This window comes from Dermochelys coriacea, chromosome 6 (genome assembly GCF_009764565.3).
Source record: "Dermochelys coriacea isolate rDerCor1 chromosome 6, rDerCor1.pri.v4, whole genome shotgun sequence".
Taxonomy (NCBI): domain Eukaryota; kingdom Metazoa; phylum Chordata; order Testudines; family Dermochelyidae; genus Dermochelys; species Dermochelys coriacea.
In genome coordinates, this window is record NC_050073.1 from 32,690,324 (window position 1) to 32,802,928 (window position 112,605).

The 112,605-nt window shown below is 39.9% G+C and overlaps 1 protein-coding gene across 6 annotated transcripts; it reads left to right on the plus strand.

Moving 5' to 3' along the window:
* The first annotated feature begins 841 nt into the window (after positions 1-841).
* Positions 842-93,966, plus strand: PARVA (parvin alpha). 6 transcript variants are annotated; one of them, XM_043516723.1, is made up of 14 exons: positions 1,294-1,631; positions 32,375-32,444; positions 60,276-60,365; positions 60,467-60,537; positions 61,699-61,801; positions 67,129-67,269; positions 69,245-69,360; positions 73,429-73,487; positions 74,565-74,584; positions 76,181-76,242; positions 77,153-77,221; positions 79,769-79,870; positions 80,720-80,792; positions 87,994-93,966. In XM_043516723.1, exons 1-14 carry the CDS (start codon positions 1,572-1,574, stop codon positions 88,068-88,070), a joined length of 1,113 nt encoding a protein of 370 aa, XP_043372658.1. In that variant the 5' UTR covers positions 1,294-1,571; the 3' UTR covers positions 88,071-93,966. The 6 variants fall into 6 exon arrangements, with proteins under 6 accessions (XP_038260164.1, XP_043372658.1, XP_043372662.1 ...); XM_043516725.1 differs by lacking the exon at positions 1,294-1,631 and adding an exon at positions 31,777-31,806; XM_038404236.2 differs by lacking the exon at positions 32,375-32,444 and having other exon boundaries at positions 842-1,631.
* The last annotated feature ends 18,639 nt before the right edge of the window (positions 93,967-112,605 follow it).

A 112,605-nucleotide genomic window follows, 5' to 3' on the forward strand; every position in this document is an offset into this window, starting at 1 on the left:
CATGGTAATTTCATTTCACTTATTATGCCTAATGGATAGCCAGATATTTGCATGAAGTGTGTGTGGCTTTTTGCCTAAATTGTTAATCAAGTGATTAAGTGGTAAGTGAAAGTAGCATATCCAGATGACACTAATACTGTCCCACTCCTGGGTCTCTCCTGAACTGAATGCCAGTCATGGTAAACTCTGTGGTTTTTATTATACTTTTCTTCCAGGCTACTTGTTTACAAATCAATTAAGAAAACAGGGACACAGGACTTCTCGTTAATGGGAAATATACTAGAAAATGGTATTTCTTTTTCATATACATATATTTGTCATAGTACTGACCGTTCTTTCTTTTGTTTTTTTTCTTACTGTATATGTAATATATGTTGCAGTTTTAGGTTTCTTTCTTATCAGTGCATTATATTGTACCCATATACTATGATGATGGATGCAACAGAGGCGAGTGGGGGGAGAAATATAATGGGAGATTAAAGCCCATTTTGAAAATTGAGTATTAACTTGCAGAAAGCTTGCTAGTGTTTTCTTCTTAGCTTGTTGTCTTGCCTAGTGAGAATTGGTCAGACAACATGGAACCATTCACCTTAGCCTATGCTCCTTTCCACCCACTTTCAGAATTTAGGAATACTGGTAGCACCATTAAGTAATTTGGGCCAGGGCCCTGCAACTTCTTCGAGCAGCTGAGTAGTTCTTTAGGTTTAAATGGGACTAATCTCTTGTCATGTGTAAAGTTAAGCATGTGTATATGGTTGAAGGATAAGGGCCTGGGTGTAGCCCAACTCCCCATGGGATGAGCCCAGGGTATAAATCTAAATCGGCTGGAAGAGAAGCCTGCGCTGTAGCTGAGGAGCACTTGGTGCGCCTTGGAGGGGGAGAGAAGGGCATGTCAAGGTGGCGTCGAGCTACCTCTTTGCACCTACCAGCCTTGGGCCCATGTGGCCAAGGCCCTAGTGTTAAATTAGAGCAACTTGGCTTGATCTCGCTTGGAAAGATCAGAACCTGACACCCGTGGGAGGGTCATAAATGTATTCTTTCCAATGTCCAGATCTTTAGAGAAGCAAAGGTCCGGCCCCTGCCCGGCTGAGGGCACAGTCCATGCCCTTAACAGCAGCCGGGTCCCTCCTCTCGGGTAGGCTGCACCTGCCTGGAAGAGAGCGGGGGGGGGGGGGTAGATCGTCCCCTTTTCTGAACGCTAAGCTCCTAGGGCAGAGCCAGGAACCGCCACCCCAGTACGGCCGCCAGCCGGCCCGCTGCCCCCGGGAGCGGGGCTGGAACGTGGCGCACACGGCGGCGCCGCGGGGGCTGAGGGAGCGGGGAGCGGGGAGCGCCCAGAGCGGCCTTCCGCGGCGCAGGGCGGGAGGGAGGGAGGGAAGGAGCGAGCAGGAGCTGCTTGAAATGCTTGAAATGATTCCGCTTCCGTTTGGAGCAGGGAGCAGCCTCCCGCCCCAGCTGGGTCTCCAAGCTGCCTCCCCTCGGCCCTGCACGCGGGCGCGGCATGGCAACCTCTCCCCCGAAATCCCCCTCGGCCCCCACCACCCCCAAGTCGCCCCCGTCGCGGAAGAAAGATGACTCCTTCTTGGGCAAACTTGGAGGGACCCTGGCCCGGAGGAAAAAAGCCAAAGAAGGTAAAAGGGCCAGGATGGCCCGGCTCCTGGCAGCGCCCTGGGCTGGGCGGCTCTGGGGAGAGGGGCTGACGCCGGCGGGCTCGCTGCGGCGGCGTGTGGAGGAGCCGCGGGCGGGAGCGGGAGCGGGAGCGGACGGGACCGCGGGGCGGGGCGGGGCGGGGCGGGAGGCTGCGGCCGGGCCAGGGGGCTGAAGGGCGGGGCGCGCCCGGGCTGCGGCTCGCTCTGTTTTTTCCGGTGGAACGCGTCACCCTCCGGGAAAATACTGACGCCCCAAGCGGGGGCTCGGCTCGTCCTTCCTCCCCCCCCCCCAGCCTGAGCGCGCTCCCCGTGCGCCCCCCCCCCCCGCTCCTGCTTTCTGCACCCCCGAGCGCGTCACCGGCTCCTTAGCTATGCGGCTTCGCGCGCCCTAAGGGCTGGGGCCGGGGCTGCCCGGTTGAGCGGAGGCCGGCGAGCCGCTTACCCTCGTGCTCTGCCTGTAATGCACACTCTGCAGCGACAGGGCCTCTGTGCGCGCTCCTCGGTGGTGCTGTGCCGGGAGGAATTTCTTCCCAGAACGGGTATAAAGCGGCGAGCGTGTGTGCGCATCTCCGTGGCTGTTCCCTGGGGAAAGGGGGCAGCTGGAGGGCGGCGTGTGGGTTTCCACGCTGGAGCGGCTTGCGGCGTCCGGGGCGTGGAAGCTGTAGCGTTTTTCAAATGTACCTTTTAAGCTTCATTTTTACCTTCATTTCCGAGCTGATTGGAGAATCTAGCGATTGCAATTACGAAAGAATAAGAAGCCAGAGGGGATTGTGTGGGGGTAATAATGGACTTGGGCCGAATAACCAGTTCCCTACAGAAGTAAAAATCATGAAAAGGAATTCGCACTGAGCGTTGTCACTAATAATCTAATGAAATGATTCATAAATGGCCGGTTGGGAGATGCACAAATTAAAGACTGCGGGGGCGCCGTTTTCCAGGAATGTAAGACCAGATTTAGGTGGAGCAAGGGAAGATGTTGGATGAACACTTAGGAATTTATGCCATTTCACTAAAAGAGATGAAGCGCCAAAATAAAAATAACATAAACATAATGGGTCTGAATCAGCTGTATGGCCACATTCTGCTATGCCACCAGGGTGAAATGGCCCTAAAGCTGGCTTAACTAGTGCATGGAGGATAACTTCCTATGCAGATCTGTCCTGTTTATGCAACTATCCAGTTTATACAACACTTCTCACTGTAGTTCTTGTATCTACTCTGGTATAAGGTTTCAGAGTAGCAGCCATGTTAGTCTGTATTCCCAAAAAGAAAAGGAGGACTTGTGGCACCTTAGAGACTAACAAATTTATTTGAGCATAAGCTTTCGTGAGCTACAGCTCGCTTCATCGGATGCATTCAGTGGAAAATACAGTGGGGAGATTTATGGTTTAAGGGTGATCCTCCCGTGGCTTAGAATTAGTTTTGCTGGAGGAAAAGGTGCATTGGCAGCTTGCCCCTGGGCCACACAAAACCTCTACTTGTGTTTTGTTCTCTTGTAGCAATCTGGCATAAGCTGGTGCAGACCTTAGGCATCTCTAACTTTTTGCAGGGCCTCAGCAGGAATAGTGCAAAGGTCAGTTTTGAGCACCTGTGCCCAGAACTGTTCTCTGTGCAAATCAGCCACAAACCAGAATCTGGACCAGTATATTTAAAATGTAGGTTGTAACACTAACTGAACAAAGCAAGTTCAACACTAAGGATGATCATACCTTCCTTGACTTGTCCTGTCATGGCAAGCGGTGGCAGCACAGATTACTTTATGTACAGTTGCATGTTGATCTGAGAGGTTGGTGGAATATCAAAGCATAACAGGAGGAATGAACAGTGTTATGCTTAACTTAGAATTTCTTTGTTTCTGTTGCTTTATGTCAACAAAATTATACAGTTAATTTCCTTTATTTTTCTCATTTATTAAAGAAAAATTCTTTAAAGAAATGCATGAGATTAAAGGACATACGTATATTTGTGGTATATATTGTACTCGCGAATGATTCTTACAACAGTGGGGACTTTTTAGTCTGAATCATATTTTTCACTATTTACAGCTTTACAAATGATTTCATTTGACATAGCGCACATTTTACTAAACATATTTGATGATATTGATCTCAAAACAAAGTAAACTATTTTTCTCTCTTGAAAGTTTTCTTGTAGTGTGTGACCCTCTCTCAAAGTAACTCATGATTAGACTGTTTTTAAAAAAAGTCTAGAATATTGAAAGAAGAAACCACCTTTTCTGCTGTCAGATTTTGTATGAGCCTGGTATAGTGATTAAAGCAGGGGACTGGGAGTTTTGGGTTCTTTTTCTGACTTTACTGATGAGTCACTTTAGTCTGATCCACAAAAGGACTCAGGTACCTACCTCCCCACTTGGGAGCCTAAGCCCAAAATTTAGGTTCCACTGAGGTCCTCAAAATCCCCTGCTCGGCTGTGAACCTGGGATGTGGGAAACGAGTTCAATTTTGCCCTTTGCCTGATGGGGAGAAAGGATTTAAACGGGGGCCTCCCACCTCTCATGAGAGTGCCAGAACCACTGGCCTTTGGGATATTCTGATGCAGGTCTCTCTGTTTCTCCTATTGAAGCTGTTCCACTTTTGCTAAATAATTAAATAGTAATTGGAGTAGGGGAATTGGACTCGGGGCCTTCCACCTAAGTGCCCTAACCACCAGGCTGTAGAGTCATTCTCATGTTTTCTTTCTGTTAGTTAATGTTGGAATAGGAAATATTTCACCCTCAATATATGACATGAATACGATATACAGCTTTGTTCCAAATACATATTCGAAATTTGTACTGCATTTTCTCTCACCATTGTGGACAATTTTACCATCTGCATCTGTACAGTTAAGACTCCCCTTTTTCCTGATTTTTTATTTTTTATAATTCCTTATTTTTAGTAATCCTAATGGCCATAGATGTTTAGCTGTTACATTTAGCTTCCCTTATCAATTGCCCACATTTCTTACTTTCTGACTCGTTACTTGCCATTAACCCCAACTTTTTCCCCCATTCGTTATATATCGATTTGTAAGTGTTCTTAAACAACTGCTAATTTTCAATCCTACTTTTCTGTTGAGATTTTTTTAATCTCAATCAATTCTGCTCATAATTATATTTAGCTTTAGTAATGAACCCCTTTAAACCTCCAAGTATTTATATTACTGGCTGGGACTGTATTCTGTTTGCACAAAACAAATGTAATCAGGTTACAATCACTTGCACCTAAGCTATCACTTTTATTTACTTGATCAAGTCATCTTTGTCAGTCAAAATGAGGTGTAATATTGAAATACCCTTTGTTGGGTGCAATACTTCTTGTGTTAGAAAATTATCTATAATTTATAGAAAATCCAATGATATTTTTTTTTTACTACTGGCAGCATGAGACCTCCAGGATATGTCCCCTAAATTGAAGTTCCCTTTGATTACATGAAGAAAAGGAGTACTTGTGGCACCTTAGAGACTAACAAATTTATTAGAGCATAAGCTTTCGTGAGCTACAGCTCACTTCATCGGATGCATTTGGTGGAAAAAAATCTCCCCTCTGTTTTTTTCCACCAAATGCATCCGATGAAGTGAGCTGTAGCTCACGAAAGCTTATGCTCTAATAAATTTGTTAGTCTCTAAGGTGCCACAAGTACTCCTTTTCTTTTTGCGAATACAGACTAACACGGCTGCTACTCTGAAACCTTTGATTACATGCTTTTTCTTTCTAAACATTTGAAGTAGATTCTTAAGAAGCCATTTGTTCTGTTCTCCATTCTGATTTGGTGGTCTGTCAGACACCCACCAATATCTCATTTTGTACCTTATCTTTTAAAACATTGATCCATAAATGTTCAAAATCCTGTGATTCCAAGATGTCAATCATCTTAAACAAGTAATGGTATCTTTGCTGAAGAGTACCACCCATCTCCCCTTTTACCCACTCTAGAAAGTGATTTTAACATTCCAGTCATGCAAATTCTCTCACCAGATTTCGGTAATATCAACCATGTCAGTTTATTCTCATGATTTAACAGTTCTTCCACTTTATTATCCAGGTTTCTAGCATTGGGATATAGGCAGTTAAATAGTTTATTCTTTTTAAGTGTATATGGGACTTCTCTTCACATACGTGCTTTTGAAAATCCCATCCTTTAACTTTCTTGTTACATAGTATGTTTATATCTTTGTATACATCATACTGTTACATCTAGGGCAAGACCTTTTAAATTATTCCCCAGGCTCTTCACAATAAAGACTAAAAAATAGCAGTGGTTCTGAATAATTTAAGAACAGATATTTTATCTATTGTAGGTATTATGATAGGCTGTTACATATTACTAGTTTTTGTATTAAGTGTTTAGATAACAATTGTAAATAATACATCATACATATCAAAATGTGATTTCACAATTGTGTCATCAAAAAGTGCTTTGACACAGTCAGGACAATATGAACCCTTTTATAAATTATAACAATAAAGGTAGTGCCCAAATACTCTGCCAAATCAAAGTCCAGATGGCGTTTAAAATGTCTGTATGGTGAAGAGTTATGAAAAAATAAACTAAGGAATCTGTTTGTGAAAGCAATAATAAAACCAACATCGTTCCAAATGCAGCAAAATAATTTGTTTAGAATATCAATGTAAAATTCCTTTATATGAATATTTTGTATTTAGTGAACCCTTTCCTTGGAGGACCCAAAAGCTCTTTGCAAAGGTTGGTATTATCTCTCTTTTACAGATGAGGAAACTGAATGATCTAAACAAATTAAGAGACTTCTTTAAAGCTACACTGCAAGTTCAGTGGTAGAGCAAGGAATAATACACATTATTCAAAATAAAGAAATACTTGACAGACTATAAAGTGTCATGCCAGGATCAAAATGAAGAGAATAACCTGAGATGCTCCTACCTAATAAAGCTGATTTCAGCTGTGGACTGAACAAATGTTAGTGCCACAATTAGGAAATGTTTATTTGTAAAATATATTGTCACTGAAATAATTTTAAAAACAATTTTATGACACCTAAATTTTGGAGATGAGAAATGTAGCTTGCTTTATACAGTGTGTTAACATAATTTCCTATCATATGGGCTCTTGTACTGTATTTTACTGGCAATTTGTCATTGGCCATTGGTGTAGTTTAAGGATGGATAACTAAACTCTTAATGTTGAGGCTAAAAAGACTGCTTCTCTGATAAGATAAAAACTTTTGTAATAAAAAAGTTATACTTTCTGTTAACTGTCGTATCCAGTGACAAAAATCAGATGCCTAAATCTGTGTAAAATGTATTATAAATTGTCCTTGTAGCATAAGGATAATATTTTAATACATGCTTACAGGTGAAATAACTAATTTTCACTTAATACAAGAAATAGTGTCGTCCTGTCCAGTTTATGTTAATTGGAGCAGGATCAATCCCTTAAATAAATATTTAAAAGTTTCATTCATCCCATATATGAAACTGGAGTAGGTTCAATCATATAACAGAGGGATAAATACTTTAGCTGGCCTACCCAGCCCATTTTACTAGCAGTAATGCTTTTTACCAATTAGAAACACTTTTGTAAGCTCTTCATAGTGTTCAAGACCACTTTCTAGCAAATCTTTAAGGTAGTGGAAGAAGAGAACAAAATGATCTTTCTTTTTTATTTTCTGGTGTATTCCATTATTTCCTTATGAGTATTCATGGTGGGTTCAGCAAGGTCACATGTGATTGTTCTTCCTGAATGTTCCTGACCTGGGCTGATGGACATAAAAATTTCACACCCCATAATAGCCTAGCTTAGTGGAGAATCTTAAAAATTGGACCATGATACTCTAATAAATCTGTGATACATTCAGCAAGGCAGAGCAAAGTTCAAAATTGCTTAAATTGGCATAGGAGCAGATGCAAAACAGACAGTTTGGACCCATGAATTGGATGGAGAGCAATTACGATTCAATGTATGGGCTCAGTCAGACTTCCAGTTGATATGGCATCAATTTAAAGTAATTTTGGCCTCTCTTCGATCTAGTTATTTGGTGCTGATGGTGCAAGAGTTGGAATGAATTTTCCTGCAGCTTCCACTTTTATGACATTATCTCCCACATTTTTCCGTATTTTTTATTTTGTTTTCACTTTGGTGCTAGGGGTCAGAGGAGCTTGTATTTCTACTGAGTTCTAAGGGAAGTTAAATTGTTAGAGTATTTGTTTTAGATTTTCCTATTTCTTGCTAACATCCCCAAAATTCCCAGTCTTTAAGTTGATATCAGGTTGGATTCCTGAGTGTAATATAGTTAGAAATAAAATTGACTACAAGCATGCGGTGATGTGAACTTTTCAGATATTTTAAATTAAATGTATTTATTAAAAAGTCAGTAACTAAAATGCTGTGTCAGATGGCTGATTGATGGACAAAGGAATGCTCTGCTCTTGATATATATGTCCTATCGTGAAATAAATTTATTCTTTAGAGTACAAAGAATTTTCTGTTTCTTTTTGAGACCTGAGTACTACTTTTTGCAATCCCTCTTCAAGTTAAATACACATTTAGTACTCATGCAAGCTGTCTTAGTATAGTTAGTGGCCCTATTTTCATAACTAGGTACCATTTAGCAAGAGCAAGGGTTGCAGAATCTGAGCCCAGTGTTGTAAATTCTACAGAAATATGTGCTTGAGGTTTGTTCATCGCTTCATTTGGGGGAGTAAGTAGGGATTCTAAACAAGTTTAAATGGGTTTTTACTTCTGCTCTTGGCTGATGTTAGATTTGAAATGGGATACACACTGCGAAGAGGAATAGGTACGTATCAAGACCTTCTTATTCTGTATGGGAAAGTAGGTAAAGTTTATGAATGAAACAGCAGTATTTTGTCTCTAGGCCTTATTATCTCATTAGAATTGCAGTATGCTTGTGTTTCAGAGGTCTGACATGGTATATTTCCTCAGGATATTGAAGTTAATGCATAGCATTTGAAGTGTAGTATGTGATTATAACCTTCCCCTCCCTGGTGTTTATGCATGTTCTCTTCTTCCTTATGTACAGCCAGATGTGGTCCTGGGTGTCAGGTGAAATCCAATTAGTATCACCTCTGAAAAATGAAATGGGTTGGAGCAGGCACTGAGAAATGGAAAATACAGTGAGTTGATTAAGTAGCAGGAACAACTGAAAATAAGGAGGAAAGAAATTATGAGAAGAATAGTGAAAGAGGAGAATCCTGATTGCTTCACCCCTAAGAGTTAAATCACTTTTATTTGTTGTCTCTTCACTCCAATAGACCTTTCTGAGCATATCTACAGTATTTGTAAGGAAAAGAAATTCTACCCAGATAAAGACTACAGGCTGTGAGTTTGTCTCAGAAAATATGCATCAACTGTTTATAAGTGACAGCCAACACTATACCTTTAATGACAGGGAGTACCAGGTATGTGTTGCTTGCATTGAAGCGATTGTTCAGCACAAGACAGCAAAACTGCAGAGGTAATTATTCTATGTCAGTGTGGACAGGAAATACAAGCATAGCACCTGCAATGGTGCCACTTGCCCTTCCAGTGCAGTTTCACAGTGCTCCTGCCCACCTTCGGTGACAACTCTGACAGTTTGGAATACTGGCTCTGTCTCCCGCCAAGCTCTTTCCCACTACTTGCAGATAGTTCCAAGAGCAGCTAAAGTGGTATTTGGATGTTTTCTGCTCTGCCTTCACTTCCTGCCCTGTTTGCACTAGTACTGCTCTCAGCAATAAACAGGACACTGTTAAATAGAACTTCTATTTTTAATTATTTAAAAAAATGTTTAAAAAACACATTATCATTTGTATTTGTGCTAAACACTGTAAACTCACGTACACAGTGAATACAGTCCCTGCCCCAAGGAATTTACAATTTAAGGTTCTTCAACATTATCTTCTAAGTATTTAAATATTTTTCTATCTTTTACTCCCCTCTCTGAGGCTTTGTAAAATTTAAATTAGAATATTTCTGACATTTCAGCACCTTTTAATCTCAGTATTGCCAACTCTTCAAATGTTTACTGTGAATCTAGCAATGTTTGGTGTTCTCTTGCAACCTCAGCTCCTGGAGTCATGTGGTTATAAGAAATCTGAGCTTTCATTTTTTTAAAAAATATTTCTAGCTCCGATGATTGCAGACAAAAGCTTGAAAGCGTGACCTGAAAGTGCACCCTAGATGTTCAGAAGGCCAATAAAAAGAACCCTTCATTATTTTATTTAAAAATCATGACTTTAAAAATAATCTCGTAGTTTTTTGCACCTGGCTTATGATTTTTGATCAGTTGATGTTGACAGTAGTGAAGTCTTTTAAAAATATTTGCTTACTATTTTAAAAAAAAAACCACCAAAAACTCAGTAACATTATTTAACTTTAGAATCCTGATTCTTTCCCTCAAGTTGTTGTCTAATCCTGTAAAAAAGAGACAGCATGTGAAGAAACAAAAGTAAAAAAAGGTTAGGAATTGGGACAGTCCCCTAGAGCTCATACGTGAGAGGTGCTGCCCTATGAAATAAGCAGACATCTTTGCCTTGCTATGTCCTTACTAAGGCAGACAGTGAAGCAGCATCTGCTGGATGCCAGAGACTTGAAACTGATGAGGAAAGGTTAGTACAAAACCAGCAAATTATACATGGAATCACGAAGAGGGTGTTTCTCCACTAATGTCCTTTGAGATCTTACCATCTAGTTGTCCTACACCCACAATTTGCATGCTATAGTCCATAGTCCCCCTAAGTTGAAGGGGACAACTGCCACCAATGTGATGGGTGTGGGTAAGGGTCTAATTCTGGGTGCAGGGGGTCCCTCTGAGGGTTATGTTTGGACCACTCCCTGGTCAGATGTCTCTGGATCCTAAGGAGCAAATACTACCAGTGCAATTTGAAAACAACACACTTGGAAAGCCACAGACCAGAACAATTCGCTTACTTCCTTGACCATTTGCACTCATCATCAAAATATCCCCACATGTCCTTCTGAGAGATAATCGCCCAACCCAGGTGCAGTACATTCTTCTTGTAAGGGCAGCATCAGGAATTTGACACATGCATGGAGCTTCCTATTGTGTTATATGTGCTTGTGGGATATGTGAGCTGCCTTTTCACACAGGTTGTGATTTCCCCATTCCACGTTTGTATTTATTTATTTTTTTGTCTGATTTATCTTTTGATTCAGGGTCTTTTTCATGCATTGAACTGTTTTTGCATAAGGCCCGGTTTAATCCCTCTTGAAGTCTCAATAAGTCACTTTTGTGGAAAAGAGTTCCTTGAATCTTTGTGATTGTGTTTTCTATGAAAATTGGCATGCAGGTCAGAGCCACTAAATTCTTTTTGGAACTGAGTCAGTCCCAGGTTAACTGGGCAAGTTGCTTGCTGCAAAAAATTTCCTTTTCCCTCTTTTTTTTTTTTTTTTTTTTTTTTTTAATGCTGGAATAATTTCTTCATCTTCTGTTCTTATTGAGGCTAAAACAGAATAAAACAGATATTTCCATAGAGTAGATTAAAGGAAGTGTAAATACATAGTTTTTTAAAAAAAGAAAAGGAGTACTTGTGGCACCTTAGAGACTAACAAATTTAAAAGCATTCTATATTGTGAAAGCCTGAGTTAAGAAGGATTCAGCATTCTTGGGAGCATCTTGTGCCAGATACTACCATCAAGGGCTGGGACTGTCTTTTTGTTCTGAGTTTTCTAGCATCTAGCATAATGGGGGCCTGGTCCATGACTAGGGGTTCTAGGTGCTACAGTAATACAAATAATAAATTATTATTATTTAAACAGCAACTGTCCACAAACTATAGATCTGATCTTGCAAATGCTGCCGGTTGTAGTGCCATGGGAATAGCAACGTGTTGTATGCATTGGCAGGCCTGAGCCCTATGTCTGAAGATACAAACATCTCAGAAGAGGGAAGGCACTGTGATCAACAATGAAAATAGGTCAGGCCATAGGCTGTGGCCAGATATGACAAAGGGCACACTTCCTGATCACTTCAACTTATTAGCCTGCCATTTCACCTCAGTCCCATAGCAATTATTCAGATGAAAGGTAGAAAGGATTAGCCTAATTGTTGTTTAAATCATCATTAATCAAATGGGGGAACAGCCTCCAACAGTTTACAGTTACCATTGACACTTCAAAATTAAAAGTCAAAGCAATAATCAGAAGGAAAGGAAAAGCCAAAAAACAGCTCAGACTCTTGTGTTTTTATTTCGGTGTGAGTTTTCATTCATTCCTTTGGATTTAGCAGTATTTGCTATCCCAGAACTATTTGACAAAAGATACACATCTGGACCTCAAAGATTAATGTAAATCTAGCTGAATAAAACCACCCCAACATAATAAATAGAAAATTATCTTTGTTTCATTACAGTCTTTCCTCAATACAATGAGCTCCTGTAGTCAGGATAACGTTTAATTTTAGATTCAGAGCGAAAGAAAATACCACTACAGTTTTCTTATAGTTTCAGGAATCTGTCTTGAACATGAGGAATCCTTGAGATTTTCTCATCTTCATCCTTATCAATGGAAAATATCTCCAGGGCTGTAGAATGAATGAATAATACATTGGGAGGCCCTAAATCCTCAAGAAACTCCCCAGCCTCCCAAGACTACTAGTCTAAAGTTTTGAGTCCCACTAGGCCAGTATCCCTGAGAGGCAGCTTATTTTTTGTGTGGTCCTTTACTTTGTTTGATGAATTTGAAGACAATGTAATACCATGCAAGTTAACCCCCTTTTCTCACCCCGCCCCGAGCAAAACAGTTTAATTAGTGTCAGGCCTCCTAAATTTCTCACCAATGGATGGCAGAGTTGCCTGAAGTTTAAATAGACAAACATTTTATTCATTATTTCATTTGTTCTGGCATGTTGGAGCCTGGGTTCTGGGACCCTCCTGGAGCCCCACAAGCCTGAGTCAGCTGACCTGGGCCAGCTGGGTTGTTAAATTGCAGAATAGACATACCCATTGAGTCAAGACTGCACTATTAAGCTTAGTTTCTTCCCCTAGTGGAGCCAGGAACTAAAACGCCCACGGTAACTGGAACTATCTAGGGGTAAATCATAGATTTAGCTGCAGCTCTGCACTGGAAGCAGTATGGTACCATCCTGTAGCAGGATGAAAATGAGGAGGCAAATACTTCCCAGAGCTTCCCACCTTACAGATGCTCCTCGCCTGAATTTAGAGGAAGAGGGGAAGCTTTTTGGCCTCCTTTCTGCCTACTCTCTGTCCCGTTTCCCAACTCAGAGCCATCCCTGTGCTGCCTTGAATGCAAGGGCTGTATTTATGTGTCTGTATACGATAGCAGAGGTTCCTCACTCCTTTGCCACTGTGTGTAAAGGGGGAAACTGACTAGCCCTTAATGAATGAAGTATAACCTTTTCTATTTAATGTCTCAACTAATACTTCTTAGTGGATTGTGTTACTTGATTTAGTGTCCTTATCTCGGTTGAGGAGGGAGGGAGTAGGTAAGAGAGAATTAACTCACCTTGACTGACTGAAATGTGAGTTGGACTGTAAGCCAAATATGATCAGTGTCCTTAAGCAAGTCCCTAGTCCACTACACAACTTGGCACAGTTGCACAGGTTGGCAACCTGTGCTCAGGCCAGGGGAATCATAGGAGCAGAAAAACAAGGATGCTGTAGGTCAAGAGTGGGTTGTATTTGGCAAAGCTGTGTTGGGAAGATTACACAGCATCTGCTTGCATTATTCCTGCACCTGATTCTAGGCTGTGGTTCAGCTCAGACAACTGCTAAATTAACTCAAAATATTAAATAAAAATTAGACAAAGAGCTGTAAGGCCAAAATTGGGTTAAATAAGACACTTCAATGTCCTAAATGTTCTGCTCTCCTGTTACTTATGTAGTTCTATTTACTATATTTAGGAAATCACATTGTGAAATAATTGTGTATGTGCTCATGAAACATTGATGTTAAATGTGAAATTCAAGAAAACATGTTTTTCATGAGCAGTGATATTGTTTAGCTCTGATATTTGATTTCTCCTTTTTGGACTTCTTATTAATGTTCACAGTTGGTGTTTTATAGTGTTTCAATGGCAATCAAACATCCCCTCTTTTCAGTGTTCTTAGATAATTGTTTTTAGGAAGAAAAATGGAACACCTGTGATTCTAATACCATGACATTTATGTGAATCGTTTTTGGCATTTTTAAGCCGAATTAAGCCCTAGTGATTTATCTGATGTCTGCTTACGTAGGGCCAACTGTGCCATTTTCTGCTTGCATTGAATGGTAAAAAGAAAAGGAGTACTTGTGGCACCTTAGAGACTAACAAATTTATTAGAGCATAAGCTTTCGTGAGCTACAGCTCACTTCATCGGATGCATTTAGTGTACTCTGCATTTAGTGTAGTTCCACTGGGTTGGATTAACTCTCCCGGATCTATCTATCAAGGCAACTCTATTCCCTCTCGCAGGGAAATAAGTGTTTGGTAAGGGTGCGGGAGTCATGTTAGCCACTTCAAAGGCGCCATTTCCCTCCCTGAGACATTAGGTACAGGGTGGGCTGGGGGAGTAACTATACACATTTCAATCCTGTGGGGATTTATTAGAGAAGAATACAATCTGATGCTGTAATATCTCTTTTTATAGAACTCCTGGGGGGTAACATGGTTCTGTTGGAACTGTTCTGGCAGGGAGGTGGGCAAGGTGCATTCAGAGATGCTGTGGAGGCACAGTCTGTGTTTAGAAGACTGTGGCTGCCTTCTGATCCCCACTCTTCCCAGAACCAGGCAGTTTGTGACATGCCCCATGACCTGTTCCAGGGTGCGGGGGGATCTCTGTCCCTCACAAAGGAACAATTAGGGAGGAACACATAGAGACTTCCTACTACAACTCCTTTCTGCAGGGTATACGTACAGAGTTAGCTATTGTCAGTACCAGCAAGCGGAGCAGGAGCAGGTAATTAAAAAACAGTGATCCAGTTTCAATATTCTGCTTTATGATGATCAGGTGAGGTGGCTGCAGGATTGTCAGAAATTATTAGAGCCTCTTCAATGTGGAAGAGCCAATCTGGTATTGTTTAAATGGATTTGATCTAATAGTGCAGCTTTGGGCAGAAATTTTATGTACGGCACTTTATCGTGGGTATAAAGAATATCTTCTGGATTCTATATTATAGTGGTTGTTGTAGAGAGCACTGTGGTTAAAACTGCATACAGGTTCCATTCTGACCACCTGAAAAAGAGCTCTGTGTAAGCACAAAAGCTTGTCTCTCTCAAAAACAGAAGTTGGTCCAATAAAAGTGTAACTCTTCTGCCAGTGGAGCCGGCAGTAACAAGGGCCGGGTTCAAAATTTTGGGGTTCCCTTTCAACAGTACAACACAAAAGAATTGGCCTGAGCCCCCACCCAGTAACCTGGGAAAATTACACACCGCTCTTGGGTGCCTCTGAGAGGCAATACTTTCCCACTCGCAAGCACAGAGTCTGAGTGTAAAAAAGAAACTTTTAATGAAAGGAGGGAAGTCACCTGACGTTAATTAGGGAAAATGCCAGAAGCAGGATTCATAATCGTAAAGCTGTGAGCAGTAAGCCCACCCCAAAATGCGTGGGGCAGTGCCTTCTGCCTTGTGTTCTACAAGCAAAAGTTCCTTTTCCATGCCCCTCTCTGTTCCCTCACCACACACCACTCACAGTGGTTGTCCTTGGTCAGGGTTCAAAGGTGCATCTGTGTGAGTTCACCTCCCACTCGGGGAAGAAGGCACCTTGTTTGTTCTGCCATCTGAGCACTTGCACTCGGTCTGGCTGGCTGCTCCCACTGGCCAACTGCTCCTCTCCACTGGCCGCTCCCGCTGGCCGACTGCTCCTCTCTGCTGGCCGGGCAGAAACGCTGTCCCACCACAAGTGATTTCAGCTCTTATTTAAGCATTTTAATAACAAAGGCTCCTAATGGAGCCTATTTAGCTCTACCTTTGAACAGTGGGGAGGAACAGGTTAAACCAGACTGGGGACCTTTACGGAGAGTCCACATCTCCTGTCTGGGACACGTCTCCATTTTTCTTACATTCACAGGGGTCTCAGAGTAGCAGCCGTGTTAGTCTGTATTCGCAAAAAGAAAAGGAGTACTTGTGGCACCTTAGAGACTCTAATAAATAAATAAAATGCTCTAATAAATTTGTTAGTCTCTAAGGTGCCACAAGTACTCCTTTTCTTTTCACAGGGGTCAGGCATTCGAACCCTTGGCTTAATGAGGTCCTTTAAGCTGAGGGTGACTCCCTCATTTGGGGCAGGTTAAGCTCAGTTCTGCACCCTTTTATTCATGCAATAAAAACAACATTGATAACATTTCACCACTCCATTCAAAACTAAAGTGTTTTGTAACCCAACACCGGCCAAAGTTGATCACTTTGAGCAACCCAGCTCTATCTGCTGGATATCTTGGTAGAGTAGGTGTGTTCATGTAAATACAGTTTGTTCCTGAAGTCTCTCCCACTCCCAGCTAGCTGTCAGGGGAGAACTCGTTAAACCCTGCTTACAAAAGATATTACCACAGCCACCTTCTCTCTCTAATATCCTGATAACAACATAGCTAAAACAACACTGCATACATGTGTGTTCAGTGACTTAAAACTTTCTGAAATGGTTGTCTTTCTGAACTTTTTTCAGTCCTTGGTCCCTCCTATTTTCTTCCCTCCGTCCTCCTATTTTCTCTGCCTGTGGCACATCACAGTCTAGTCTTCTGTGGGCTGTAATACTTTGGTCTCATGTCAGTTTTTGGGTTTACTGTGTGGGTGCTGGCTAGTGTTGGTGGCTTATGATATAGAGAAGGTAAGCCAAGATGATCTAGTGGTCCCAAAAAGTAAATTTATCTGGAAAGGCCTATGATCAACTCAAACATTTTTAAGAATAAAGAGACTGTTGATAAGTTCTCTCTCTTCATCATGTATAAATAACTTTAATGCTAAAAGTGTTAGTATAAATAACATTGAAATTTGTTATGAAAATAGCTCTCATTGAGGTGAAGTGCCTTGACAAAACAGGGCATGTGAAAGCCATCCATATAAAAAGCACATAGTAAACTGTTTTTACATAATGTGCTACAGATTAAGCATAACAACACAAAATAATAGTGAACATTTGCCATTATAAACATTATTTTTAGCCAAGTCAATTTCATTGTGAATGTCCTTAATCCCTGACTTCCACTAGGGAAGGCTGTAGTGTTGGCTGAAAATGAAATTAATAATACATGTGTCTAACTACATTATTAAAATCTGATAAATATCTGTCAATAAATAGATACTGGATAGTTATGACAACGAACAATGCAAGTAATTTATGCAAGAATGGCAAAAAATTACATAGTATTGTCCAGGCACATATAAGGTTTTACAAAGAAAATGTTATACTGTGCTAGAAACAGCATGTGATCACGTAATTAAAGCTTGTGTCGTCAAGCATACAAACAAGGGGGCCGAGTTAAGGTTACACATACAACCGTAACATTATAATTTCCTGCCTTTTTAAGTATTTAAACGTGCAACTAAAAAGTTCTCTTAACAGATTTTTTTTTAAAAATGGAAAATGCATGTAAAAGTATGTAATGCATACATACAAAATGCATGTAAAAGAAAAGTACATTGCTACATCTCTGGCATTCATATACAAACAATATAAGCCTCCCTCTGCTGCCTCTACAGTGAGAGAGACCTTTTGAGTACTATTCTGAAATCCATCTTGATGACATTGATAATTATATCAATGCACAAAGACGTATACAAAACAGATTTATGTGCATGTTGACTGCATTAGAAACATGGAATGGGAGAATCAGTGTCATCTAAATTGCAAAGACTATTTTTCTGTATTGCTCTTGGAAGTCTGAGACCCTGCATTTCAGCACTATTTTCTTGACTGCTTATGAGCAAGTAGTATTTTCCCATACGTCATCTGTAGAAAAAATAGCAGTGCACACCAGAGACATTGAATGGACTCAACATAGAATAGAATAGAATACAGATATTGACCTGTGGGCTCTTGGATGTAGGACTTCACACTCGTGAAGCCCATACATCTTAGGGGAAACATGCAGGTTCCTTCCCATTGCCTGGCAAGTCGCTGATGTTTGCAAGTCTCTGTATCAGTATAATTATGTCAATGGAAAAACTGAAGCAGTCGTATCTTCTGTGCTTCTTTTACCCTTGGCTATCTCTACAGAGTTATGTAGATTGTCTGGATAACCCAGTGCTAGCTCATCACTCATGTCCAAAAGCCCCACTGTCCTGGTTAGCCAAATGAACAGGCCTCATGCCATGAAAATAGATGGACATGAGTGTAGGCAGCCAAGAGACTATGTATGTGCATCAAGTGTGAATATTAAAGTCAGAATTTCTCACACAGAAATGTCTAAATTTCTCTGCCATTGCTAATCCAGCTCTAAGCTGGATTAATGAAAGAGAATGTTTGGTGCTTCATTGAATTGGGCATAGAAGCACTTTGGGTACATGTAGTGCGGAGGGGGATAGACATTTCTCTTTTGTATCTCTGCAGGTGGCCTCTTTGGAGTTACCCAGGTGTGGAAGCTTATTTTGGCTAATGGGCTAACTAGGTTGGCAGGGTGAGAGTCTATTTTTCCATGGGTTTATGTGTCTGTTATTTTGTCAGAGTACTTGTGCTTTTTCTTAGGTTTCTTGTCCAGCTCTAGAGTTATGCTTAAGCCTAATAATGTTTTTTCTGGACCTAAGTCAGCAAATATTAATAGTGGAATATAGATGTAAAAGAGCACTAATGTACAGGAGATGCTAGACATTGGAGCAAATGTGTCAATGCTGTCAATGCTTCAGAGTGTTATTAATTAAAATAATGACATTACAGGAGCTACAGTTGCTATCAGGCAAAAAAAATGATAATGTCTGAGTGCCAGGATAAATGCAGTATAATATATTTCAGCATTGGATTCAAATAATGATTTGTCCAGTCTGTTATCAGACTGCATGAATATGACAAATTAGGTGGCCAGGGAATGTTTTGTTGCAAGTAGTTCTATTTTTATGGTCTCTACTTTTTTAGGCTTCTCTGACAACACATGCTTTAGAATAGGGATGGGCAAACTACGGCCCAGGGGCCACATCCGGCCCTTCAGACGTTTTAATCTGGCCTTCGAGCTCCCACTGGGGAGCAGGGTCCGGGGCTTGTTCCACTCCAGCCAGGGAGCAGGGTCGTGGGCTTGCCCCACTCTGTGCATGCCATGGCTCTGTGTGGCTCCCGGAAGCAGCGGCATGTCCCACCTCTGGCCCCTACACGTAGGGGCAGCCAAGGGGCTCCGCATACTACCTCTCCCCCAAGCAGTGCCCCTGCAGCTCCCATTGGCTGGGGACCACAGCCAATGGGAGCTGCAGGGGCAACACCTATGGACAGGGCAGTGCACAGAGCCACCTGGCCGTGCCTCTACGAAGGAGCCGGAGAGGGGACATGCTGCTGCTGCTGCTGCTTCCGTGAGCTACTTGAGGTAAGCATTGCCTGGAGCCCTGATCCCCCTCCTGCTCTCCGAACCCTTTGGTCCCAGCCCAGAGCACCCTCCTGGACCCCCAACCCCTCATCCTTCCCCAGCCAGTGCCTTACCCCCTCCCGCATCCCAACCCCCAGTTTTGTGAGCATTCATGGCCCGCCATACAATTTCCATACCCAGATGTGGCCCTTGGGCCAAAAAGTTTGCCCACCCCTGCTTTAGAAAGTGTGTCAGGTACCATGCGTTTGAATAATCCCATATGAATTTTACCAGCGGGACTGACTTTCTCCTTTTTGATGCCAATAGGAATAGAAAGTATGATCCTTGCAATGAGAAGGGAGGAAAATTTAAAGTGGTTCAGAAAAAAGTACAATTGCTACTTCAAAAGATCCAGTTAAAATAAAATAAAGGAAACATAAGTATGGTAGAGGTGGCTCAGAACCAAAACTTCAGATCCCAACATCCCTGGAGATTAGGTCAGATCCTTTTCATGCATATGACCCATATTTTATAATGAGCCAAACTAAAATCGCAACACTTTTTGATATCTGAAATCTAGATCTGAATTTTGGACTAATCAGTAGTACATAAAATGTAACCATTTTAAACCTTCGTGCTGTCCATCAGAGTCAGGTTAGACACTGTGGATTCAGGAAGGAACTTTTCGTGTGTTGGATGAGGAATGTTTAGCACAGTGCTACATGTTCGTTATGCAGTAATGTAGCTTATAGTTTCAAAGTCCTACCTCTGTTTTGTTGTAGTTTTGAATACTAAGATCCCCAGTGAGTGTGAACTGGAAATCAGTGAAGCTATGGCAACTTACAGCAGTTAAGGTTCTGGCCCAAACTCTCTCAAGTTATCTTTTTCTTGGACGCTTTCCTACAATTCATCACATTTATAGATTGGCTTGGGAAAAAAATAAAATCAAAATGACTCCTTATTTATTTTTTTTTGTATCTTCTCTTTCTTTTCTTAAGCAGCTTTAAAAATGTTAAACATAAATGAAATAACTTAGCATATAGAATCTGAATAAATGTCTTCATAGAGATTGTTTTTGATGCATATCGAACTGGAATGTATACTGGGCTTTATGAACAAATTCCCTAAAAGGATTGCAGGATGCAGGTGCTCAGTAGGGCACAAGGTGGCTCCAGTAGCCAGATCACAAAGAAGGCTGGGATGAATTGGAATAAGTTGGAAGAATGAGTTCACAGATATTGACCAAGAATGTGTCTGAACAGAGGACTTCATTTCTTTCTAATGCTGATATGGTATTTTTTTAATTTGGATTTGATTTTAACAGGTTTTTTTGGAAGTGCAGTACATTCAGTCCTAGAGAGAAAGTGGGGCTGGTACATTTGCACTGAGTTTCACCCAAGGTAGCCTCATATTTCATTGCTAAGGGAATGATTCCTGTGTTCCATAAAATATTATGAGCTGATCTAGTTCTTCTGAATAAAAGGTGATTGCTAAATGTAAATAATAGAATTCCAGTGGATACTGTAGAAACTAAGGAACAGAACTCTACAGAATTAGAGCAGGAGTGTAGATTGAATTTGATAAGTGGGTAAAGCTCCGATACAAACAATTGTGAAGAGGATTAGTGCACACTAGAGTTCTATTTAGATGAATGTTATTCTGTGAGGGTCCAATCTTGTTTTTCTTCCAAAAGTTCAGATTTTGTAAAAATAGAATAAAACGGATTGAGTGAGAAAATAGAATGGTTTAGTATGAGCATATTTAGCCAAAAGTATCATCTCAGTATTATTGGTCTAGCATGCCAAAATATCTACAGTATTTTGTTTTCTATGTCTTTGAGAGAGGAACTAATTTCTTGTCATCTCTATTTTAGAAAATTTTATTCTAGGCATCTCAAAACACTTTAAAATGGATAGTGGGGTGGTAAATGTTATTTCCATTTTACAAATGAAGAAACTGGGCAGAAAGAGGTACAGTGACCTGGCTTCCTGTCTGACCTCAGGCAGTGGGAAGTCTCCTGACTCCCACCTGGCTTCTTGTTAATACTGCCTGTCACTTTCACTGTTTTCATTTTTTCAATTACCTGTTTTATTTCTTCCACTTGCTGGAGTTTGTATCCATACAGGAAACTGAATTTAACTATGTTTATTCCTGAGTTGTTTATTTTTTGAATAAGAACTAGCTGCTATTTTTTTTTCTGGCATTCCGTTTCCTTGTGTGACTCAGTCAGAACGAAAAAAATGTAGGTTAGGTTACTGCTTTGTGACAGGCATTGTGCTAAATAAGAAAAAATAATAACTAACAAGTGTTTCTTTAAGATGCTGTTTGCCTTGCACAGCATCACAAAGGAGAATCAAAATACAAATTTTGAGATGACTTATTTAGTGAAGATCCTGAAATTTAAAAGGAGATTCTTTTGTTGATGATGGTTGATGATGATGATGGATTTAAAAAAAATTGATGAAACTAGTTTAATCATTTATTTGTCTTTGTTTATTTTAGAAACATGAAACAGTTCATATTTGTTCACCTTGAAAATCTATTATAAAGACATATGCATAAGAAAGAAAAAGAAATATCAGAAATTGAGGCTAAAAACCAAAAGCATGTGTACCACTTAGACTTTCAATATTCTTTGTAGATACATTTTGTTGTTCATTTTATCAAAAGTAAACTTTTGAGGTTAAAACAATAACGCATGAATCTGAAATAAGGGGCCTAATCTTGTCTTGCTCAGACAGAACTCCCATTGACTTCAGAAGGAGCTTTGTGTGAATAAAGACTGTAAGAAGTAGTCCACTAACGTTAAAATATTACAGGGTTAGATCATCAGGTGGTGTAGGTAGGCACAGCTCCATTGAGTTAAATGGAACTATATACCTTGTGGATGGTAGGTAAAATCTTCAGAATACTGTAATAGTACTTTATTAATATTAATTTGTCAAATTTGAAAAATCTGGCCTTTTTTTGGTTGCTTAAATTCTTATTCGCATGTCTTAGTGTTTTGTGCTCAGGAACTGAAAATATGCAAATATGTATTCAAAAACATTTCACTGTTTTCATGAGAGAGTGAAGAAAATAGAAGTAATCAAAAATTGGAATTAAATACTTTGATAGTTTGGCCAATTAATAGATCTGCGGTTGCAGAATAGGAGGTCTGTGGGTTGAAACTGGCTCTTAACTTAATGTTAACTTGCATTTAATTAGCTAGACCAGATGGAAGGTGGCTAAGCTTTGAATGAAGGCTTGTGGGAAAAAGACATAATCTTCCATTTTGTCAAAGGAACTAATACCACAGATTAAAGGTCGGTGTTCTTTTCAGAATTTAAAGCGTGGATGCATAGTGTCTGACAGCGAGAAACAGCAAGGGCGCTAGCAAATTAACTTAACCCCTAGATGCCTAGTATACAGGCTCAGCTTCATTTGATCCTACAATTCAAGTCCTAGCACTCCTGTTTGAGTAATAAATCCCAAGTAGATAAAGATTTCTGAATTTCAGTCTTGTGTAAGCAAGAGGGGTCACTTCTGGAAAGTTTGTGCTTAGGGGGAAGGAAAACAGAGAGAATTCCCCACATAGCTGAGAAATGACTCAATCCTGTAAATGCTAAACACCCTGGCTCAATTCAGCAAAGCACTTAATTCCGTGCTTAATAATAAGCATGTGAGTAGGCAAATCAATGGAGCTATTCATGTGCTTAAGTACTTCTCTGGCCTGATCCAGCATTCTCAGCACTTTCAGGATTGAGCCATAAATATGCACCATGTTAGAGCATGAGAATGTAGTATGTAGTAAGAGGAGTAGAGTATGTAGTAAGAGGAGTAGAGTAGTAGGCATTGCAGCAAGACATTACACATGTTTAAAAAGAGAGGAAATTAAAGTATAAATAAAAATAATTGTAATGAGAATTAAGGAAAGAAGTAGGTCATGGCTCTGATTTCTCCCTGAGTGTTCTGTTACTCTTGGGGTTGCTTCCTATACTCACTCAAATCAGTGGCAAAACTCCCATTGATTTCAGTGGTGCATGAATGAGTCCTTTCTGAACTGCTGAAGAACAATTTGCTGAACAAGAAATTAGCCAAAACACAGCACTGCCATGAAATTTATATTCCGCATTGTTTTAGCAGCAAAGAATGTTGTGCTCTAATGAAGCTATGAATTCTTTTTAAGGGCCTGATTCTGCCATCCTTACATGCATTGATTTCTGTGGAATTACTTACACCAGGCCTACTCCAAATCCTGATGCTCTGAAGTCAGTGAAAAGGATCCTGTTGACTTCTGTGGGTTTTGGATCAGGCTTATGATAAGGTACTACTTTACATGTATAACGGTGGGAGAAATGGGTCCCAGGAAGATTTTTGATGTGATTAATATTCAATAGAGTTGAGAAAATGTTTTGAAATTTATTCTCTCAAACTTTAAAATAACTTGCTTTAGCTATGCTCTTGCTCTCTGTAAACAGGTTTTACCAGCATAAACTCCTGAAAATAGAAAATTTCTAAGTCACATGCATGGATATAGACGGCATGGATTTTAAACTTCACCTGAAGTACTTGCATACCCATTTGATCAAGAAACAGAAAAGGGCATACTATATGACTTATGAGGCCAATCATAACTAAACAACATAGCCTGATTGTAAAATACTTGCAGAGAACTGATTACAAACAATCCATAGATGTAAAAAAAAAATCTAGTAATTTTAAATAACATAAAAACTCAATTCTACCTTTTTGCTCAGAACACTTTTTAAATATCCCATGAAGCCAATAGGATTACTTCTTTAGTAACTCTGATTTTGATTTACTGAACATGAGTGAGGATGGCAGAATTCCTGACAAAATTACATTCTTTGATAAAATAAAGTAATCTAATGAATTATTATTTGAAAATTATTTTTTCACTTATTGTTTTAAGGTTAACTCACCATAGAAATCGGTATTAGTTAAGATGAGGTCTGTTTTCTTTCAGAGATATTATATCTGGTAGTGACTGAGAATCCAAATCAATATTTGAATTCACATTTATTACAGAAAATAATTACTAGTAATGTGGATTTTGCCATAATTTCATTCGAAATACGAAGCCAGCCGAAATTAATGTTTACTACTAATGTTCACGCTGTTTAACATCAAAGTTTAGTAACTCAAGATATTATAAGTGATGATATCAAATATATTTCTTCCACTCCACCTAGAAAATGGTATCATTTTATTTATTACAATGCATTTTTAACCAAAATAAAATAAGACTCTTTAAAGCAGCTTTGGGCTTTATTTGCGGTAAAAAAAAACATTTTCACTAAGTGCTATGTAATGGCGCATTGTGCCTATAGGTTGCCAGTTCTAACCTGGCCATAGTAACTAAAACCATCTGAGGTCGGTATTTTTTGTTTGTATTAAATTAGTATGGTGGTATTGGGTTAGCCCCTATCAGATACATCATACAACTTTAATAATCTTCAGTAATTGGCCCCCTGGTACTGAATGAGCATGGAAACCTCATCCTTTCTGACCTACTTGAAGGTCAAGGTTGCAGCATATTAAGATAAGGGAACTTGTTCTGTTGCTCTCCATGCTATTCCTAGATTGTGGATAAACGGAAGACTTCAGTCTCCATAGCTGCTATTCTGGCACATTGCAAGGCACACACATTCAATAAAATAATTTAAAGGAAAAACTCTTTTGATTGTGCCAGCTGGCATCAGGGCATAAATGTTTACGAAGTCACCCCAGGACTTTAGAAAGTTCTTTTATTGTAAAAGCTTTGTGTATACTGAATACATATAACTGCTGATGCTTACACTAAAACATTGTTTTCTTATTGTTAAATAACTTTGTCTTGTGGATGGTAGAAGCGGAATTGTAGCGGTCACCATTAAAAAGTCAGCATTTACGCACAATTACCATACAGTGGTATTGGAGATGCCACAGTTATTTTCTATTTTGAATATAGGGAAATACTGGCACATGTCAGATACCACTCTGTGGTAACTCTGGGCAAGCATTCACAGGAAACTGGAAGTTAACAAATAGCAACTGCTGCAAGCGACAAATGGTAACCTTTACTTATCACATGACTATTTTCAGCCAATCTGAAACCAGGAAAGTCTAAATCTATATAATATGGTTTATTGAGAAGTGTAAATATTCACATTTTTACAGTTGAATAAAACTTATGCTGCATATTAGGGATCAAATTCTGCCTTCTGCTATGCTCTTGCCAGGGCAGTAGGATTGTTTAGGGGTGACCTGCAGTAGGATTTAGCCCTACAAATTCATTTGAGGAGAATATTTAAGACAGAATGAGACAGATTCTGCCCTGGGTAATGATACATAGGACAAATTCAGTGAGAGTTCCATGGAGGAATCTAAGAGCATAAGTTGGATCAGTATCTATAAATTCTATCCTGATCAAAATTGTGCCACAAAAAGCATTGTTAAAAACATAAGAGTTTGAGAACTGCCTTTTTGATGCAACGTGAACCTTGCCAAAAACTAATGTATCGTTTACAGGAAATTAGAAGTTAGAGAGGATGAGTCAGTCTACTTCAAGGCTGAACAGTTTCCATTGAACTTAAATAATGAATGCCAAGACCTAGAGACAAAACAATCAGCTGCAATAGTTTTCCCTTCTTTGATTGTGTCTTGCATTCAGTCCATGCCATTCTCTCTTTAGGGGAGTCCTCTTTCCCTTTTACTTCACCAAGCATTAGGAGTGTAAACATAAATCATTGTAACCTTTGGAGAAAAAAACAACATTCTATATATTGCTTTAGTGCCAATTATCACAGAGTGCAGGTCAGCATGTGCAATTTTTGCCTCCAGGGTGTTCTTTTACAGGAACTTGCCACCAATTTTTGTAATATCTGTCTCCATAAAAGGACAGGAATAAATAAATAATCTGCTTTAGCTTCACACTTAATTCTGAAAGGGCACAGGTCATTTATTTCCAGGCATGTACAAAGATCATGACATAATTGCTGAATTACAAAGCAACCAATGAGAATGGTGCATTTATACCAAGAAAATAACTCTGAATAGTTCCTATTTGTAACAGTTTCTACATTTGTTTGGTATTCAGGTTTATGAAACAAACACTTTTAGTGGTGTATTATGTTAATCTAACTCTTGATAGAAACTAGAGAGAAAATGGGCTTTTATATAAACAAATTTTTTTGGATCCTTTTAATGCTGATTATTCTCTTGGTATAGAGTGGTTCCATGGCCTTGTGAATAATGCTTTGGATTGTCATAGACAAGACAGAGATTTGGAAAGAGGCTTTTGAGCATTGTGTGAAGGTGATAATCTCAGCCTCCAGGGAAGGAGAGGAAGAAAAGGTGGCTGCTTGTATTATTCTCTTATATTCCTCCCTGGCCAGTCCTTGAACAGAGCTGCATTTCCTGAAATGAAAAGGGACTTAATTATTTAGGGCTCCTAGTCAAGCTACTTCTTATATTTGTATTGGGGCCTCCTGTGGCATTTTTCAAACTGATATAACTGTACATGTTCAAAAGATTAGGCCCTTGATGCTTCCAATATCATACATACCATACTCTGGGAACATTCTGTGGCAAAAAATTAAAAATTCTGCACACAATATTTTAAAATTCTGCATGTTTTATTTGTCAATAAATAAATGCAGAGGCTCCAGCATGGCAGTGGGGAGCATAGGCCACTGGCTGGACAAAGGTAGGAGATCACTCTGTAGCCTCCCCACTCCCCGGGACACGGACTCAGTGGTGAGGCTGCACCTGACCCTGACACAACACAAGACCTGGGCGTGCCCCAGAAACACCTTGAGGCCATGCCCTCTGTGCCAAGTGCACCAGGTGTGGGGCAGGCAGGCTCAACCAGTCAGGATCCAAGTGTGGAGGGGCTCAGTGTGGGGGGGACCCAGGTGTGGGGTGAGAGGATTCTGTATGGGACAATCTGGGTCCAAGCAGCTCAGCTCAGGGTCTAGGTGTGTGGGGGATCTGGATGCACAGAGGCTCGTTGTGGGGAGGAGGGTTTCCAGGTGCAGGGACAATGGGACTCTGCAGGGGCTTCCAGCTGAAAGTGGTTGGGACTCAGCAGAGAGATCTGGGTGCTGTAGAGTGGGGCTTGGTGGGGTGGGAGTCTGGGTGCAGCTAATTGGGGGTGAGTGGCATGGAGGTCTGCATGCAGGGGCTCAGGGTTGTGCAGGGGGGTGGGGCTCATCAGGGTGGGGGTTTGAGTGAAGGGAGCTCAGTGGGGATTGGTCTGGGTGCAAGGGGTCTGGGTGCAGGAGGGCTGCAGATGCAGGGGTTGAGGTTCAGTGGGCTGGGGTTCGGGTATGGAGGGCTAGGGGGATTCTGGATATACGGGATGAGGCTTGGTGGGGGGTGTCTAGGTATGGGAGGTCCAGATGCACGGATGTTGGACAGATGGGGGAACAGAGGCCTGTACAGAGGCCACTCCTCCTGCAACTGAGGAGCAATGAGGGCAGGGGAGGATGCTAAACTTCCTGCAGCTGGGGGAGGTTTCTAGGGGTGAGTCTGACACAGCCCCAGCCACTCCTTGCAGGGGAAGAGGAAGTCCCGTCTTCTCCTGCCTCCAGCCCAGCCGGGACTAGCAGCTGATGCCGGGTCAGGGTAGGAGCCACTGACTGGTGGTGTCCCCAGCCCTGCAGTGATTTACCTCTCCACTGGCTGCTCCGGGTGCCTGAAACGATGTACCTGCACAGCTAGGGAGTGGTGCATTTCTGCTCTTGCAGCTTCCCTTTGCTTCCAAGTCAGAAAGTCATTTTTCTGCCAGGAAGCAAAGAAATCTGGAGGGGACATTAATTCTGCGCACGTGTAGTGGCGCAGAATTCCCCCAGGAGTAATACAAGGAGTAGGGCTTGATGTGGGTGGTGTGTATGAGAGCAAGAAAGAGAGAGAGAGAGGAGACCCACAACTTTGAAGCTACTTCTGGCTATGCTGTGAGTGAGTTCATGAAGCTCTAAGCAAATCTTCTGTACACCGCAGGGTTGTGTTCTTGTGAAGTTGGCCATAGCTTTATGTGAGATTTGTGTTGAATAATCTTAATTTAATTTAAAAGAGCAGTTCAAAGCTTGCTTAAATAGAGATCAGCCAGCCCTGGATTTGAGATCCTCAGGGGGAATAAGCTTTATTTATTTATTTTATTGTATGAAAACACTATGATTCACATTTTCAAAGCCAGCTAGGGGGTTTAGCCACATTAATTTTAATGGGACTTGGATTTGAAAATCCCAACCTATATTTCTAAAAATATGAGCCCATTTTGTACACCCTGCTAACTAACTACATACTGGGCCAGATTCACTCCCATGGATACAAATTGCAACCTCCTGTGCCGACAGGGGAAGCATCTCCCCCTGCAAATTCCACTTGAGAAGGCAGCCTTCAATTCTAGCCAAGGCTCCATAGGAGTCTCATTGGCAGAAGTGCCCTTGAAAGAGTAATTGAATAAATACATCTCTCAGTTGCTCTGGCCCTGCCCACTTTGTGGGGTGTGTCAGCAAGTTCCAGACAGAGTCAGGGTAGGAGTTTGCTGGAGGCTTGTGACACTTCCCCCTCCAGCCATACTTTCAGCCATCAGACATAGAATTGGGACCTTGAATTGTGCCAACTGGCTGCTTTTGTCAGAAGATTCTTTTCATAATAAGCAACAGCACTCATTGGAGAGCAATAATTATTAATGGGAATTATTGTCCTGTTTGGAATATTTTCACAGGAAAGAATACTCATTTCTGTCTCTAAAGTAAAAAGGCTGGTCACATGCTCACAATTCAGTTTAAGTCAATCGTTATTCTAACAGCCGCCAGTTTTCATTGAAGTGTTTCACCAGCAGCACAATTTGGGTATCAAATCTATTTTGTTTGTCACTTGAATTTTTACAGTACATAACAATTGAGGGTTAAACTCATTGACATACACTTTAAACTTTTTATATATAAAAGTTAATATATAACATTCCTTTTGTGCCATACAGTATCTAATTAGTCAAATTACACTATGATTTACATTTCTTGGTATTAAATTAATCTTTCACTTTAAAACAGTGATTTCAGATAGTTTGAGGTCATGGGGTAGTGAGGAGGACATAGGTTCAGCATAGAGAACACCAGACCTGGAATGAGGTTCTGCATTCTATTGTTGGCTCTGCCACTAAATTGACGTATAATTGTGGGCACTTAACCAGTCTGTGCCTCAGTTTCCAGATATATAATATGGGAATGAGAATGCTTATTCACCTTTGTGAAGCACTTTTGGCTCTACAGATGAAAAATGCTAAATATTATTGTAAGAGTATTGTTCTAGGATTAAAGAGTGGACGTAGCTCAAGAAATGCTTTGTAAATCCAGGAATTTTGTTTTGGGCCAAATTGAAAATGGTAACCTTAACACCCAGTGTTAGTGTCTGCCAGGATTTAAGTCTAAAGAGTTTGAGTATATAAGTTAAGGCTTTGTAGAATGATGTTAGAGTGTATGAACTTGTCATTCAGCATGTGTTTGCATTATTCCAGTAGAATGGTCTCAGCTAAAATTCAGCATCATTTGTCTGATGTGTATGTAATGATTTCTATCAGTGAATTTTACCTTCCAGAGAATGAAGGCAGATTACTAGAAAATAAGTTTTAAACAATTCTTTCTCTCAAAGATACAGAATTATTAGTAGGTTTTTGAACTTCTGCTATGTACATGATGCTATTCCACCAGAAGATGTTGTAAGAGACTCCGTGCTGATTTAGAGAGAATGAGGTCTACCTTCATTCCCCAAAATCAAAGTTAGCTATGAGCTGTGAGGAGGAGTTAAAATTAGGTACAACAAGCAATTAGAATGCCTTCATTGTGTTATCAAGAAAGGCATAATAAGTATATTGTTATACTGTAACATTTTGTACTTCAAAACTAGAATAACTCTGAAAAAGTTCATCCCGGTAAATCTTATGGATTCCTCCATAGGAGGAATTTTATCCTTTTGGTGAGTGACCTACAATGATTGTTTTGTAATGCAATATTGTTTATACTGTAAATCTCTTAAATTTTGCTGGGTCTGTAAATAGTTTTATAATTGATGCTTACCAGTTAGGCTTAATTGTTTCAATGTGATCAATATAAGTTTTAAATGTGAATCTAACTTTTTAACCCTATTAATCATAAAACTGTCTGAGACAGCTTGTGTACAATAACTCCTGTTTTTTGCCCCTTTGGTGAGTCAGGAGCATATGCTAAGTGCTTTCTAAAGGGAAAAATAAATAAATAAAACCCAATAGTTCCTCCTTCTAACAGTTTTTTGGAAACTAAAAATCTATCATGTTCCAATGGTCTTTTATATAATGGCATCAATGAAAATGAGACTCTCGGATTGTAGTAGCGTTTAAAAGGAGTTTATCAACACATGCTGAATTGTGGGGGGTGGAAGAATTTGTTGGAGCAGTGGGTTTGGAAATGTGTGTGCTCTACCTAGAAATTAAATATAGCAGTGCTTCTGTTTAAAGTGCTCATGGAATTAAAACCAGAAACCAAATGAATATGAAAATCCCCTTTTGTGTTGTTTACTCTCAAAGAAAAACTCCAACTCTGCTTAATCTTTTTTTGCTTAATCTTTTTTCCTTCCAAAAAATATTTTTAGAATGAAATAAAAAAGGCTGAAAAAGAAGTATTTAAATTTTCTAGTTCAATAAATTATTTTTTTCACCCTGTCATTAAAATTTAAGGGGAGGGGGAGGAACCTATGGAGCCAAATCCTGTTCTCGGTTACAGTCAGGCAACATGGGATTGCACAGCTGTAACAGAGACCAATATTTAACCCACTCCATGCACAGTTGCTGTAAAGTATGCCTTGTGAAAAGAAGCTACTGCGTACTGGTGAGTGTCTGTTTACAAAAGTGTCTTTTGGCTTTGATGTAACGCACACAGAATCTGTTGTGTTGTTTGCAGAAGGCAAATGGACACATTTAACACATGTAAACTGGCCATATATAATTACTGTTTAACTCTCACATGACTCTGGGTTGTGCCTGTTCCTCTCTGAAGCTCATGTTCAGTAGACTTCCACTGAAGTCAGTGTTGGCTAGCACAGCCTTGGGTCTTACATCTTTCAAAGTATAGACTTTTAATTATTTCTGACAGTACCTTTGTGATGTGTATAAGTATTATTTCCATTTTCATGTGGGGAATCTGAAACACAATGACCTGTTTATTGTGACACCGCTTAAGTCTATGAAAGAGCCAACCCTAGAACTCGGGTGTTTCTACCACAGAGTATGTCTCTAGGCGGTAGGTGTGATTGCAGATGTTGAAATTCCTGAGCCAGCTTTGATCAAGCTGGTTTGCTAAAAATACCAGCAAAGCTGCAGCAGCAAAGGCAGTGGCATTGGCTAGCTGCTCAAGTACATACCCTGGGTCCCAGGCAGGCATGTACTCAGACTGCTCGCCAGTACTGCTGCCCATGGCTTCATAGCTATTTTTAGAGAGCTAGCTTGATCAAAGCTAGCTAAGGGCATTCCTACATGTAGTGTAATCACAGTTGCAATGTAGGCATACCCTCGATCCTGTGTTCAGTATGCTAAATTACACTGCCTCTTGAACATTTAAAGTGCTATCTCTCTCTCCCCTTTTGTTACCTTCTTCCTCCATTCTGTTCTCCCAAGTAATTTTAATTCTTGCTTTGCTCATTTTCCTATGGGGTGCTTTTCTTGTTGACGTGCACATCCATCTAATGCCAAAAAAATAAAGAGCTGATGGATTTTGAAAAGGTAAGGAATTGTAGAAACCACAACAAAAGACTGGGCTGGGATTTGTTACTTTTTTTTTTACTTTCTTGTGACCCTACTTTGACTTCTTACATTAATTTTTTTTTTAAATCATTTAGTTTTTCAAGGCCTGTTTCTTTATCAACTGAAGCATGTAATTTTACTCACATGAGTAAAAGCTGTGTATTTAAACCTTTACAGGATCAGGTCCTTAGTTTTTAAGTGGATTATGAGACCCCCCCCCCCCAAAAAAAAACCATCCCAAAAACCAAATGTAGAACTGATTGATAGAAACTTACAGAAGAGCCTAGAGACTTTTTGTAGAAAATGTTACATATAAACGTTGCTCGCTAGCCCAGAGCTACGGAGTATAAAAAAAGAGAGACTGATTTTCCCTGCATGCTGAATCTGTTGTGTCGCAGGAGCTCTAACATTTATCAGTTTAAAAATGAATCGTGTATAGACAAATGCATGCTACATGATTCCCCATTTTACTCAAGGAGTTAACAGTCTGGAGCTGTGTTTGATGAACCAGATGGTCTTTAACAGTAACATTGTTCATATTGTTTAGATTATCCTGTTGCAAGTACAGTGCCTCGTTTACCTTTTATGGAAGAAAGTGTGGAAAATTGACCACAGATGTAAGTAACCAAGAATGATGTCTGAGGCAATTCTTACCAGGCCTCCCTCTCTAACACGCCTGATCCTGCAGATAAAAATAAATAGAGAAATGTGAGGCAGCATGAGAAACATCTAGTGTTACCTATTTAAGTATTTAATTTGAGCTCTGTGAGCTACTAAAATCTTTATTTTTTTTAAACTGAGACTTCTTCATATTGGATTAGTTTCAGTCATACAATGTAGGCAGCCTGAATGTATATTTTATCCAGGTACTAAATAGCACATAATTATATATTTTTTTCCATCCTGTTTAAAAAGGGAGGAGGAGAAGCCAAATACACTGATCTCAAACACAGTTTCTGACCCAAAAATCTTCCTGAAGAGATTGGCGCCCATTTTGTGCTGTAATGAGAGAGAGTGCAATCCCCCTTAATATTGATTTGATTGGTATCATAAGAAAAGGCTGTGCCAAGTTAATTAGAGCTCGTCCATTGTTACTCCTAATAATGTATGACTGAGTTTGTGTCGTGTCTTGAAAGGCAATCCCAGATAGAAATAAACTTTTTTTAGACTAGTATCTCTTTTGTGCTGTATCTGGAATTGGAAGGCACAGCTCTTAAACAGAACAAAGGAAAATCGCCACAAATGAAAGCAATAAACCCTGTTTTATAAAGTCCTTTTATTTCCTATCACTTTTCTCTCTCTCCCTCATTTCCTTCCTCTTATTAGGAGCTGCTGTCAAACGGCATTTGCTTCTGGCAAGTGGTTCCCTTCGGAGCTCTAAAGCTGACACCACTGCATTTGCATGCAGGTGCTACTGCAATAAAGTGCAGCCCCTCTTGCTGCATGCCCCCTGGGAGCAGAGAGGGCCATAACCCCATTCATCACTCGTAGACCCAGAAACTGAAAAACTCCAATTTGTTTTTATAAATTAAATGTCTTGGCTTGTATCCCTTTAGCCTATGGTTGAAAACAAGATGGCAACTTTCTTTGACCTTGTTGACAGCAACACTCTCCTTTATTACACCCGGACTTAAATAAAAGATATTAGAAGAGTTTCCTATCTCAGTCAGTGCTTTTGATCTTCATTCTGAGAACACATTGAGCCTTTATTACATAAGTGAAACTTCAATGACTTTCAGATGCGTGGAGTAGCCGATCGTGGATCTTGGCCCCATAGCTCTAACACTGTGAAATTGCCACATATATAATTAATACAAATTGTAATTAAAAATTGTTCTTCGGAAGAAATATCCATTACACTGAAGGAATCTCAGGAAGTTTGAGATTAAACTCCAAAGTCTGCAATATAAGTTACTAACATAAAAACAAGAGAGTTAACAATTTTCCCTGTGGAGAAGAAAATAGGGTTGTATCTTTCAGATAGAAAATACAGCAATAAATACCTATTTAAAATGCTGCTAAATTGCACACTATAGAGAGTTAGTATGCCCGTCTCTAATACTTATAGATCACAAGTAAAGTTCTTGTAAGTTCTTGTAGATCAGAAGTAAAAATAAGTTTTAGACTTGAATGGCAGCATGGTTTAATGGACTAAAGCATGGGTCTGGGAACCAGAAACTCCTAAATTCTAATCCTTCTCTCATGTGGGGTACTGGGAAAATCCTCTCTTTGTCTGTTGTCCTCATCTGTAAAATGGGTGTTGTGACAAATCCCTACATCAAAGTGATATGTGAGGCTTAGATTGTAGTTCTACTATGAAAAGTGACCTTGTAAAAGTGACCAAGAGTCCTGTGGCACCTTATAGACTAACAGATGTATTGGAGCTTAAGCTTTCGTGGGTGAATACCCACTTCTTCAGATGCATATAGTGGAAATTTCCAGAGGCAGATATAAATAGGCAAGCAAGAATCAGGCTAGGGATAACGAGGTTAGTTCAATCAGGGAGGATGAGGCCCTCTTTTAGCAGTTGAGGTGTGAACACCAAGGGAGGAGAAACTGCTTTTGTAGTTGGCTAGCCAGTCGCAGTCGTCGTTTAATCCTGAGCTGATGGTGTCAGATTTGGAAATGAACTGAAGCTCAGCAGTTTCTCTTTGACGTCTGGTCCTGAAGTTTTTTTGGGGCAGAATGGCTACCTTTAAATCTGCTATTGTGTGTCCAGGGAGATTGAAGTGTTCTCCTACAGGTTTTTGTATATTGCCATTCCTAATATCTGATTTGTGTCCATTTATCCTTTTACGTAGGGACTGTCCAGTTTGGCCGATGTACATAGCAGAGGAGCATTGCTGGCATGTGATGGTGTATATTACATTGGTGGACATGCAGGCGAATGAACCGGTGATGGTGTGGCCGATCTGGTTAGGTCCTGTGATGGTGTCGCTGATGTAGATATGTGGGCAGAGTTGGCATCGAGGTTTGTTGCATGAATTGGTTCCTGAGCTAGAGTTACTATGGTGCGGTGTGTCGTTGCTGGTGAGAATATGCTTCAGGTTGGTGGGTTGTCTGTGGGTGAGGACTGGCCTGCTTCCCAAGGCCTGTGAAAGTGAGGGATCATTGTCCAGGATGGGTTGTAGATCACCGATGATGCGCTGGAGAGGTTTTAGCTGAGGACTGTATGTGATGGCCAGTGGAGTTCTGTTGGTTTCTTTCTTGGGCTTGTCTCGCAGCAGGAGGCTTCTGGGTACATGTCTGGCTCTGTTGACCTGTTCCTTATTTCCTCGTGCGGGTATCTTTGCCACTTTTACAGATCCAGACTAACACGGCTACCCCTCTGATACTTATAAAAGTGGTGTTTTCATACACAACGGATCTGCTGCTCCCCGAGCATACCCAGAGTCATATCTGCTTACTTCAGTGACAAAAATGATGATTTACTTTTCTACTCCTGCTATCACTGCAGAACCACCACAGCTATGGGAGAGGGAGTTTGATGCAATTCTGGCTAATATTATCATCAACAGACTTCTTTACTAACTTAATACTGCAGGGCAAAATTCTACCCTCTGTTATCTGTGAAACCCCTTTGAAGCCAATAGGATTGCTGAAGTGAAATTGAGGGCAGGATATGGCTGGCCTCCTAAAGATGGACAACCCAGAATGAAAACAGCTAACTTTAGTGATCCCTGGTTGAGTTTGGAGAGCTGGCCATTAAAAAAATTAAAATCAGCTAGTTAATATTTGTGCAACCTTTTGCAATAGTACATTGTAAAATCTGATAAGCAGAGATGGTTTCAAAACAAAACCCCTGATCTGTCGTATTGTAATTACCAGAGAAAAGTACAGACAACTGGATTTTGTGCTTGGACTGGGTATTTTTCATGACAGTTGTGCAAGGCTGATATCTGTCTCCTGCTTTTTAACTCATTCAAACGAGTGTTGTCAGAAAAGATTGGAATCAGTCCAGGATTTTGGGTGTTCTTATTTTAATTTCTTAGACCTGGAAGTGTAGTGAATTTTAATGCAGGGTTTTCCAAGAGTTGGCACAAAGTTCCTGTAATTTAATCTGGATTCCTGGTAGGTAATTGATTTTTTTAAATCGTGTAGTTCCAGAAGGATGGCAGCAGGAGAGAAATTTTCTGTTACACCCAGCCCATAGGAGTCTTCTGCTGGTCCATTGGGTATAGGAAAGTTTTAGTGGATTACAGACCTAAGAAAATAAATCACCTTTGTTATCTAGAGCTGACAGGTGAGAGGATGAATAGAGAATAACTAGTTAGCGCTGCCATATGGAGCCATTGCTACGTACGCCAAACTTTCTCAGATATTTGGTAGCATGCCAGGTATACCACAAGCTCAGGGGCAAGTGCTGAAGGCATATTAGCTTCTAGACCGGGGCAGGCGAACGTTTTGGCCTGAGGTCCATATCGGGTTTCCAAAATTGTATGGAGGGCTGATTAGGGGAGGCTGTGTCTCCCCAAATAGCCAGGCCTGGCCTGGCCCCTGCCTCCTATCTGACCCACTTCTCGCCCCATGATGGCTCCCCCGGGAATCCTGCCCCATCCAACTCCCCTGTTCCATCCTCTGATGGCCCACCTGGGACCCAGGCCCCATCCACCATCCTTGTTCCCTGACCACCCCTGGACTCCCCACCCCTGACTGACCCTGCTGCCCCATCCAACCTCCCCTCATTTCCGACTGCACCCCCCCTGGGACCCTGGCCCCATCCAACCCTCCTGTTCCCCGCCCTCTGACTGCCCCGACCACTATCCACACCCGCGCCCCCTGACCACCACCCCCAAACTCCCCTTCCCCCTTACTGTGGTGCCTGGAGCACTGATGGCTGCCTGCACCACCCAGAGCACCGGGTCAGGCAGGGGCTCTGCAACTGCGCTGCCCGGCCGCCCAGAGCATTGCATCGGCGGCGTGGTGCGCTCAGGCTGTGGGGGAGAGGGAATAGCAGGGGAGAGGGGCAAGGGGCTAGCTTCCTGGGCCAGGAGCTCAGGGGTCAGGCAGGAGGGTCCTGCGGGGCAGATGTGGCCCGCAGGCCGGAGTTTGCCCACCTCTGTTCTAGGTCATGTAGACACTAGCATCTGGTGGGTTCACAATAAGTATTCTCACACAGCTCAATTGAAAGGATTTTAATTTACTAGGACTGGCAGAAAAGAAAGGGGAAAGATATTCTCTCAGTATGATGGCTTCGTCAGTTACAACTGAAGATCAGCACAGTACTTACTTACTCTGTCTCTAGAGAATTGTTCAATTGGAGGGTTAGAAAGATAATAACCTGCACAGCAGAGTCATAGTAAAGGAAATTGCTTAATTTTTTTCCTCGTTCTGTGGCATCCTGCTTCCCTCATGCCTAGTCCACAAAGGAAAGGGAACGATGTTAAAACTAGAGATGGGCCCAAACTGGTAACGTTTCTCCACACTCTTATACTAGAGTGGTTTTTGATGGTTTAAATAAAATAGAACTCAGGAGCTGAATCATACCAGGTCTTGCAAAACCTATGAATGAGACTTTCCAAAACAAAGAGTACCTGCTTTGCTTACTATGGGTGATAGGTCAATGCTTCATACTTTTTTTGAATTCCTAACCTCCTCCTCCCTGAACATGGTGGTTCAGACCAAATGGAAATAGATCTGAATCTGCCCCTGGTTTTACAAAATCAAATCTCATCTTATAAGGTTTAGAAAAAAAAAAAGAACTTTCTTAGCTCAGCTCTCTACAAAATATGTTCTTTTTGGCCTTTATAGGGCCTTTGAGGTTCCAGAACTGAATCATTCACTTTTTCAATAAACTAAATATACCTATTGATCTTTAAAAAGATCTGTGCTCTGAACCCTGGCATAAAACTTTTTGGGGTTAGAGTTCAATCTTCAGATACCTACCACAAGTATCCGTTTTATACTGACAGGTTTCAGAGTAGCAGCCGTGTTAGCAAAAAGAAAAGGCGTACTTGTGGCACCTTAGAGACTAGCTCACAAAAGCTTATGATCAAATAAATTTGTTAGTCTCTAAGGTGCCACAAGTACTCCTTTTCTTTTTGCAAATACAGACTAACACGGCTACTACTCTGAAACCTAACAAATTTGTTAGTCTCTAAGGTGCCACAAGTACTCCTTTTCTTTTTACGTTTTATATTGTGTGTCATAGGGTCATCCTTCTATCTTCCTAATCCCAAATGTACATGACATCGGTTAAAAAGCATGATAAACTTATGAAAACAGCCTAACTGGCTCCATAAAGCATATGTACAACTCTCCAAAAGTCAAGGTAATCCTTGATTCAGAGTTGCCTTAGTGAGAATTAAGCGCTACATCTGGTAGAAAGGAAAGCAGCATTATATATATTTACCACATAATCTAAAAAGCCACTTGTGCTTATTTTTACTCAAACTGGTAACAAAATATTCTCTCTGCACATGACTCAAGAGAGAAACTTTGTTTTACTATTTTCTATCTTGTATTCTGATGGTTTTTCTTCAAAAGTTCTGCGACTCTAAATTTAAACCTGGGAATGCAAACCTTCCTGGAGAGGCACTGTGGCCTCATGGCTAACGCACTGGACTGGAACTCAAAAGGAGATCTTGGTTCTATTTCTATCTCTGCCACTCGCCTGCTGAGTAATGTTGGGCAAGGTACTTCACTGCTTAGTCAGTTTTCCTATCTGTAAAAGGGGGATAATAATAATTACCTTCCTTTGTAAAGTATCTTGAGATCTGATGATGATAAGAGTATGTGGTGGTATTATTTTATTTTTTAAATATTGTAGAATATAGAAAAGAGATCTTTTGTATTTTGGTATCCTATAAAAATGAAAAGTTTTTTTTTTCCTTTCAGAATTACCTTTTCACAAACTATGCCACTATTGGTAGAAGCCTGTTTTCATGGCTAAGACTATAATAAAAGCATCTACCAGCTAGGGTTCCAGGAATAACCTACACATCTGCTGCAATCAGCCAAAAACATAGAGACTGTTATTGAGATGAGTGGTTTTGGTTAATATGCATCATGAAGCAGAAAAAATTATGCCTATATATTTCAGGGCAGAGGTAATTATCAAGAAATTGTGTGTAGAGAGAAATAATGTATGGTTAGGGAATAAAAATGTAAGCCTTGAACTTCCTATCCTGAATATATAAATCACTGCAAGTTTTAAAGCTCTTGCATGACTCATATAGAGAGGTCATTGACCAAATTTGCTGATGCAGGCAGGATGAAACAAATTTGGCTACATTTTTATGATTTTTTTCCTGCTGCTGTTAGCTTTTTTTATTTACCCAAAGTAATACAATTTTCCAGAAAACTGTAGCAACTCTGACATATGGAACTGCTAACCAGTTCACTGTCTAGGTGCATAACTGTATGGGAACAGTGGTTGTCAGTAAATTGCTTACTGTGTGACAGGAAAGTAGTCTCTCACAGGAAACTTATTGCCAGCTCGGTAATGTTCTAGAGAGAGTGAGAGAGAACAAAAAAGAAGTGGAGTATATAATGCAGTTTAGCAGATAGGATCCTGAGATGACGGAAATTGGAGTCCAAGTTAAGTAACAAAGAGACAAAGGGAAGGCAGAGAGAAAGTAACAAGAAAGGGACAAGAAACGAAAGATGATCTTGTTCAAATACAAGTCAGAGGGTCAAGAGGCTTAGGCTCTATTCCTGGCAGTGTCATACAGACCTTGGGCCTGATTATGACCTCACTTACACCGGTGTAAATCAGGAGTAATTACACTGTAATTTTTCACCTGTGAAAGTGAGATCATAATCTGTAACACTGATCAAATTACCTAGTGCCAGATTCTGCTAGATATACTCTCTCTAAATAGTACCTTACTTTGCAAGTGGCCCCATTGAAATCAATAGGAACTATAACACTGGAGGAAGATACTGCCACCCTTACTCATATAAGTAGTATCTGGCAGTTAATCTCTTTAGGACTGATTCTGATTTACATACTAGTTTTACACCATTGGAACTCTGTTGACTTAAGTGTAGTTTCTCTCCCTTTCTACTGGCATTAGTAAGTCAGAGTCAAGCCCTTTGTGCCTCAGTTTCCTTACCTATGAAACTGATAATTCTACACTATTTCATTACTCAATATAAGTATATCTGGTTAGTCAAGCTTTAGACCAGCGCATAGCCTGATTTAATAGCGGGCAATGGGAGTTACTGGTTTGGAGGGGGGAGTTACATTGTTGAGCATTTCAAGTTGAAAAGCTTATGAACGGATTTTTTTGGTAAGGACTAGGAGTATCTCTATGGATGTAAGTCACCTAGAAACGTGAAATATAAATATAATAACAAATGTGATTCTTTCATCCTGTGTGTTGAGACTCCCCAAGCTGCTTGCAAGATGAAAGTTGGTGGTCTTGTCATCTATTTATTCACACTTGGACCTTTTGCTAGAGGCACAACAAATAACAATTGCATAGCTGTGAATCTGTCAACCTACTGAGAGTCTGTCTCTTAATCTGAAGTCATTTTTGATATGAGTGAATCATGTTGTGTTAGTGGTAATTTATTTCAGTAGACAATATAATGATAAATTAAACAGTAAAAAGTCACCAGAACCAGATGGTATTCACCCAAGTGTTCTGAAGGAACTGAAATATGAGAACTACTAACTTTGGTATGTAACCTGTTGCTAAATCAGCCTCTGTACCGGATGAGTGGTGGATAGCTAATGTAATGCCAGTTTTTTAAAAAGGCTCCAGAGATGATCCTGGCAGCTACCGGCTGTTAAGTCTAACTTCAGTACCAAGCAAATTGGTTGAAACTACAGTAAAGAACAGAATTATCAGACACATAGATGAACATGCTATGTCGGGGAAGAGTCAACACAGCTTTTGTAAAGGGAAATCATGCATCACCAAACTATTAGAATTCTTTGAGAGGGTCAAGAAACATGAGGGTCAAGAAACATCTAACATGGAGGGTCAAGAAACATGATTCAGTGGATGTAGTGTACTTGGACTTTTTCGGAAAGCCTTTGACAAGGTCTCTCACCAAAGACTCTTAAGCACAGTAAGCAATCATGGGATAAGACAGAAGGTCCTGTCATGGATCAGTAATTGGTTACAAGATAGGAAACAAAGGGTAGGAATAATTGGCCAGTTTTCATATGGGAGAGAGGTAAATAGCAGGATCCCCCAAGGATTTGTGCTAGAACCAGTGCTGTTCAACATATTCATAAATGATCTTAAAAAGAGGTAAACAGTAAGGTGGCTGAGTTTGCAGATGATACAAAATTAGTCAAGATAGTTAAGTCCAAAGCTGACTGCAGAGTGTTACAAAGGGAGCTCACTGTGTGACTGGATAACAAAATGGCAGATGAAATTCAATGTTGATAAATATAAAGTGGAAAACATAATTCCAACTATACATACAAAATCAACTTTTACCACTCAAGAAAGAGATCAAGGAGTCACTGTGGATAGTTCTCTGAAAACATCTGCTCCGTGAGCACCGGCAGTCAAAAAAGCTAGGAACCATTAAGGAAGGGATAGATAATAAAACACAAAATATCGTAATGCCACTATATAAATCCATGGTATGGCCACACCTTGAATAGTGCATGCAGTTCTGATTGCCCCATCCCTAAAAAGATATATTAGAATTGGAAAAACATACAGAGAAGGGAAACAAAAATGATTAGGGGTATGGAACAGCTTCCCTATGAGGAGAGATTAAAAAGACTGGGACTGTTCATCTTAGAAAAAAGAAAAGGAGTACTTGTGGCACCTTAGAGACTAACAAATTTATTTGAGCATAAGCTTTCGTGAGCTACAGCTCACTTCATCGGATGCATTTGGTGGAAAATTTGTTTTCCACCAAATGCATCCGATGAAGTGAGCTGTAGCTCACGAAAGCTTATGCTCAAATAAGTTTTAGTCTCTAAGGTGCCACAAGTACTCCTTTTCTTTTTGCGAATACAGACTAACGCGGCTGCTACTCTGAAACCTGTCATCTTAGAAAAGAGATGAATAAGGGGAGAAATGATACATGTTTATAAAACCATGACTGATGTGGAGAAAGTGAATAAGGAAGTGTTATTTACTCCTTCCCATAACACAAGAATGAAGGGGGTCACCCAATGAAATGAACAGGCAGCAGATGTAAAAATCAAAAACAAAACAGCACAACACACAAGAAATTATTCCTGCAAGAGTGCACCATCAACCTGTGGAACTTGTTGGCAGGGGATGTTGAGAGGGCCAAAAGTATAAGTGGGTTCAAAAAATTGTTAGGTAGGTTCATATAGGATAGGTCCATCAATGGCTAATAGCCAAGATGGTCAGAAACCAGGACTGGATGATAGGGGATGGATCACTCTAAATTGCCCTGTTTTGTTCATTCCCTCTGAAGTATCTGGCATCAGCCACTGTTGGAAGACAGGGTACTGGGCTAGATGGACGCTGGTCTGATCCGGTATGGCCATTCTGTTGTTCTTAATGTTTTGCTGTCCTGAGCTTCAGTCTTCTAGAATTGCTGAGCTTGAATGATACTTACCAATGTAACACTTGTCACTTGCCCTACATTTTCTTTGAAGATTTATTATATTTGAACTTCTAAAATACAACCCTGACAATTGTCCACTCCTTTTTGCAAAATGCTAATCTGTTTCAGTATGATTCATGTGTGGATTTTACCCTTTCTTAAGATTCCCGGTGAAAATGAGTTTTTCCAAAGTCCTCAGTGTTGGCCTGACTTTTCTCCCATTGAAATCTGAGTTTTGTTGAGAGCTTTTGAAAATGCCACCCTATACTTTCACTCTTAGCTATTGCTAAGAGAATTTTGAATATCTAGCGCATTGTGTTTTCTAGGCCAGATTCTTGACCATGATTAAGGGCCCTTTGCACTGGCTGCTAGAGTGGTGCAAAATGACTTTAAACCAACCCTACTGGAACTCATAAAGCCACCATGGCAGGTTTTACACCATCTGTTCTGCCACTCTCCCTGGGAAAGAGGATGTGTTAGCTGCAAGAAGAGATATTCCAGGGTGTGGAACTAGAGGGCACAGCACTCTACGGTCAGCAGAGCAGGGTCTAGGAGACCACTGAGGCAGCTTTCTTTATGAAAGGGTCATTTTAGCCTCTGTTAACTTCAGGATTGGGGGAGGCAGGGCAGTGGTGTAGAGCCCTCACCATAGTTACACTAAAAGAAAAGGAGTACTTGTGGCACCTTAGAGACTAACAAATTTATTAGAGCATAAGCTTTCGTGAGCTACAGCTCACTTCATCGGATGCTGTAGCTCACGAAAGCTTATGCTCTAATAAATTTGTTAGTCTCTAAGGTGCCACAAGTACTCCTTTTCTTTTTGCGAATACAGACTAACACGGCTGCTACTCTGAAACCATAGTTACACTGAGCATGAGTTTTGGCCCATTATCTCTCTCTCTCTTTGGGTTCATATATGACAACAATTTTGCTTCTCCTTATTCATACAGTGTGTATTCTTTTTTTCCCTTACAAGATTCCTTCTTTTTCCATTCATGTAGATTAGATTCAGATATTTTTAAGTGAATCTGCATCCTTTTGTGATCTTCACATCCTTAAAATGCCTCAAGGGGAGTTTGACAGACACAATACATGTGTGGGACTTAGAGACTATAAGAAATAGTCTGACTGGCTTTTACTTTAAAAACAACAATAGCTTCTCTTACATTATTCTGTTGCATTTTAATTACTACCCTCTGTAACACTATATTATTAAGAAAAGTATCATCCTCCAGGGTGCAGCAGTAGGAGTAGCAGCCTGGGAGTGTTAGAGTATGGGGGACTTTCCACCAGTTTTTCACCCTTCAGTCCTGGTGGCAAGTTGCAGGGCTCCTAATAAAAATTAGAGAAACCTCAAGGCTTAACATTCACTTGCAGTAACTTCTACGAAATAGTGAGACAGATAGTGTGGCTTAGTGGAGAGGGCAATGGACTGGGGTTCAGTTCATTGCTGTACCAGTGGTGGTTTGTGTGGCCTTGGGCAAGTCCTTTCACCACTCTGTCTCAGTCTCCCCATCTGTAAAATGGAAATATTGGTACTTTGACCTTCTTTGAGATCTATGGATGAAAACGTGCTTTATAACAACTAGGTATAGATAGATGGTGATGCCTCTTATGCTTAGTGTGCAGGGAGAGACGGTGATGCAGAGCTGACTACTCTGACTTTGCCACCTGGGGATTTCCCTGCACACAACTAGCTCACTGTCCCTTTTGTACAGGGTAGAGCAAAGAAGAAAGAGCAGCATCCAGGATCAGGCCCTGTAATTTTTTGATAGATTTTATTAATATAAACAGAAGGTCAAATTATTTACTGGTGCAAACTGATGTAACAGAATTTGACTTAGTATTTTTAAAAATATCCTGGCATAACATCAAGTTTTTTAAACACACATTTCTCAAGCCAAATGCTGTGTTTGTTGGCTTATCTGTTTAAACTGGAGGCACATCACTTCTCATATAATCAACGGTTTAAAGATGGTCCATAAATCATTAATTTTTATGACATATGAGGTTAGGCAAAGTGCATTTTTTCTACTACTATCTGGATTTTCTCAGGACCTAGATAATTTTATCTCATTTACATCAAACATGCAGGTAACTTTAGAATTCTGTGTCTGCATTATTTCTAGGGAGGCATAATACAATTACAAATGACAGTAATTGACATTACATGCTTTAATTAAATTTCCTCCTCTCTGAACCAAAACCTTTTAACCAAGCATTGCAGTGCTATTTCTGTATTTCTTTGTTACATGGGTTAATGTGCTATGTGGCAGATATGGTATTTATCCATTTTCACAAATTAAGCTATCAGTATCATGTTGACTTTAAATTGTTTCCTATATTGATGGCCAAAACCACTTGAAAAAGATTTCCCTCCTCCCTTTGCTAAACTTCCTATTTTAATGAAGCTGAAAATTGTGGGGCTGAAAATCAACCCTTTATGACAGTTTGGGAAGCCTAGGCCCAAAGCATCTCACCAATATGCTGTTCTTTTCTGCAATGATTTCTGCTTAGGGCAAGGGGAAGCACATTTTCTGAATCTGAGACTAATAAAATGATTAATTTCTTCTAGATTACAGGAAGTAGAAGTGAAATCCTATTTGAAGTTGTTTGTGGGAAGCAAAAATGGATTGACAGGAGTGTGTACTTACAAAACTTTGCTCCCTACCCCCAAGCATGTGCTTCAGACCTGAATTCTAAACTTCCTAACTAAAGAGACTCCTGCAAATGTTATCCCTCAGAAAACAACCCCACTTTGGTTATTACAAAGCTCTCATTCTTGCCCACTGAATACTACTGTAACTACACCCAGGTACCTTAGTTTAATTAGACAGGGTCCTCCTGGAACTATGGAGGTACAAGCAGTGTTTTAAAGAAGAAATCAGAGGAAAGACCGAGAAAACTTTCGGTATTTCATCTCATTTTTTCCACAGTTAACTGGTGTTATTCAAATGGCAGCACTCTCACCTTCCTGCTCTGTGAGGAAGTGGGTGCTGATGCAGTATGCCAGGTGGATAGCCCTCATTATTGTAGAGGGCTACACAGCAGCAGAACTTCCAGGAGAGAGGCTGGAGCTCAGTGAACAGCTCATCAACCACAGTGTTCATTAAGGAACATATGTGAGTTAAGTGCCCCACCTAAAGCTCCCTCATGGCTACACCGTGATTGGTGCAATGCAAGAGCCTTTTGTAGAGTACATTGTATCTTTTCTATGATGGGTCACTTCAGAACCAGGACCAAGAGTGAGTGGTGGTTTGTAGCACAGATGAATAACTCTGAGCACCCCACAGTATGACTTTCACAGTGGTAATTCCGATGAAGTTTAAATGGAAACTAGAAAGGTAACCACTTTCTGCTGCTCAGGATGGAGCCAGTCATGTGTCATTTCCTCCTTGTGCGCCAAGTGGAAACAGGCGTTCAGGAACTTTTACAGCTCCTTTTTTAATATCTTCATAGCAATTCAGTTCTGACACCAAATCAAAACTGATTATTATTTCATCTGGTCCTCTACTAAGCCACAATCACTCTAGAGGGGAAGAGGATTATATATTTTCCTTTCCCAGGTGTTTTACTGTCCTGTGATGTCTCATGCATTTTAACTCCTGGCCCTCCAACTTTCTGTATGTGATTGTTTCCGTTTTAGGGCCTGATCCTCCTCCTGTTGGAGTTTTGCCATCTATTTCAGTGGGAGTAGGACCTATAGATGGAGAAGAGGCACAGTGGGTAGGAGTGGAATTTGAACTTCCCTTGTACCATATTACACTTGCATCTCAATTCTGAAAATATATTTTAATTATTTGGCTGCTTATGTTGATTTTCACTCTTCAACCACTTTTAGTTTTTTTTATCATTCTGCACCTCTGATTTTTTCAAAACCAATGCAGGCAAAAATCCAGGTGTTCCACTTCCTGTTGCCATGTCTCCATTCTGCCCTGTCCCATCCTTTTAGGATAACTATGGTTCTATCCCAAATTGTAAGGGGGAAAATACCAGTTATTCAGCATTAGAACTGGACTCTGAGATTGCATGAAATTACATGCCTTACAGATGCCATTCGAGTTTTTCATTCGATCATATGACAGGTAAAGATATAGTCAAAGCTGCATCTTAGCTCTCCAGACAACAACTTGCCAAGCTGTGAAAGGCAGATTTAGTTTGTTTTGCAGATGGTCTATGAGTCTCATGTGGCATCATATTAAATTATATAGGCAGTCAGTCATTTGTTGTGAAGTGATGCACTGAGCTGAGAGATGTATCAGGAGCGTTCTGTTGGAAAACAAGCTCTACAGCTACGAATACAGCTTCACAGAACAGCAACAAAAAGGAGGCCTACAAGGAAAGGGACTTGAAATACCTTACAGACAACTCCTTGTGCAGATAAAATGAGGGTGACTTGGATAGTGCACAATGGGCTGTGGAGCCCTTTGCCCTAAAGGTAAGAGATCCTACGCTACTCATCATTGTTTTTCATGTTTCAATTTCTATGGTGTCTGAGTATTACTTTCTGCACTTATATTTTTGTAAGGGGTGTTAATTTTTGTTTTCTAATATTTTAAAATTGAGGGCAGATGGTTATTGTCCTGTTGCTTTGGTCAGACTTTGCATTGTGAAGCTCCCACCAGTTAACAGTGGAAGACAACATTGTAGTTTGTTCATTTCAAATGTTATTCTGGGTCTAAAATATTTCTACAATATGAGATATTAACTAGGGCGTGATTCTAGACCCACTGAAGGTCAATGCAAGTGTTACTATTAACTTCAGTGAGTGCAGGATCAGGCTCTTAGTAATATCTGAACCAATGTGAAAATTATATGAAATAAACTTCAGAGTCTGATTTTCTACATAGGGATAAATTGCTTAGGTTAGTCAAAAGCGTGTTTCAAATGAGGATTTTCAGATGGGTTTGTGTGGGAGAGGGTACTTTCGTTTTTCATATTATTTTCACTTCACTAAATATTTCTTAATACGAATAGCTGTAAGTAATTGTTGTTTTCAATCCACAAGCTCTTTTGGTACATAAAGCTGTTTAAATAAGATGCTATTGAAATTAAATCAATATTTATGGCTTTAACATCTGAAAATTATGTTTAGAGACCTCTGAATTTGTGTTAATGCTATGGAAAACCCATTTAAGATTATTTACTCAGATTCTAACGTGTGTCCAATACAAAATAGCAAAACTTTGAATCTGCACTAGAGTTACTATTAGTCTCAATATTCTGGATGTTGAAAAAAGAAGCTGGATATTGAGGAGTGTGAGTGAAGTACACTTAAAGGCAGTATGTTGTAGGTAGCTATTTCTAGTGCTATAGCCCTGCTTGATGGGTGCTAGCAAATGATTATATGAGCTACTTCTTGTTCAAAGTATCTTGGAAAGAACAACAGCAAAATATGTACAGTTCACAATACAGTTTATTTCTATAATGCTGTTGCTGATATTGTGTACCACTTGTTTTCTAATTTAACAATGTAGTAATACTGTACTCCAACAAATAACACCAGTACACCACTTCCCTGGGAAGAGGCAACCAGAGGCTAGAGCAGGTGATTGGGTTTAGAAAGAAATGACTGCAGATTGGGAATGCACAAGAGGATTTATGAAGGGTTCATAAAGAGCGATTCATAGGGCATGATGAAAATTCCCAGAGCTGAGATGTAGGAGGTAGGATGGTCTCGTGATTATGACATAGAACGGGGAATCAAGAGGTTCAGGTGCTATTCCTGTATGACTGCAAGCAAGTCACTAGGGATATATTTTTAAACGCCCAGCTTCCCTTCTACAGGTACAGATTATCTACACAGACAGGGAGGCTGAATCTTGACCCAACTCAAAATGTATCCCTTAATCAATTTGTGCATCACTTTCTCCCATCTGTAAAAGTGGCATAGTAATAATTTCCTACTTCCCTGGAATGTTGAAGCTGGAGGGTAGGGATAGGATACAGAGGGACCTAGACAAATTAGAGGATTGGGCCAAAAGAAATCTGATGAGATTCAACAAGGACAAGTGCAGAGTCCTGCACTTAGTACGGAAGAATCCCATGCACTGCTACAGTCTAGGGACCGAATGGCTAGGCTGCAGTTCCGCAGAAAAGGACCTAGGGGTTACAGTGGACAAGAAGCTGGATATGAGTCAACAGTGTGCCCTTGTTGCCAAAAAGGCTAACAGCATTTTGGGCTGTATAAGTAGGGGCATTGCCAGCAGATCGAGGGACGTGATCATTCCCCTCTATTCGACATTGGTGAGGCCTCATCTGGAGTACTGTGTCCAGTTTTGGGCCCCACACTACAAGAAGGATGTGGAAAAATTGGAAAGCGTCCAGCAGAGAGCAACAAAAATGATTAGGGGACTGGAACACATGACTTATGAGGAGAGGCTGAGGGAACTGGAATTATTTAGTCTGCAAAAGAGAAGAATGAGGAGGGATTTGATAGCTGCTTTCAACTACCTGAAAGGGGGTTTCAAAGAGGATGGATCTAGAGTGTTCACAGTGGTACCAGATGACCGAACAAGGAGTAGTGGTCTCAAGTTGCAATGAGGGAGGTTTAGGTTGGATGCTAGGAAAAACTTTTTCACTAGGAGGGTGGTGAAGCACTGAAATGGATTACTTAGGGAGGTGGTGGAATCTCCTTCCTTAAAGGTTTTCAAGGTCAGGCTTGACAAAGCCCTGGCTGGGATGATTTATTTGGGGATTGGTCCTGCTTTGAGCAGGGGGTTGGACTAGATGACCTCCTGAGGTCCCTTCAACCCTGATATTCTATGATTCTATGATTCTAAATTAATTAACGTTGGTAAAGTGTGTTGAGAGGTTAAATTGGAAAGTGCTGGCTCATTCCCTGTATTAATTGAAGAGTAACTCAGTTTCCCCAGGCTAGGGTCCTGGACTCTTGTGTTGGTTTCCCAGCCGTGCCCCTGAGACCTTACTCTGCCCCCAAGTTTTCTGAGAACATCTTCTTTTTAAATTTTCAGTTTAATTTTAAAAGCAAAGCATAAAAACCTTATTACTGATTGAAAAGAGTAACAATGGCCCAGAGCAGTGGTTCTCAACTTATTACACAATGTGTTACCTGGGCTGCAGGGGCTCGGTGGCAGGGCAGCAGTAACCTGGACCCTGACCCTAGACCCGTGCCATGCGAGGGCGGCTGGCTGCCCACCCTGGACCCCTCCCACGCAGCTGCCCCAGACCCTGCGGGGCTGGCTGGGAGCCCCAGACCCCGTGGAGAGGGCTAGCTGCCATGACTTCAGGTCTCTGCCCCTGCAGGGTGGACCGGCTACCCTGACCCTTGGTCCTTGACCCTGCCAGGCAGGCTGGCTGGCCTGGACTCCGGACCCCTGACTGTGCTGTGCCAGGCAGCCGGGAACCTGGCAAACCCTAGCACGTGGGCTGGCCTTTAGCACACAGCTGAGCTGGGTCGCAGCTGTGTGCTAATTGTGCTGCATGTGGCCCGGGGGTTGACAACCGCTGGCCCAGAGTCTCAGCTGTGGCTAGTACACATTAGATATAACTGTGAAGGAGGGGGACACAAAAGATTTAGCTGCAGCTCCCTGATTTCTGGATCTGATACTATAGGTGGGGCATAGATTAGAGAGCATCTGGGCTATTCTAATCTGTCATATGACTAGGGCCCTCAAGGGGCTTTCCACTAGCCAGAAATTGCCAGAGCTCTAATGTGCTCCAGCCATGCCCTTCGAATCCTTCAGAAATCCCTCAAATGCTCCTTAGCTTGTGGACAATAAGGGTAGGAGCTATGCTGGATGAGGGCTCATCTGTGCCAGGGAAATTCCCAGCTAATGAGATTCTAGTTCGGTTCTGACATGCTGCTTTCTCTTATGAGTTTTTACAAACTTTGGATTTCTTCACAAAAGTGCACCAAAAAGGCAGCTGAAAATGAGGCATTCTTGGCCTTGTCAGGTGTATAAAACAATTGAATCCTTAGAAGAGGTATTTCTGTATCATCATCTTTTAACACATGCCCCAACTTTTTTTTTTACATTTTAAGTTACATATTTTCCATATACTACTCTTAACAACAGCTTGCACTAATGCAGCACCATTCATTAGAGGAACTGAATGCTCTGACTATACACACATTAACTGAGCCCCATGACACCACTGTGCCGAAGGTAAGTAGTATTATGCCTCTTCTGCGGAAGAGTAAAGTTGTCCAATGCTGCAAAGAAGAATAGAGCCCAGGACACCTGACTCCCTGTACACTGCTCTAACCACTAGGCAGCATGGCCTCCCAACAATGAAACTACGGTTATAATTGCTTATAATCGGTCTTTGGTTCATCAACATACAGGTTTCCAATGGCTTTCCTATCTAAAAGGTCGCTGTCAAGATTTCTGGGCCTTAAAATGAACATACTTTGATAGACACTACATGTTATCTCTCTCGCATTAAAACATGTAGACATGTACTTTTCTTGAAGCAGTAAATTACAAAACAGAATCCTAAAGTCTAGTTGATTCAGAAACTGTTAATGGGTTATAGAACCTGCTGGCTGTAAGAAAATAAAAAATCAAATTGGGAATTCCTTAAGCACTTAGGCTATGTAAATAACAATAAGTGGCAGTGAGGTGGAAGAAAAGTCACCAGTTGCCTGAACTAAGAATCTTGAAACAGGAACTAACTTGTTAGGCAGGATCTCATATTGAATTACCCTGAGAAGGATGAGGAGGAAGAGACCAATACATATATTCTTCCCATCAGCACACAGCTGTTAATTCAGTATCTTAAAACATAGTGGCTTGTCTGAGATCATGATTCCCAAACTGTAGGTCCTGACTCTCCAGAGAATTGTAGAGAGCAGGCAGGTCAGAGGGAGATTACACAAAAATATTACATTTTACAAATATTAAATGCATGTAAAGTGGTTTTTAAAACTGGATGAACAACGCAAGTCCATTAATGGTGTGCCCATTTAAGGTGATCATATTGCTGAAACATGAGACCCCAGTTAGATGTTCAACTAGATGAAGGACGAGTGAAGGATATGAGCATGTGCAGCAGGCTACTAATAATAAATCACACCTGTCTGCTGTATTCTTCTCTGTTCTAATCTCTCCAGGTCACATTGATCCTGTCTTCCTTTGTGTTTGAGACTCTTCCGGTTTGGTATCGTCCACATGTTTTATCATGGTTAACTTTACACCAAAGAAATCTTATTCATAGGGCATGATGAATCACAAAGGAGAAGAACTTGAAGACCCTCATGGCAGAAAAGTTTGTTTTGTTCCCCTTGGTTGTAAAAATATCTGGAAGTTCGACATAACACCTGGTCTTCTGTCAAGAAGACGTTTCTTGAAGACGAACAGATGTTTGTCCATTATGATAGAAGCAGCTCCAGGAGCTGCAATTTCAGAACTACAGTCCTGTTTCGTGCATACACTACATATTTATCCTGGAAAAGGAACTTTAGTTCCCTTGTGAATGTAACATATGTGCAATCATTTCCCTAAATCCACTTGAAAAAAATGTGACGCAGATCATGGGAATGCAGTAGGGCTAGCATTACTTTTTCTCTGTCAGAAAACAAGGCTTGTGTCCACAAGGAGAAATGAGCAAGAGATTCAGCAAACCATTGTCACGCTACCAGTAGAACAAATGTGTGCCCTTACATTCCTGAGAACTATTTTTGCGATTTCTCTGAGGAATAGACAGAACTTTTTGAACTGGAAAAGACTTCTTGGAACAAATCTTTGGTTTTGTCTTTTCTGCATGAACGCGTCTTGTTGATGTTGGATAAGTTGCTTGGTAATTCACAGAACATTAGGGGAAAATCAATCCCAAAAAATAACCCCCCCCCCATTTAACTCAATTTTTAGAAACCAAATAGTGTAATGAACTGGCTACCTTCTGTTGGCTGGGAATCAGGACTACTCCTGTCTTTGTTTATTACTCTATACTGCAGGCGGCTACCTGAGATTTTCTTTCAGCTCAAGTGGTAGAAGCCTATGCTTTTGGGGCAAGGATCTGAGTTCTATCGTTGCTGTCACCATGAAGTTCTGAGTGGATGTGGCATACAGCATAGTGAGAACTATAAGTCCGACTTGGCAATAAATTTGTCACGATGATGACATTAATTTTTCGTGCAGTGGTATCACTAGCAGACCAAATAATAACTTACAGCTGTCCCCTGCCACTGCTGAATTGTGTAAGAGCCAACAAGGCATTAAAAATTGAGGCTATTTCTAGAAGCTTCCATCTATACCAGACACTTTATTAGTCATGGTATGTTCTGTAGAAGTCATAAAATTTCTGATTGGTTCTATTTGTCCTTCTGGGGTGGGGGGAATTAAAAAGGAATTTTGGATTCTTATCTACCTGTCTTCCCTACCCCACCTTATGGTTTTTTCAAGCATATTGAAAACCCGTACATGAGATGACATGTTTTAATAGATGTGTTGAGAGAATCCAAAGGTATGAATGGAATCATTGGCACCTACGTTAGATTGACACTGCATCATTTCTTACCTGTTATAAATCACAAGGGAATGCTGAGAAGGGTCCTTTATCCCAAACAGGAATTTGGAAGCATGCAAAGTTTAGTGCGGCTGAGTGTCATGTGGTTAAGGAGCAGTACAAGTGGTTTTATAAGGAGTCCTTTGATCCTTCATAAGTTCTCTTATTCATGATGTGTAATCTGTGTTTTTTCTATTTATTGCATGGGGGAAGTCAGATACCAGCAAACAAAGTATTTAAGTACCACTGAATAGCTTTAGACATCTAAGAAAAGTTCAATTAATTTGTACTATATACAAGAGAATTAAATTGTAGGATTCCCTCCCCCACCACCCACACATCTTTTCTGCTAGGTTTTGTTTAATGGAGAAATTAAACATCCAAAGAAAATGGACCCTTTTAGAGAGAGTGATTATTAATGCAGGAACATTAAAGTGAGACACATTGTTGTAGCCCAGTTTGCATATTTACTTTTACAAATGGTTGGCTTGGAGTCAGCAGTTAATGGAATGAGAATGATATTCCTGTGCAGATCATTTCCTGAAAAACATTTTCAACTGCAAATATATCTCTGCTTTTCTTCCCTCATTTGTTATGTCTTTGAGAATGAATGGGGAGTAACATTTACAACTTAAGGTTTATGTTCTGAAAACACTTTTGACAATGATCCGCATATAAAAAGGCTCCTATGTGTATGTTTCTGCTGTTTTGTGCTGTGAATATCGAATTTCTGGTGGATGCCATGTCATACTCTGCTTACTTGTAAACAACTACATATTCACTTTCATTGTACACATACTATCTTTTGTGTGGGTTTCTTTTGTCTCCAAATTAAGGTTGAGCTGCCAAAATATATATCAAGTGAATTATCCATGCAAGAAATTTAGGTGCTAACATTTTAGATTGTTCTTTTCTTTTCCCTGTGTGGGTTGATAACGGGTCCCTGTACTGATAGGATGTAATGTTTTGAATGATCCACAAACAAGTTATACAAGTTTGCTTGAACAAATGGTATCATTTGTAAATATTAATTTTGGCACTTTGAAAATATGCCATCTCTCTTTCTCCTACCCCACTTGTGAGACTCGATCTTCTCTCACACCAGTGTAAGTCAGGGGTAACTCTTCAGTAGAATTACATCAGTGTAAAACTAGAGTATGTGAGATGAAAATTAGGCCTCTGTTGGGCTAGGCCCTCACCTGATGTAAATCGGTATACTCTCATAGACTTCAGTGAAGCTTTGTTGATTTACACCAGATGAGGATCAGACCCAGACTGTTTATCACTTGTTAGTTTTCAACAAAAAACATTAAAACTGCATTCTTAGTGCCTGATCCAGCAAAGACTTTGAAGTCAATGGAATGGCTCAGATGAGCAAAGCTGTTCCCATGCACAGGTGTTTACAGGATTGAACCCCTAGGGCTATAGATGCTCTCCAGAAAACCTGCACATCAGCAGGGAGAATATCATAGAATCATAGAATATCAGGGTTGGAAGGGACCCCAGAAGGTCATCTAGTCCAACCCCCTGCTCAAAGCAGGACCAAGTCCCAGTTAAATCATCCTAGCCAGGGCTTTGTCAAGCCTGACCTTAAAAACCTCTAAGGAAGGAGATTCTACCACCTCCCTAGGTAACGCATTCCAGTGTTTCACCACCCTCTTAGTGAAAAAGTTTTTCCTAATATCCAATCTAAACCTCCCCCATTGCAACTTGAGACCATTACTCCTCGTTCTGTCATCTGCTACCATTGAGAACAGTCTAGAGCCATCCTCTTTGAAACCCCCTTTCAGGTAGTTGAAAGCAGCTATCAAATCCCCCCTCATTCTTCTCTTCTGCAGACTAAAGAATCCCAGCTCCCTCAGCCTCTCCTCATAAGTCATGTGCTCTAGACCCCTAATCATTTTTGTTGCCCTTCGCTGTACTCTTTCCAATTTATCCACATCCTTCTTGTAGTGTGGGGCCCAAAACTGGACACAGTACTCCAGATGAGGCCTCACCAGTGTCGAATAGAGGGGAACGATCACGTCCCTCGATCTGCTCGCTATGCCCCTACTTATACATCCCAAAATGCCATTGGCCTTCTTGGCAACAAGGGCACACTGCTGACTCATATCCAGCTTCTCGTCCACTGTCACCCCTAGGTCCTTTTCCGCAGAACTGCTGCCGAGCCATTCGGTCCCTAGTCTGTAGCGGTGCATTGGATTCTTCCATCCTAAGTGCAGGACCCTGCACTTATCCTTATTGAACCTCATTAGATTTCTTTTGGCCCAATCTTCCAATTTGTCTAGGTCCTTCTGTATCCTATCCCTCCCCTCCAGCGTATCTACCACTCCTCCCAGTTTAGTATCATCTGCAAATTTGCTGAGAGTGCAATCCACACCATCCTCCAGATCATTTATGAAGATATTGAACAAAACGGGCCCCAGGACCGACCCCTGGGGCACTCCACTTGACACCGGCTGCCAACTAGACATGGAGCCATTGATCACTATGTGGGAATATGAGGGTAAAGTGAGCCATCTCATTTTGGCTCCCCTGCAAACTTTGGGGATTTTCCGGGGGTGGTTTTCTCACCCTTCTCTCCCTTTGTTAATTTAAGAGTGGAGAAGGTTTTTAAAAGAGAAACTATGAGAAAGTGGAGGAAAACCAAGTTTTTTACTTTTACTGTTTTCCAACTGGAATAAAAAATCAGAAAACAATGAGAAAATAGGTTTCCCTCCCATTTTCTCCTTCTTTCTTACTTTTTTTTCCAACAAAAAGAAAGAGAGGAAAAGAGGATAAGGAGGAAATTCTAAAAATGGAAAACAAAATGGTTTTGATTTCCAAAAACCAAAGCAAAATGACATTTTAAGTTGAAATGAAACTAACATTTTCATTTTGATTTATTTAGATCTTTCCCTTGGAAAGATGAAATTAATTGACTGCTTTTCTGACCATCTCTAGTTTAAGGATGGAGCTTAGGGCACAGGGTGTATATTTGGTACATACGTGTTTGGTATGTGGGTGTGTATGCAACCCTGAGTCTGGCAGTGGCAACTGTGCAGCTAACTGTTTTTTTGAATTAGTCCTACAACAAGCAAGAATAATTTGAGATAGGCATGTTGCATATGAAGCCCATGACCATCCTGAGTATGAATGAACTCTGACAGTGTTGCCAACTCCCATGATTACTACTGGGATATTTTTTTTGTAAAGCCCCAGATCCTGGAATCATGTGAAGGCAGCCGAATTTCAGCTTTCGTCAAGGAAATAAAAGTATATTTCTAGCCCTCATAATTACACAAGGAAGCTTGAAAATGTGAACACTAAAAGCTCAAATCCTAGAAAGCAAATAAAACCCCAAATTTATTTATCTAAAAAAACAAAAACAAAAAAACCCACCCTCATGACTGTTTGGGACCTGATCTATGATTTTGAACACTTGAGATTGGCAATGTTGTACTAACTCTTCCAACATTAGCTCTTCAAACATTAGAGTCCAAACCTATTCCCAGCAAAGTCAGTGGCACGCTCCCAGAACCCAGCCTTTGTTCTTGTGACACTTGATTTAATTTTGTAAGTGCAGAATCAGTAAAACTGTGGAAAGAAAGAGCTGCAGCATACAGAGGGGAACACTTTTAATGCTACCTTATGACATATTTTTTGTGTGATTCTTTTGTAGCATGTATTGTATATCAAACCGCAGAGAGCATATCAAATGACATCGCATTTCTGAGCTCAGTTATATTACATTGTAAGAGAAGTTTTACTTCAAGTCTGAATACCATAAAACCCTTCATACTAAACAGAACAGTGTAATGCTTTCGACAGAGAAAATAAATACATAAAACTCCAAATGAAACTGTCTAATAAATGCTGTGTGAAGCAACAGGGTGCATGTATTAGAGGAATTAAGCCAATTTAAACTGTGCAGGGAGTACTCCACTTTCGTATGTGCTCATCAGCTTCCACTGATTTCAATGGCAATTGGATACATGCATCAAAAGGTAAAATTTGGCTCATAGCACTCACGTGGATTTGTTAACATAGGTTTATGACCTTCTAATGCTAGATTTTCTAAACTGTTAAGAACTCTATCCAGCTGTAAATAGCTGCTATGGCTGCTGTTGATATAAGCCCTTGAGCTCCACAGCTCTGGGGCCAAAATCATGGTGGGCATAATTGGAGGCAACTGATTGACCACTGATATCTGTAGAGCAGTGCCTACTTACTCTGGCATATGGGGGATAATCATAAGTCTGAGGAGGAAACTATCCCTTCCTCAGCAGGAGTTTTAACTGGGAATTGCAAACTGTCAGTATGAGAAGAGATTTCTCTGGACCAAGTGTAACTCCCCTGACTTCAGTGATCTCACAGCAGGGGTAAATTCAACCCTGACCTCCACCCAGTACAATAACCATATAAGCAACTTTGTGAATAGAGGGACTGAATCTCCTCCTAGTTACACAAACATAAACTGGCATAAATCCATTGCAGTCTGTAGAGTTACTCCTGATTTTACATTAATGTAACTGAGAGGAGAATTAGCCCATGATTGCCTAGATCCTTGGCTGCAGTTGGGCAGCAATCACCACAGAGGAGACAGCGTTGTAGATGTACATTTTGCACTCATGCCCTGATGCTGATCTAATGACTCAGCCAGTCTCCAATGTAAAATAGCAAATTCTGGTGGATGTTCTACTTTAGCACAACTGTCAAAGATCCCTATGGGCAATTCTGGCAGCTGGGGATTGCTGCAGCGCAGGGAGCCTTAGCTATGTCCTCTTTTCTTCAGCCAGGCCTCCTTTGCCATGGGACTGGGTGGAGTGGGTACAGAAATCTTCCAATAGTCAGATCCAGTGGCTTTAGAGCAGTGTTGCACCACTAGGGGGGCGTAACTCCGCTGTTTTGTGTCAGAGAATCAGGTCTGTATATTTAAGAATGTAATAAAAATCTTTATACTTTTAAAAAACCCAAAAACCTCACTGTTCATAAGCAGCATCTCATTTCTAAACCCCAGTCTCTCCTCTGGTTTAATTTCTTCCTCACAATACTACAGGACATTGGGCTATTTTATGTCTCAGTCATTTGTGAAATATCACTATTAAATAACAGAAGTTCCCTCAAACCTGTGTACCTCTGTTTTTATTAAAGTACTAGAGCTACTTTAGTGATTCTTTATGTAAATTAATTAAAACACATAAATTAATAAAATACAATTTTAAAATGGACTACTCTGCTGAAATGTTATGTAGTATGCAAAGCCATAACCTAAATCATAATGACAGGTTTTGGAGTAGCAGCCGTGTTAGTCTGTATTCGCAAAAAGAAAAGGAGTACTTGTGGCACCTTAGAGACTAACAAATTTATTTGAGCATAAGCTTTCATGAGCTGTAGCTGTAGCTACAGCTCCTTTTCTTATAACCTAAATTGAATTCTTGTGTTGAGCTATAAACTTCTAAACATATAGTAGTGGTCTGTAATGGAAATTCTTAGAAATCCCATTGCTATATTATGCAATATATTTTGCTCTCAGCACACACAACCTGACAAACTTTTTTGAATGGTCATTTCAATATTATATATTTTTGTGTGTGCGTGCACACAAAATAAGGAGTAACTTAATTGTTCCGACGAAGTGGGTATTCGCCCACGAAAGCTTATGCTCCAGTATGTCTGTTAGTCTATAAGGTGCCACAGGATTCTTTGCCACTTTTACAAATCCAGACTAACATGGCTACCCCTCTGATACTTCATTGTCATTGGAATTTCACTTGTGTATAACCAATACATGTGAGAGAAGAGTCACATTTCATGAGCGGGTATACACTATAGCCTCAAGATTGCAGACTTACAACATATCTGAGTAATTTTAGCATGTGAATAGTGTCATTGAGTTCAGTGGGATTACTCACTTTCATATGCAGGATAAGTGCCTATCAGTGAAATCCTGTCTTCATTGAAGTTAATTACCAAACCATTTATTCATAATTAAATTGGTTAGACAAAATTGATTAGACATATGGTCTAAAATTAGCTGGGTTTTTTTGTTTGTTTGAGTTGGGGTTGTTCTTACCTTCCTGAGACTTCGATACCATATTGTAGTGCAACACTTGACATATAGATGTTAAAAAGTCTGTCTCATATGGCACTAGTGTACCCAATCTCCAGGATGAAGAATCAGCCAGTTTTGCCAATGGCTCTTGATGGGGAGAGGACTGCTTGACTGTTTCCCCGTCTGTGTCCTGCTAGGAAGAAAAACTAGCTGCTTCCTCTCATATGTCCTGCCCAAGTAGGGCTGGTCTGACCCTGCTAGTCAACCAGCTCCTCTGGAGGGTAAAGCCAGGAATTAGAGGAGCCAGCTGGCTTTAGCAGATTTTATTCACTATACGCCCTTATCAAAATGTATGTGAATAAAGTTTTCTACCTAGAAACCTGTGTGCTGAAATCCTTCATGGGCATAAAGATTTCAGTACATAGAAGTCTCTGTGTGGAAGTCTTTTGTTCACTGAAGTTTTTATGCCCATAAAGACCTTAGAACATAAAAATCAAATGGAATAATAAAACCAATAGCAATTGTCTCTAGGGGGACATGAGCAGTTAAAAAAAACAATTCCCTTTATGTATAAACAATTACTGAGATTTGTGCATGCTGTGTCAAAATCAGCCTTGGTGTAATTCCTCTAAATTCACTGGAGTCACATGACGAATTAGATTGGTCCATTGCTCTCAGCCTTCAGTTTCAGACAATATCCAATAATCCAAGGAACTATTATTGTCAGCATTATCTTACTGTTAAAATAGCTACTCAGAGCCACTCTATATTTGTGTAAAATATAACACACACACACACACACACACACACACACACACACACACACAAGTAAGGTAAGAGTATGGAGTAAAGTTACTATTTTAATATTAAAGATGTTTGTTTCTTCTAAGTTGCTTTTGTGCACTTTAGAGTAACAAGCATTGCAACAGTCATCATTGCTATGGCGTTAATAATATCATCCTGTGCATATAGAACCATTCCTCCAAAGGGCCCCAAAACATTTCCCAAATGATAGAGCAATAATAATACTTGCACTTTATAAATGTTTTCAAATCAATGCTCACAATCTCCCTGTGAAGTCAATAGGTATGTATTATTAGCCCCATTGTACCCAGGAAGTTGAGGCAGAGAGGTGAAATTATTTGTCCAAGGCCACAGACCCAGTGCAGGGCTGGGAGTAGAATTCAGGACCTCTAGACTGTGAGTGAACCTGATCCTGCAAACTCTTCTTGGTAGTCCCACTGACCTCAGTGAAATTACTCATGTCAGAACTACTCATATGAGTAAGGTTTTGTTGGATTGTGCCTCTTACTTTTGTTGCCCCGAGGCTTAGGCAATGGGTTCATGTTCTTACAAATAAATGAATATAATTAAAGTAGCTGTTAACAGGAGAGAAATAGTAAGTAAAAGTGGACTGAAATTTGACCAAGCTTTCTTTTTCATTTTCTAGTGTCTGAACTACAGGAAGAAGGAATAAATGCCATTAATTTACCTCTCAGTCCAATTCCATTTGAACTAGACCCTGAGGACACAATGCTGGGTAATTCACAAAAATTTTACATCTTAACATAAGCACCTGATGAAAACTATAATGTTATAAATGTATAATTTTTGTAATATCTTTTTTTTTTAAACTCATAGAGGAAAATGAAGTCCGAACAATGATTGATCCAAATTCAAGAAGTGACCCCAAATTACAAGAGCTAATAAAGGTAATGGAAAGCATGCACACGCTTTCAGATTTCACTGTAAAAAGAAAGCTAAACTACTTTTTCCTTTTATCTGACTTCTTTCATCTGAACACTTCAAAATACTGTATGAGCAATTAACAGCGCACATGTGATATTCTGGGGTTCAATCCAGACCAGTGAGGGCTTGTATCACCACCTGCCCTGTATCTCTGGGTGCTTAAATGCTTCGCTGCTGTGGCTTACAGCCCTGACACCCATAGCCAGTAGACAAATGCAGGAGACCAAGCAGGCAGTTTCGGGAAAATTTGGGACTGGGAGTGTGTTGCGGCCACCCTGCAAGTAGTAACCGAGGTTGTTAGAAGCCAGGGTGGGACTGCTTTGTGGTAGGCAGGTTGCTGGGGTCAAAGCACTAAACCAGGACTTCACAGTACACAGACACTCAGGGCAGTGGAGCCCACTTGTCTGCTGGCTGTTGGTGTCTGTGCTGTGAGCCGCAGCAGTACAGCATGTAAGGCACCCAGAGTTACAGGGCATGTGGTGACAAAGTTCTTGCTGGTTTGGGTTGAACCTCAAAATGCGACAGCACATGTTCTAACTAAGCAGGTAAAGTATCAATTTTTAGATGAGGTACAAAGTGTTTAAGTGATTTGCCCAACAGTACAAAGCTAGTGACAGAGCCTAGGATAGAACCCAGGAGTCCTGAATCCCAATCGCCCTCTAATCATAACACTACTCTGATTTCCTCTGTAGTTCCTTTCTCTATCTTATATCAGGAGCATCAGTAGATAGCTTCTTTAGAGGCTGACTTCTGTAACTTTCTCCTCTCACTAAGGGCCTGGTAGAAAACCCATTGAAATCAATGAAAAGGCATTGGCCTAAAAGGGCTTGCATCAGTCCCACACTCAGAGCTCTCTGCTACCCTGATCCTTCCTTCCAAGAGGGGTTAGATCGATATCTCCTCTGGTCATGCACTCAGTTACCACTGGTGTAACCAGCAAAAATTTCTTATCCCCTTCTATGCCTGAGTCTCTCATTTGCTCCTCTTGGAACGCCACACCAGTTGCCATTGTAGCATTGGTGCTCTCTTTGCTGAGTGTTTGCTATTGTTGTATAAAATGGCATATGTTTTACATTGTAAGTACACAATGCATAATCCTGACAATTTTTTTGTTCCTCCTATAGGTATTAATTGACTGGATTAATGATGTATTGGTAGGAGAACGGATCATCGTGAAAGACCTTGCTGAAGACATGTATGATGGACAAGTATTACAGAAATTATTTGGTAAGAAACTATATATGTATATATATGCATTCTGTTGGAGCACTTTCAGTAAGTGGGCCACTCATTCCTAGTTAGAAGAGGCTTGGTATCATTTTACATTTGTTGCACTAAAATGATATAAAAATAGCGCAGTGTTCTAAGACCCTTGAACAATAGTCTGTATCCTGTAGTATAAAGGAAGCAGTTTTATCAGCTACATTGTACTGTGTGTTACGCTGTCGTTGATAAAAAGATTATAATGCATACTAGGGGTGCTGGAGGCAGGGTTCTAGTCTTGGCAGGAAATCTCTCTCCAATGAAATGTATTATCTGCATGTGTGCTGTAGAAAGTCAACTATGTGACAAGTGGAAACCAAGTCTGAAAGCGAGGGTATTTCCATTACAATGGTGGAAGTTTTTAATCTGTGCTGGTTCCATAGTTTAGTTTATTCAAATTTCAAAGTCCCTCTGGAAAGTTGAAGTTTCTGTCTGATTTGAGGTCTGATTTAATATTAGTGAGATAATGATACCCAGTGGGCTGCAAACAGCTTCAACTGAGAAAGAGAGAAAGAAAAGACTATGAAAGCAGAGCTGGCATGTACCTTAACTGTTGGTTTAGAAGCCACTTTCTTGGTGATTACAGTAAAATCCAGTATCTGAAACTAATCTTGAAACATTCTATGAGCAGTTCTAGTAATGGACATGCAAACCAGGTCCATAAAGAGACTGTGCCTTTATGAATGATTAAGAAATTGAACACATTGTAATTCAATTAATATAGCTCTGTTCCTGTATTGGATCCATGTGGGCAGAGCCCCACTAACTTCTGTGCAACCCCAAAACATACATCAGACACAATCTAATTAATTTACTATAGATATTAATATTTCACTTACTTGGGCCTGATCCAGAGCCTGCTGAAGTCGATAGCAATCCTTCCACCAACTTCAACAGACTTTGGACCAGATCTGAAGATTTAAGGCCCAGATCTCCTGGTGCTCATGCAAGAGGCCCTTTGACTTCATTTGGATCCTTGCAGGAGTGGGCTGTTAGGCTCCATTTCTTCTCCCGTTGCAAGATTTGCCATTGACGCAAGATAAACTCACAAGCTGACTATTTCTTTTGTGAAATTAAACTGATGGGTGATTAACTGTTTTATTTGTGGTGGTGGTATCAGGGAGGTTTTATTGCTAAATTATCTTTACGTGTTAATCAGTGGTTGGGAGGAGCCTGGCAGTTTAACAAAAACATTATCAAGCATTGTCTTTGCTAATAATGATAATGGAGCCTGATTCCGGTCTCATTGACACCTGTCCAATTCCACTGACATCAGTACAGTTCTGCCTGAATTAAGACAGTTGCGCCATTGGATTTTTTCCCTTTGCTTACTATCAATATTGAAAGGACCTTCAATAAGTTTGTTTTGAAATTACGTCCACATTGATAATACAATAGATTCATAGATACTAAGGTCAGAAGGGACCATTCTGATCATCTAGTCCGACCTCCTGCACAGTGCAGGCCACAGAATCTCACCCACCCACTCCTACGAAAAACCTCACCTATGTCTGAGCTATTGAAGTCCTTAAATCATGGTTTAAAGACTTCAAGGAGCAGAGAAGCCTCCCTCAAGTCAACCATGCCCCATGCTACAGAGGAAGGCGAAAAACCTCCAGGGCCTCTCCAATCTGCCCTGGAGGAAAATTCCTTCCCGACCCCAAATATGGCAATCGGCTAAACCCTGAGCATATGGGCAAGATTCACCAGCCAGATACTACAGAAAATTCTTTCCTGGGTAACTCAGATCCCATCCATCTAATATCCCTCTCAGGGGATTAGTCCTATTTACCCTGAATATTTAAAGATCAATTACTTACCAAAATCACATTATCCCATCATACCATCTTCTCCATAAACTTATCAAGTAGAATCTTAAAACCAGATAGATCTTTTGCCCCCACTGCTTCCCTTGGAAGGCTATTCCAAAACTTCACTCCTCTGATGGTTAGAAACCTTCGTCTAATTTCAAGTCGAAACTTCCTGGTGGCCAGTTTATACCCATTTGTTCTTGTGTCCACATTGGTGCTGAGCTTAAATAATTTCTCTCCCTCTCCTGTATTTATCCCTCTGATATATTTAGAGAGAGCAATCGTATCTCCCCTCAACCTTCTTTTAGTTAGGCTAAACAAGCCAAGCTCCTTAAGTCTCCTTTCATAAGACAAGTTTTCCATTCCTCGGATCATCCTAGTAGCCCTTCTCTGTACCTGCTCCAGTTTGAATTCATCCTTTTTAAACATGGGAGACCAGAACTGCACACAGTATTCTAGGTGAGGTCTCACCAGTGCCTTGTATAACGATACTAAAACCTCCTTATCCCTACTGGAAATGCCTCTCCTGATGCATCCCAAAACCGCATTAGCTTTTTTCACAGCCATATCACATTGGCAGCTCATAGTCATCCTATGATCAACCAATATTCCAAGGTCCTTCTCCTCTTCTGTTACTTCTAATTGATGTGTCCCCAACTTATAACTAAAATTCTTATTATTAATCCCTAAATGCATAACCTTACACTTCTCACTATTAAATTTCATCCTATTACTATTACTCCAGTTTACAAGGTCATCCAGATCCTCCTGTATAATATCCCGATCCTTCTCTGAATTGGCAATACCTCCCAGCTTTGTATCATCTGCAAACTTTATTAGCACACTCCCACTTTTTGTGCCAAGGTCAGTAATAAAAAGATTAAATAAGATTGGTCCCAAAACCGATCCCTGAGGAACTCCACTGGTAACCTCCGTCCAACCTGACAGTTCGCCTTTCAGTAGGACCTGTTGCAGTCTCCCCTTTAACCAATTCTTTATCCACCTTTTGATGTTCATATTGATCCCCATCTTCTCCAATTTAACTAATAATTCCCCATGTGGCACGGTATCAAATGCCTTACTGAAATCTAGGTAAATTAGATCCACTGCATTTCCTTATCTAAAAAATCTGTTACTTTTTCAAAAAGGAGATTAGGTTGGTTTGGCACGAACTACCTTTTGTAAAACCATGTTGTATTTTGTCCCATTTACCATTGACTTCAATGTCCTTAACTAATTTCTCCTTCAGAATTTTTTCCAGCACCTTGCATACTACAGATGTCAAACTAACTGGCTTGTAGTTGCCCGGATCACTTTTTTTTCCTTTCTTAAAAATAGGAACTATATTAGCAATTCTCCAATCATTCGGTACTATTCCTGAGTTTACAGATTCATTACAAATTCTTGCTAATGGGCTTGCCATTTCAGGTGCCAATTCCTTTAATATTCTTGGATGAAGATTATCTGGGCCCCCCGATTTAGTCCCATTAAGCTGTTTGAGGTTCGCTTCTACCTCAGATATGGTAATATCTACCTCCATATCCTCATTCCCATTTGTCATGCTACCATTATCCCTAAGATCCTCTTTAGCCTTATTAAAGACTGAGGCAAAGTATTTGTTTAGATATTGGGCCATGCCTAGATTATCTTTAACCTCACTCTATCCTCAGTGTTTAGCGGCCCCACTTCTTCTTTCTTAGTTTTCTTCTTATTTATATGGCTGTAGGACCTTTTACTATAGGTTTTAATTCCCTTCGCAAGGTCCAACTCTACTCGACTTTTAGCCTGTCTCACTTTATCCCTACATGTTCTGACCTCAATTAGGTAGCTTTCCTTGCTGATCCCTCCCATCTTCCACTCCCTGTATGCTTTCTGTTTCTTCTTAATCACCTCTCTAAGATGCTTGCTCATCCAGCTTGGTCTACAATTCCTTCCTATGAATTTTTTCCCCTTTCTTGGGATACAGGCTTCTGATAGCTTCTGCAGCTTTGATTTAAAGTAATCCCAGGCCTCCTCTACCTTTAGATCCATGTGAGCATTTAGGATGAAACATTTAGGGCAATGACTGGGAGTCAGAAGCTCCTCGGTTATAATTTTGCTCTCGGAAAGCCACTTATCTTCTCTGTACTTAATTCCACTGTATTAGTTTCTAAAACTGTAAAATGTGGATACTTATACTTGCCTACTTCACAGGACTGTTGTGAGAATTAATCAATTAATGTTGATAAAACAATTTGCAAATTAAAAGAACTACTGCATAGGAGTGATAAATATTATTAATAGCAATATTTATCTTTTTTTAAATACCAAATGCTTCTGACAAATTTCTGCTCAGTAAAAATTTTGCATTCAGATATTCCAGGATTGGAAATTATATTTATGGATGGAAATCATAGTCATCTAAGACCTTATGCACATCCAAATTATTAGACAATTTCACGAAATTATGGATGAAAGAACATTATTTAAATTAACCAATACATTTTGTTAAAATTGGGTTGATAAAATATCTTTAATCATCACTACACTTGCTTTTTTCACTTTTTTGCTCCACCTTGAAAATATGTTTGTGCCATTTTCTCATTGCACAGATCTACTGTGAATTAAATTAATTAAAGTCCTTGTCTATATACACAACTTGCAATAGTTTCCAAAATTAGTTTTAAAAATTGATTTACGTAAACCACTGCAAATCCCTGTATGGACTCACTTCCATTGGTTCACACCTGGCCTTTATTGATGTTGCTTAAGGCAGTAATTCACTGAGAGAGAAGCTGTTGGTCTGGAGTGGACGAATCAAACCTTTTAAAGCATGATATTTGTCTCTATCAGGCTTGTTGCTCTGTAGCTCAATTCACTTCTGTGCAGAAGATCCCTGGTGGTGGAGCTGTGGAGGCAGCGTCAGCATGTTTAAGCCCCTTAGATGTGCTCTAGAAGGAATTGCATCCAACCCTTCACTACTTTAGACTAAAAGGTTAGGGGGAATAAGGGAAAATGTGGGTGATATTGTTAGGATTCCAAAATGAGACTGAAGAAAAGGCGTACTTGTGGCACCTTGGAGACCAACAAATTTATTTGAGCATAAGCTTTCGTGAGCTACAGCTCACTTCATCGGATGCATTCAGTGGAAAACCGATGCATCCGATGAAGTGAGCTGTAGCTCACGAAAGCTTATGCTCAAATAAATTTGTTAGTCTCTAAGGTGCCACAAGTACTCCTTTTCTTTTTGCGAATACAGACTAACACGGCTGCTACTCTGAAACGAGACTGGAAATCCCCTTAGGGGAAAAAGAGTATTCTTCACTGAACAGGCTGAGAAATCAAGGGTTAATTTTAAAACTATGATGCCTGATATCTTCCAAAAATCCATTGTAACAGAATGTCTTCACATATATTACTCATGGTACCTAGGGTTAAGGAGTAGACTGGCTGGTTGGTGGTTGTTTTTTTTTCCTTCCATTCCTTCCATTATCACTTCAGAGAAACTTGAGAGTGAAAAACTGAATGTTGCTGAAGTCACACAGTCTGAAATTGCTCAGAAGCAGAAGTTACAGACAGTTCTTGAAAAGATCAATGAAACCCTTAAACTTCCTCCAAGAAGCGTCAAGTGGACTGTTGACTGTGAGTTGCATGTTTCACAATGGAATGCTCGTTTGTTGATAGTATAGATACTGTAGTTCCCAGCTGCAATTCATGAACATAGAATAGTAATTCCACCAATTCCTGCCCTTCCTGGTGGTAGCTGCACAGTAAGAGGAGGAGGGTAAGAGTGAATGCAGCAACTTTTCTCTTCATTCTCTGCTGATGCTCAACCTTTTAGGACCAGATTTTCAAAACATGACATTTATGCACTGAAATGTGCCTGCATACCTGTTTGCAGCTGCATTTACCATATGTATGTGTGCAAAGGTGTTACAGCATGCATAACTGCAGTATTTAGGCACACAGATACCCTTTTGTATGCTATGTGCATGTAATGTGCTTGCTAGATTGGATCAAAGCCAACTGAATATATTTAGGATGGAAATTTGGCTCTACTGAAGGCAATTGCAAAACTTCTGTTGATGTTAGTGGGGTTAGGATTTCTAACTATGCAGGAGGGGGCCCACAGTGGTTATGATTTTGCCCACTGTGGGACCCTTTAAAGGGGCCTTTATTTCAGAAGGTGGATGCTCTTTCTGAAAACCAGGCCCCTTTAAGGTGTCTCAAGGTGGGCACCCAGAATCACAAGGTCATTCTGAAAAATCGTGACCAATAGGTTTATAGCAGTATTTTTCTTCCCCCACCCTGAGCCACGTTCCCTTTCATCTCCAGAGTCCCATTGTCAGCATAAATCTATGGAGGGAAGAGGTAGGTGTGAGGAGGCACGGTGAACATTAAGCATAGCTGCCTTTCCCTCTCATCCTATCATACTTTTTGCCCTAAAGTTTTCTTCCATTCCCTCCTGGCTCCTATACTGCAGGATGTAGGGGGTGGGGGCAGGGCGGCCCTGTGATTGACTTGTCTTTGTTACTCTGAAACCTTACATATGTTTGTGAGTTTTAGTGCTAAAGTAGGAGATTGACAGCAGTGGCTCAGGCCAATTGTAGTACGAGTAGGTGCAGGTCAGTCTTCCTTATCCAGCTTTGCCAAAGCACCTCATTCCTGACCTGTAGTATCCCCAGCAAAGTTTGCCAACTGTGCCAAATCATGTGATGTTTTTGCAGAGAAATCTCTGGCACATGTTTGTGACTTAGATTAGAAATGACGGAGGAGAACATTTCATTGACTCTCTTACTATTTTACTTGTCTAATAAACTGATCAATAACTATTAAGTTATATATGGAAAATGTGCAGTATTGTTTTGTAGCTGTCAACCATCATTTTAGAGTGTTGCCCTAAGGAAGCCTAAAAATGCAGTGCAAATCTGGACACAAGCAAAAATAATAAGAAAGAAAGTACTAAAGTTAGAAATAGATTCCCCTTTGATGTCAGTGGGTTGATACTTGATTACAGCTTACCTACAGTAAGTCCTTTGATATCCTGTAATTCTTGCTAGTGTTAACTACCCATATGAAACCTGCTGAGAAAAAGCTAAAATAACAAGAAGCACTATAACAAGTTCATGAGGAATGTTTGAGTCACTGAGTTTAGTAAGTTATTGCTCAAAGCTTCAGCCAAAATAGGCTCATTTATCATCCTGCAGACATTGTGACACTTAAAAATGAATAAAGTGCATGTTATGAATACAAAAATATCTAATCCATATTGAAATAAAGAGGATAAAGGACCAACATAGATGGCTGTTTAAGCAGCCATACATAAAATCTGGCTTTTGGATCAGGTTTAGATTTCCACCTTCCCAGGCCAATGGCATCCAGACATATTGCAAAAGCTAATTTTTTATTTTTTTTTTTGCACTTCGTTTCTACTACCAGCTGATTTATGGAAATCAGGAAGGCAGTTGAAGAAAAGGTACCCTGATAGCAGCCTCCAGTGAGTCCAGATGCCAAGGGAAAAAGTATTCCATATTCCTTGGTGTTCCTGCAAGCAAAAATAAATATTTGCCTTAGTTACTTTTCCTTATGTAACTTGTGTTTTTAATATCTATTTCAGCTGTTCATGCAAAAAGTCTTGTAGCAATACTTCGTCTTTTGGTTGCGTTGTCACAATATTTTCGGGCACCAATCAGACTCCCAGACCATGTGTCCATTCAGGTTGTTGTTGTCCAGGTAAGAAAAACGTAACTCAGCTCCTGGAAATGATTTTGAAATTGATTTGGTGAGTTTGTTGAAGAATGAACCTAATACACATATGTGCAAGTACATGTGTGTGTGCACATGTATTTTGCTGGCTGACAATGCTTCAAGCAAAAGGCAAAAGAACAAGTGTTTTCCCAGATTGAGCCGTGCCTCAGAATATCTTATTTTGATTGCAAAGTGGCCAGACTATGACATTAAGATGTATTAAATATTATTGTTGGAATGTATTTGTCTATTTATCACACAGTATGATTTCTAGAGTTAATATTTATCTCATTTCTGACGGTCTTCTCACTGCCCCTTCTTAGTGCAGATATTTAATTCAGCCCTTGCACTGAGTGATGAACTATCACCATTTATTAAATCCAAATCCATGTTAGGTGAATAAATATTCTTTTTCAGTCTTATATACACTAATCTAGTCTGATTTACAAGTTTTGGCTCTTTCATAAAGAGACCATCAATTGGATTTTTCTGTGCCAATCACACTTCATATTAGAGCCCCATCGCCCTAAACTTTCCAGGTTTTCTGTTTATTTTTTCCTACTAAACTCAATTCCATTTGTGCTTGCTATATTTTGTTCTGCTTCTTGCCATTTAATCTGCTTTCCCTTGTCTACAAATCAGTTTTGCCTTTATTTTTCACAGCTTAGTAGCCTTTACCATTTTTGTTTGTTTATGTTATATTCCTGGGGCTCTTTTGCAGTATCTCTTTGCAAGGAGGCATTATTTAGGCTCTCTTCAAATATGCATGACTTGAAGATCTATTAGGCAAATCTAAAAAATTAACAGCTCTTATTTCCACCATTCACGTGTCAGAAAAGTTTTTGAATTTGGTAATTTACTAGTAAAGAAAGCTCAAGGGGAGCTTCTGGCAGATATATCACTGAAGGCTGATAATCCTGCTCGTTGGCTTTTAAAATTATAGTTGGTGGGCTTTCTCCAAATATGATCAAAGTGACCCATTGTGAGACTGCACTGATGAGTGTAAGTCTTCGGAGGGAAATTACTTTCAATCAAACACTTTCCCTTCCTGATTTAGATGTTATACGAATATTAAAAAGATGAGTTTATCTCAAAGTGCTAATAACCACCATCCAAGAATGTACCTATCAGGTCATCCTTAGGAAAAAGACCAAATGGGGAGAGGGGAAAAATATATCCATAAGGAGCCAAATCTTGCACTCTTCTTTATTCTGACAAAACTCCCATTGAAGTCAATGGGCTTGATTCTCCTCTTATGTAGTACAATGGTGTAAATTAGGAGTAATTCTACTCAAGTCAGTGGAGCTACATGAGTATAAGGGTATGTCTTTTCTGTAATCACAGCTCATTTATGCAAAAAATCTTGTAGCAATACTTCATCTCTTTTGGTTGCATTCATAATATTTTTGAACACCAATCAGACTCCCAGACAATGTGTCCGTTCAAGTTGTTGTCCAGTTAAAGATAAACGTAACTTAACTCCAGGAAATGTTTTTGAAATTGATTGATGAGTTTCTTGAAAAACAAACCTAATATATGTATGTGGGCATGCTAGCTTTAATCTACCTAGCTGGGATCCCAGAGCAATGAAGCAGCAGCAGCAACATGGGCTTCAGTTCAGTCTGTATAAGCCTGCATAGAACTCTGGGTAATTACTCTGGGAGCTAGCTTGTGCTGAAATACATGCTACTGTGGCTTCACTGCTTCGGTACCTGACCCAGATAGTTCAAAGATAGCTTGCCTACACAAGCTGTAATCATACCCTGTGACTGAACTATAGACATACCCTGAAAAGCATTGTTAAGTAGGAGGCAGAATGAGAACCAGGTTTTGCTCCAGCATGGACCAAGCAGGAATGGGTCGATGTGTATGTTTCTCCTCTCCTACGCTTCTATAAATCAGGAGTAAGTGCACTGGAGCCAGTGGAGTTTCACTGGGATAGAATCAGTGCAGTGTGGGAGGAGATTTAGCCCCACTGAGCCAGATCCTCAACTGATATAAATCAATGTAAATCCACTGAAGTCAATGCAGCTGCATCAATTTACAGCAGCTTAGGATAAGGCCTAGTATTTTTAGACTAATTCGTCTTTGTGTTTTATCCATGTGGTTATTTTATACACAGTGGGCCTGATTCTAAATAGCTTGTGGACCTGCAATGCCCATTTGAGTGAAATGGAAGTTTCAAGGAACAATAAATGCAACCTTAGGCCTTTTTTCACTGTTTACATTAGAAAGCCTAGAAGCTTCAAACCCTGATATATTCTGTAAAATAAGGTCATGGCAAGGAAAGCTCAATAGGCTATAAGAGGCCTGTTTTTTAAATGCCACTGTTTGCAATTTGATAAAGATAGAGGGAATGTGTGTGAGAGGAGGTGGAAGGGGGAATTGGAGAAAAATACATAAAAAAGCAAAAAAACCTGAATGTATTTCAGGTTGTTGTTATCAGTTCTATACACACAAAATATGAAGGTTGCAGTGTTGGCTGTGGTTAGTTTACTGAAACATAAATTTGTTTCTGACATAAATAACATGATAAAACCCAACAGGTAATCAGGACAGTGCTTATGAAAGAGTAATTTTCACCTAGATTTCCTTCCATTGTTTTGCACAAAAGCTGTTGGCAATTAGAGTAATTAAAAATCTAGGTTATAAGCCGCTTTTTGAAAAATGATGCACTTGGATCTTCCCTGGTTCATTTCTGTATATTATTCTCCTTCTATTGACAGTATAGATATCTTTTTTTTTTTTTTTTTTACATGTGGTAAGAGTACTGTTAAATTTCCACTGAAGCGAGTGCGAGTCTTCAGGAAGAGCTGGATCATGCCTTAATTTTGCATTTCTTTACTCTGTTTAATATTAAATGATTATGGGGCAGAATTACTTGGACCCAAGAGCACGTCCAAAGATGTATTCATTCTCTGAGGTTGCAGAATGGTTCCATGCTTCAGCGTCATGGGGCCGACTATAAGAGCAATAATCACCAAGTTAAATTTATGGGGCCTAATCCTGTAGTTCTTGCATAGGCAAAACTCCTGTTGACTTAGTGGGAGTGTTGTCTGAGTATGCACTGCAGCCCTTGCACTGGGCCATAGTAAGGAAAACACTGCCAAATTTGATGGCCGCCATTGATTAAAGTAAACAAAGAGAACACGGAGAGAGGCAATACATACATGAAATGTGTACTCCAAGGCAAAAAAATGGTAGTGATCAATGTAAGGGAAGGATCAATGTGAGGAGACTGAGGCTGCTTCCTTTGCCAGCTAACTCATACGCTCTGACAGTCAGTCAGCTCCTGAGTCAGTGCACAGCACTGACTGCTAATTAGCACATGCAAGGGTCTTCCTGTGTATGGGCCTGGTCCATAAAACATTGAAGTAAAACTGACTTGGGATTTGGATCAAGTCCCGCGTAGATTGTCCTCCATTTTGGAGTTTCTTCCCAAACACACACAACCTCTACTGCGTAGAGAGTAGTGAAAAATGGCAAGTTTGAAATAAAAATAATGAGGAAGATGAAGAAAGGGAACAGGGAAAGAAAGGACAGCTAGAATGGGAGTAAAGGATTGCAAAAGCTGGTACTGTGTGGGCACCCTTTCAAACATAGGCTGCAATTCAGCACACCATCTCTCTTCAGCAAACCTCCTATGTGTGTGATTAGCTGTTTCATATGCTTTGCTGAACTGGAGCCTTAGATAGAAAAATGTGTGGGGGGAGGGGAATGGAAAAAGGGGAAGAAACGATTGTTTAGTCCTTAGGTTCTCTGTTACACGAGGTGACATTTCAAGTCTCCTAGTGTTATACCATTGGTGGCCATTCTTAAATTTTTATGTTAACAAGTAAGTTATCAGGACTAATTCTGTGGAATACATACAATGGAAATAAAATAATACAGTCAAGTTGGAAAAAAAAAAAAGGTTTTTTATTTTATGTTTATCTGATGACATTTGTAGAGCATAGATATTTTACACTATTATTTTACACTATTTTACACTATTATTTTACACTAAACATTAAACTGTAATAAACTAAACAAAAACCAATTCTTTTTTTCCAGAAACGAGAAGGAATCCTCCAGTCCCGACAAATCCAAGAGGAAATAACTGGTAACACTGAGTATGTCAACACCACTTTTGCCAGCAGTTCAGTAATTGAACACAGATGTGTCTCAAAAATTCAGCCATTTGGTGATATTTAAATTTCATTATTGGGGTTCCAGGAGGGATCATGCTTCAGCTAGTGATTATAGTTTAGTCTTTACAAGGCTTTCAAATATGCCTATCAAAATGTAACATTACCGAGTTGGAATTACTAATGACAAAGTACTTGCAAATCTCCAAAAGACGGAGACCAAAGGAAAGGTAGAGCAAATATGTATGAAATTTGTGCATTTGAAGAAATCTATACTGCATCCTGTTTCAAATACTATACATTCAAAATTGTCTGAATAAGTTTTCAAACAGACAAGAAGAGGAGTATGTCTTATGCTTTTACCTTTCACAGTTTAGTTGATGAAGTGCTAAATTATCTCAGAAAAGAAAAAATTGTTCCCAAGTACTTCATTCACCATTAGGCTCTGAAGAAGCATAAGTGACCGTGGTAAAACATTTACATGTAATCTCACAGTGCAATGTATAGTGGAAACATTATTCAAATCCAGCAAGAAGCCACAGCAGAAAATCCTACTTTCTAATAGAGTGAGGAGTGTTCAGGCTAATGACTCGTTATTAATCCTTATGGGTTTATTACAAGTGTGATATTTATGTGAAGAATCAAATGAAACAAAACTCTTCAGTCCTTAAGAACCTAGTCCAGGGGTTGTTTTGGCTAGCACTTTATTGTAGTGGCGGTGACAACTGGATATTTGGGGCAGAGGAAAAAGAGTTCATGAAATAAACATAGCAAAAACCTTCTCCACAAGAGAAGGCATGTTGATTGGGCTTAGCAGTAGGAAGTGTAGTATTTGGTATCAAGTTGAACCTTTATTGAAGCCAACAAGATTGTTAGTTGATGCTATGAGCTAGAGTCTCAAGTGGGTAAATTGGTGGCGCACCATTGAACTCTATTAACCTACTCCAGTTTACACAGAGCTAAGGATCTGGCCATATATGCAGTTTTCTTGTCCATCTTAACAAAAAGCATGAAGTAAAGTAAATAAGATGCATAATAATTTTGTTTTGCTTTTTACTATAGGGCATTATCCGGAAGGTATGGTAAGTTTCATTTGATTATTATCATTTTCTTGAGGCTACCAAAGTGTACATTAATTAATTGTCCTGCAGCTGATCCGTTCATTCAAACCATAAGTAAGGCCAGGATTTGCAGCTGCCTTGGTAAATATATAAATAAACGTGTTGCAGATTGGGATGGCAGTTAACAAATAAGAGAAACTTTGATGTCAGCATAGCCATTTTAAAAACAAATGATTTCTTATGCCTTTCAGCAAATGCTATTTTACAGGTGATTGATGCTTTCACCCCAGAACTTCAATATAAAAGCATTAATGATTAGAGGTTCCCAACATGAATGAAAGATGATGTTCCATAATACAACTGCCATTCCTTTTAGAGAATTGGATGCTATGCTCTTTGCTTGCAATGGAGAGGCTTAGTCTCTTTTAGTTGAAAGAGTTGTTATGTTTTTATCCTGAGTTTGAGATTATCCTTTAATGTCACTGAGACTAAAACCATGAGCAATGTTAATCTGGTTTACATAGTTTATTCACAGCTGAGTTCAAAAACTCTAGTCATGGAGATGCATTTTGGGTCAGACTGTTATACTCTTACTCATATTGAGTAGCACCTTACTCCATGTGAAATCACCACTGAAGTAAATGGGACTGAATAAAGTTATAATTCTAGCCCTTTCTATTTAGGGAGGGCAAAAGCATCTCTCCGTGGAGTCATTTTGTGCCACACCAGTTACTGGCCAAAATGGAGTAACTTGGAGATGATTCAAGCTCTCTTTCTTTTTAGAAGGTGAATGCACTGTTACCTCAGTGCTCCCACCTCTGGTAGGTTGGCTATCTGTCATGGTCTTTAAGAGATTGCTCTAATTTCAATGGGGTTATCCTGCAGCCTGGACCATTCAAATGTCACAGGACACATTTCAGGGTGGCACAAAAACATCTGTACCAAGCATCATATTACAACTATGACGTGAGGACTTTTTATAATGTGGTAATGAACCAAGATCATAATGCAATGTGAGCATTTTATACACTTTGTTACAAACGTTGCTCTCTCAGTGACTGAAAGTGCAAGTTCACATTGTTCATGAATTCATTTGGTTCACTACCTATCTATGCCTAGTTTTCTAGGTTTTTATATGGGTAGATATTGATTGTTGTTAATTCTCAGGGAGAAAGTTACAGTTCATTGTTCAGATCACTTCATAAGCAGCCGAAATCCCAGCGAAAATCTATGTTACTGGTTATGTTCTCTGTGTATATAAATCTCCCCACTGTATTTTCCACTGAATGCATCCGATGAAGTGAGCTGTAACTCACAAAAGCTTATGCTCAAATAAATTTGTTAGTCTCTAAGGTGCCACAAGTCCTCCTTTTCTTTTTGCGGATGCGGAATAACACGGCTGCTACTCTGAAACCTGGCAAAAGACATTAATAGTTTCTAGTAGATGATAGAAAGAAATGAACAATCAGAATATACAGTAATTGAAGTACAAACAAACTACATTAAAGATTCTGCTGATGCTGCTGTTCTCATCATTCATGCTCTTTAATTAGTGTTTATTATGCAGTTGGATAGCTGTTGCTATCTGCTATGTTAACAGATTTGACTATTTTTCAGAACGGGATGCATTTGACACTTTATTTGACCATGCTCCAGACAAGCTCAATGTTGTAAAAAAGGTTGGAAAGTGTTTTATTTCTGAAATACAATTAAGTAGCACGTTAACATATTTAATGTAATAAAACTTAAACTTTACACTGAAAATGAAAGTCATAATCCTGTGATTACAAATTGTGTTATATTTATTGCTTTCATCAACATTAATTTTGCTTCAGAAGATAGAACAGGAGAGATGTATAGAAATCTCTGTTGTAAAGTACTTTGTCATGTAACTGTAGGTATGTCTACACTGCAGTTAGAGACCCGCAGCTGACTTGAACTCATGGCTAAAAGACTGTTTAATTGTTGTGTAGACATTTGGGTTTGGGCTGCAGCCCGAGCTCTGGGACCCTCCTACCTTGCAGGGTCCTACAGCCTGGGCTCCAGGCCGAGCCCGAATGTCTTCACTGCAATTAAACAGCCCCTTACCCTGAGCTGGGTCAGCCATGGGTTTTTAATTGCAGCGTAAACGTACCGTGTATGTAATGTAAAAGAAAACTCAACAGGTCGATCCTTAACTGGTATAAATTCATATAGCTCCACTGAAGCCAATTGAGAAATGCCAGTTTACATCAGCGGATTATCTGCCTCCATGTATTTCAGCTGCTATCAAATTGAAGCCTAGTCTAATAACACAACTCTCTAGACTGCTACAAATCTTTTTTTTTTTTTTTAAAGCTTCCTGAAGAAGAATCACATTATAACAATGTATTTTAATTATTGGATTAGTGTTCATATCAGTTCTGTTCCTCTCTCAGAAAACCAATCAATCTAGGAGTAAAATACTTTAAAAATTGCAAGTTTCTGTTTGTAACTTTAAAACATTTAGAAATAAGCTCTAAACACTGCATGTGCAGGTCTAACTTATGGGAAAAGTTGAAACTGCTGCTCTAAAAAGTGTGCCTTGATCAACATATTCTCATTTTTCAGACCCTCATCACTTTTGTGAACAAGCACCTGAATAAACTGAATTTGGAGGTTACAGAACTGGAAACCCAGGTAAGATTCCATAGCCATGGTTGGTGGGGGAGGACAATTGCACCATACTATACGTGTATCAGAACATGTTCAAAGGTTTCACTATAGTCTTATTAAGCCATCTTTAAAGAAATGGGCTGTATGAAGTGGGCTGTAGCCCACGAAAGCTTATGCTCTAATAAATGTGTTAGTCTCTAAGGTGCCACAAGTTCTCCGGTTCTTTTTGCGGATACAGACTAACACGGCTGCTACTCTGAAACTTTTAAAGAAATGACAGGTTTCAGAGTAGCAGCCGTGTTAGTCTGTATTCACAAAAGAAAAGGAGTACTTGTGGCACCTTAGAGACGAACACATTTATTTGAGCATAAGCTTTGTGAGCTACAGCTCACTTCATCAGATTTTCCACTGAATGCATCCGATGAAGTGAGCTGTAGCTCACAAAAGCTTATGCTCAAATAAATGTGTTCGTTCTAAGGTGCCACAAGTACTCATTTTCTTTAAAGAAATGGTTATTTCACCCAGAAACCCCTCTGGATTGCTTAATTTTATATAAGTCTTTCATGTGAAAATAAAAACTATACTGCAAAGACAATGAGTTATTCTAGTAGTAACTGAATTTCTGGAGCACATTCCCTCAAAAGATTTATACTTCCTTTACCATTAATATTAATTAATGTTAGCTGTACACTATATAAGGAGGGTCCAAAACAATTTTGGTCATTAGAGACGCCATAGCAGTTTTTGCAGTGTGAATCTTGGCCCAGGTATTCTGATCAAATTCCAATTTGGGCAATTGCATTCCAGCTAGCTTTACTTTACTCAAATGAATAATCTCAATGGACTGCTGTGACACTTCTCAGTGGGACTGCTTACACATGTAAAGTTACTGTGTGTATAAGCAGTTGCATCACTGGGTTCTACGCTGCACAGTGTGACATGGTGCTGGCTCCTCCTCCTTGTTTCCAGTTGCTAGAATGCATTGAAAGAAGCTAAAAATACATTAAATACTTTCCTAGTGTTTTTTTTCTATATAAACAATTGCTGCAGTTGCCACAAGGAAGTTACATGATGAGATTGGAAGGAAGGTGGTCTGCATGATCACCAGTGAGAAGGGAGGTGTCCATAGAGCATTTTTTCCTTTAAGACGTGATCCTTCTTACAAAAAAGTCTCAGAACCCCTCGTATAACTGACTACAAGTCTCTAATAGGTATGGATTTTGCACAGGTAAAATTAAGAACTAGATGGGAGGAGACATATAAAGACTTTCAGAAATATGGCTTTGTTTTTAAGTGTGTGTGTTTATTCCATTGTTTTCTTACTGAAGAACCCTCATTAATCAAATGTCCATAGAGACCCCTAAAAAGTTCATTGAAACTGGATTTCGCTAAGCTGAGAGATAGATTGTATTTCCAACAGCAGAGAGATGATGAGCGGCTTCAGAGAGACACTGAGCTGCTTCAGATAATCTGGGGAATTGGATAAACAGAATTTGATTAAGTGAGGCTATGTTCTAGCATTGATAGTCTTGATATATAGATAAGATTGAGATGGCCATTCTATTCTAAACCTCTCTTCACAGTCATTCATAACTTTCTCTGAAATGTTGCCTTTGGGCAAAAATTTGCTCATGTCTGATCTCAGCCTAGGTTCAGATAAAATCCATTAATCTGCTTTTGTGTTACACAAGTGTGAAAAGAATACATTTCTTTTTTTAAAAATACAGAATTTGTGTCATCTCAAGGAACTCAAACCATGTTTTTAAAAATCTTGACATGCTTATTGTTCTTTATGAGGAATGTGATCTTGTTCTGAAATTTTTGAAAGTTTTAAAATTAGTAACATGTATGAAAACCATGTGCATAATGTGTGTAGTTATAGTTCATAATGAAATAAGGATGCACCATAGCAGTTAGATGGATGCCATCTACCTATAATTGTGTACACTGAAAAATAGGTTAATATGGACTTTGCTGAAGTCTGGACTTCTGTTTCTTTATTCCTCTCCTCTTTTTTTCAATATATTAAGATTTCTTGTGCAATCATTAGATGACATATTCATTTCTACTTTCTTCTGCTCTGGGGCTATGTGCTATGTCACAAACAGTTCGGAAGAGATGGCTGTGCCTCTGCCACAGGGCCAGCAGAATCTGAATTGAAGGTGTGTTCCATAGATCAGCCATCCTGAGGCTTCCACACTACAGAAATGGGCTCACAACCCCCTCTTCCTCCAGTGATGAATCCACTTCCCAGTTACCAAATCTACTCAGCCTCCAATGACAAGACGCCCATAACTAAAGGTCTCTTCTGGCCACAACCTCTTTCCAGGGTGCTCATATGCCCACTTGTTTATGTCAGTCTCGGATCAGTTTATCCATGAAGGCATAACACAGTGTAATACCTGATATAAGCATAAGAAGTCACGTAGATTAAACTTTTGATGCAATTAAAAACATTTAGGTTAGTAGTGTCGTGAGCATGCTGTATTAGGCAAAGGGTATCTTACTTATCAGGCAAAATAATTATACAGTTTTAGAATATATACTCTGACATATCATGGTCTCTTACAGTTTGCAGACGGTGTATATCTAGTGCTGCTAATGGGTCTCCTGGAGGGCTATTTTGTGCCTCTGCACAGCTTTTTCTTGACTCCTGATAGTTTTGAACAAAAGGTAATTCTGTTGTTGGATTTTATATTTTTATATAAAGAAAAACACTTCCTGTAATACACCGTACAAACCTTTTTATGCAAGACTGATGTACTCTACCTAGGTTAAGAAAAAGGGAATACAGTGGTCACCATTAAAAATTCAGCATTTGTCAGCATTTATTACACAGTAGTATATGAGATACTATGGTTATTGCCTCATCTGAGTAGAGGAGGAAATTGTGTTAACTGTCTGGTATCTAGGAAATATTAACCGTTTGTTGGCAGCCACTGCAATGCTGCCATTGAGCAATACTCAGTATTGCTATTGACTTAAATAAGATGTCTACGCCTGAGTGCTGGCGGAATCAAATTATGAACAACACATGTGCAAGATTTCACATAGTTTAAAGATATGAAGGCATATTCCATTCTCTGTACAATATACAATTTTAAGACCAAACACTGCCCTTTGACTTTACACACAATCTCTTTTGACATCCAAGGCAATTCAGCTATATATTTGGGTCAAGGAAAGTACCTGGACTATATAGTGTTGAATTTTTTACTATTTTATTTTTGTTAATTTTTAAGTAATTTACCAAGCTAACTTGTCTCTCAATGGACAGTTGAGCCCAAATCCTATTCTGATCAGGACAATCCCATTTGCAAATATTTTGATTTCTGACCAAAAAATACTTTGAGTAATGATTTGTTCCCCGGTTTCTATGGACCTGATCCTCTGATGTAAGGAGCCTTGACAGCTTACACCAGCTGAGGATTTGGCTCTGTAGCCTTCAACGCAGCCTATGCTGACCATGTACACTGGGCAGGAAATAATGTACAATAATGAATGTGTTCATTATATTACCAGGTCATTAATGTGTCCTTTTCATTTGAGCTAATGCAAGATGGAGGGTTGGAAAAACCAAAACCGAGGCCAGAAGGTATCGTACTTTATTTATTATTAAACTTTTTATCAGTTGAAGGATGAAATCCTATCCTGTGCTGTGGTGTTGCAGTAGGGTGGGATGAGGGTCCAAGGAACCTCTTAATCCACAAAAGTAGAGAGACAAGTCCGTCTATAGTGCTCAGGCAATCTGTGGTTAGGGTATGTGCCTAGCTCTCTTTCAATTAGCAGCAAGTGCTACATGGGGGCGCATGCTGATCCTCAGAAGAGCAGCATAGTCCTTTCAGCATGTGTACCTCAGCCCCCCGCTTGACAATTTCTGCCCTTGCCCGTAAAAGTGCTTCTGCAAAGGACACAATGGGTGATAATTCTGCTCTGGCCGTGGCAAGACTTATCCATCATGAACTCCTATGCTGAACAGATGATAATATTGTAATAAAAAATGATTTGTGAATTGTATTGTCCACACATCCGGATAACCCTACTCCCTCCCATTCTGCCTTTGCCCACTAAACCCTCCAAAATGTGCAACATAATTCACAATAGTTGTGTTTGAAGACTTATTCATTGTTGTAGGAAAAGACAAATATCAAATGTTCATTGAGTTGCCTTTGAACACAGTACCCAATTGTGAAAGTTCAAAATATTTTGCACTTATCTGATCCAATGTTCCCTTGTCTTCATGAGATGACTTTTTATACTGGTGAATTTTCAGACTTGCATCTTATGTATTTCTTCTGCTAAATTTATAGGCAAGAGGTTGAGACTTGAGGTTGAGCCACACTGAAGACCGTGAGAGTTTCCCCTTAGATTTTAGTAGAACCAGAATTTCACCCTTGCACTCTCTTATGAAAGACATGGGTTTAAGTCTCACTCTCAAGGCTGGATTGAGGCAATCCAGAGCCCTGGTTCCATCTCCCAGTTTGAGTAATGGTGTCAGGGACTTCCTCTCCCTTCCCAGAGAAACAGGGACAGCAATGTGGGCCCCTCTTATCCTCTCAGGAGTGGCAGCCCCTTTCTCCCCCTTCCCACCCCCCACTCCTTATATACACACATGCTTCCCTTGGGAGAGCAAGGGTCCCTCAAAAAGGCAGGAATGGCCCTGCCCCAGTACTTACACTCAGGCTGTTGGGGTATCTGTTTGCTGGGCTCACTGCACTCTGCTGCCATGCATGCAGTCCTTTTCTGGGTGGTGTTGGCTGGACATTTCCAGCACAGTGTGGTGTGGAAGTAACATCCCATAGAAATGAATAGGACAGTTCAGACTTTTCACACCTATCATTGCAGGTTGTCTGCAGACAAAGGCTGACATCACTGGATCATCTAAGCTATGGTCACCTTTTCAACTATTTCTTTGCCATGATAACAGATAGAGATTTAGTCCTAAATCATGATAACAGATAGAGATTTAGTTTTTTAGTCTACACTAAAAAATTAGGTCATCCCAGCTACATCACTCAGGGGTGTGAAAAATCCACACCCCTGACTACCCTAGTTAAGCCAGTCTAACTCCCACTGTAGACAGTGTTAGGTTTACAGAAGAAATCTTCCATTGACTTAGCTACTATCTCTCAGTGAAGTGGATTACCTATGATGACAGTGGAACCCTCCTGTTGGCATAGGTACTGTCTACCCTGAAATGCTACAGTGGAACAGCTGCAGTTGTGCTGCAGTATCATTTCAAGTGTAGACAAGCCCTTACTTTAGAAAACAAACAAACAAACAAAAAAGCTGAAATTCTGACAAAATCATAGGCCTTAGGAGCTGGGGTTGTGGGCACAGACCTTTAGCGCCTATGCCTTAATCTGGCAATATAGATCCTAGTTTTTCACTTCTTGTGATGGCTGGGACTATTGTGTGCAGGCCTGCTTTAGCTAAATTGATGGTGCCTATATCACAAGGCCTTACGTTTGGGCAATCAAAGTAAGGTAGTGGAAACAGTGAAATCTAGGGTTTCAAGTAAAACAGAGAGTAGCCGTGATCTCCCACTCTTGGTGCAGGTTTAAAATTCTTATGGCATTTTAATTTTTCAGGTATTTATTGCTCTAGGGGACAGCTAATTTTCCAGTATAAATCAAGCCATAGGGACATTTCAGTATATATATGCCATTTCTTGTGCAATTATTGAAATGCTAAATATGAAACTTCCTGCCCAATGTGAATGGAAAAATGCATCTGTTTTATGTGTTGTTGCATTGGGCACAATGCCCGTGCCTAAAATTTCCAGAGAGCAAAAAAGCATTGGAAAAGATCTTACTATAAATGTGAATACTAAATAGTCTTACAATTCCTACACAGCTTCTATGAAATTTCTGATGAAATAAATGCTGCAGAATATGAAAAAAAATAAAAAAAAAAAAAAAAAAAAAAAAAAAAAAAGTAGTATTAACTTTTTCAGGGTCAACAATTTATTTTTGTTATTTGCAATATATTATTTGCAATATATACAATGAAAGGGCTTTAAAAAATCCTGCCACCTTAATTTTATCTTTTACAACTACTTTGTATTCAAGAAAAAAGAAAAGGAGTACTTGTGGCACCTTAGAGACTAACAAATTTATTAGAGCATAAGCTTTCGTGAGCTACAGCTCACTTCATCGGCTGCATCTATGCTCTAATAAATTTGTTAGTCTCTAAGGTGCCACAAGTACTCCTTTTCTTTTTGCGAATACAGACTAACACGGCTGCTACTCTGAAACCTTTGTATTCAAGAGACATCTACAGATATAATGCTAAATATCATCAGCCAACATTTTCAGACAGAGAAGCCTAAAGTTAGACTCTGAAGTCCATGTTTGGTGCCTAAGAATGGGATTTTCAAAAGCACCTAAATGATTTAGGAGCACAGCTTGCATTGAAGTGAATATGGACTGAAGAGCCTAAATTTAGGTTCCCCGTTTTGGCCATCATTGTTTTCTTTACTAGTCATTATGATTTTCTTTCCAAAATGGCCCCCACTTGCATACAGCAGAAGTGATTTCATAAACTTTGTTCATCAGTCCTTAATTAAAGCCTTGATCTTGCAAGTTCTTTCATGGTGCAAAGCTGTTGGTGTTGGGTTACAGCACAAATTCAGGCAGAGACTTAGTGCGGGTGTAATTTAAAACAGTGAACACAAACACAATTAAAGTGTGGTCTCCAGAATGCAGCCAGCTTTTCAGGCCATCCAACTCTAATATTTAAGGGGCACACTCGGGCAGAAGATAGACTCCATGGCTGATAGTCCAGATCCTGGGTGGACTTCCATCAGTTCTGCTAGGACTCATGGGAATCTTTGCACTCAGCCTGGGTCCCCTCCTCCTTGACTGAGTGAAGAAGAATTTTCAAGCATTGTCGAGTTTAAGCTCCTTCTGGGTGACACTCCATTTTAGAGGCCAGCCATGGAAATGAGCTATTTTGAGAAGAATCTGATAAAATTATGTTTCTATACAAATGTAATAGGGTTCTATAGAAAATGAATAGAATTCAGTGTTATGGAATTGAATAGAAATGATTAATCTTTCTAGAGGATTTTTTTTTAACCATCCTGTACTCCTGGGGGAATTCTGCACCACTGCGCATGTGCAGAATTCATGTCCCTCACAGTTTTCTTTGCTTTCCCACAGAAAAATGACTTTCTAAAAGGGGAGCAAAGGGAAGCTGCAAGAGCAGTCAAGCACCGCTCTCTAGCAGAGCAGGTACTTAATTTCATGCACCTGGAGCAGCTGGTGGAGAGGCAAATCACCATGGGGCTAGGGACACTCAAGCCAGTGGCTCCTAAACTGAGCCTGGATCAGCTGCTAGTCCCAGCTGGGCTGGAGGCAGGATAGGACAGGACTTCCTCTTCCCCTGCAAGGAGTGTCTGGGGCTGCAACAGACCCATCCCCAGAAACCTCCCCCAGCTGTAGGATGCTCAGGATCCTCCCCTTCTTCCTGCCCCCATTGTTCCTCAACTGTGGTGGGAGGAGTCACTGTACCGGGAGCCGCTCCCCCATCCACCCTACCCCCTGTGCATCCAGACCTCCCAGACCCAGACACCCCTCCCAAGCTTACCATGTACATCCAGAACGCCCCTAGCCCTCCATACCTGAACCCCACCCCACTGAACCTGAACCCCTGCATCTGGAGACCCCCTGCCTCCAGATCCCCATCCCTGCTCCCAGACCATCACCCATTGAGCTCCCTCCACTCAAATCCCCACCCTGATGCCCCACCCCCTGCACCACTCTGAGCCCCCCCATCCCGACACACAACTAGATGCACCCAGACCCCCACCCCAACAAGCCTCACTCCCCCAGCATTCAGACCTCTCTGCTGAGACGCAACCACCTTCACCTGGAAGCCCGTGCAGAGTTCCATTGCCCCTGGACCTGGAACTCCTCCACTCCCAATGAGCCTCTGTGCATCCAGATTCCCCCACACCTAGACCCCCCACTGAGCTGCCTGCACCCAGATTGTCCCACACAGAGTCCACTCACCCCACACCTGGATCCCCCAACACTGAGACCCTCCACACCTGGATCCTGACTGGTGCAGAAGGGCAGAGCCCCAGGATGTTTCTGGGGCAGACCCAGGCCTTGTGCTGCATCAGGGTAGGATACAGCCTCACTGCTGAGTCCGTGTCCCGGGGTGGGAGGTCTGCAGGATGATCTCCCACCTTTGTGCTGCCAGTGGCCTGTGCTCCCCACTGCCCTGTTGGAGCCTCTGCATTTATTTATTGACAAATAAAACTTGCAGAACTTTAAAATATTGTGCGCAGAATTTTTAAATTTTTGGCACACAATGCTCTCAGGAGTAATCGTGTAGAATTCTATAGAGATGATGAAATTTTCAGATACATTTCATGGGGTGGTTTGAAAATATTTGTGCAAAGTTTTCCATTAAATTCCGTAGGACTCCTCTATAAGGGAATAAAGGGGGTCATGTGACTCCAAGATTCCCAGCTCCAGGCTTGATGGGGGAACTTCCCCTTTTTAGAGGTAGTAAGGCAGACCATAACTGTAACAATCTGAGCTGCGTGGAAGAAATGCCCTTCCCTCAATTCCCAGCAGCTTTGGGACTTTTTACATTTTATAGCCTTGCCTATTAGCTCCTGGAACCTGTCTGGGTCTTCCAATGGCCACATAATGAAGGGGTCTAGGGATTCATTAATTCCACTAGGTGTCATAGTCCCTTCATGAAATGCAGGAGGCTCCATAATTACTCGACTCTGGAAATGAAGCTTTTTTTTGTATGGCTTCTGCAGCTGGCTTGCTACGTAGCCATGTCCGCAGCCCCCTAGAGCTTGCATAGCTCAGAAAACCATGCATGGGTTTGGCTGGATTGTACCATTAGAGTACGGTAACTCCTCACTTAACGTTGAAGTTATGTTCCTGAAAAATGCGACTTTAAGCAAAACGACGTTAAACTAGTTTAACGATGTTAAACTAATCCAATTTTCCCATAAGAATTAATGTAAATAGTGGGGAGATTAGGTGCCAGGGAAATTTTTTTTCACCAGACAAAAGACTATATATATATATATATATATATATATGTGTGTGTGTGTATATATATACACACACACACACACCGTATAAGTTTCAAACAAACAATTTAATACTGGTACACAGTGATGATGATTGTGAAGCTTGGTTGAGGTGGTGAAGTCAGGGGGTGGGATATTTCCCAGGGAATGCCTTACTGCTAAATGATGAACTAGCACTCGGCTGAGCCCTCAAGGGTTAACACATTGTTGTTAATGTAGCCTCACGCTTTAGAAGGCAGCACGAATGGAGGGAGGGGAGACAGCATGGCAGACAGAGACACACACTGTGTGTGTGTGAGAGAGAGATGCACATTGCCCCTTTAAGTACGCTGACCCCACCTAAGTACATTGACTTTTTACGTAGATCAGCAAGTTGAGACAGCAGCTGCTGCCGAGCTCCGTCCTGAGCCCTGTCGTGTTCCCCCCCCCCTCCCACCCGCTCTATGGGGATGGGGTAAGCGGGGTGTAGGAGCAGCACACGGCAGTGGGGGGGAGGGACAGCTGAACTGCCGGCAATTGATAGCCTGCTGGGTGGCTGCTGCACAGGGAACTTATGGGAGTGGGGAGCTGATAGGGGAGTTGCCGGTCCACTCTGGTTCCAAGCCCCACCAGCTAGCTGCAATGCGCTGCTCTTCCTGCAAGCAGTGGACAAAGCAGGCAGCTACCAAACGTTAGAAGGGAGCATTTTGCAACTTTAAACGAGCATGTTACCTAATTGATCAACAACGAAACAACGTTAACCGGGACGACTTTAAGTGAGGAGTTACTGTATAGACGTTTCTTGTGTAATCTTCAGAATCACATAAAAGAGTACAATATAAGTACTAGAATGGCAATATTATTTTGATAATTGCATAATTTGCTAGGACTGCCTGCGTGCTTTGAAGATGACTTGTTTACACAGACCAGAGCAGTGATTCAGGTCATTTAATTTGATATATATTCTGTCGCAATAACATTGACTTTCTCAACAACCTCTTTTGGAAACAGAGTGGACATTCATTAGCCCTCTTGTTTCGCAAAGGTGGGGTTTTTTTAAACTTAGATATATATCATTTGAGGCCCCGATTCAGCCATCTACTTACCATGTTCCTAACTTTTTAAGCACTGGGGACGTGGGATCTTCAGCATCAACTTTCAGAGGCATTTGTACACCGAACTCCCAAGGTGCTTTAGAAAAATCTCTCCTTAAGAACATCCAAGTGCTTTAATTTCCTTGCTAAATTGAAACCTAACAGAATACGTTTTATTCAGTATGGACTCAATCCTGCAGCCCCCCCCCCCCATATCTGAAGAGTCCCACTAGAGGTTCAGGCCCTGCATGTCAATTTAAAATCTGCTTCCAGATTTGTACCTTCAATTTTTCACCCACAATCAAATGTGGGTGCAATTTGGTAGGTACAAATAATCATGGGTGCTAATTTTTTGCATGTAGACATCTAACTCGCTTACAGTATTTGCAAATCAGGAAGTTGTGTGTTCTGTATTCATCTGCACCTACAATTAATTGTGGCTGCAAAATTGATGGCTGGGTTGATGGCTTGGTCAAAAATTGTCCTTATATTTGTCCAGTTTCCATACCTGTGCTTCCTATGTTTGTGGTTGTGTATTTGGGGAAGAGACTGAGAAGAGAAGAATATACTTGCATGTAAGAAGGATAGGCATTTTTTCTGGGTGCTTCCTGGATGTCCTGAAAAGAGCTGATTTTACCTTTTTTCCCTCCTTTTTCTAGATATTGTAAATTGTGACTTGAAGTCTACACTGAGAGTCCTGTACAATTTGTTTACCAAATACCGGAATGTGGAGTGAGGAATTTATTTGGGACAGATGAACAGCTGTTAACAAAGCAACCCATCACAACAAACAATTATATGCTTCACGGTCATTCCTTTGCATTTGTATTTTTTAAAGGAACTGAATCATTTCTCAGAAGTTTTTTGAACTGATTATTCTTGCTACACTTATTATACCGTATGCTTAAAATTAGGGCTACATTAAACCAAGTGAAATGATGAAGTAAAAAGTCTGAAGGACGATAACTAGGTACCTTTTGGGGAAATCCATCTCTGATTAATATTTCTCTACTCTGTTTTAAAATACTCAGTACAACAAGCAATAGACTTGATAGCTTTAATTAGACTGGATTTTGGAACCAATTGTAGGAGGTTATCTTCAGTTGTGTATTAAATATAAATTTGAAAAAAAACCCAGTTATTTTTCTAATCTGAGAGGACAATATTTTCTATCCGTAATAAGATGGATGCATCAGGGGCTCCTGCTAACTTACTAAATGTGTATGGAAGGGTAAGTAGGATGTGATGGTTCACACTGCAGCTAAGAAGAAGAGATCTGTAAAGGGCACTAAACCCGGTTACTTTTTATGCTGTTGTATAAATCAAGGCTTGAATTTTCTGGGTACTAACTGATACTTCAGACTTGTAATGATGTGATGATCTGATTTAAATGTGCATTGTCGATCAATCGGAACAGCACTCTTTAAAGCTTGTTTGCTTGATGTTGTGCAATGAAAAGACCTTTACTGCAAAGTACAAAATTCAGTACAGTGTCAAAACCTTATAATAAAGCCTCTTCATAAGTATAGGATCTGCCCTACAAGGACACCCAGGGATAGTAGAAACTGAAGTAAAGGAAGTGTTTTACTTAAAATGAACAGTTAGAAAAATATATTGGTATAAATTATGTAGTATGTTGAAAGGGCACAAGGAATTAATAATTAAAGCCTACATTTAAAAAAAAAAAGTGGGTTCCCAATTAAAGACCTTAAAGGAGCCTGATTTTCAGAAAGTGGGTGCTCAATACTTACTGAAAATCAGACCTCTTTAGGGTGCTTCAAGTTAGGCACCCAAAAATGGAAGCACATAGGATCACTATCACTTTTGAAAAATTAGGCCAAAAGCCATGTAGTGTAAGGGTAGTTATTGAGTGTTTGAGCATACACATTTTAATAAAAGTGGTAAAGAATAATCAAGAAAAGTAAAGTTTGTAGTGTGTCATACTGTAATATATAATATTTGTAAAACTATTAGATGGGATAGCACTTAAATACTGTAGTCTAAATAATACAGGATAAACAACTTTTTTTTTTACAGTGATGTTTTGACTTTGTTTTAGAAAGAAATTATATAAATTTAATAGAAAGTAAATAGTGCCTGTTTTTCTTTATAGTCTATTTTATACATTGAGCTGCAGGCCTAGTGTGTTGCTACTTTAGATTTATACATAAAGGGAGGCAGTGTCTATCCCCTTGGTTAGTTCATGATTGAATTGTTTTGTTGTACAATGTACATCACGCAAAAGTATGATTGTTGTTTTCAAGAAACATTCCTCCACCCTTCACATTGTAATGCATTGTTTGGCATAACTCGACTTGCTGAGATTGTTACAATACAAGAGTCTGTGGAAGTTTTAGATGAACAAGAATTATTTTCAGAGTAGCAGCTGTGTTAGTCTGTATTCGCAAAAAGAAAAGGAGTACTTGTGGCACCTTAGAGACTAACAAATTTATTTGAGCATCAACTTTCATGAGCTACAGCTCACTTCATCGGATGCATTCAGAATTATTTTGCCCCTCTAATCATGCCACATATGAGCTGTGATGATTTTACATTTTCAGTTGTAAGACGCACAGGAGACATAGGGCCTGCTTTTCCTCTCGCATCTCTATCAGGCCTCAGTTGGATAGGCATAGGTGTCCATGCTAGAAGATCACATTGCATGAGTCTAAATCAGGAACAGTGCCATTGAAACCAGTGGTTACCAAGGAGAGTAGTAAATTAATCATTACTTAGAGTTTTAAAACCAAGATTTAGATGTCTTTCTAAGAGAGATGCTCCAACTCAGCCACAAGTTATTGGGCTCAATAGTGTTCAGTTACACAGTTAGAATGAAAAAAAAAATTCTTTTAGGGACGGAGTTACCGGGTAAAATTTTGGCCTGTATTATGCTGCAAGTCAGACAAGATGGCCATAGTGGTCCTTCTGGCCTCAAACTCTATGAATTACACCAGTGTAAAATTAGTGTAGGTGAAAGGAGAACCATGCATGTGGTCTCTTAAATCAGTTTATCTGAAGGAATGCAATGCTGGTAAGAATTATTCATAACAGACTTATGTTACTCATTATCTAAAGCGCAAAATATTTGATTTTGCAGTTTTTGCTTATTTGTTTTTCAGTGCAGTCATTAGTGTTAAATCAAGCAATGATGTTCTTCCATGGATACTAAGTGATAAATAATAAGCTGATATTAACTTTGGTTGAGGTGCTTATTGAGATTCACTACTCTTAGAGGTAAATATTGGCTGAGGCAAAGATAATGTCAATATTTAATTCAAGGAACAGTAAACCAGGATGTTCACTGAGCCAAGTATTCAATATCTGTATTGTTACTTACTTTCTGAATGTTCATAGGCTATCTCGATATCCCTGCATTTTAGTAATGTTTTTTAAATGCATGGCACTTTTCCTTTTAAACGGAGTTTCTAAAGGGCTTATGAAGTTAGAGGTTTAGAAAAGAAAAATTATTTTTAAGAGGCAAATAATTGGACTTTTGCTCACAGTCAGAAAGCTCTAATTTGTATATGTTATCTGATTAGTTTATGTCATTCTGGATCTCAGTATTATTGACCTTTTTGAGAAGATAAACAATAGGAACTCATCCTGCGGTTTTTTGAAAGCCAGTCATGAGCCAGAAGTGTTCTCCTGTACATACCCATAGTTACAGTATGTTTTAATACTTTGCCAGGAAGTTGTGGATTTCCCTCCTTTGGTTATTTGGCATGTGTTTTGTCCATCTATAAGTCTATATGCTAGTAACTGCTAGAATGCCACAGCTCAGTTCTTTAACAACTCTGTAAAAATTTTGTTTTTACAGATTTTATTCAGCAGGAAAGGCATGGCATTCTCACACACATTGAACATATTATATTAGCAAAGCATATATTTTTAACTTCCTTTGTTTTCAGGAGAGTGCCTTTTTCGGGACGACAGTTGCATAGAAGAAAAATTACAAACAGCAAAACTTGTTGTTTCCTGCATTTGTGCATTCGTCCTAATTCTTATTATGGGTTGCTCTGCTAATGATGTAATTGGCAAATGTTTTTGTGTCCGTAAATTCCATCTAAAACAAATCAATGGACAGAATTGTGACATACTTGCAGTACAGTAATTGTTGGACACTTGAGACTATAAAATCTCTCATTTTTTTTTCAAAACAAAATTTAAACTTTTGTATGAACATCTGTTTTATAGCAAGAATTTTTGTAAACTAAAATCTTATATAACTATCTGAGAACACAATTATTATAAACGTAGAACAGTATAATAGCTTACACACACACACACACACACACACACACACACACACACACATATATATTACAGGCCAGTGGATCACTGCTTATATTTCTGATTATATAGATTTAAATAGCCTATAAAATGAATATGAAATCTAATCTATAGATATCTAATATATATTGCTTTTAATATAGAAAAAATAGAATACTGTAGTCAGTTTTCTCTTATCAAATATTATTTGGCCTGCACCTTCCTTATGTGAAGCTAACTGGGTCAAATTTTGCTCTCGGTTACAGTGCAGTTACTCCTGATTTACAGCAGTGTAACTGAACTTGAATTTGTTCCATTGGCTTAGAGGTGATTTAAGTTTTAGGTCAATTATGGCTTTATTTATAATTCTTTTAAATGATTAAATATTTCCACATCAATGGTAGCAATTTTAAAGGACAATGTTTAAGATTACATTGAAATTCAGTGAGCCCAATCTAGCAAAATAGTCTCTGGCTTTCTGTGATATGAAGGCCCACAGGTTTCTAGGGCCACAGAAGGCTGAGAGAATATTGATATGCCATGAGGGATCAGAAAAGAAAAAAAGAAAAATCTTTACCATGGGTGTTAACAAATGCCAAGAGAGCAGAGAGTGCTCTGCTTCCCTATTCTTAATTCATCTATCTCCCATCACAGCCCTGCAGCAGTGCTGTGTGGGTCTTCCCCATCCCCATAATGACCATTGGGTTGTTTGTAGCGGGGAGCCCTCTGCAATAGGCCTGGTGGATCCTCCCCTCCCCAGTTACTGTTTGTCTGACAATGAGGAAGGGCAAGTGTCTAGTCCAAGTAGTCTCTACTTCTCAGAAGGAGACCTCCAAAATGGAGTTGTCACCCACTGAAGTTCTAAGATCTTGAGGCTATGGCACCTCCAAATTTTTTTTCCATCAGACTGACATTCAGTCATCTAGAGAAGAATGAGCTTGTGAAAGGATGTCAGGGGAATCGCTGAGTGAATTCGCCTGTTTCCCGAATATCATATCCATAGAGCTGGGTTGCTGTATATTGCAAATGGGCTGGTGGAGTCATGGACTATCCATGAAAAGGGGTGCTCACAGAATGCCTAATCCTTAGCATTCCTTAGTTGCTAGGTTCTTCTCTCTCAAGAGAGCCTGTGCATCTGCATAGCTCAGGAAAGCTCATGGAACTTCTGTGGACCAGCAACTGCTGGATACGGCCCTAATATTCTAAGTAAAATCTACTTATGTTTACTCTTTGAAACAAATTCTCTGCTGATGTATATCCACTGAAGTCATTGGAGTTGTACCAGCAGAGCACTGGTCCCTTCTGTTTTACAGCAGGGTCTCAAGATAGGGTTTGGGTATTTTTTATGTTCAGATAAGCTGTATTAATTAAGACAAATGATGCTTGATCAGTGTTGACTGACCTTTGCATTGTCTATTAATTTTGCAGGACATGTTTTTAAATTCATATTTCAGATTCACTTAGCAGATACTACTCCAAGCCACTAATGTTGTGAAACTGAATGGCTTTAAAAAGTGATGGGTTTTATTTCATTAGGCAGAAATATGTATGAATATTAGATATAGTACATATTAGCTTTACACCTTTTTTATTTGTTTATTTTTGTTATTTCCTTGATCTCCTCTCATAATGTTGTCTTCACTCAAAGCCTCTGAATGTGCTGAACATCCCAGAGTAGAATAGTATCTTGAATAATACTGTAGACTTCTCTTCAGCATTACCTAGTGGTCTTTTATATCTTATCGTGAGAACTATTGTTGCATTTTTCTAAAGTTAATACAGTCACAGATTAAATGTTTCATACAAAGTGAAAATTAGAATAAGATTTTTAAAAAATGTGTTCAAATGCAAAATAGTCTATTGTAAGTAGATATTGGAGCCAAAGTAATAAATTTATCAGAATCACAAATGTTCTACTTTCTAAGCCCTCTGATCATTTAACATTTGTGAGGGCTAAATTCTTGAATCTGAGTCTAAATCTGTGCTTGTTTGCCCTGAATCTATTAGCTAAAAACAAGTTTGTCATATTCTATCTGTCTGCCATCTAATGTTTTAATAATTCTATGCTTTCCGGTAATATTAGTCCCATTTCATTGTTTGGTTATAAAATTCAAGATCACAATAGTTAAATGTGCAACACACACAAAAAAGAGTTGCAATTCTTGCTTCATAAAATATATATCTAATTGTATTGGTTTATAAAAATTAACCCACATGCCTTCAACTGCAGATTTAATGGCTTTTGTAAACATGTATTTTATGTACTCTGTAAATAAGAGAGACACTACATTACCAATATTTCTTATGCTTTTTCTGAAAGATCTGTTAAGAAACACAATAAAAATCACACCTGAAAATCAGAATTGCATGTTACTGTCTGTGATAAGATGATTTATGTAGCAAAAAGTAGCAAGGTTATGTGGTTGTATATTCTTGGAACTCCAAGCCCTCTGTGTGTGCATTTTCCCCACTCCCAATTATCTCATTGCAGGTGTGCTTGGTGTTTGTTATTATTATCTGTGAAGGTTGGTGACAGCTGAAAATGGGTTGACAAAACAGACATGTAAACATATATGCTTGAGCCTATTAGCAGCAGCGGGTACAGAAAAGGTTGTATCTGACTCAAAATAGTGTAGGCAACGCACACCCTGCCTGTCCTGGTTATTGTTGGCATATTAGACTCTTTCACAGTGAAGTATTATATCATATTTGTTAATATTTCAGTTGTGTTATTCAATAGTGTGTCAGTAAGATATGTAACCTATTGCAATTAAACCTTTCCAGTACATAAAGTAACTGGAGTTGGTTAATGCAGTGTTGTTGTAGCTGGATTGGTCCCAGGATATTAGCCAGACAAGGTGAGTGAGGTAATATCTTTATTGGAACAACTTCTGGTGGTGAGTGAGACAAGCTTTTGAGCTTTATACAGATAGTTCTTCAGCATGTTAAGAAATCTTTGGGGACCTAATTTTGTCATGAAACTTTGTGGTGATACTTATATATACACAGTAGTTTAATGCAGCATTGTTTACCATTTGCATGCTATTATATTAAATTGCTTTCTCAATAAAGTAGGTCATTTTAATGCTACCACATCTGTACCACAGTCAAGCAATTAAACTGTTATCTGAATTGCATGACTTAGAAGTGTTTCTGAAAGAGCTGCAGGATTGTGGTTTAGCCACAAGGGTGAAATACAGAGTTATATTAACAAAATCAGAAATCTGTATCCTCTTTTTCCTGAAGTCTTTGCAAAGAAACTGGTATGGGAAAGACTTATAAGTCACTTATTCTGTCCACCAGTCATTACAGGATTGGTCCCTCCATTCCATTTACAACCAATGTTAAAGATTGAACAATGGCTTCTACTACCTCCCTTATCAGACTATGCCACATTCTAACAGACCTCAGGTTAGAAATGTCCTGATATTCAGTCTAATTTTTACCTGATTCAATTGATTTCATACTGAATACCTGGTGTCTTCTAACTTTGATACTTGCACCATTCAAATTAGTGAAAATTAGTACTACACTATTGTGTGCTATCACAATTATTTTATAAAATATTTACTATTTTATTATATGTGAGACTCAAAAGTTTTCAGCTGTCACTAATAAACACAATTCACTGCTCAGAACTTCTGATGCTTAGAATAACTAACTGCATGGATTATAGTCATTTGTTAAATTATTAATCAATTGGATCTGTGCCAGATTTATAAGTATTATATTAGGTGAACATATTATTCTATTGAATTACATAAGGAAAAAAACCCTGTGACTAAGATTTTCATGCAATATTTTTTCTAAAAACAATCCTCATTGTTTTTTCCGTCAGATACAACACAGTTCATCTGGTACAAGACATAGCAGATAATTTGTGAATGGGCTCAATCTTTGCCAAGATGCTGAGCATTCTCACTCCAGTCCGGAAAGCATGTAAGCACATGCTTAACTTTAAACACTTGAGTAGTTCCTTTGATTTATTTGCAGGATTGAGTCCTGTATAAATAAGATCCCATTTACACAGAAATATGTATGTAGAAAGAGATGTCGTATGTGGATTTTCATCTTGTATATAGGATTTAGGGTCCTAATGTGGCTATCCACAGCACCATACGTACTGGATTACCTTTAAGACTTGCTTCCTTCAAAGTATCCTCTAAAGTTATTTTCATAAATTAGCTCACAGGGAAACATCCCATCTATATTATTTTTAACCAACCCTGCAGTCGTTCAGGGGAGTGATTTGAAGTGATTAGGAGTTTGTCTGCTGCTATAGCTGAAAAAACAGGGCAAAGGACTGCTTTCTGTGTGTGAGGCTCTTTGATCCAGATTCTCAAGATATTGTAATCAGAGTCTACCACATTACCATTCTGGTTTTTAAGTTACTTGGCCTCCACATCATGCTCTTCATGAGTGAAATCTAGTATATCAGTTATAGCCTACAATAAATTTTATGAGATCATGTTACAATAACTGATTCCCAGAAACTGGGGCAGGGGGGCGAGGTGAGAGCTGCAAACAGTTTGCCTTCTGAATGATTGTCCTTATATGTCAGTGAGTTTGAGTTTAAACCAGTGTAATTCATTCTCATTTTCTAGGTTTGCAAATAAAGCAGGGGTGAGATAATTAGTATTAATCAAATAAAGAAATGCATTCTTCTCTGCATAATTTCAGTACATTGGACAAAGTCTTACGGTGTTGACTCAGGAAAAATTTCCTGTTGAACCCCATGGGATTTTTGACAGAGTGTGGACTGCAGATTTGGCTTATTAGAATTTAGTTTTTTCTTATCTTTTATACACCAATACAACATTTTTGAATTTATAGAGAACAAAAGTAGAAAATCTTAAAGAAATCCCCATCCTCTAAAATATAGTATACTTGTTGCAAAAAAAAAATACAAACGCTATGTCAGATAGGCAGAATTTGCTTTTCACCCTAGCATCCCTTGAAAGAACAAATATTATTATTTCAGATGTTCTTAGCCTGGAAGTTCCTGCAGTGTCCTTTAAAGGAACCTAAACATTGTTTGGCATATGGAAAAAAGGGTCCTTAGGAGTGACATTTCCATTGAGGAGTCAAAAAGCAAAAACCACCATTTTAGCCAGGTAACGATTATCATCACACTTCTTATAATAATGTTGCTCTGGAATTTAGGCTGCTTTCATAAATAGCTATATCCTTCTTTTAAAGATGGGCTGAAAGATTTAAGAGGAGGGAGGAATAGCTCAGTGTTTTAAGCATTGGCCAGCTAAACCCAGGGTTGTGAGTTCAATCCTTGAGGGGGCCGTTTAGGGATCTGGGGCAAAAACTGGGGATTGGTCCTGCTTTGAGCAGGGGGTTGGACTAGATGACCTCCTGAGGTCCCTTCCAACCCTGATATTCTATGATTCTCTGACAGGATGTTGCTAAAACAAATCTCTTTTGTGGCATTGAATTGGGTGAGAATGCAGTCTCCTAAAAAGACAGTACTGTACCACCACCATCTGAAACTCAAGCAAACTCATCAAATGTGAAGATGGAAATCTAAAATAACTGACCTTAATTTGTCAGAACAGAATTAAGGAGGTCATTTCTGACAAAGGACAATTAACTACCACAGATCAGCACTTATGGAGCAAATTGCAAAACCCAAGGCCTGAATCCTTTAATCTATATCCCCTTTATGCCACTCTATCAGTGTAAAGGAGCCCTAAAGTAGCCATAAGTTATATTTCTACTCCCAGAGCAGGCCTCGCTACAAATGAGAACCAAGCCCACAGATACTTGACTGAGGCTTCCCACAATAACACCACCTGTAAAGAAAAATATTTAGATCAATCCCAAAAACATTAAAATAAACATAGTCCAGGGAAAAGAGAGAGATATACTCTGTGTATATGATTTATAATTAGTGACATGCTCATATACCACAGTGAAGGTGGGCTCATCCACCAGAAAAGAACCTAGATAGATCAATTAGCTAGAACTACATTGTGTTTACAGGTAGCTATCTTGTGAACAATAACAAAAAAAGTCTTCCATTTGGGCAGGTTTTATGTCTTAATTGTATTATGATGAGTGACACCGAAGAAAGAGGGTCAAGTTTTAAGAGGGATTTAGTTTGGTGTAGCCCCAAAGAGCTCAGGAATAAAGCTTGGCAGCATTTTTCAATTGAATTTTTTTTCCAATGAAAATGCAGATTTGGTAACATCAAAACATTTCACAAATTCGTGTTGGTATTGCCGAATTATTCATATTTTAAAAAAATCTGGAAAAGTCAAAATGTTGCATTGGACATTTTCTATACAAAACATAAACACTCACTCAAAAACTAAATGGAATGGTTAATTTTGGGTTAACCCAAATGCAATTTTTTTCAAAAGTTTTGGCAAACCAAAAAACAAAACAAAACATTTTGTGTCACACTAAACATTTTGCTTGACACAATAAACAACTCGAAACAATTTTTTTTTTTACTTCTTGAGTCACCAAAAATCATTTTGTGTCGAACAAAACATTTTTCTTGACCCAAAACAATTTTATTTGTGTTTATTCATTATTTATTTTTTACTTTTCGATTTGCCAAAATTTTGAAAAAATTCATTTTCAGGTCAGCCAAAAATTATTTTTTTTTGGAATAGCTAGTGAACTGAAAAATCAGTTATTCACACAGCTCGACTAACGAATGGGTTACCTAGGGAGGAGGTGGAACCTCCATCCTTGGAGGTTTTTAAGGCCCCGCTTGACAAAGTCCTGGCTGGGATGATTTAGTTGGTGCTGGTCCTGCTTTGAGCAGGGGATTGGACTAGATGACCTCCTGAGATTTGTCCTAGGGAATAGAGACATCCCTGTTATTTCAAACACAGCTTCTCTTTTATTAATCTTTTGCCACATTGTCATTTCATAGAACTTACCTTTCTCTAATAGTCCAGTATTACTCAGCATTTTCTAATTAACCTGACATTGTATTAGATTGTCCTAGGATTCAGTAACATGCCTGCACTAGCATACCCAGTACATGGTATCCTATTACCTTCAATATAGCGTCGCTATTGATGGAATATGCAGGATGTACTGCATACCATCATTCTTTTCAGGCAGTATTCTGACACTCGGCCTTGATCTTGGCTTTCACTCTGGCAGAGTCCTGTTGTATATTTATTTATAACTTCTAGCTTTGGGGATAGTAGTGGCTGCCTGAGACACTTTCTTGTTATGCCATAATTCTCAGGGTGAGGCTCTGTGAATTACAGTAAAGAGGGCTTTGCCCATTTGGAAATAAAAAATCTGTAAATTAATCAGAATACAATTTCAGCAAACCTTCAGTTTAACCAGCCAGTCCAATTATGCTGTGGGTTGCAGCAGGTCTGTGTGTTTAGGACCTTGAGTTGTTTTCAGTTATGAAGTAAAAAAAGAAATTAGGTCAGTTATACTCTGACTCCTTCTAATCATATAGATTGCAAGTGCATATAGCAATATAGCTTTACCTACATTAATATTTCCTATTTTACCACTATGACTACCATTTACCACCCTTTCCAAGCTACATGCAGAACGCTGATTTCAAACGACAAATTAAATATTTGTTGGCTCAGGGATGGTTTTAACCCCTACAGACAGAGTAGCCAAAATCCTCCTACTGCCTTCTGAGTGATGGTCCCCACTCCCTAGTTGCCAAGACCCACCTGCTACTCCCTGATTCTCCCCACGACTTACCTGGCTAGCCCTCCCACTAACTTCTGGGAGCAACTCCACCAAACCTCTACTGTTTGCTTTCAGCACCTTCTCCCCCAAACAAACCCTGTTTCCAAACCCTCTCCAGGATCAAACCTTCCTATTACCACTCTGGTCTGCCTCACTTTCTAGAGGCCTGGAGGAGTTCCCAACCACGTTCCTCACTGTCAAAACCATACAGCGATGCCCACCTTCCCAAAAAAGTGTCTCAATCAGATCCCAGCAAAAAACATTACGGCTACAGTTTTTCAAGTGACATTAAAACCTTTCCACTGCCTCCCTAACTTGCTACACATCCGAGTTGGCAGCCCTCCTTTTGCCATCATCCACATCCCAGTTGTCACAACCCTACAGACAAGCCAGTGACATTCCCCCACTGTTTTCCATACCACCATTTCTAAAGACAGAATTAAATTAATAAAAAGAAAAGGAGTACTTGTGGCACCTTAGAGACTAACAAATTTATTAGAGCATAAGCTTTCGTGAGCTACAGCTCACTTCATCGGATGCATTTTGTGGAAAAAACAGAGTAGATTTATATACACACACACAGAGAACATGAAACAATGGGTTTATCATACACACTGTAAGGAGAGTGATCACTTAAGATAAGCCATCACCAGCAGCAGGGGGGGAAAGGAGGAAAACCTTTCATGGTGACAAGCAAGGTAGGCTAATTCCAGCAGTTAACAAGAATATCAGAGGAACAGTGGGGGGTGGGGTGGGAGGGCGAAATACCATGGGGAAATAGTTTTACTTTGTGTAATGACTCATCCATTCCCAGTCTCTATTCAAGCCTAAGTTAATTGTATCCAGTTTGCAAATTAATTCCAATTCAGCATCTCGTTGGAGTCTGTTTTTGAAGCTTTTTTGTTGAAGTATAGCCACTCTTAGGTCTGTGATCGAGTGACCAGAGAGATTGAAGTGTTCTCCAACTGGTTTTTATCACATTGGTAGATGCGCAGGTGAACGAGCCTCTGATAGTGTGGCTGATGTGATTAGGCCCTATGATGGTATCCCCTGAATAGATATGTGGACAGAGTTGGCAACGGGCTTTGTTGCAAGGATAGGTTCCTGGGTTAGTGGTTCTGTTGTGTGGTGTGTTGCTGGTGAGTATTTGCTTCAGATTGGGGGGCTGTCTGTAAGCAAGGACTGGTCTGTCTCCCAAGATCTGTGAGAGTGATGGGTCGTCCTTCAGGATAGGTTGTAGATCCTTGATGATGCGTTGGAGAGGTTTTAGTTGGGGGCTGAAGGTGATGGCTAATGGCGTTCTGTTGTTTTCTTTGTTGGGCCTGTCCTGTAGTAGGTGACTTCTGGGTACTCTTCTGGCTCTGTCAATCTGTTTCTTCACTTCAGCAGGTGGGTATTGTAGTTGTAGGAATGCATGATAGAGATCTTGTAGGTGTTTGTCTCTGTCTGAGGGGTTGGAGCAAATGCGGTTATATCGTAGCGCTTGGCTATAGACAATGGATCGAGTGGTATGATCTGGATGAAAGCTAGAAGCATGTAGGTAGGAATAGCGGTCAGTAGGTTTCCGATATAGGGTGGTGTTTATGTGACCATCGCTTATTAGCACCGTAGTGTCCAGGAAGTGGATCTCTTGTGTGGACTGGTCCAGGCTGAGGTTGATGGTGGGATGGAAATTGTTGAAATTCACCTGCGCATCTACCAATGTGATATATGCCATCATGTGCCAGCAATGCTCCTCTGCCATGTACATTGGCCAAACTGGACAGTCTCTACGTAAAAGAATGAATGGACACAAATCAGACGTCAAGAATTATAACATTCAAAAACCAGTTGGAGAACACTTCAATCTCTCTGGTCACTCGATCACAGACCTAAGAGTGGCTATACTTCAACAAAAAAGCTTCAAAAACAGACTCCAATGAGAGACTGCTGAATTGGAATTAATTTGCAAACTGGATACAATTAACTTAGGCTTGAATAGAGACTGGGAATGGATGAGTCATTACACAAAGTAAAACTATTTCCCCATGGTCTTTCTCCCTCCCACCCCACCCCCCACTGTTCCTCTGATATTCTTGTTAACTGCTGGAATTAGCCTACCTTGCTTGTCACCATGAAAGGTTTTCCTCCTTTCCCCCCCTGCTGCTGGTGATGGCTTATCTTAAGTGATCACTCTCCTTACAGTGTGTATGATAAACCCATTGTTTCATGTTCTCTGTGTGTGTGTATATAAATCTCTCCTCTGTTTTTTCCACAAAATGCATCCGATGAAGTGAGCTGTAGCTCACGAAAGCTTATGCTCTAATAAATTTGTTAGTCTCTAAGGTGCCACAAGTACTCCTTTTCTTTTTGCGAATACAGACTAACATGGCTGCTACTCTGAAACCTGTCAATTAAATTAATGTATTCCTACTACAAGCACCACTCGCTGCAACATAATTTTCATGATCATTTTCTTCTCCTTAGGCTTATTTAAGAAAAGGGCAAAATTCTAGCCTACCATACATTGTGAGGCCTCAAGTTAGTCAGTATTTGGCCAAACATTTGTACCCTCGCTCCCAGTAAAGTATGCAAGCTAGGGAAGCCCAATCTTTAGAAATTATTGCTTCATCTTTCTTTCCTTTACACTCTTGAACAATTTCAAACTAGACTAGTACTGGGAAAACCTCAAAAATGCGTGAGTTTGGCTGCATTCCGAAGAGTTTGATCGCTTATGTGCACTCCGTTCCTTTCTCATTTCTCCATGTTGCATCCTTCTCCCTCTCACCCTTTTTAATTCTTTCTCAATTTAACCAACTCTTTCTCCCATTCCCTGGGCCCATCTTTCCCTTTATGTAAGCCAGCTCCCTCTCACTCATCTTCAACGAATCCTGGCCCTCCATGCTCTCTGGCTGAGCTTGCCTCATCTCTCCCCAACTCCCAGAATATGCTTCAAATTAATTAGGAATTTAAAGAGCAGGGTATAAAAACCCCACTTACATATGGCTAGCTGTAAAAGGAAACAAAATAGGTGACATTTCAAAATGGGGGTTTGAAGATTTACTTAAACTTTTTATGTAGGTTAGCTGCAAAGACATGGATCACTGTCAACGTTAAAATTTTGCACACTTAAAAGTTAGGCAATGCAGACATTAAGGGTATCATAGTAACATAACTCACCTACATATATGGCCATATCATGTCACTGACAGGAGCAAGTTTTACCCACAGATACCTCTGTGACTTTTCCCAACCCCCAAAACAATAGGGGCTCAGCATAAGTATCTGGAGTTAGAATTGAGCCCTTTGATGAACCCAGCTCTTCTGCCTGCTTGGTCAGCCATGTCCCCATCCCAACTGGCCCTTCCTCACAAGGAGCCTGATCCAATGTGCACTGAAGTCAATGGGAGTCTTTCCACTGACTTCAGTGGGTTTTGGATAAGTCCCAGAGGGTAGTATGCAGTAAAAAATCCAGAAGTGTTGGACATTTTATAAAAAGTGCTCCTCCGAGGTGGGTAGGGGATATGGCCTATATTAAAGAAGTCAGAGAGAATAGCATAACATGGTAAAATAAAACTATAGTTAAAACATATTTTTGCTATTGTAAGACTGTAGATCTTCACATTTGGTAGTGATCTGAATACTTGGGGAAATTGCATGCATTTTCAGCCTGATTTTTTTAAGTGTGAGACACACATTCAGCTCAGCAACAAGATATCTCTATACCTATTTGACCTTTCTTGAGACTGTCATGTTAACAGTAAAATCCCAGTTTAGTTACTATGTAGTTTGCTTCACTTTTAAAAAAATGAAAGCCTGGTGACTCTCACATTTTTGGCACATGGGGAAGCAAAACAGTTAAACTGCTAACCAATAATGTTTTGTAGTTCATATGAGAGCCAAGAAGATTAATGAAATGTTCATGAGAAAGGCTGGCAAAAGGCCACATTCCTATGGGAACATTGCTGCAGTGAGGTTTAACGGATCACGATGGACATTAAGAAACAAATGTGTGGGAGTTTTAGGGTGAACTGTAAACGATTAAGAATCTAGTAAAAATATAGTACACAGTGTATCTGTAACATGCTCATCTTTTTATCTAAAATCTGTGATGAAGATGGCAGTTTGCATCCGCAGTGATTGTTTTTAAAGAACAGCTGTTAAGTTATTGAGTTCTGCTGGCTTCTTTGAAAGTTACAGCAGATGCAACTTCATTAAAGGAACTCCTGCAACAAACTACAATATCTTAGCCTGACCAGCAGGCTAAGATATTGTAGTTTGTTGCAGCAGTCATCCTTTCTACTGTGCAAGAACTCCCTATCAGGGCTTAATCCACTACCCTTCCCAAATCCTGCATATGCTTTTAATTCCATATGATTGCACTGTTTTTATTCTTTTTAACTAACCAGTGAGAAACTGCACAGGTACAATGTGATTCTGTTTGCAGTAGTTGTGTTTTTGAAATACATCCATGAGACTATGTGCTTCCACTAACATTCTGTATTTAAATTTAGATCAGTGGATTAGTGACTGCTATATTTAATCAAAGAGAAGAGGACAAGCTAAGTTTCTGCAGTTTGAGATGACAAACTGCATATCAGTTAGTTTCCAAAAAACACTTTTCCTATAACCATACTGAGAAATGGACTTGGGACTATTGATTTCCATTAGAAAAGAGCAAGGTAACCATTAGGAAATTTATTAATTTTACAGTATGTCTTTCAAGGTGTTCTAAACTATCTAAAATAATCACCATTGACAATCATGGATGATAAGTTTTATTCATTAAATTAAAGGAAACCTGTGTTCTTACTTACCTTTCCACTAGATGGCAATAGTACATGGTAGTTACATGTATTTTAGACTATTTAGTAAATCATTTAAGAGGTGAATGTTTTTATAAGTTTGGATATCTCATTAAACCAGGACTTTAGCAATACCACAGTATGTTGATAGCTGTCTCAGTAGAGAGCTATCTTGAATAGTAGAATGCATTTATTTTCTTTGCATAATATAAAGGCAATATACAGATTTAAAAGTACAAATAGGGAGAATAAGAAGAATCATACTTCTCAGTGATGGCTGGCACATTTAACAACAATAATATCTATGAAGCTTACTATTTCATACTGGATAAGGGACTTCAATTATATTAAATTCAAGGGACAAATCAACCTCTGATGTCATTTTGTGGACTTCAGTGGAATCCACTAGGGATGGATTTGGCTCCAGGGTTTTGGATCACAAAATAAAACTAAAAAGGAGCCATGCTACTGAATGAGAAGGGGAACAGAGTAATCTTTCCAGGGTGAGTCAGAACATCAGCTGAAATGGGACTCCGCAGTCTAAGCCTGCAGCAGACTCGTTCTGGGCAGTGGGCCCTAAAAAGGTAAGTTTAAGAATAACAGGAGGAAAGAAGAAGGAGGAAAATAAAACTTTACACACATGTCTAGGGAGAACAGATACATGTGGATAGGCCTTTAAACAGATGGAACATTAGAAGCAGGTTACTGGGTGATGTGGCAGCTTGTGGTGACCATTTGACAGCAGGCTTTTTTGCAGCCTATACTCTAGTATATTTGCTAAGGCATGACAATGTGCTGTAATGCAGGTTATACTCTTTTGCTGTGAGATACCCTTGAGACCATTCAAACCGCAAGGTTATCAGTGCAGCCCTTTATCAGTGTGTATATAGATGTGCAGGTATTCACAGACACAAATGGCTTGGTTTAAGAAAAATCTTTGACATGATTGCTCTAGCCCCATGTATCCGCATGGAACACTTGTCTTCTCTTGTTCATATTTTTCAGGCAGGAAGCATTTCTGATCTGGACCACCTATAGGGTTTTCTGTTACTGAGACAAACCTGTGCATCAGAGATTCAACATACACAAGACACTCGCCTTTACAAAGTTCTACTCCCTCCTACCCAGACTATTAAAACTAGCAAGACTACTTAACCAAACCTGCATCATTAGACTGTGCGCCATATTTAATTACAGCACCAATCTTATTTTATAGTGTCAATCAGCTCATATTTGTCTCATTCAGGTTTGTTCCTGGTTTCAGAACTGAGAAGTCAAGTCTGTTAATATCACTGAAATGTTTGAAGTAAGTTTGGTTGGTTAAATCCAGTAGTTGGTTAAGTCCAGTCATTGTGACGAGGGATGGTAGTTTTAGAGAGGAAGCATGGAGCAGTGGTTAGAGCACTAGCGTGGGACTCTGGTAAGTAAATGCAATTCCCTGCTCTGCCATAGACTTTTTCTGTGACTTTGGGCATGACACTTAGGGCTGAATGCTCAAAAAGAGTTAGTTTGCTAACTTCCATTGATTTCAATCTTCCATCTGTAAAATAGGGATAAATGGGGATTTTTCCTACCTCGAGGGATGCTGTGAGGACATTATTGTATAATAAGGATCTTAGATAGATTTTTGTGTTTGAAGGCAGAGTACTTTCCATTAAAAGTCATATTTCCCAACAGTTACTACATAAAGGTGTCAGGTAACACGATTTTTCCATATACCATTATGTGGTAACTTGGCAAATGTTGACATTTAATGGCAACCACCTGACCCACAATACACAAATGCCATCACAATTGCTACTAATTGATTAGGACTTGGAAACTAAGCTACTTTCGCACACCTAGATGTGGTCCCACTGGGTCAGGGTTGAGGCACATAGGCTAGGCAATGTGGGGAAGCTTATACAACCACTTACCATTTCTTATGGACAAATGTCCACAACTGTCAATGAGGCAACTTCCACAACCACCAATTTCATGGCAACTAATGGGGGGGACCATAGGATTCGAAATCAGGAAGTCCTGAGTTTCAATCCTAAATTTGCCAGTGACAACCTCTGTAGCCTTGGTTGATTCTATGCAGTGGAGATTGTAACATTTATTTCCCTGCCTTTTGGGGTTTAGTGAGGACTAATTAGATAATGTTTGTAACATGTTTTGAAGATGAAAAGTTATCTATATGCTCATTGCTATTATATGAAAGAAGGAGAAGATGGACTCGTACTTTATTTTCTGTACAGTAACAATTCTGGCAATTGTATTTTTGTTAGTTTCTTCATGGTCTCAAGTGACTTTTTTTTTCTTTTGGTCAAGACTGGATAAAGTTACATAGCCTGGCTCAGCTGCCAAACCGCCCAGTTTCATACTGTTTTTAAACTGAATCAGATTTGATACAGGTTTTATTTCCTTGTTTATTTTAATAAATGTTAATTGACTAGGTAACTTTAAAGTATATTGCCTTTTTGGCCGATAACACTTTCTGTACCCCTTAAATTGCTTTTATCTGATGCTATCAGGCCTGGTGACTTGGTAACAAGAAGCATATTAATGTAAAATGGAACATGAGTGGTTTTCAGATTAAAATGCTGCGTTTCTTTCAGTTGCTATATGTTTCTTACACGTAATGCCTGCTTCTTTTTGATACATCACTTTGGGACAGATTGCCATTTGTCAGTTAATTGCATACACAGGGTAATCTGAATGTTCATACATTGCCTTCATTTCTCAGCAATTTGGCTTAGCACGTTATTGTTATTTTTGTTCATTATATATTACTATTATTTGAGTACCCAAAGTGCAATTAGTATTGTACAAAATATAGAAAACATACCCAGCTGTGCCCAGCAGATTGAGACCACTGAGTGTTTAGTAAGTGTAAAATGCTACCTAATCAGAATTCTCCACTCCCTGATGGCAGCTTTTTACACTCACTTGCATTTATTTTATACAGGTGTAAATGACCACACAAGGTGTCCAGGCAGTGGGGAATCAGGCACCATATATTTTAATACTCTTGGAAAATCTGGGCCCTTTACTAGTATGAGAGAGTCCTCTTTGTCTCATCTGGGCTACAGCAAGCACATTTGGCTCTTATCCTCTTATTCCACCCAGTGCTTCTGGACCTAGCATGTAGGGAACACTGCTTCATTCCAGTTATTCTCACAGTGTATATAGCATAGTGGAGGGATGTATGAACAGAGCTATCTAGCATGTTTTAGAGCAGTCCTAAGGCTGATCTAAGTACATCTGACTAGAGGTAGCATAGAACCAGGCCCAGAATCAGGAAGCTGCAACTGGCGCTGTATTAAGTAGACCATGGGCATAGCTAATAAGCTAACCCTGATCCTGTGAGCTTCTCTAGTCCAAATGTCTGCCCTGCTGATTCATGGCTGAGCTTCAGACAAGTGTTAGAGGTAGTGACTCCTGGCCACCCACTTCCTATGAGCTCCACTCTGACCTTACTCAGAACATCTAAATAGGATCTGGATCAGAATCACCATGAAGCCTACAAATTCCCTGGGAGCTGAAGATAGCTTCCTTCGCCACTGCCATTGTACCTGACTTAAAGGGATTGGTCCGTAGGTTGAAATAGGGGTGTGGAGCATCTCCCTTGAAGTGCCAGAGAGGCCTACTAATCCCCAAGGTTTTGTCAGTCTCTTCACAAGTCTCAGAGTAACAACCGTGTGAAAACAATCATTGCAGCTAGTGAAAATGGCAACATGTCATCCTGTGAGAGAACTGCAGGGAGTTTTGCAGAGTTCTGCTTCAGTATGGGTAACCCTGCAAGGGGTCTGGAGCATTTCCATGGGTTAGGGAAGACATTTTAAATGATGTAACTAGTTTCTTAAGGAGTTGTGAACAATACAAATGAACACTGAAGGCCTAATTTTGTTCTCAGACAACTGGTTTTCATTAACTGCAGTTAGACTTGATCCATCTGCTTTCATCTAAGTGAAAACTTTGCCCCTAATCTAAGAACTATATTGTTAATTCTTTATATCAGTTAACTGTGACATCAAGTAAAGCCTGAGTTGCCCAGAGGGAAACCACAATTTCAATAATGGATACCCTGACAGCACTGAAAAGAGTATATACATTTTGACATGTATCCTCTTTCAGTGTTTGTCACCGAGGTTTAGACCCTTGGCTAAAGAAGGAAATGAATCTTTCACCATCATCAGAAGGCAGGAATACATGCAATGAAGCAATAGCTTCCTTCATCAGCACCAACTTAAAACTTCTTGCTGCACCTGAGTGTATGTTTCATGTTCTCCAATTCCCTCTAAAACATTGTGCTGAAATTCACGGTAAGCGTGCAGGGTTGGAGCGTGATACTACAAATACATGAGCTGGTAGGTTCATTGGACTTGCTACTCCTAGCAATCCTGCTAATGTATTTGTACCTGGCTCTTAGCATGCAAATGGTTACTGCTTTCACAATGTCATGACCTCAGGGATAAGCCAATGAGCTAGTTCTTCTGATGATGAGTTTGTAATTTGATATGCTGCTGAAGAGTTTTGCTGGTGGGCTGAAATCCTGGGAACCACAGAACTCCCTCTTTAGTTTCTGTGTAACTTAGTCTGATTAATCCCTTGCTCTTCATAAAGTCTATTATTTTTTTAAATTGAAATCCTGAGTGTCTTAAACAGCTTTGCTCCAAACACCGCAAAGCAAATCAAGAATTGGAAGAATATTCATCAGGCCATATTCTCTACCCTTGGTCCGAATGCAAAGCTCCCACACGTATCACTAGACCACAGCTGCTCCTATACTGTACTGGACACAAACTCCAGGGGCAATCCCCATTGAGTTCAAGGGAAGTTTGGAGTGTTGCCAACTCCCATATATTATTGCATGTCTCACTTTGTTTGTTTGTTAAATGCCCAGCTGCTGGAATCTAAAGACTGCTTGGGAATCTTAGCTTTCAGTTGTTTTTAAAAGTACATTTCTAGCCCTCATGGTTTTAGAGAAAAGTTTGGAAACACGATGCAAGTGCATCCTAAAGGCTCAGAAACCAGAAGGCAAAGAAAAAGAACTTCGCATTGACTATTATGTTAAAAATCCTGATTTTTAAGCCAAGCTCATGATTTTTTGGGGCCTGGCTCAGTATTTTTGTATACTGTGGGTCAGCAATACTGGTTTTGCTTTGATAAGGATTGTAGATTCAAGTCAGTTCTCTTGATTCAAGGAAATTGACCTGATTTGGCATTGTTCAAATAGTCACAGAAGCCCACAGTGGATTCATAATGCAGTGCATATGGAAAACCTTGAAGGATGCAAGGCCTTGTTCTTTGATTTTAACTTTTGACTTCTTTGAAATCAGCTCATATTAAGAAGGGGACTCTTAAATGTATTTGTCATGATACAAGGAGTATCCATACCTGTTTACTCACTAATGTTTTTATAGGTTTAAATGAAGAAGTTTACAATTATAACTTATGAATGATTATCTAAGTAATTCTTAGCAATAGAAAGACAGATTGTGCCTGGCCTTAATACAGGGAGGGAAGGGGAAAAAACCCATCTCCATAACCCCTGCAGAGCTACATTAGGCAGGGATTGGGAGAGCAGGGGCTCCATGTTTGGTACTGCTCTGCCCCCAAGGTGGAGAGAAGCAGGGATGGGCAGGGTCTTGGCTGAGGTTCCTCATGCACAACAGTGAGACAGATGGAGGAACATGCTACACTTGGCAAAGGTGTATAGCAGGTGCTCGGACAGCCACTATGGTGAAAGAGCTGATATGGAGAATAGCAAATACGCCCACCTAACCAGGAGCAAGAGTAACAGGGTCAAATCCTGGCTCCACTGAACTCAACAGGAGTTTTGTCATTGACTTCAATAGGGTCAGGATTTCACCCACAATTCCTCCCAGGGGAAGCTCATGCAATAGTGCACCTACATGCTACTCCCTACTCAGAACACTGAGCAAAGGCAGAGTCTAGCTATTAATAACCACACGAAGACAAGGCGAGTGTTACTGTCTACTAAGGTTGCTAGAAGTCATTATCACTAATTGAGTAAGAAAAGAATAAGAAGTGTGTCCCTTTCCCCAGCAGGCTGTATTTCCACTAGGCTGAGATGTGTTAGCCAATCCCATAAAAGAAAATGTGGGTTTTTTTTGTTTGTTTTGTTTTTTGGGTTTTTTTGAAGCAGTCCTTGGGGCAAAATTACAGCCTCAAGAATAAGAAGCAGCCAGGGGGAGGAGGACTAGAGGCCCCTTTTTCTTTTTGGAACAAGTATTAAAGAAGAGTCTTTGCTCCTGAGTCAAGTTCCCATGCTTTTTCATTATGTTCTTTGGCTGAAGTGGTCTTTAGATAACAAATGTGTCAAGCTGTTCTGTCTCGCTAAGTTAGAATTAGGTTATGTCTGTGTAGAAGAAAGTTTTGGATTAGCTGCAAAACAATTACAACCCTGCTTGAATCACTAGTGATGTTCATTGTAAATCCATATTAATCTGAGCTTGGTCTGGAGTTGACAGAAGGATTCATTTTCCATACAATGATGGGCACTTGTCCTTGTTTCTCGGGGCCTGTGTCTTCAGCTGTCTCAGAAAATTCTGAAAGCAGATACAGTAGCCTTAAGCATAGTACAGTTCACATGAAAGTTGCAATTGCTGAATATAAACTTCTTATATATGCATCTCTCATAAAAGTAGCTTATAATATTTTAAAAATTTTGGAAGCCCTTGTTCAATATGTAATGAGATATTTTGCCAGTTGCCAGGATTTGAGCTAGGAGAACTCAGGATGGATGTTCATTTGTTCCTTCTTGACAAGACTCTCAACAAACCAAGGCTCAGATATGGGAAACAATCTGGGACTGAGACCCAACAATGACAGACCCGAAGTTGGGAATCTTGTCTTTCCAATGGGATAAAGCTCCTCTTTCTATTCCTCATAGATCATGAGATGTAAAGCTTAACTCTATCACTGAGCTAGGGCTGAATATTGCTCATTTTGCACCTTAGAACAATGTAATGGGGGGGGGAATTTCTTCATTTGGAAGGTGCATTTTTCGGTAGCTTAGGGCTTGTGTATTTAATGGCAGCTGTTTGAAGCTGCTCAGAGAATGTTAAAAATAGCCATGGTGGTTGAAGGTGCTTGAAAAATGCCATTTATCACTTGGATATGCAATTTATCACATGGTCTGGCAATTTATCACATGGTATCAGCAATAGATATGTGATGTACATAAAGAAGACATGAAGGTATGGCAAGGTATGCCAATTTTAATGGAATAATTTTAGTATGGCCACATTATTCTAAGGGGAACTCCACAAGTGAATTATGCAGGTTGCTCAAATGAATGGAGAGTGCATCGAATATGGTATGTAATTCAGCTAAATCCCCCTTGTGAAGAAAACTGCAGAATAAGAGGCAGTTGCAGATAGGTCCCAGAAGGTCAGAGAGACTAAAATGTTAGGTGCCTGGCAGTAGCGAAATGGCAAGGTCCACAGAAAAAATGCTAAATTCTGTGGCACTTTTGAAAAATGGCTAAATCCAGGACTCCAGGGCCATGGGGACCAGAAATGAGATGAAAGAAGCAGTTCACACTTAGAACCATTGTTTCAAGCTGTCTGCAGACTCAGGAGGATGACATTGCTTCAGTTTACATTGAGTTCTGTTTTTGAGGGCGGTTTTCCACAACCATGAACACTAGATTTATTTATTTTTAATGAAAGCTGAGATTCTGAAACAGTTCTGCAGCAGTTGGAATCACAGATCATCAGAGGTCCTCTATGTAAGCATGCAAGTATATGGGAATTAGTATTTTGTATAATTGTTTCTGAACTACAGATACATACAGTGCAGCACATGAAAGAGTCCAAATTTGTTCTTAGCTAAATGCAATTATGAAAAATGTCTGGTACAAGCTATCTGGCACAGCAGCTGGCAGTTCATTCATAACTTAGGGCTTTTTCGGTGAATAACTTACAACTTGCTTAGTTTCTTCAAAAGATGCACAGAGAAATCAAGTTATAAATCACTCTCAGATGCTTGTAATATTTTTGTAACTCTTCCTGAACAGTTTGTGCAATGCACTAGCCACAATCACAGGGTACATATCTTCTGATCTGGTTGAGAGCAAAACTGGAGAGGGGTGGTGAAAAGATTTAAGCCAACTTTATGCTGCCCGGATCCTAGAGCCAGACAGGGCTGGTCTGATCTCCAGCATAAATTAGAGCAGCCCCAGCAGGCCCCTCCAGCATAGGGATGTGCCCCGGTATATGGGGGATGGCATAGGGAAGCACTACAGTGGCTCTGCATCACCCATGGATTCCCCTGCTCAAAGGGGAGCTAGATCTCCTGGTACTATGGCTGAAAAGTTGGTGCAGAGCTGCTGGAACAGGCCCATGGATCTGGGCCATAATGTCATTCCATATCTAGTATTCATGGCTTATATTTTCTCAAATTTTTTTCAAGGAAATCTAATGTATTTGCTCTAAGTAATCTTAGGAAAACCCCACCGTTCTTTAATGTTTGAACTTCTTCATTCCCCTTCTAAGTATCCAGGATGATGATGAT

What these genes read in the sequence shown, in the direction of transcription:
- PARVA (XM_038404236.2), top strand. Translation starts at nt 1,502, where the DNA reads ATGGCAACCTCTCCCCCGAAATCCCCCTCGGCCCCCACCACCCCCAAG. An exon ending in GAGGAAAAAAGCCAAAGAAG is followed by an intron (nt 1,632 to 60,275) that starts GTAAAAGGGCCA and finishes TTCATTTTCTAG; the next exon opens with TGTCTGAACTACAGGAAGAA. An exon ending in TTCAGGTTGTTGTTGTCCAG is followed by an intron (nt 69,361 to 73,428) that starts GTAAGAAAAACG and finishes CTTTTTTTCCAG; the next exon opens with AAACGAGAAGGAATCCTCCA.